The following is a 102226-nucleotide window of genomic DNA, read 5'->3' as shown; positions in this document are numbered from 1 at the left end:
TGAAAATTACCCATGTTAGTGCCAATAAGACACACAACAGAGAGCAGTTCGGACTTGTTCAAGCTTCTCAAAAAAAGAACACAGTGGGTGACGTTCAAGTGTCAGTGTGTGTTCTGAGATCAGAGACTTCCATCTCGACTGTTTTGAAATACAGTGCACACGCAGATATCAACAATGAAACCAACTCAGTCAGATTTGTATTTACTTACTTCTTATTTACAAGTATTTTTTTCCATCCAGGGCTAGCATCTAGCTAGCTTTGAATTGTTGTTGTTGTTGTTTTTAATAAAATCAAAGGAACAATTTCTTTCAGCAAAATTTTCTCAGAATGTGGATTTAATTTCATAACGGTTTGTAGCACCGGAACGGATCGGTTGATTCTGATTCTGAGAAGCCACAATAAAGTCAGCAGCGGTTTCAGAGACACGGAAATGTTCAGATTTTAATCGATTTTGACTTTTGGTGGAGTCATGCGTCGTCTCTGCCGCTGAGCGATGACAGCTATCTTGGACTCAGAAGTCAGAGAAGAAAAATAGCACGCAGGAAGAGATCGTTTTTACCACATAAGTACCCAAAACAACAAACACGATGATGCTTCACAGAGAAACACATTTCACAACAATATCACACCCTCCGATTGTGAGAGACTGTGTCGACAGGTCAATAGAGAAGAAAAATGAGCGATTGGGAAGAGAAAGAATGAGACACATGGATCGAGTCTTCTGTTTTTGGTAAACACAGTTTGTTTGATTAACCGATTACCGTATTTTCCGCACTATAAGGCACACCTTGAATGAATTACATATTTTAAAACTTTTTCCATATATAAGGCGCTACAGTAGAGGCTGGGGTTACGTTATGCATCCATTAGATGGTGCTGCGCGAAAGGGAATGTCAACAAAACAGATAGGTCAGTCAAACTTTATTAATAGATTGCAAACCAGCTTTCTGACAACTCCCAAAATGAATAAACAGCTGTTTTATTTTCTCTGAGGTAAAGTATTAGTATTAGCTAGCGATCCAAGATGGCGGGATCTTCTGCGCATGCGCGTCACCGATCGTGCAGGGTCACCGATAGCGTCTTGACAGCGAGACCTCTTGCGGCTCAATATTGATCCATATATAAGGCGCACTGGATTATAAGGTGCATGGTCAGCGTTTGAAAAAATTGAAGGCTTTTTGGTGCCGCCTTATAGTCGTGAAAGTACAGTAAACTGATTTAATAAACTCAACTAAGTTCCGGGACAGATTTGAAAATTCAAACAAGAGAAGGACAAAGAATAGACCGAAAGTACTTATTGTGTTTTTGTGCCATTATACTGCTTTCTATCTAAAAAGTGCTTTAAGATGTTTTAAAATGTTTAAACTGCACACACCAAAAGCCAACAGGATGACATTTCATTACATGGAAAATAAATACCAGTACAACAAAAATAAAGTACTACAAAACAGCTACACGCTACATATTATCAGTCATGTTTATTTCACAGCTCTACAGACGTTGAGGGGAGAAATGTCCTTTACTGATGTCTTGCTTGGAAATATGATATACACAAAACAGACATACTTGATGGGAAGGAGATTTTCTCAAGCCTCTGTCACTTCCTCACATCTCTTCCTTTTCCCTGCTAATGTCATCTACTTTTTACTTGAATCTTCATCTGTTGGGACGCATCTCTGTCCATCTTTTGGCGGGTGCCAAAAAATGTGAACATCTCAGGCCACGGGGACACACACTCACAGATGTAATTGACATTTGGCTGGCAACAAGCAAACAGGGAACCTCTCAGGAGTATTTCAGAGTTGACTGAGACCTTGGCATGGGGAGCCAACGTTACAAAGTGAAAAGGAGCATTGAAGCAGATTCCTGGATCAGATATCAGCTCAAATCCATGTTTGTTCGGATCATCAACTCAGGATTGTCTAAAGATGTTCAAAATTGGTGTCGTTATGGGCACGGTGTCTTTGTGGTCGGATATTCTGAAAGGCAATCCTTTACTACCTATTGACATTTCAGTTCTACAGCTTGGAACATTAGTTGATTTGGTCCTGGAAAGGAAACAGACTGTTACATTAGTGTAGATTGTACCCGGAGGATAGAAATAACTATTCTGACTATCGAGTATAATACAGTATATGTGCACTGTTGAGAAATATCTATTGCCATAAGTCAAAAGATTCTGACTGTTTCTCAGTCATCATTAGGAAAAGATAACAAACAACATCAATGTATTAAATAGAACAAAACTAGTTATTAAAATTAATTCATGAATGTATATTGACATTTAAATGCCAAAAAAAAGATTAAAGGAAAAAATAAAAAGTAGTTTTCTGAAAGACTAAAAAGTGAAATGGATTTTAATTATGATTAAAAGAACTTAACAATTTGCGTGCAGCACAACAGATAAATGCCGCTTCACCATGTTTGCTTTGAAACCTGGGCACCACGAATTGACCTGAGTGTGCAAACCTTACAGCCAAACTGGGTTTATATTCGACATACTCATTTTCCGGCATGAGAAAACAAAAATGTTGTAACATTATCACATGTTTGTATGAGGAGGGTGTAGTGTTGAGTTGCTCTTTTGAGAAAACTTGTTTCTCAATCAACAGCAGGAATCTGAGAGTTGATCTCCGTTAGCTACGAGGGAAAGGCTGCCATTGGCTTGTGGTGTAAAGGAATCCCACAACAGTAGCTCAGGTGACAGTGTACAGTTGTATTTTGACACACTTGAATGGGCTGCTCCATGCACTGAATGCAGATTGGAAATGTCCCATAATTGCAAGCATGTGTACACATGTGCCCGAGATCGGGGATTTCCATTTGGAAACTACTTAAAAGTCATTATAAGGCAATCGAAGGTGTTTTTGTGAGTGCACCTTTTGTGCTTATTCTTGTTTATGAGCATACGTGCATGCGAACGTACTATGTAACCGTAACCCTGTGTGTGAGACTGGAGCAGGTTAAAGCCGCTGGGGCCGTCCTTACATGAGCTACCGGGGCAGAACGGGAAAGTCGATCCACCTGAGAACTGCCCAGGGAATTGTGGATCTTTGTACAGAGGAGAAAGGCAGGGCCCTCCAGCGTGTGTCTGCTGAATAAGAGCCACTTGTGCCATTTTGCACTCCACACAATAACTCCGCCACAGGACCAACCAATCGGATCAACAGGCTATTCTTTACCACCGTGCGATGACCTTGTGTACCAATACCAGCAATTATCACTTCTCAAACCGCCCCCACCTGACGGCGAGACAACACCAGGAAACAATGTGAACAACACATAACCAGCTATCCCTAAAATACACACCCTCCACTGCAATATTCTTATGAAAACCTGGTTATTTTACTTTTGCCAACTGCCATCATCCACTGGCTCTCAGAAAACAGAATCTCCCATCCATTCAGGCCACTACACTCACAACCTATTGTACAGTACTATTTTTCTTTGTTTCTCATTCTTTCTAAGAGTTAACAGGTTACTTTGTGCTTCATAGAGAATAATTTAAGACATTATGAATCGGTGCTACCAATAGTAGGTAGATTATAGTTGTTGTTTTTTTCATTTCAGAACCACATACAGAAAAATGGAAGGATGCAAGGGCTGCTCTGAAACATTTTTACTTGAAATCAATCAATCAATCAATGAAAACTGCCACTTGAGGATCATTAATGCTCATAAATCAGACCTTGAAGTGCAAGAAACTATTTTGCTTAAAAAATGTAATTATCTTTATTAAGAATGTGTGCAACACAATTTTCCAGACCGATACTGATAATGGCAGATAATTTTAAAGAAAGACCTATAAATCCCAATATAGTCCATCCATCCATTCATTTTCTTGACCGCTTATTCCTCACAAGGGTCGCGGGGTGTGCTGGAGCCCATCTCAGCTGGCTTTGGGCAGCAGGCGGGGTACACCCTGGACTGGTTGCCAGCCAATCGCAGGGCACACAGAGAGTAACAACCATCCACACGCACAAGCACACCTCGGGACAATTCGGAGCGCCCAATTAACCTGCCATGCATGTCTTTGGAATGTGGGAGGAGACCGGAGTACCCGGAGGAGACGCACGCAGGCACGGGGAGTACATGCAAACTCCACCCAGGAAGGCCGGATCCTGGACTCGAACCCGAGTCCTCAGTACTGGGAGGCGGACGTGCTAACCACCCAGCGACTGTGCCGCCCTCCCAGTCTAGTATCTTTTTCCTTAAAATTGCATGAAATTTATGACAATTTTCCAGTTCTTGATAGTAAAATGGCCACTAGAGGGCAGCCGTTACTGGTATCATTGGCCAACGTCATGATTACGATACCTTAATGGTGGATTCAAGTATTTTTTTTCGGCGCCGCGTCTTCCGGGTGGATCATCTTAACGATTGTTTCTTGGTCCTGTCAATCAATCTGCGTAACGATGCCATGCGTGCTCGTTCCTAGCTGCGCATGCGCACTTGGAGTGTTTGTAGCATGTAGCTAGCTTCGTGTCGTGAGCTTCGGATTCGGCCATTCATCGTTGTAGCTCCACCGAGCTGACCGCGTACTTTGAAAATAGCTGAGAGCCGCAAGAGGACATCCGAATGAAGTGAGCCCGGCTGCGGAGACTGATGAAGATGATGATGAAGATGAGCTCGGACGTTAGCGACATTTGAGAGGCGAGCAAGAGAACTGTTAGGATGCATGCGCAGTTTTTTAAACGTGACAAACAGATGTTTGGCTTCCACTTTTCGAGAAAATAATTGAATCCACCTTTAAAATAAGGTTGGTATCGACACCAATACCAATACCTGCTTTAGGTACTCAACCATCCCTAATTTTATTCACCACAGTGTTTTGAAGTAAAATTGTGTTATCATTTTAGTCATAAAGATTTTATTTGTATCTTTGTAGGCTATCTAGGAAAGCTGCACAGTATATACAGTAAACACATTGATTAGTAGTAGTGGTTAAAAGTCATTTTTAGTATATGCCATGGGCCGCTGAAGAATGGATGGGGGGCCACAAATGGCCCCCGGGCTGTAGTTTGTACACACCCATGTTGATTATCGTGCTTCCTACGATCTCTCCCCATTGATGTAATGAAATAAGGTCACCCAAAAGAACCTTTCCGTCTAAATGCAGCACTGTAATCTACAACCACACTCTTCAACATATTGTTAGATAACATCTCTGCAGTGCCAATCAAAGCGGATAATTAATATGTTTGTAATATAACAAAAGGCGTTTTGTTACAGTTGATCCGATTGTGCAGGTGAACTTAATGTTGTGGCTGGAGGGCTTGCGCTCGCTTCAGAAATGCCACACTTGCATCTGCGGTTTGTCTTGTTGAGACATTTTCAGAAGGAATGCTTGCTGGGAGGATTAATGATGACACATGACAGGTAGGGCCTATGAGGGCTTTTGGAAATGAGTGAGGGGGCATTCAGGACCAGACACATGTGGCTACTTGTGGAAAGCAGTCATGGTAAAATACATCTTTGTGTAGTTGCCAACACAATGTCTCAAAAAAAGTGAGCCAACCCCTCACATTAGCGTATATCTTACGTCATTCTCCCGTCATGTGAGTGACATTCTCACAGTTTTGTTGTTCTTCCGGGCTTCAAGCTTAGGCAACAATTGAGAACTTATAAATTATAGGATATTTATTGGGTCTTAGGTTAGCTCTGTCATCATATAGTGTATAAGTAAATAGTTTAGCTTTTTCACTTCCCTTCTCAAAGATACTGAGGCAAATGTGCAATTATAACAAGCCAAACATATTCCAATATGGCCTCCCCCTTGCTACAGAAGTTGAAGGTATGGGTATGTACCTTCAGACCCAAACCCTATTGAGCATCTGTGTGACATCCTCAAATGGAAATTGGAAGAGCATCCGCCTTTGCCATGATGTCATTATGGAGGATTGATTCTTGGGACCAATGTGTTGATTGTCATTTAGGGGTGTGCTCACTTTTGTTGGCGGCATTGGCCGTGTGTTTTTCTTAAACAGTAATCAAACAGTAAAATTGTGTGTTTGCAAGCTGTACACTCACATTTTATTCTTTGTAACAAAATGTCATTTTTTTACGGCGGCGTATTAGAGTCACATATATTATTTTATTTTATTTTTTCAGAAGAGGAGTAATATTCTAAGAAAAGACTCGCAAATTTGCCACTTTATAAAGAAAAACCTCAGAAACTTAGGACAAATACACGTAGTGTAGCTTTAGTCTAATGTGAGGATTCATTTGGGGTTAATGGGACACTGTTTAGAAAATGAAAAGGCAGGATGGATACGGATTCATTCTTAATTAAAACTTGACTCGTCATACACAGCACAACACTTCCTGATTCACTATCACCTAACTTAACACTAACCAATCAGAAGCTAGCATCACTTTTGGTAAATGCAAGTGAATGACGGAGAGTAGCAGAATTGACACATCAACTTCGCTACTTGAAAAAAAAAATAAAAAATACCAAAATGTATAAATGTGTAAATAATAATTCTGGAATGTCGTATTTCTTCAGTCATGTTCCTTTAAAAAAATATTTTTAGCGAAGCAGGGAACTCTCAAAATACATTGACCTTTAATTCACGCCTCCACCTGGTTCAAGTGGCTGTCATCCACCTGAAGACACAACAAGAACGTCAAAAAATGAGGCAGAAGGCGGGGCCACTTAATAGCTGCTGTCAATCTCCCCTTTGACCTTTCCAGAACATTCCTGCCCTTCTCTGCTTATTAGTCATATATTAGCTGTTCCATTTGTCTCTGCTCCCCCCCTATGTTGTTATATGGTCGGTACGGTGCGCCGCGTGAAAACGGTCAGAGAGGCGGGCACAAAAGTAGCTCTGTTTTTCCAGACGCAAGGCAGCCGTGCAAAACTGAAATGTCCGTTCAGTCTGTGACAGCCAAAATGGGCTCAAAGTAGTTTGTGAGAGAGAGCTGCTCCACTCTCTGCAGGCAGTACACCCTCCCCGAGTCAGACAACACCTGAAGCTTATTAAACATAAATCTCCACTGCGCCATAGATGTAACCTGAAACCCGTATTGGCTGTTGGAGGGGGGGGGGGGGGGGGGGGCTTCATAAATCTTTTTTTCTACGCTCCTGGGTTGTCAGCATTCCTGATACATCCTGCAGAATGTTGTTCCATATAAAAAAGAAAAGAAAAGAAAAAAGACACCTTTGCATGTAGCTCAATCGTAGGTGTGCTAAGCAGTGTAATAAAGTTGAGCTGAGTGCAATCTGAGAACATAAAAGTTAATTCTCCCATGAAATTGAATCAGAAGTCATTCAAATGTGAAAAGACTCATATTTTGTCCCTGCTTGCACAAGGACAAAAAAAATGAAAATACTCAATTTGATGGAATGTGTCACAGCACCAGAAGGATTTTGAAGGGAACTAACGTAAAAAGAAGAATAAAATATATTAATAATAAACATTGAAAAAATGTTGGTTACACTCATTTGAACTTATGCACTTTCAGCCTCAGGATGAAAATTTGATAGGAGCATTTCCGAGTGCGCTCACGAATTTCGACGTGAGGGAAATAATGAAATATCAAGGAAAAGTATCATAACATATTTCTGAGAAATAAAGTAGCAGAAAACAAAAGGAAGGGACGCTTGGTTGGGGGCATTCGCTTTATCTTCGAGATGACGATACCAGCAGGAAAAAGCAGAAAATTGATCCGACGACTTGCAAGTACACCAAAGCGTTATAATATTTCTGAACATCTGGGTGCTATTCCCATCCAAGCAAAAAGACACAGCGGCAGGATGTCTCGGAATGGTGGGGAGGGAACGGGGGGGCCTGGTTTGAATTTGCGGCTGCATCACGAGCTGCCACTGCCAGAGCTCTGGGCTTAGAGCCGCAGAGTTCACGACACGCTTCCCTCCCTGGAAAGAATGACTGCAGTGAAACCACTATTAAAAAAAAACAAAAAAAAACGGGCAGCAGAGTGATGTGTGTAAATATGTGTGTGTGCAATGTGCCAGTGGACAGAGTGGCAGAAAGGGAGAGTGTAGTCGAGAAGTGTGGATGTGTTATGATCCAGGGATGTGCACAAAAGACCCTCTATGCAGTGGCACCCCATGTGTTAGTCACTTACTCTCAACACACACACACAACTCAACCTAGAGTTCCCCTTTAGGAGCTCATAAATAATGTGACAAATAAAAAATTAAGTGAAAATATGGAACGGGAAAGGACAGAAGCGAATTATATTGTGATTTCTTTTCTGCAGCAACAATGTTTCATTGTTTTTTTCCGAGGTGGGGATGGTGGAAACCGCAGGAACTGCGGAATGTGCGAGTCCACTTCATTACTCTCATTTTGTTCTGTTTAAAGCACCCTTGTAATAATAGTTGCGCTCACGTACATAAACACAACAGGGATTTTCATTGGCAAGTGGAGCCTTTATGACATCGACTCCCGAAAGACACAACAGACACTCAGAGGCTGTTTTCAACTGAAAGCAAATCATAAAAGTTGTCCTTTTGGCTCTTCATTTACATGACAACCGCAAACATTTGAAACAGGGGTCACAAAGTCATCGTTTTTGAACAAGTCACTTGTCCTTTCGAAGACAAAGAGAGATTTCATTTTTGATTATTAATGTGACTTACAACTAGGCATGGGCTGATATTGGATTCGGTCGGTATGATAGCCATGAGAAAAATATTGCTGTGTTGCGATATTACAATTACAGCTCATAAATAACTAATAAATAAATAAAAACACCAAGAAACTTGTACCATGCTAAGTTTAAAAAAATGCCTAAATGCCTCTTCAGTTTTAATTCTTCTTAGTAAGTCATAGGATCCCATCACTGGTGACACATAGGCTACTCATGTTGTCCTTGGGGCTAACTACTACATGCTGGCAACATTTATTTATTTATTTATTTTAGAACAATGCAAATTAATAAGAGCAGTATTAAGCCTTGCTTCCACTCTCCTCCCTTATGAGAAAAAAGTTAATTGGAGGCAATTAATTTACATTTCGTTTACTCAACTCTGCAAGCAGCCAATCATCCTCAAAAAAGAAATGAATTGCTCATTACAGGTGACAATCAGTATTATTGAGACCTTGACTTTTAACTCATTTGCTGCCAAAAACGTATAAATACGTTCTAATTTTAATATTAACTGTTTCTAAAAGACGTATTTAAACGTTTAAACGTTAAACGTGCAGCCTCTACACTGAAGAGAACAATTGAATCAGTGGTAGTTATTCAAAAAATGACCAGCAGGTGGTGGCAGAGTATAGGAGATCAACCAGGGCCATGTTGCAACAAGCTCTTTTCCCCATTGTTTTCAACAGGATTGTGAATAATGATGAAACTTAGCTATATTCTAATACTAATTACTGCAAAACAGAAACAGAAATATACTCTTTTTTTTTTTTTCATGATGGAATCTAATCTTAATTTTGGTAGCTTCCATGTTTTATAGCAAAAGAACTCAATATTCCGTGGGCCTTGCAAAATCAGTCAAAATCTAGTAAATCAGCCAGGGGGTGCTTCAGTGAAAATGACTGGTTAAAAACCACGCTAAACCGTCAAATCGCTAACCAGCCTACTTACAACCTATATAACTCTCAATCAAAAAAACAAAAATCTTTCACAAAAAGAGACCTTCTATGGTCTCACTTATTTGGTTTTATGTTGTTTAATATGAAATACAGTTTCCTCAAACAAAAACTTGTCAAATATAAGTTACACTAAAAGATAACGCTGTATTGGACATGGAAATCAATAACTTAACTATTGACCTTGTTCTAAGTGAAACCTTATATCAGGCAAATCCTTACCGCTTTGAAAGAAAAGGTTTAAACAAGAGGAAAGTGGGAAGCAACCATCAAGCTGAATCGTCCTTTAAATCTGCTTGTCAGGTCTCACTAAGCCTTTCCTGCAGACAATTTTCCATATGAAGCTTTGCTAACCCATAAATAAAGATTAATGATCCAAGTCTTTCATGAGAATCCACACAGTGATGAGAAACATACGAGAGGTGATATTAGTGGAACATTATCCAATGACGGCCACGATCCAAACCGGACTACCTTTAGGATCCCTGAGCTCCTTTCTCTGCATCATTTCTCACTGCTTCTGATACAGGCGTTAATTCAAACATTCAATTAAAGGTATGTGCATAAAGGTATGAAAAGCCCCACGCAACTCAGTCACAGCCCGCCCATGATTTGTGACGTTAATGATTTTAGTCGGAAAAGAAACAAAGTAGCTCCAGATGTAAATTCCTCAGGTAACTTTAATAAGTTATTTTTCCGGATGAATGCTCCTGAAGCTCGCAAAGGACATCTGTGCAGTGCGAAGAGGCACGTTTAACATTTCTGCTTGACAGCTTTTGACTACTTTCAAAATATGAAATGATATAGAATCGATATGATATAGACTTATCCTAATTTAAAAATAACAAGCCTGTCTTGGTCTTGTATTAGCAGTGCATCACATGGGGTCCCTGGGTTGACATGAGCAGAGGAGACAGCGAGACCACCAGTTTGCCTCTTGGGGAATGTTTCTCCATTTCGGAGTGGCAGGTGGGCAGCTGGCTGCTCACGTTGATGCATGTCCTTTCTGCCTACAGTCATTTCCTTTTGCCGACAGGAAGTGATGTGGTGGTGTTGACGTGCCTCGCTGCCTTCGCTTAGTTAGCGCTTCCCTAAATTTAAGATGTTAACGAGGTCCAGTTCAGGAAGATTTTTTCAATCCCAGGACTGGAACTGAATACACAGCATGTGGACACTTAACTGGAGAAGACTTTAAGGCTAATGTTATTCAATATCTTGATACTGCCAGCAAAACATGAGAATGACTAAGCCAGTATTGTGTTAGGATGAAGTTATTGTTGTTTTTGGAATTTCAAATCAATAGAAGGAATCTTAATATCACCCATCCTTTGATCAATATTAGCTTAAATCTAAGAGTATTTTATCTGGAGAAAGTGGTTAAGCGTGTTGCCAAAGTGTGGGTTGAGCTACCCCGCTAGGCTGGCAAACCATGCGACTTCTCTAACAAGATCATGAATCATGTCAGAGATCTGAACTCAGCCCAAGAATCTCCTTATATGGTGCTGCTTGCTGGACTTGACTCTCTTTCTCACACCTGGATCACCTTTGGGGCCACGTTTGAAATAGCTGTCAGTCAAAAGGTTTAAGCTCCTGTATGTTTGCTTGAGGCGCCTCTTCACCCCCAAAAACAACACCTAAGTGAGCATGTGCTGGGGCGTCACCACATCCTGGGGTGGAAAAGACAGCGGGTCAGTGTACAGTAATTGCTGACCACTGCTTGACAATCAGAATTGATGAGAGTGGGAGAAAGCGTCAATGTAGCAATGCCTCACACATATTTCCATGCACTCCTTCTGCTCTTAATGATCTTGGCAGTCCATGGTGCAGCGAGATACCATAAGAAAATAAAGTACGGGCGCCTCTCGCACATGCTGTTCCGTGCCAGGACAAACATGTCGAGTGTTATTGTAGAGAACAATTACATTCAGTTGCAGAAAGGCATGTCTTTAAACACACTGTGAATAGAAGAACAACGGTGGGTGGAGCATTTTCTCAAAACACAGGGCCACATGGACACTCACTGTTGGACTTGCACTGTATATATATATTAGCAGATCCGCTTATCCTCACAACATTTACATAAATCATTTGTGAATTACGTTTGAGGCTCGGAAATTTGGGTTGTTTTTAAAAATTTGCGCAAGACGCGGCGCTAGCTAGCAGCTAGGCTAAAAACGCTTCCCCTAGTTACGAGGCATGCTGTCTAAAAATTGCTTGTTTTCATACACTTCTATTACAATTTTGACCTTTATGCTGCTTAGAAATGAAACTTGAGACCTCAAGGAGGCTATTTGTGGAGAAATCTCAAAATGGACAAATAAAGTCCAACTGTCTAATATTGTCCATATCTCGCGACATGTACAATTCAGTTCTCAGTTGACAGTTTTATTTACTTCCGGTGGCTCCCGATAACATATTTTCTGCAAATTTATATGAGTCCCTGGCACGAAGATAGATAAACACAGACTACATACTATTTTAACTTCAGTTATAGCCTACTTGCTTGACGCTTGTTGGAGAAATCGAAATGTGTATGCTTTGCAAAGGCTAATTCAAAATCCGATACTGTATTAATTGTACATCTTCAGCATATCATCTCAGAGTGCAAAATACCCTGCTCAAGTTACCTCGCCGGAGCATTGCAAATTATGTTTTGATGTTTTTATGTTTCTATGAGAAGAATATAAGGACCTGACATCTATCAGTCTGGAGATATTTCTAAAGCTTGAGGACTGCAGTGAACCCTGGTGAGAGCCATTATCCACAAATCTTCCAAGAGCAAAGCGACAACTCATCTAAGAGGTCACAAAGGAACCCTGGACAACATCTGGACAACTGCAGACCTTAGTTAAGGTCAGTGTACTGTTCATGACTCAGCAGTAAGAAAGAGACTGAGCAAAAATAGCATCCATGGTCGAGTACCAAGGCAAACTGCACTGTTGGCCAAAGAGCCTATAAAGGCTCATTTTGCTATTGCAAAAAGCAAGACAAGAAAGGAGAAAAAAAAAAAAAAAAAAAAAAAAAAAAAAGACTTTTAGGAGAATATTGTATAGACTGACAAGGTGAAAGTTTAACCTTTTGAAAGGTGTGTGTCTCGTTACATCTGACATAAATCAGAAAGAACATCACACCAACAGTCAAAAACTTCGGGACTTGGACAACTTGCTGTGATTGATGGAACCATGAATCATACTCTTTACCAAAAAATTCTGAGCGAAAATGTTCACCCATCAGGTTGTGGCCTAAAGTGAGCCGTCTTTGAGAAAAGTGCTTTACAAATAACATTCACAGTTTTACTTACACATGTCCACATAAAAATGTGTGCATGTGTATTTGTGTGTGTGCGTGTTTCGCTTTAGCCAAGCATGAACTCCCAGGCATCCACTTTCACCCAGCCTGGATGTTCGTCTAGGGACCCTGCTGTCCGCCATCCAAATGGCTCAATTATCTGCAATTTATGCTCAGACAAAACCTCTTACTTCCACAGCAAATACAATCCCTCATTAAGAAGAGCAACACGTGGGAGGAGAGAGTTAGCAAGTTAGTTACATTTGCCCGGCTTGTGTACAGTTGTCGTGTTCCCAGAAATGAAAGTTGCTGTGTGGATTTTTGGATTTTCTATTTGGCAAACACATTTTACTGTCATGACTAGGGTCATGCAAGGGTTATGTTTAGTACTGTCATGACCGGGGTGATGTAAGGGTTACGCTTAGTACTGTCTTGACTAGGGTCATGCAAGGTTTATGTTTACAGTCATGACTAGGGTCATGCAAGGGTTATGTTTAGTACTGTCATGACTAGTGTCATGCAAGTGTTATGCTTAGTACTGTCTTGACTAGGGTCATGCAAGGTTTATGTTTACAGTCATGACTAGGGTCATGCAAGGGATGTTTAAGCCATGCAAACGTTATTTTTGGGTTATGCTTGGGTCAAGACATGTCAAGTGTCTGTTTTGAACTGATGTAACCAGCATCTAGTTTCAACTGATAAGATGCTATGTGATGTCAGAAGCTATGTGATGTCAGGAATCTTTAATCTCTTTATCTGGTCAACAGCCAATCAGATAATTCCATGTCAGTCCTGTTAGCCACATGTCGAGCCACAACCAATCAGATCAATTCGCTGTCTATATAAGCCTGTCTGAGAAGTGTGCGTTTTGTCGGATTATTACTTCTGTTACCCCTGCCTCCCTGTGCACCTCCACAGCCCAAGTTAGCTTTGCGTCTCTTGGTGTTATGTGAATAAAGTGTTAAAATCTTATTTGTGTACGCACTTTGGGATCCAACCTCAGAACATATCAGAAAGGTTTCACATTTTTGCCCTTATGTAGTCTTTTGATGATAAGCTCAAAAGCTATGCAAAGCTATTGTGATGCTATACAAGTGGCCTTTTCAATTAGCTACTCAGCTACCCATTAATCATTTTAATGAGTCTGATGGAGATGGTGTAAATAGAAAGGAAGGGGGAAAAAAAGAGCTCATGGAGACATTGTTTGTCTTTTTCCGTGAGGCCTACAAAGACGACTGGCTCGTCTCCAAACAGGAGACAATAACATGTGTATCTAGTTGACTCAATCTGCAGCACGTTGACACTATGAGCCGTGCTCAGGGGCCACCAGGGGATGTACGTTTTTTTGGAATGCTTCCCAATATGAATCATTTGTCTGACTGTGATTCGTGAGATATTAAGCTGTTAAATTTGAAAGCCATTTTTACATGTCCGAGCTGAAGTTTCTCAACTGAATTGGATATTTATCTTATTGAAACATTTATGCATGTTGACATACATGCTTTGTCAACTATCCTAAAAGCTATAGCCCTAAAATGAACTTGCCACGTTTAACTCTCTTAGATTGTTGGTTGGAATCTATATTTTTACTATTGAAACGTGTAAATTAGTTTTTCACTGATTGTGGTTTCTGGTGAACAGATACTGGTAACCAGGTTGCGGTTCAGAGAGTGGCTCGAAATTGAATTTGGTTGCCGAGAAGCATTTGGTAAGCAAGCATACGATACTATAAGCACACTTTGATTTAAAGAATGTTAGTATATGCAGTTGTGGTTATTATTTGCTCTTTTGAAGTGTTATGGAAACAAATTACATAGGCCATGTTTTCATAAAGTGTTGTCAAAAATCAGCACTCTAAAAAGTGAAAATGTACTTTTGTGACTGTCTAACCTACACATCATTCGCTTGTGTTCTAAAACCAGCTGGGAATGAGCAATGGAAATGAGAATGAGCATTTGACACATTTGGTATCTCTCATCCTCACAGACCAGTTAGACCAGCAACATAATACTGCAAAATAGGTATCATAATACGAAGAAAATTGTTCTCTTCGTTTTAGAGTAAAAATAAAATAAAATAAAATATTTGATACAACTCCTGCTTTCTGCTGCAGCAACATCCACAATAATCTGTTTGCAGCATGCACTTTTACTTTTGGCACTTCAAAACTGCAACCACAGCTGCTAACATCATCTCCTCAAAGCTTAGATATATTGTTTTTCAAACTTTTATTTTTATTTGTCAGTTTGAGGATCAAAACATACAACATTTGAAGAAAAATGAAAAAGTTGTTGCTCAATCTACTTTTCACAGCTTTTATGAAATTTCAAATAATATAATTTCTGAACATTTTACAGTGGGTTGTAACAACTAAATAATTAATCACAATGTGTCTTGGCATTGTCCATCCTTGTAAATGGAACGGGAAATTCTTTTTCTGGAGTTTTCCATCCTGTTCAATCAATTTTGCAATTACTGCGCTATTATTATTATTATTATTATTATTATTATTATTATTATTATTATTATTATTATGCTAATTTATGCCACTAGGAATAAAGATGTTTTCTACTTAAATAATTCAAGAATTATTAATTTGTGAGTGGCTGGCAACTAGTAGAGCTCGGACTTGCAAAGAAAATCCCCATTCACTATTTTTGTCAATATACGTGAATGAGTTCCAAATCAACTTACTCACTGTACTTTAACGATAGATGATAAATCCAATTTGACAAAAATTGTAAATGGAGAACACTTTTATAGCGTTTTATATCACACTTTACCTAAAGCATATTGTCCAAAGAGCACTTTGCAAAGCCTCATATTCATTTCATGTAGTTTCAAAATTGTCGCACTACCTGCGGGACTTCAGGATGAGTGTTGATCCAGAACAGGAAGCACAGCCTCCGGTGTGTCACCTTAGACAGAATACACAGCAAGAGGGAGCGATATTTGTCCGAGGGCTGGGAACATCGCCGACACTGTTTAGACAACCACTTACCGGTAAGTCTGTTTCCCGCTATAACTCTCCGAGTTGTCTCCTTCAGCCTGCAGCTCCAAGGAACTGGAAGCGAGGACGACAGAGACAGAGAAAAAGAAGTAAACATAAAATTGTTAGAGATTTGCAGATGCTGATCAGCTCTCACTAGAAATGTAATCCCCATTAAATAAGAATCAGGAAATATGATATGTCAATAAAAATAATCCCAAGGGAGATTAATGCTTTGGATCATTTGCTAAGATGTTTAAATATAAAATCCAGGAGAAGTCATTAACATTTACAGATTAACTCATTTGTGCACTAGAGGGAGGAAATGACCTTAATTTTGGTGAGAGATAGTTCCTCTCCAGTTAAACATTAATATGACGGGCAAATATTCAACTGCTAGTCAAATAATTAGCACCAAAACTGGAACCAAAGCAGACTTTCATAACTGTGCATAGTAAAGATCTCAGATTAAAGTACTGGTAACAGCAAAAGAAAAAAAAGAAGAAAAACAACGAGGAAGTTAAGATAATCATTTCAAAGAAAAGGCTGGATCACAACATCTGGGCTAGGATTTTATGATAAAGTGCCACTGACCCGGTTTATCCGAGCCACAACAACAAAAGGTGCTCCGACGTGGGCCCCAGAGTCCGTTTACTCAGTGGCGCAATGTTTGTGCTCTCACGAGCCACACAGCAGCCCTTATCGGGGGCCCTGGCCTGCCTCACTTTGGCCTTACAGAAGGCTGTGACTTTGACACGGCAAACAAGTCTCACATAAAGGGGAAAGAGAAAGAGTAAATAAAAGGTGAGGAGGAAAATAAAGTGGCAAATAACAGATTCTGGTGCCTAGGGTCTAGGATAGTTTCCATAAAAGGGGCCTCCCAGAGGTGGGGGGGGGGGGGGGGGGGGGGGGGGAGAGAGAGAGAGAGAGAGAGAGAGAGAGAGAGGGGAGGGTGGAGGTAGAAGTCTCTGTCATCATACCCTGAAGGGGTGTTGGCTTTGGCTGCAAAATAGTGGAATAAAAGCAAGCCTAAGACCCTGCAGACACGCAAGGCTCGACTGGCTAATGCGCGGCGAGCTTAGCAGCCAAAAAGACGGAAGGGTGTCTGGGTCCCTCACGATCCGCAGACCAAAGAGCGGATTGATCTCGAGATGATTGCAGATGTTCTCGTGAATGTGAGAGTCATTATTACGCGGAAAGCAGGAAGATCCCAGTAAAAAAATAAAAAATAAATAAAAATTCTTTGGTAACTTAGCTAAATTCATTCCAGCTTTTTCATGTTGTCTAACTTCATTCCTGTTTTCTTGTGCTTTTATCCTCAAATAGAATACAAAAATTGGCATTGGCACTGCCATTTACAATGTCCATGTTTAGCCCTATTCATCTAAAGATAGTTTAACCCTTCCAACTCTAATGAGAACCATCACATAGTTTTCATTAAGTATGGGAAAATCCCATTTTTTTTTTACATTATATATCATCCGCAATCCCGAATGAAATCCAATATTTCCCTTGCACGATTAGATTTGGTTCTTTAATGCCAAGAATTGATGTGGAAATGTTCTCAAAACCCATTCACGAACATTGTTCCAGCACCCGCAGTGTAACCAAGATGCCTTCGTTCCAACTTCCAAGCCACAACGACGCGAGCCTTCCCCCACGTTGACTCCGGTTTTCCCTAAAAACCAAAAGCAAAATAGGATGCAGGCTAACCAAACCCATAAAGAGGATACACAGGCGGATTCATTGCTCATTTTCGTCTCCAAATGTCAAGAGATGTTAAGCATATTCGTTCACACAGATTCCGGTTGATGTGCCAGAAGGACCCAATGCGCATCCAAACTGCTTCTTTGCCATTAGCCATAACTTCTCCCGAGATATTTTCACTGACAATGACCCCTGTCATTATCCCAGCTCACCGACCGCTGCCTTGGAAGCATTCGATGAAAAGAAACAAAATGAAGCTTAGACAGCTTGTGCATTAACCGCTACAGAAACAAAAAAATATTATTGTAATTTACAGGGTTATTCATTTTAGACAGCTGCGGCATAAACCTTACGTTGGCGATGGCCCTTTTCCAGGGTGCCCCTATGATACCGTTTCACAAATCTGCAAGGACAGAATCAAGCACATGCCTGTGCATGTGCTTATATTCAGTGCTGAGAAAGCTCAGGTGGAGACAAATATAAAATATAATGAACTTTTCCTTGCCCAATGTTACGTGGGAATTTGTTATATATTTACTGAATGCAAAGAACAACGGGTTAATTGGCCATATTTTCGACAGTCATAGAACTCTTATTTTCTAACTTACTTTTGGTGGAAGTTTTATTTTGAAGGAATATGGAAGAAGATAACGGCGGATTAGATGGTGCAATTGACAGTGCATATCGGGAAGGTAAAGGTAAAAGAGATTTACAGATGACAATTTCCACAGTGGTGTTAATTTCACCCGCCATTTTTAAATATAGTCTTTCTTTTTGTACAGTTTCAATCACGGTTGTTAGTTGTTGTTGTTTTTTTAAATCATAGTTAGTCAACCTCGTCCCATTTTTATTTAGTCCATTTTTAGTTGACTATAAATGTAGCATTTTTAGTCTTTATTTAGTTCAAGAAAACGTAATTTAATTTGTCTCGATTTAGTCAACAAAAACTGTTAACATTTTAGTCTAGTTTTAATCAGGACAATCATTTTAACCCTGTATATTTTGTTTATATTTCAGATCTAAAACTACTTCACATAAAAATTTCTCTCATGTTTTTGATGAAAACAACTTCACCGACAATTACAGTACAGTTTATCAACAAGTGACTCCACGCTATGAGCAAGTATGTTAGTCAGTATTAGCTAATTTAGTGGTCGGATTAGCATTATTGTAACCCTAAAACACTATAAGTATATATATATATATATATATATATATATATATATATATATATATATATATTTTATTATTATTTTTTTTTTATCCTTTTCACCGTGAATCCACCTCCTGTATGTCCATGTTGCACTCGCTCGGTGCAGATTTGAAAGGGGGTGTGTCACTATGTGTCACGTGACTGTTACAGACACGACAGATTAGCAGAGACAAGATTTTACGAAATCATACCATTTTCATCTCGTTTTTGTTCATGAACTAAAATGGCTTTAGATTTTAGTCGTTTTTATTAAGTGAGGTACATTTTCATCTTCATTAGTCAACGAAAATGCATACTGATTCAGTTCCATTTATTAAGTTTTAGTCTGTTGAAAAATGTATCTTGACAAAATTATTTTTGTTTAGTTTTCATTGACGAAATTAACACTATTCCACAGTTTGAAGATAGCCTGGTTGAAGTGGCAACAAGGTTAATAATTGTGCATAACTGTCTATAATATATTTTTGTTTGTATTAGATTTTAGTTGAATAAATTGTACGCTATCTGTATGGAAGGAACAGAAAAAAGGATTTCCGGGCTCAGCTTGTTAGCTCGATACTTGAGTCTTGAGTAACTGTGATGTCATTTTCAATTTAGACTAGTGAAGGCTCTTATAACATATTATTGTAAAGAATATTTTGAGTTGACTTCCCCTTTAGAAAGAAACATAGCCACCAGTAAAGCTAAACTGTATTTCACTCAAATATGTATTTTTTCCCCCTCCTCCAAATCTAAACGCACGCATTGCAGAAACAATTCACAAGTTGAGCGTGTTTACTGAGGGTGGATGTGGGGCCTGCCGAGCTACAGCTTGCTTCGGGTTTCCAGGAAGGCCACCTGAGCTCCAGAGAGCTTGCACACCTGTTCTCTGTTTGGACAACAGTGCAATCATGGCACGGTCATTCGGTCCAACGCTATCGCTGACGATCTGGAGAGCAATCCAACACTTACTTCTTATTGGCTCGCACAGCAGCCATTGAGGCCAATTAGAAGTTCACCCTCTTGTTGTGACTGACTTCTCTCGCTGGTCGGCTGCCGCAGTTCCTGGAACAGGATGAAGCGAACGGGAATGAAAGTTTAAGCAAACATCTCAGGACGTCAATTCACATGTATAGATGTGTTTGCACAGAGGAATAAAGAAGGTGGGGCAGCAGTTGTTACGACCTGTAAATCTCATCAACTCCATTAAAGTCAAATGGAGGATTTCATGCATGGTTTGTCAGCTGTGCGTCAGTGAAAGGCGAAAAGGATTCGATTCGTCTTAACTTGAATGGGAGCCACACAATCAAGTATGTGTGCAGGAACCATGCTGCTGTTGACATTAAGCTGCTTCGGAAGTCAGTGTTCATCCCACACCGCGTAACGTCAATGCAGTTGAACTTCCTGATTTGTTAATAAAATGAACATTATTTATTTTATTAATTAATGAATACAATTTCTTCCTACTTACCTGTGAACATGTAAACTGTCACTAATGATTGTATAAGTTTATTCTTTTAATTTCTTAAAAAAAAAAAAAAATCAGCTACTTGTTTATATGTTCAATAAACAAACAAACAAAATATAAAAAAACATTTCAGGGACAGAGCCTCAAAAAACACAAAAAACAAAACCAAACCAAAACAAAACTTCAAAAACAGTGCTTAAATAATGATTTTGTTCAAATGGATTTGGTTAACTGGCTGTGTTTAATTTCACACTGGATGATTGGGCAGGCACTCCAGAGATCCCGCTTTTTATATATTAGCAATTAACTCATTCACTCCCAGCCATTTTCACAGTTTTACTGTAGTTTGACCGATTTTGCAAGGCCCACAGAATATTGTGTTCTATTGCTATAAAAAACATACCAAAAGAAAGTTTAGAATATCTTCTTTCATCAGGTTTCATGTTTCCGTTTTGCAGCAATTAGCATTAGAATATAGCTACATTTCACCATTATTCACAAATTTGTTTAGAATTGTGGGCAAACAGCTTGTTTTCAAAATGGACCAGGTTGAGCTCATACTCTGCTGCCACCTGCTGGTCACTTTTGTAATTACTACCATTTTTTTTTTAACCCGTTCACTGCAGTTGAGAGGCTGCATCAAAGCCATACTCCAGCATTTAAAAAAAATAAAATAAAAAACACGTATAAATGCGTCTTTGGCACAGTTAAATATTTAAAATAGAACGTGCTTATCTGTTTTTGGGAGCAAATCAGTTAATAATTGTAAAAATAAATTTAATTTGTAATGAAGAAATCCCAAAGTGCTACAGACTAGGGTTAAAACAAACTACAGTGAATAAAACGGTTGAAAAACATAAAATCCAGCAAATAAAGAAAGAGAGAGAAAAAAAAACCCAATAGGCCATTTTAAAAAGAAAGGTCTTGAGGCCTTATTTGAGGCCCAATTAAAAAGCAAATTTCCCATAAATTGCCCCCTTTTAATTTAAATTCACATGTTCCTAAGCGAAGGCAGGCCAACGAGAATACAAAAATACACACTCACGCACATTTTGCTATTTCCTTTGGATGAACTCATTCGCGTACGTCACCAAACTGCCGAGTTTGACCATTGCATTGGTGATGATTCACAGCCTGACAATTAACACTGAGAAATCTCCGTGAATATTGATGCAAGTCTGGCAACATTTAGATACCGTCACACACAGGCCCGCATACACGCACCGTCTGAAACCTCCACTTAGAACCGGTGTGTGACGTAAGTCGGGCTTGTGAGCACGTGAGAATGTGTGAAATAGACCAACAGCTGAAACGAAGCATACTCAGTCTGGTGTGCCGAGGGAAATAAATTTAAAAGAGCAATAAATGTCACTGTTTTTTTTGTACTTTAACCTATGAGTATTCAACACATTCTCATATATGTCAAATAATGCACCCATTATCTTGCCAAATGGGAATTCTTTCACATGAATGGGTCTAAAGCTGGCTAACCCTCAGTACCTGCAGATTCAAGCTATATAAACTTCAGTAATATTGCACCACAGAATTCGTCACTGGTGAAGTTCTGGTGACAGTTGATGATGTCTACAGATTTCAACTTTCACACACCGATTCAAATTGTAAAGCCACAGCCACAATACTTTATCTGATCTATCAGTGAAATATGTAAAAAGTGAAAAATTGATTCAATGCGTTACACATGTTTGACAGTGTACTATGATTTTTTCTTCTTCTTCACAATAGATCTTTTTCTGCGCTCAAGAAAATTGCTCGTGGATTGCATTGAGGGTGCAGCCAAGCCACGCTGCAACCGCTAAAAATCAAACACGCAGGGCACGGTCCATCTGAAAGTCTTTACGGGTTTCGGTCTTCGTTTCATGTGAGCCTTCCTCAGTCGTCCGGCTCTCGTCATCCTCGGGGCTGTGTAAGCTCTGTGGTTTTGGCATGCCAGCGCACATATCACAGCGGTTCCTCCTTGTGCGGAGATTCACTTTTCCACTCCCACACAGCTACAGTTCACAGATCAGTTAGCGTAATTATCATTTCACCACACGGAGCGATTATACCAAGCGGCTGCCACAGGGGTTGGGATGTCAGCTTGGTTTGCATGAAATGTTTTGATTCTGCTATGTCTGTCTTTAATTTTCCTTTTTCTGGCCATTCGGCTGTGGGAAGAAGTAAGACGCAGTGATCGCTGACATACAAACAGATACCTGCAGGCTAACTCCTTGGGCAGTTCAAGTTTAGCGTGTTGTGAATTTGGTGGCAGGTGGACAACCAATGCTGGAATTATAAACAGGACAGTTCTTAAAATCACTCCAAATGTTGTGATTTTTCAGGGCAGCACATGAATGTGAACTTTCTGCCTGTTTTAGCAGCATACAGACAGCTTGACTTGCCAAAAGGTACAATTCACAAATGAGTTTACATTCTACCAAGCTTAGGATGTTAATTTTGGCTTGATGTTTAGTCTGATTTGGCCTCCATGTTTAGCAGTAATCTACTGTGATTGCACATTAAAACAAAATCTAATGACTTCCTGCAACCCTCTCTCACTTCAAAGCATTTTCACACCACATTTAAACACATACTCTTCCATACTTGCTGCTGTTGTTAGTCTTGGTGAAGCCACATTTCCTCCACGAATACAAAGCTCACCATAAATGAGGTGGAGTCTGCTCCAGTCAGGTACTCCAGGCTCATTTATCACCATTAGGAAAGTGCAAGAAGCCTGGGACAAGAGCTGAGACCTGCTCAAAGACACGAGAGAACCATCAATAAGGTGCTTGAAGTATCAACTGTGGCTTGAAGGAAGTAATAATGCTGCAGGGGTGGCCAGGCGTCCTGATTTAGGCAGGACTGTCCTAGTTGTCAGTGGTGTATCCTGCGTCCTGCACAAACCTGAACAGGGCGCTGGTTTGAAATCAGAGAAGATCTTTATGTTTTACATTTATTATTATGTTTTAAGGCTCTAAAACCCCTCACCACAGTTTATACACTTTTCTCATCGAGGCATTTACATTGTAAAAAATTCTCAATGTTCAAACCTTCATAGATTTTTATAAAATAGGTACATTACTACAAAAAAAAAATAAAAATAAAATGCATGCAAAATTGCAAACAAAAAAAATCAGTGAAAATGGGAGGCCGTGAAAAGTGAACCGAGTTATAGTGACAGAACACTTATTAATTTTTTAAAATATGTCCTCCTTTTTCACCTTATGGAAGTGGCCACCCTGCTGCAGGGCAATATTTGTATCCTGAAAGAAATTGACAAATTTAAACAATGTGAAGCCCTAGTTAACATTTCTTGACTTTTTTTTTTTTTTAATTATTATTATTGAAGATCTTACTCAAATGTTTCAGAAACAGTCTGGTTTCCATTTAACCGTTTCATCTAACTACTTAATGGCTGCCAAACTACTTAATGGGCCAAGAAAACAAACCCATGAGTGTCATTTGTTTCCAGGTGTTAAAAGTCTAACCCAATGCAGATTTTCAAGGCTTGTTGACTTGTCAGGAGTCAGATGTGAGCAACACGCAGTCTAAAGATCCTAATGTGACGCTCTCATGTCAAGAGTCATTTTAATCTGACCTCAAAGCTCATTTCTCTGTTCACTCTGATTAGTTTAGTTGAGTGGACCTGTTGAAAAGCTGTAATAGCCCAGGTAGTCAGTCCGTATATCTATGTGTACCTTTGGACTCGCTCCGAGGCTGAATGCAAAGAATCCACCTTTGCCCAAATGATTATCCAAAGAGTCGTCTTCATGGCAAATGTCACTATGTCCAGGTTCGCTCCCCCACCTATACGGAAGACAAATGAAACTTGGTTGATTCAGGGCTTATCAGATTGCCCAGCAAGCCTGTCTTGCTTGTGCTGAGCCTACCTGCTCCAAATGTTCAAGCAGTCATGTAATGAGCCTCTCACTCCAACTGTCACACCTAGACCAATTATTACAGGGTTCACTACTGAGTGCCGAAGACCTACCAACGTAGAATGTCAGGAAAGTAAACAGAAATGAACAAAATGGCTCAAAATAAGCTGTTTCACAGCAAAGTTTGCCAGTCAAGTTTTAGATTTTGCGTCTCATTAAAATACATTGAATAGCAAAATTGCAAATCACAAATTCGGAAGTTTTTCCAAACTGCAGAGACTTTCCTAAAATACTTCGCTGGGCTGGATGCACACTACAATGCATAGGCTGTCGAAATTTGAGGCAAGCTCTGTTACTTAAGCCACAACCAGTTAGCTAGCTAGTAACAAGCTCCGCTGGCGTAGCTAAACATATTGTTAATCATCATTACCTCCATGGCGGCGAATAAGCTACACATCTGACAAGTATTGCTTTCACGAAGGGATGACGAGGAAAGATGGAGAAGCCATGCTAATCACCATGCTAACCAAAGACTGACATAGCTTGCGCTTTTAACACCAAATTAATTAGCATGATCAAGTCCCATTTTGATTGAGAAATCCGCGATTCACCCCCAGTTTAGCCCAGGTAGGTATAAATCATAATCTGCAGGCAAACATCTGATAATTTCGTCATTATTTCGAGAAACGTGTTAATGATTTGCTAGCTTGACTGCACTGGAATTTAACTTTCACTGGATGTTGCTATTTCAGACATTGAAGCGAAGTAATTGTTATTCCAATCTGAGCTGACCATGTAAACATAAATTTGATTGGTCCTTAGATGATTACTAGGTCAAAAAATAAGTCTTATTCGAAAAGACCAAGGGCCTGACTTACTAAAGCCCCTAATAGAAGGTCCTAAATTAATTGTGTGCTGGTGGCAATAGGTGTTGAAGTGGAGACCACAAGTTGAAGTGAGTTTTGTTCTAGGCGACATTGCATGACCCCTTCTTGTGACTGCCTCCAAATCAGCCCTTATACAAAAGCTCCAAAATGTCATTGATAAATTGACAAGATGTTGTGATAATTTTTGTTGGCAAGCACTTCCACAAGCGGAAATGTTCTCCGGCTGGCACCGCTTTGCGTGCTTGTTCGGACCTGCCTTTTCAGACGCTCTAATACGGATGCAAAATCAGTCAGCGGAATTTGTCTTAGGTTAAAGAAATCATTCATGCTAAATTTTGAATTTTGCATACACGGTTCCCACAATGTGCAAAATGAACTTTGTGGCACTCTAGTGCCTTTGGCAGACACAATCTAGGTTACACTCACTAAGAAGATAACCTTCCACATCTGTTTGTGCATACAGGCAAGTTTACATCTACTTTTACATTTAAACTTGGCAATTACTATACTTATTGGTGCATTTTGGTAGATTAGAGAAAGAGAATGCATTAATGCAATACATTAAGTCTCTTTACCACATTATGGAGACAGAGAGCCTTTCTCCACTAGTAGACACAAAGAAAAATGTTTTCATTATAGCGAAGTGGAGGGAAGGAAGGAATAAGGTGGAAAGAAAAGGGGGTCGTGGTGTGGCGGAGTACAGTTGTCTGGCTCGTTCACAGATTGCCTGATTAAAAGCATATGCAGAGCCCCACTTCCATGCTATGACAGAAAGTCTGAAGCGGACACAAAAAATATGAACAGACATTCTCCAACGTACATACTTGTATATTATTAAGAATGATGCACATTTGAAAATGTGAAAGTTTACTAGACCCACAATGGGAAGTCTGTGGTAGAGCAACATGTGAGCAGTAATTTGTCTCGTTGGTAAAGTTGTATATTTTAGTAGGCCTACTAATTAATTTTTGAGGTTGTAATATTGCAAGCTTGCTGAAACACATGGAACCATTAAAAGTGCTGTGGGAGGGGAGCATTAAAGCGTGAGGAAGTTTTCATACCTCCATCCATGAGGTTACTACTGTTGGCACCAGCTGGAAAATTCCAAATAATGCAGCTATCTGACTTGGAGAAATTTTGACCTCCGTGCTGTTCTTTTATAGGTGCTGGCTCTCACTGCTGACACATAACCTCCTGTTTGGACGAGTCGTTAGTGATAATAAACACACTCTTGAGAGACAAATAATGTGTTTGTGTCCAGTAATGTCCCTGGCTTATGGAGTAAACCGGAAGAAAGTCACAAAAGAAAGTAAAACTAGTGAAAAGATCTGTGAGGAAAACGGTAAGTTAACCCAGAGAGAAAATATCAAATAGTGTACATACAATAGATGTTTGAATGGTATTCCATCCAATGGAACTCCAGCAAAGATATTTTTCTCCAAGGTTTTCTATTCTGCCAAACCTTTGAAGGAAGTTGAATGAGGACAAAAGAAAACAATACGACGGGAAATGCCTGACCGTAATGCAATGAAGTTGTGTGTTTTTTTCTCTTTCTTTTTATACACACTTTGTGTGCGTTTTCTGTTCCACTGCAATCGTGTGGCCTCGACTGTGGAATATCAAATATTTATCCAATCCTTGGAACACATTGCTCCGTCTTTTCTCACTGGTGTGGGTTTCAAAAACACGCATGCCGACAAGTTTATTTCTAACAAAACATTTTTAAGGGAGGATGTGGGGGGTGGAATTAGTGTAAAAACACATCCATCTTTGTATGTCAGCGCGGCCTTGACACAATGGGGATTTTGAATGGCACAAAGCATTAGTGAGCAGCGCACCAACACGGGCAGTGAATATAAAACTATTAATGGTTCACTGCCAAGGAGACATCACATCTAAGGTTCTTATTTCCCTAATACTGTACAGCATAGCCTGATTCATAGACACTACCTATGTATGAATACAGTCAACAAAAGTAGTCAAGTTTATTTATATAGCCCTTAATCACAAAATAGTCAAGAAAAAAAGGGTTGGTGAATGAAAATATTTATTAGAGTCCAGTTGTGCATCATACAAAGAGAGAAATCTGCTAAATCTGCAAATACACTCAACCAGCTGGGGAGTGAAGCTCTTAAACTTGCTATGAAAACTCCTGTCTGTGATCATATGTCACAAGTTATATGGAAATGTATAGCAGACGTGATAGGAGAGTTGCTGTTAGCATGACGGGTGGGTGGTACAAGTCTTTCGCCAAATATTTTCTCCGTATCTGGATCAAACAGTGAGGAGATTGTACAAATGTTTACTGTAAACATTCAGGGTCTGCTTATGTTGTGGTGCTATGCTTCTATTTTTTCACTGTGACATCTGCCTAGCAGGCTGTGATAGCGAAATTGCAGTCTTACGCAATACATTCGTGTAAACGTAACAGTTTGCTGCACAGTGATGAGTGAGCTCACCTCTGACAACATGAATTTTGCTGAGGTGGTCAGGAAGTATCACACTTAAGTTGTCTATGTGGTTGCCATAAACACTTGTTGTGTTAATAATACTATGCATATAGTTTGTATAGAAAACATAATTTCACTTGATGTTTGGTATGGATGAATCTTGCATGCGAGCTGAAGAATAATAACAAATAGACCTCCAATCCATACCCTCAAATAAACATATGGGATTATATATACATGTATATATTTAAATAAATAAATAAATGAATAAAGTTTTCTCACCCACCCGAGTGCTTCAACTTCGCGTCCTCTACCAGAGGCTTGGATGCTTGAAGGTTCTACCCAGGATCGTAGCTGTTCTCACTTTTTCTCACTGCACTTCTCTGGATGGAGATGTGAGATGTTGTTCCTGGTATCTGCTGGAGCCATCCAACCAGCTGAATGTTTACTGACCCCAATGCCTCTGGCATCCTCTTGAGGGGGGCATGAGCCCCACGATTGTTGGAGAGCTACATCGGTGTCCGCTTTCCTTACCCTAAGTCACATTCACCCCTACGGGAACAGGCCTGTACTTGTGCGCTCCGACAACACTTCTGTGGTTTACCACACTAACCACATGGGGTGACCAGGTGGTTGTAGTCCCGGCGCCGTTCTCACTTGGACGTCCGTACACTTTGCGAGCCTGTGGGCTGCCTATCCCGTCCAGTATCCACAGTGTCTTGTGCGGATATCCTATCCGGACGGTCCCTTGTTGCTGCGATACTGGAAGATCTATCCGGAGGTGGTTTCTGAGATCTGGCAGCCCTTCGGCGAGGCAAGGGTGGCCTTCTTTGCTTTGTGGGAGGCAAACCATTGCCCTCTCTGGTGGTCAACTGGCCTTAGGGCTCAGTTTTACTCAGTACTTTGTTCTGCTCTGGTATATTCTATTATATTCTATACAATGTTATGTGTTCACTACCAAATCCACTAATAATGGCCAAGCTTGTACTGGTGAGTAGGCTCCATATTCTGTTTCTGCCCAGAAAGTAAAAAAGTCCAAAAGAGTCCAAACCAGTCGAGTCGACTGTCAGTATTTTTTAAAACACCATCATCCAGAGTCAAGGACTTTTGAACTCCACAACAACTCAAGAGTATTCAGCAAAGGTAATATCCACAGCGGGACTCAAAAAGTGACCCTCCCATTCCAAAGCCCTACAGAGTGACCTACTGATACACCACCAAAATCAAATAAGACACAATGAAAGATCTGTTAGAAAGTAACTACTTTTTCAACTAGACTAAGTGCAATTTCTGGAGAAATTGTGTGGGAATGCTGAAAGCACATCCATCCATTTTCTTGACCACTTATTCCTCACAGGAGTCGCGGCGGGTGCTGGAGCCTATCTCTGCTGGCTCTGGGCAGTAGGCGGGGTACACCCTGGACCGGTTGCCAGCCAATCACAGGGCACACAGAGACGTACAAACATCCACACACACAAGCACACCTAGGGGCAATTCGGAGCGCCCAATTAACCTGCCATGCATGTCTTTGGAATGTGGGAGGAGACCGGAGTACCCGGAGAAGACCCACGGGGAGAACTTGCAAACTCTACCCAGGAAGGCCGGAGCCTGGACTCGAACCCGAGTCCTCAGAACTGGGAGGCGGACGTGCTAACCAGTTTATCCACCGTGCCGTTGCTGAAAGCACATTGAGAGTTAAATTATGAAATTATAACCTCCTGTTTACTGGACAATGCGCTTTACCAACTGTGCCACCGAGTAGGATCAGACACCTGGTAATGATGATAAGTTATATGGAAGTGGGCATGCAAAGTGATACTTAGAAGTATATACTTGGAAGTATTATGTGGGAGTTATTAGGCGGCAAAAAAAGTGTGGAGAATAAAAATCACAAGAACATATGTGGGAATGCTTCAGCATTTCCACAAAGATAGTGAGATAATGATTTTTTGGGTGGTGTAAAACTGCACTGCCAATTATTGAAAACATAAATCATATCTCAGTATGATGCAGTGCCGTGCCATACCAGTGCAAAGTCCAATTGCAATGAAAAAATGTTTATTGGCAATTAAAACTGAACATTATATTTGAAAAGACGGATGTCCTGATGTTGTGTGTGGTTCCTGGTATGTGCATGTTTTGCAGTGACTGGTATGTGCAGTTTTACAGGACTCTCCATTAAGTTGTACCCAAACTGCCCATTGTGATGACGTATTGTTAGTGAAACAACAGTGCATACAGTACAAGTTGTGATATACAGTACTTTACACCATTTTCATTGTAGTGAAGCAGGAACCAGACTATTTTCTTCCCACATTTATGATCTTTCACATATTTCCATACAATCTATCACTCAACAACCCCAATTCCCAGGCATCCATTTGACAGTGTTGTGCGTTATATCTAAGACCACAGACTGCAAACGAAAGGCTGATCAAACACAATAAGAAGACATCAGCATACAGCGTAACCTTATCTTCTCGGACCAGGGTGGAGTTATTACAGTAGACGTGTGGTCATACTCATTTATGATAACCCAATTCCAACAAACCCATTGGCCTCCATCACTGCGATAACAAGATGGCGTCACCACTGCTATCACACCGCAGAGAGTGATTTTGGGAGAAAGAACGTCTGTCGAGAAGATAAAACTTCTGCTAAGTATGGGCTCTTTCGTTCTAATGGATTCTCCCCCACAAACCTTTACACTCCTCCCACTGCCCCCTCCTCAACTTTGCCTGGCTGGGAAGACCACCACTCCATCCAGAGGCCCTGGTGCGATACCACCGCCACTGTCAGGGTGATGGAGAGGGGTTATCACCTCAAACACCTTCCCCTCCTCCAGAGAAAGGTCTGGGAAAGGAGAGGAGCCCACGTAGATGGTGGAGGGCATAAAGTGGAGCATTTGGGGTACTTTACACATCAACAATCTAGTGAAAGCATTTTTACTTTGTTTTGCAATGTTAATAATAAAGATATTATTTATTGGTAGGTTGGATGTTTGAAGTTTTGTAGAATCGCATTTGGACACTGTTTTTGCAGTCCCGTTTCTAATAGCATTTACATCATTTACAGTTAGCTTTAATCAACTTTATTAGATTGTAGATATCAGATTGCGCACACACGCATGCATACGCACACAGTAAATGGCCATGCTGTGAAAAGAAGCCAAAATACACTTAACTAAGCTACTTGATCTCGCTATTTATTGATGATGAAGACTTCAAACGTGTTGGAACTGGAGCCACATGCACCTCTTAAACCATGGCCAATGCAATTTTCACTGGCAGGCAGGGAGGGGGCACCAGCGGTGGGTAGGGTTTATTATTCGCAATCACCACAGCGCAAACCGATTCTTCCTCGATGACGACCCACAGAGAGGGCTGAAAGATGAGACGCATTCTTTTTTAGCCCCCCCACACCCAACACTCAAATCCCCCTTCATCCAACTACCTCGTTTATTAGTTTTCCTCTCTATATGACAGGTATGCACTACCCTCTTTACCTGTCATAGACCCACCAAGCCAAATATATTACTGGCTGGGAATGTATATCACTTTCCAGAGTACAAAAGCGACCATACATCAGGTTGGGCCCCATCACTCATGACAGAGGCCCCTCATAGACATCGAGCTCATCTGAACATGTAGTCATTGTTATTGATGAACATACAGCAGGATGAGCAGACGGCAAGCCATCTATCAAGCTGATGCAGAACAGGGAGAAAATCTATCTAACAGTAATTATTGGACTTTTCCAGAAGCAGTTTCAAAGGCATCGCCTCAGTGAAGTGATATTGTACCACTGTACTCGAGAGAATGCAGCCTGGAACATGACTTTATATCAAAGTGGCTTGCCATGAGCTAGCTCCTTCCATTTGCTAGCCCTTCATCCATCCCTTCGCTATACTGTTCTCTTACTAGACTTGAAATCATTGCATCTCAGTTTGCAGATCAAAACTTGTATTTTCCACCTCATTTACATAATCCTTGCACAGCTGCCGCTAGCTAGCAAAAGCTTCGGCTAGCGCTAGTGTGCCTTAATACGTTGCGGAGTCATTCCTAAGCCAGTACTCGTCTGTGTGGTGGCCAATAAGCTTCATTTCTGACAAGTGTAATACTCACAAAGGGATGGCATGGCTCAATCGTAGAGCGGTTGTCTCCCAGAGTCCCAGGCCAGCTCTGTTGAAGTGTCTTTGAGCAAGATACTAAACCCCCAGATGCTCCTGATACTGCGCCATCATTCGGTGAATGCAAAGTCAGAGTGAAATGCTTTGCGTGCCTTAATAGGTGGAAAAGCGCCAGAACATTTACAAAGAGAGCATAAGAAATGACAGAGAAGCTATGCTAAATGCTAACATAAGACTGACCCAGCTAGCATGTTGAACATCACAATTAAGTGCTTGGGTGATCGATTACACTTTTTACGGACGTTAAATCATCGAATCGTGTTAAAGCGGAGCGTCCCAACTGAACCGGAATTGGAAATGAATTAACTCCTAATTAACTTACGTTGTATGTCAGCCAGGAGGAGTGTCCTATAATGGTAAAAGTAAATGAATATAGTATGAATTATTTATAATTTATCAGTGATATTACTTGTATGTTTTCAGTTAATAGAGTCTTGAGTTTTGAGGTCTGAACAATACATGTTATAAATATGATTTTAAATATTTTGAGCCTTGTCTCCACAGTCACGTTTACACCGATAGACAATTTAGAGTCTTCAATGAACCTAGCTTGAATGTTCTGCGAGGAATCTGGAGAAAACCCACACAACAAGTCTAGAAGCAACATTCAAATGCAGAACCACAGAACTCTAGGGAAAACCTACTAAGCACTAGAGCTAGTTGCTAGCCTTGTTTTTCTTTCTTTCTCTCTTCTTCGGAATTCTAAATAATAAGAAAGGCACTCAGTTGAATGCAGATCTCAGCCAAGGTGGAAAGAATGTGCCTCTGCATATAAATACAATGAACTACTGGCAAAGATCATTTTAAAATATTATATTATAAAAAGTATGTCCCAAGTGTTTTTTCTTCTTCAAATTTGGTTTTATTGAGTGGAACTGCAGGCAATATAGTTGCAGATTTATGAAAGAAGCAAAATTGCCACTAAAAGGTGGCGTCATTGAAAAAGGCCAAATAAAACAACTCACTCAAGCCACAATTTGATTCTTGCTTTGGAATTCAAAGCTATTTATTTATTTTTTTAATTTTTTTTTTTAATAATGCTTCTAAATTACCAAAATGCCGACAAAAGAACAAACAGGATTGAAAAAGACAAAATATAGTTTTTGAATTAGTACGTAACTGTCACTGTAACTCACGTTCTGTGAGGGTCACTTGAAAGGCAGGAATGTGACCCACTGCAGGTCTCCAACCAGCTCGACGTTTCTCCGAGATTTCGATACCCTCAAGTCCAGCTGGGCTTTACTAAAGCGTTTCTGCCTCCGCAGGGCTCTAAGGTTACGTGGATTTTGGGTCAGCGAAGCCCTCCTGGTTCCACTTTAAGAGAGCCATTTCATTATTTTAGATTTATCACTGCCATGTTTGCCTGTTGCTGCGTTTGCCTTCCACATGTGCCTATTTAATTCATAGCGTGTAATAATGAGCAAAGCAAGTGATTTGAAGGGACTGCAGGACGGAGTGGTTCCCATGCTGCCAGGATTATGGGCTGTGCAGGGGGCCCTGGGTGAAAAAAAGGGGGAAATATATCCTTAGTGAAAGGATGCTCCCGGTGGAGTGAACATCTTTGCATATCTATCCCATCTTTATTTGATGGAGTGACTGAGACCCGCATCTTGTTTCCAGCAAGTCCCAGGGGAGTGCACACTTGCCAAAGTTGTGTCATGGATGCTTTGCAAATCTTTTTCAATCTAGCATGCCATTATGTGATTGTTTACCTAACTGAGGCAGAGCATCATTGGGGTATCATTAACGGTGGCATGTGGAGAAGATCCATCTCTCTTTCCTATGCTGGTTGGCCCTCGCTTAAGGAGGAGGAGGGGGGGGACTAACCCTTTTTGTGCCCCTTTATGAGCTTTTGCTGGCTGCAAGGCAAGCAGAGGCTACACACAGTAAGCAGTATGCAGTGGAGGAATGCCATGAAGTATACTTTTTTTTTTTTTTTTTTAAATTGTACATCACCGGAGTTGATTTTCAGGTATCTACACTTCACTTATAGTATTTATTGTTTTCTATTTGAGTTCTCTCTACATTTGAAAACACGTTTACTTTTTAGGCTTGCGAATGTCACATGACCAAACTTAGAACACAGGTGAGCCGGCATTGGTCGTTACAGGAACCCTAAGCAACTGTGATGCCGTTTTCACTTGACAGCAGGTGGCAAAATGGCCGTGCCCTGATACCGTGTTTAGACTAGTGGTGCCACATAGAACTTTTTTGTAAATGTCAAATAGAGGCGAGTTCGTTCTTTCATTTGGTTCCTTCACCTCTTCGTTCAATGGCTGACACAGAGACTTGTTTTTACAGTCGTCTTTTATTTCCTTCTTCAACAATCTACGTCACAATTCTTCTTCGTGTACAATATCAACAATGAACTGCGCCCCCTATCGCAACATTCTGTAAGTAATTCTATACAAAAAATATACACAAAAAAATGTCATTTGTCTTTCATCAAAAATCAACTTAGAAAATATTCAAATATTTAATCAAATATATAGCCAAAAATATAAATATATAAACTCAAATTCACTTTAAATCAACTGAAATGGCGCTTACGTCAAAGTATATATAAAGCAAGAGCGGGCAGAATAACAGTCAGCTATCTTAAACAAAGGATGCATTGTTTGGTTACTTGTGAAGGCTTGGCTACCACAAAAATATTCCAAAAAGCATTTCATGCTAATAACATGGAAACATGACTCACATTTTCAAGAAAAAACGCTCCTGCCTACATTCTTTCAGCAGTAAAAAGTTAACATTTTGCCCAGAATTAATTTGATAATGTCATTAGTTTTCATGTACAATTAATCTCTTCAAAAACTTTTTTTTTTCCCCCACTTCCTGACTGAAGATGACCACACCTGTGCTGAGTAAGTAGGTAACGACCAATCATGGCTTAGTTTGCTGGCCAAGCCCAGAAAACAGGTGAGCCATGATTGCTTTTGGTCATACTCAGCAGAGCTGATGTCATCTTCAGTTGACATCCATCCATCCATCCATCCATTTTCTTGACCGCTTATTCCTCACAAGGGTCGCGGGGGCTGCTGGCGCCTATCTCAGCTGGCTCTGGGCAGTAGGCGGGGGACACCCTGGACTGGTTGCCAGCCAATCGCAGGGCACACAGAGACGAACAACCATCCACACTCACACGCACACCGAGGGACAATTCAGAGCGCCCAATTAACCTGCCATGCATGTCTTTGGAATGTGGGAGGAGACCGGAGTACCCGGAGAAGACCCACGCGGGCACGGGGAGAACATGCAAACTCCACCCAGGAAGGTCCGAGCCTGGACTCGAACCGGAGACTCTTCAGTTGACAGTAAGTGGCGAAATTAGTTTTTAAAAATTGTACATGAAAAATAATGAAGTTATCAAATTAATTCTGGACATTATTTAACTGCTGAAAATAGCTCAATGAGTCAAGTATCCCTTTAAACGGCCATTGTTTTGATTGCATAAATTATAAAATTATGCACCAATGCTTTTCACCTTGATGGCGATTCCCTTTTTCCATCACCGTCACACATCTCTCCATCCAGTCTGATGCGACACCTTTCGAGCCAGCATTTGTGACGGTCATATGTTATGAAGCAAACCGGCGTCAAAATGAAGTTTTCGTGCGCAGCGGTGGAATCGGATGTCAACGCTGATTCAGAACGTGCAGTGGTGTCAGATTGTCACCGTGATAGCGGATACTTGGCGCCAACGCGCACAAATACAGCGACGTGTTATGAAATGGGCCTGAAACCACCGGTTGAGTCTCACAGGCGACTAAGCACGCATATGAGCCAGTCAGAACACACATAGCATGCAGACACACTGGAATGTGGAGCCTTTCAAAAGAAATCAGGCAGAGATCCTGTGGTTATAAGCATGCACTTCTGGAGCATAAATGAATATAATGTTTCCAGGGTGGGGGTAAAAAAAAAAAAAACGGATTATAAAGAGAAGTTCACGTGAAATTGTATTGCTGTTAATGTTTTATGTTATGTTTGTTTTGTTGTGTTTCTGTGAAGCTGTTTGAAAACGCTATATAAATAAAGATGACTTGAAATGTTTCTAAAATACAAAAATAATTAAGTCATTGTACCAGTAAATCAAACTATTAGATATTTTTTACACACACCTGTCAATGTATTATTCAGCTTTGATAATTTTCAGTTAATTGTTCAGTCGTCTTATTACTATTTATTATTAGGCTATTGTTAGTACTACTAGAAAGTCGAACCGCAACAAACATATTTTTCTTGGTCCTCTGGTGCCCTCTGGTGGATCATCTTATATAGATGCATGCCACATTACTGTGCACGACTTTCCCATCAAGTTTAAAGTACAACAGCAATTTTACCTCAAAGACCCTTCAAACATAAATCGGTAATTAATTTTTAAAAGCAAATTGCTTAATATAGTTACTATATATGCTTGGTTTAATAATGTTAGATGTAATTTTTTGTTGTTCAGATAACGTCTTAATTTGTATTCTTTCAGTAATTATGCTCGACTACTCTTATTATATATTTACCGTACATTACAGTACATACTGTACTCTTGTAATTGAGTTTAAAAAAAATAGTAATATGCCAATATGTTTTTTTTTTTTTTTTAAGCGTAATTAACTGAGGTTTTAAAATAATTAGCGAGACCCCCCCTAGTTATTCATTGTAAATTCTTTAAGTCAATTCTTTACAGTGTGTTTTTGATTCCTTACGTGACCGAGAAGAGCAGCAGATTCTGGTGCTGCTTCTATTTTGGCAATGGAGCACGTGCTTATCCTCAGGAGTGCAAGCACGCACGGGCTGCTGAAAAACAGACCCCACCAGTACTGAGCCTGGAGACCCCCATTCGCCCCCCAACCTCTTCTCACAAACACAGGCCCTGTGTGTCCGGTCATATGCGGCAGGGAGGAAACACATATACTTCGCTTGACTTGAAACAATAACACAAAAGTCCATGACAGACGCAGCAGGAAGGAGGCAAGTGAGAGTGGATAACCACGTACAGACTTACAGTGCACTGAGAACATTTTCACGAGTGGACGGCATGTATACGTTCTGCAGCAAACATACTGTACATGCACATCTGCACAACAATCTCCACAGGAAATTGTTCTCCTGCAGCAGGTATCTTTTACTTCCTCCCTTGGTCGCCGCTGCCCATCAGTGAAAGGGAATACCTGATCTCTGCTGAACTGGCTCGAGTTAGTCAAACCTGCAAGAGGCCATTTCCTTCATAATCGTCCCTGATTCCCCCCTGCTCGAATACTGTATTCCAAAGCATACTGACAGCCAGCCAGGAGAATGCCGAATGTCGCTGGGGAATCCGTGGCATGCATGTATTAGGTTATGGATACACTCACAATTTGGTAATCATGAAAATTGCTTCAATATATGATACGTTATCAGCTAGCAGCGTTTATCATGAAATAGTCATGTTCCAGAGTTCCTGTCGTGCCCCTATGTAGCCAAAGTCGAGACTTTAGGTCCCACACCTCTTTCTCTCTCACGTCTCCTTTAAAATCAGAGCAATGTGGTGTTGCGGTGAGGTGACGCCACGGTCAGCTGGCATTCATCTAAACGGAATCAGATAAAGCTGAGGGCCTAAATAACTTTTAACTCAAAACATAATCTGCCACTGCCTCGGAAGGGTCTCTGCCTCCTGGCCTAACATTTAGAGGGCAAATATGTGGAGGAACCGGGAGATAAAGCTGTGACCCTGAAATGAGGGAGAGAAATCTGATGAAATCAGGTCTGCTTCCACTTTTTTCAGGTGACGTTTGGGTGACAGAAACTCACGCTTGCAAATCAGCTTCCCTGCAGGCTGGTACACAAAAAAAAAGTGACGGAAGAATGACACATACTGTGTAACAGTGACCTAAAGGCAAGACAAATATTCAAATAGTCAAACTGCAGGGTAGACCAAGGAATAATTATCCTCATAAATTCAGTTAACAGTCGGTTATATTTCACTAACAGGGGCCTCCCTGCATCAAATGCTTGGAAGAAAATGAGGAATGAGCTGAGGAGTAACCCTCAGCATGGAGGCTGTCAGAAAGCAAGCTTACACCTGCCCACCTTTTATGGACATACAGTAAAGCCATCTGTCTGTCAGCACCGCACGATAACACACTCATGGGAACCGAGTGACCTGCTGCTCATGTTTTTTTTTCTTCCTCTCTGCATGATACTGCACACAAAGGGCTTCAAGTTCTTAATATACTTACCATCCAAAACATAATGAGGTACACTCGCACAAGCTGATGAGAGACACTGGCATTCTGTTCCCTACGTTATTAAATAATTCCTACTTCCAAAGTTCAACACCCCAAAAGTATTATTATAGACTTCAACCAAAATATCCAGCAAAAATCTATCAGTGTTCGAAATAATTAATCAGTGTTACTAACTTACAGGTTAGCTGGAGACTCCTTAGCTAGTCATGTTTTTGGAACCAGGAAGCCACAGTCCTAATTTAACATGCTAACCCCGCACAGGAAGAAACGGAGGTTTGAACCCAGAACCTCAAACTGTAAGACAGACGTGCCAAATAGTAGCACATTGACCCCTTCTGTTGAACAGGAACCATATGACTTCATAGAAAGACATCAGTAAATCTCTAAAATGTGTTATTGCTTATTGACCCTTCCAGCTGACGACACTGCTTAGCTTCCGCTGCGCCTCACGGAGGGCAAACATCCCATAACAAATGAACGTTGAGAGCTTAATTTTCGGCGAGCGTTTTCGTTAAACGGTGGGGAATATGTCAAGCGACACAAAAAATGTCCTGAGTAGGACACTACATTACTGCGACTCATTGAAACCAGCTGTTTGGAGCAGCTATCTACAAAAAAGGAGTTGTTTTTGCTTGAAACAGTACGTCGATCATTACTTTCATGGTGCAAATTGTCATTCATTAAATCGTTTGCGTCCGGATATACTTGTCTTAATGTATATCAAAGTTTTAAAGCTATCTTAGCTTGCTAGCTGCTAACAAACGAATTGACGCCCTGCCCTCCACCGCAAGGGGGCATACTTAAACGTGACGTCATACTGGAAGGGTCTATAGCAGGGCTACAATTTTTGTTTGTGTGATGCCACAATTAAAGAACTGTGACGGTAACAAAAGCTGGATGATAATCACATTAACCTCAATGTATTTAAGTGTAACAATTAAATGTCAATTTCAAGTAAGTTTTATTACCAAGGAGATGCTAACATAGGTAGCATTTAGCCCCAAGAACAATGGCTAGCACTTAGCCCATAGCACAATGGCTAATAACTAGTGTTGTTTCGATACCGATACTGCATTAAAACAGTGGTATCGGTATCGGTGACTGCTCACAAGTAACATGCTGATACCATTAATTCCAACGCTAATATAGGACTTTGGATGCAGCATCTTGTGACTTGCTCGTGCACGACATTCACTGGTATGTGACATGTTCACTGGATGCCGATCTAAGATATCCTATTGGTCCTTGAATGCTTTGAACCAATAGCAGGACAGCTTTTTCATGTTGAGGGAAAAACAAAAACTTAAGTATCGGTATAGTATCGGTCGATACTGCAAAGCTGGGCCAAAAAACGGTATCGGAACAACACTACTAATAACTAGTATGAAAACAACCAGGTTTATTTATTTCGTTTTATTATGTACTAGCTTCTCCTCAGCTCAGCTCTGTATAAAATCACATGTATTATGCCAATATATTGTAGATTTGACTCATTTCTCATCAAGATTACCACATGGAAAGAGACATACTGAAGGAGGCAGGGTTGAGAAGGCATAAAAAGTTTGGCACAAAGTCTACAAGTAAGATAATCAGGTTTTGCAGCACAAGCTGTGTGCAAGAGAGGTTGTTTGGTAACTGCACTCGGGGCCAGCTAACTGGGTGGTAGGCAGCATGTTGAAGAAGAAAACAGAAAATTCTGTGTAGGACGTTGCATACTGATGACTAGGTTGTAGCGGCTCTCCGGTAGTTATTCATGGGGCCGTTCTAAAAGCAACACAATCAAGTCATTTGTGTGGCCTTCTGTTTCGCACTGCCTTTATTCTCCTTGAGCTCCGAGGAACAAAGAGCAGAATGCACGTTGCTGAATGAATAAATAAATGTGAGGCAAAGAGGAGGCCAGCTGTTGGTCCTCCTTTGGAGTGGAGAAGTAATGAATGGCGGAAGCTGTTTGTGCACGAACTGATTCACTTTAAGACAGTTTTACGAATGAGTGAACATTTTAACTATACCTGAGCTGTAATGAAAGAAAAGAACTGCAGATAGGACTCACCATAATAGGTCTTTTGTAGCGGAGAGCCTGCTCTTGAAGAAAATCCAGAAGCTTAAGTGCGCCCTCTAGTGCGCATATATGCAAGTACAGCGACAACCACAACACTGTAAATACAGTATTCATTTTATTGCCATTCACATACGGATATAATTTTGTCTTTTAAGATTGATGTCTACCTTAAAGCATCACTGCATAACCATCAACTGGCAATGAAAAAAAAAACATCTTGTTTACTTTATAATGACCGACCGCAATAAAAGGCATATGTGCTCCTGCTACATGACTTAATTTTACACATTATTTTGTAATATATAAACAAAAGCATCAGGGCGCTAGAGGCTAAAAAGTCCTGCGTGTACTGTATGTGTGCGTCTTCCAACACAACAATGCATAACAAAATTCACAGCTGCAAGAAAACACATCGATGGTTTCTTTGAATGTGACTATACTCGCTCTTCCTCACACCGTGGATATAAAAAGTCTACACACCCCTGTTCAAATGCCAGGTTCTTGTGATATATAAAAAAAAAAAAAATAAAAAAAAAAATGAGATCAAGATAATTACTTCAAAATATTTTTTCCTTTAATGTGACTTATAACCCATGCAACCCAATGTAAAAAATATTGATAAGAGGAGTAAATATATAAGTGAGAACATGTACTTATGTGTGCACACCCTCACATCACATTCACGCTTAAGTAATGGCATTTGAACAACGGTATGTAGACTTTACATCCACTTATACAAGTGGGAATTGTGAAATAGATACACGAAGTACACGTAGATTGACACTGCTTGGTTACACAGTAAGGAACAGCACTGATGTGTTTATGAAACACAGTAACACACTGACGGTCCCGCAGAAGACGTTTGTGTCTGACTGCAGGACAGGTTGACACATCGCAAGGCGGGTAAACACACACTGGCTTGTCAATGCATTGTCGTACGTATGGTTTTGATGAACAGAGGGTGGTTGGTTGAAAGGGGAGAAAAGCGCAGAGTAGGTACGGCGACAAGTTGCAAACTTTTCTTTGAATGTGCAGATGATGTGCATGACAACAAGCCATCCAGATGTCAACTACTTAAGCACTCAATACGCTCAGCCTCGTGTGTGAATAGACAGTGAAGCCCAAAAATGACTTTTTAATGGGCCAAATTTGGACTTAAAATTAATTTCTATTTTGTTTAATGGGTTCTAAATACTAAAAAAGGAAAGTTATGTTCCGAGTGAGGATAAGCTGCATATAAAATGGATAGTAAATATATTTAAAACACCCCCCCCCGCGTTTACAAATTATTCATATCCTCATATTTTTGAGGAAAAAAATCTTTTCAAAGGATTTCGATAACTTCTAGAGCACTTTAATGGGCTATAAATTACGAACATCGGCTATGCCTGTATTAAGGCTATGATTATGCATACTGCAATATCTTTCAACTAAAGGATATCCATTCATCAAATGAAAAATCCATTCGATGTCAATATTCTTGGACCTTTATCAGAACGGATTGTGCGTAGCCAGATTTTGTTCACTTTAATGTCACGCCTGCAAAGTCGCATTGAGGCGCTCTACTACTGGAATGGTCCCACAAGTGATTATTCTTTCAAGGTAAATTAATAGTGCAAAGTTTTGGAATTCGGTGAAGGAGAAGGTTAATGGTGAGAGTAACCAGTGCATACTTTACATAAAATAAAGTGGAATAACTCACTGCTGCATTTCATCACAACAGTAGAACAGCAAATTAAATACATTTTTCCAAAATGTATTTAACACAGGCACACACTATAACGCAAACCCACCATATTAAAATATCCATTTAACAGACAAGTCAACAACAAAGTGCATAACGACACTTGCTGGGGGGGATAAAAACTCTTTTAAAGCAGCAACATGCAAACACAGCTGCCAACAATCACGATGGTTCCACCGATACAACAAAAACATGACGAAATGTCAAAACTCGCCACAATCACAAACGCGGGGAAACCATAAATGAACTAAATGACACCACGGGTCCTCTTCATCTCTCGTCGTTTTTATCCTGACGAAGACATCGCGACCGGAGTTCCCTGCTCAAGGTTAATTCTCAGTAGTTAGACCGTTCGTCTTCAAGAGTCGATCACTTTGGCCTCGTCGTCATCGAGCACGACCTCGTGACCTCCCCCCTCCCCCTTGAACAGCTCCTCCATCAGCTGCTCGCCAGCCGTGCCGGCCCGCGACGCCCACAGGGCGGCGCCCTCTCGTAGGCCGAGCGAGCGCAGCAGCCGCGCGTAGTCCAAAAATGCCGCCTCGATCAGTTTATGTGGAAATGTCAGGTCAAGGACAACTTGGAAAAGCAGGCATGTGTTAAAGTAGCAGTTGATGTAACGATAACGGCAATCTCGTGATATTTGTAACGATATTGTCGTCAAAAATCATGACTGTTTGCCCGTTTCAGCCAAACACTTCATTGTGAACTTCATGACACTTTGCGCCACTGAACCAATAGGAACAGATGCTTTACTGTTGTTTACAGAATAATTAAAAATGGCGGAGGATGATGAACCTACTGGCATGGCGTTAGCTTTTTGTCACTGCTGTTATGTATATAAAAAAAAAATACAGCTATTGTGCTCCCCCCAATATTATTATTTGTTTTTACAATATTGTTTTTTATTATACAATATCGTGCGCTTTTTCTCTATCATCGCCAACCTCTCCACAATATTTTGATAATTATTGTATCGTGAGGTTCATATTGTGACATTTTTATGTCATTACATACCTAGTTATAATTATCCGATAGCATTATTGCTAATTTCTGTTGGTTAATTTTAATAATAATAATAATAATAATAATAATAATAATAATTAACAGGGACAAAGTCTTACTTTTCATTTCCTCAAAATAATGTTGTACAATAGTCTCCCATTTCTTGAGAGTAAAAAAAGGTGCGAAGGAATACTTAAAGCTGCTATATGCAACTTTTTTTCCAAAAACCCCCCAAAAACTTTACAATACTAATTAAGGAGTCGGGTTCGAATTTCCCGCGCGCTGTCTGCAGATGTGACGTCATGTGCACGTTGTGTATGTGAAGGAGGGTAGCCTATGTGCAGTTTCATTTTTCGTCAACAGGTGGCAGTAGCGATTTGAAATTGAATATTCTACGTACAGTCGCTTTAGTAAACAATAAAATGTGTCCTTAAATGTGTAGTTTAATGTGCAGTCTTTTAAAGCATTTATTTTTTTTAACAGTATATAGTTCCTCTATGATGATTAATCAGAACATGACAGTACCCCCAGCATTATTCGATTGTCAAAGGTCATATGAAATACTGTACAATTTATCTCTGTTGTAAAATAGTAGAGTTATTTCTTAGCCTCAAGCTTTCAAAACTAACTGGCATGCTTTATGTAAATCTGTTTATGGTTGTAAATGTTCAAATCACTTCACCCATCAAATAAAGAACCGAAAGGGAATCAAATTACAATACAACCAATATTAATTTACTCTCTCGATATTTTCTAAATCATTTTTTGTGTTCCTTTGTTGGGTGTTGATATTTGCTGAGCTCCTGTGACAGAGATGGCCAAGAGTTAACGCAGCGGCAACATTCCATCCATCAACGGTCCTTGGAGCGGCGTAATGGGTTTTCAAAAAGGATATTAGATGAGTCGTTGGCCTCCATGACCCCGTATTTCAGGCAGGCTTCGATAAAGAGAGCGGCGGAGTCAAAGTGCCTCATACTGGCCGCCGAGTGGAGGGAGGGAGAAGAAAGATGTGCAATTGTCAGAAAACGTCACGATGCCTGATTTCATGTGTTTGACCCTGCAGCATACATCGCACGCCCCCTCTCAAGGCCTTTCAGAATGCAAGGCCTCATAAAAGAGGACGCCATCAAGAAAACGGTTCAATAGTGAGGCAAAAGACTGACGTTCATGACATGTCTACAAACTGAAGTGACTTATAAAATCAGGAAAAAGTGAGACTGTTTTGTCAAAACAACGACAAGGCCTGATGGTGACATCATAACAAGCCAATATGTCATACCTGTGTAGCATCTCTCCCACTTTGTAAAAACAACCCAAGGAAAGCAGCACCAGGATGGCTTTGGATTTCTGGTTGACCTGTGGAGAACAGAGATGCTCCGCCCACCTTTTCAGCACATCTGAACTCTCCGCTGGGTTGAGCCGCACCTGATGAAAGAACCATGTATCAGGCGGACAAACTGGAACGGTGCAGCTTTGTAACGTGTCAGCTCACATCATAACCAAAAGTACGTACAATGCTCGTCACAAAATCTGGGTCAGCGCAAAATTGTACACCTTTCCAGATAGCCCTTTCCTGCATTACGATGCATGCATTATTCAGCGGCGAGTTAAGAAACATGCAAAGATGCTGATACAACAAAATTTGAATAGGCTCCCCCCACCACATCGTTTAGTGGGAATCAGAAAAGCATTATTTTTTTTTTGGGCCGTAATTCCACCCACAAACATAAAATCATGGGTCTGAAAACACACAACAAAAATATAAACGCAAAACTTTTGTTTTTGCTCCCATTTTTCAATGAGATGAACTCAAATATCAGAAACTTCTTCCACATACACAATATCAGCATTCATCTCAAATATTGCTCACAAACCAGTCTAAATCTGTGTTGTCAGGGACTCAGAAAACGAGTCAGTACTGAGGTTATTGTAGTTAACGAAAACTAACGAAAAAACTTTAAAAAAAAATAAAATAATATTAATATATATATATATATATATATATATATATATATATATATATATATATATATATATATATATATATATATATATATATCATTAACAGAATAAAATATAAACAAAAATGCATTTTAAAAAATGAAAAACGGACTAAAACTTACTATAATTAATGCGAAAATGTCCTTTGTTTTGGCCTTTGGTAATTCATTTAATAAATGAACCTTTGTGGATGATTTTAAATGTAATTTTAAGTATACTTATTTCAATATTAACCGGCATAAAGACGTTTGAAAGTGTGTCACACAGAAGTGATGTTATCTAGCAGCAGCTAATCAAAAAGCACCTTCGCTAGGTCAGCAATGTGTTACTTTTTTCATTTTATCATGGTGTTTTTAATAAATATTGCACCCAAGTAATATAAAAAAACAAACAAACAAAAAAAAAACTATTACTGAAACTAAGTAAAACTAAACATTAAAATAACTAAAACTAGCAACTAACAGAACCACCCTGAAAACGAATTAAACCTAACTAAATTAAAAAACAAAACAGAATAAAAACTAACTAAAATGAAAATTCCAAAACTATGATAACCTAAGGACTTGCTAGTGACTGGTTTTCCCTATGGCACACCTGTGATGGATTGTCTTGGCAAAGGAGAAGTGCTCACTATCAAAGATTTAGATTGGTTTGTGAACAATATCACAACAATAAATCCATCCATTTTAACCCAATCAACTGTTATTAGCTGGAAAAAAAAAACAAACAAAAAACAATATTGACAGAAACTAACATTCAACACTGGGAGTGCTTTATATAGTGTGCCGCAAAGATGCATCAACTCAGGCCCTGCAACAGGGATTCATTTTGCCTGCATCTATCCCGGATTACAGTCTTCCATTCATAATTCATTTTGTAGCGTTGCTATTAAACTGACACAGAAAACTTCCATATGTTTTTTTAGACACCCAAACTTTTCTGGTACACAAAAGTAAGAGATGCTTCATATTGCTGGACATAGTTGTGGCGAATTACCTTGGCAAGCCATGCGGCTCGGTTCCACTCCCCGTAGGTCTGCAGGTAGCGGCAAGCATCCGCCGCCTTGTCAATCAAACACAGCAGCTGCACCCCCTCTGGTAAAACAGCAGGATGGAAAGTTGCAGTGTGATAACGAGCGACACTGTACAACTGCCATACTGTCGATGCAATACTTGGATAAGAAGCAAAATTGATTTTTTTTTTGTGAGCGGGTGAGACGCCACTACGGTGATGAATCGCATCAAAAATGCATCTCATTCGATTACAAGCCTGGAGTTTTCCTGATTCAATTGAAGCAAAGCAGACCTTGGCAGAGCGCATGTACCTCTTCAAAGTACAAAAAAGTTGCGATGACATTTCAAAGCGTACCTGCTAACTTGCCATTGGCGATCATGTTTGTGGCCACAAGTTTGATTGTGGACTGGGAGGGACCAGAGGAGGTGATGGTGGTCACCAGACAGGCCTTTAGAGAATCGCAGTAGTAGCTGGGATTGTCTGCACTCGTCTCCAGTAGTAATTGTACAGCGCGGTCCGTCTGAAAGCAAAGTACAATAGAATGTAATGACTCAGGTATGGATGACGGTAAGAGCAGCCTGTGAAAGGCGGCAAGAAATGACCAAACTATAGGGGGATTATATTTATGATCGCACTTTCCATCTGGTGGCTGTAAAGGCTTTCGGCCTAGATAGGTGCCACACATCCCATACAAAGCCTGCTGATTGCATCCTGTGATTAGAGAGGCAACAGTGACTACAATCCCCCATGGGCAGAGATCCTACACAGGAATGAGGGGGCTGTTATCCTCCATCTTGCTTCATGTGGTCCAAAACATAAAGCAAGGATGGCTAATCGAAAGGGCGACAAAACACCCTGCCACAAATGGATGTGCACACTACCATGGCAACAGTAACTTACTCCTACAAGATTAGGTACGGCAATACACTATTATAATCGGCCAATTGGGCCAAATGGCCGAGTATTTTCCCCTTAAAACATTATCGAAGAAAAACGAAGTTTCTGACGCTGTGAAAGTACACTGAATGCACCATTTTGCTTGCGTAGCATTAGTAACTACCAAGTGTGTAGGCGGGATGTCATTCTGTTGTCCCTTTAAGCTGTTTAATTTAATTACACCGCAGCTGGAGTTAACTGTAAAACTAAACACACAACGTCAATAATTACATCCAATGTATATTTAAATATAAAATATGCTTCGTTTTTAAAACATTGCTAGTCTAGCGCTAATGCAAAAAGCGAAGGGAAGCTCCCATCCAAATGCTAACAGGAAGTTAGCATCAACGTTGGAAGTGTTTTTCTTTCAAATAATGAATATGCCAAGCACAAATCTTATGGGAACACATACCTACAGGTGAGATAATACTACACGAAGGCACAAATTCTTCCAAATGTGTGAAAAACGAGTTATTTTAATAGAAATTAATTGCAACTTTCTTCTGTACTCACTTTAAGTGTGTACGCCATGGATGCACGGCACCACACTGCCCCCAAGAGGCCAAAAGGCACAGGAACATACATTATTTGTTCAGTTGCTATTATTTTAGTTTATTCTTATTTTGCTTTCTTACTTTAATTTGTCGTTGTCCTTTCAAATTATATTTAAAGTTGATATTTCAATATTCAAAGACTTTCTTTTCTCAAAATTCAAGGATGCAAACAATTTTTTTTGTCTGAACACACATTTCCACATGGCACGAAAAGGTTAATGCTTTACAGCAGTTGTAAACAAGTGGTTTTGTTATTGACACATAAATCCATACAATAACCTTGTATACTTCATGACATTTTTGATAAGGTCATACTATGGACTTGTTATTCAAAGCAGAGAAATAGCGAAAGTTTGTGCGTAAGTGACAGCCATTGAAAATTAGCTCTTTTTATCCATCTCAGGGGGCGGCCATTTTGTTGTCACTTGCTGTCGACTGAAAATGACATCAGTTGCTCAGGTTACCACCAATCACGGCTCACCTGCTTTCTAAATCTGAGCCCTGACTTCCCCTTTAAAACGTAAAGTTCATCACTGTTCTATTTTTTACAAATATACAAAATGTTGCAGTTAAGGTTTTTGCTATATTGCTAATCAATATTTCCGCCCACCGAGCCTAATCGTGGACTCCTTTTATCAAAATTCTCTATGAACTCCAAGACTTCCAGGCAAACAGCTGCGAAACGCCAACACCAGAACTGTCTTTTATCTGCTTAATTTGTCTTGAACTAAAAAAGAATAAACTGCATGAGGCCCATTATCAATAACTCTTCTGTGTCAATGATCCAAACATGTTTGAGCCGTATAAAAATCGTATAAAGTCATTGTTCAAATATTTATTGACTAAACTGTACATGTGCAAAAAATAAGATTACTTACCTGACCCAGAAGGAGGAGCTGGTCAGCACATTTTTTAGTATGCTCATAACTGGAGCGCTTCACTTCCTGTAGGTGAACGCGATCCAATTGGAATTTCTGTAGGGAAGAGCACGAATTTAAATATAGAGGGTAGTTATATATGAATAATGAATTCAGGTTATAGATCATTTCAGATGAATTATAAAGGTTTTTGCTCATGTTTTTAGTTCTTCCTTGTAATATCAAAGCATGCATCCAATTTTGGGATATATATATATATATATATATATATTTATTTTTTTTCCAATAAAACATCAAAACAATTTCAATATCTTTATGTGAGAATTCCAGGAAAAATAGATGACAGAGCAAGAGACACTCAGAAATGTGTGCATGACTGTGTGTGTGGCAATGTGCAAATGTGTATCGTCTAATGTACATGAAACACAAAGGCTGTATGTTTATTTATTTTTATTTTTTGCATGAAGTTACACACAATTCTTCAGTGAGTCACAGCCAAGGGTATAAATCAAATGCGTTTAGAAGCTTCAGAGAGCTGTGTGCTCTCTGTTGGAGGCTTAGATATTAGTAATTACAGCCAGGCTGCTGCCACTGCGGCTGTTTTATGACAACACCAGCCAAAATGCAGCTACAGACCGTCTGGGTAGTTCTTTTTAAGTTTTCGATTTATGCTCACTGCATGGACCCTTATTAAGACGGAGTACAACTTTCATTAAAGCAAAAATTTGCATATTTTTTATTTTTTTTAATAAGGTATGTTGGCATTGATGGAGTTACATTAAGACCCTTTCCAGCAGAATTTCCATTCATTTAGTGCCATATCCGTCACAGTTCTAAGGTTGTGGGTTCGAATCTTTTTGAACATTATCACCATACTTGTGTGGGTTTTCTCTGGGTACTGCAGCTTCCTCCCACATTCCAAAAAACGTGTATGATAGGTTAAATAACAATTCCAAATGATCAATGGCTGTGAATGGTTAATTGTGTATTTTGTGCCCTGGCTTCAACTTTCGAAAGAGCCTTGAAATTTAAATTATCCTTTGAATACCGTAAGGACAAATATTGAATATTTCTATTAATTTTAGCAAATTAGAAATGGCAAATGACTTTTCAATGAATGTTGTGGTTGTCATGCCAACTGGAAATGAATTGCCGTCTTCTAACGACGCTTTTTTTCAGGCTCCCCTGAGCAAATGGGTTGAACAGTATTTTTTTAAATAAAAAAAATAAATATTGTTCACCCAGTTCTTCAGACATGAAAGCGACTCAAAGCACCAATTTTGGTAAATAGTCAACACAGTTTTTTATTTATTTATTTTTTTAGTTTTTTTGCGCCATACAGGCCTGGATTGGATTCCTTGGTCTTCATTTTGATGATTTTTAAATTATATACGGTACATATGCGAGTGCAGCTGGAAGTTGGTTTATGCATAAAAGGTGCCATCTGCTGCATCAAAGCATCCCCAGGCTATTCAGCATACTATCAGCCACACTCCTACGTGAGGACCCTTCAGTTTCTAGGCAGAGACCGCACCCGGAGTTGGGTCTGAGGATGTGTATGTGTCAAAATAAACTCAAAATTATGAGCAAATATTATTTGTAATGCAATTATAAAAGGTTGTAATGGCGACTCAGTGAATTGATTATGCAGGTAAACCTAATGTGATTGGTGGACAACATTGGAAATGCAGGTAATGCTGTCACTTTTGAATATTCACTATTGAATATTTTCAGAATTAATTAATCTATCGATTGTTCAATCGATTAATCCGATTCATTTTAATTCTCCATTAAAGTGTACTAATAAAGCAATTTTCCCCTGATTATTGTTTATTAACCAGTGATTGGTGTTTATTTTGTGCTTCGTATTCATATTGTGACAAAAAATGGGGGTGGACTGATGTTGTGCTGTTACCGATTCTGTCAGTTTTCCAAAGTAAAAACAGATGTTTGCAAATGTCAGTTTGATTAAACACAGAAGATAATCAGTCTTCTTTCACAAAGAACTACAGAAATCTGTGAACAATTGCTGTTGATATGCTGAAGTCACATGATTTGGACATCCTTAACGCTCTCTTAAGAAATGGCACCAAACAATTACTCAATTATTAAATTTATTGTTGATTAATTTGGTAATCGATTAATTTTGACAGATCTAAATTCAGGCTTTTATTTTTAGGGTATAATTAAATTAAAAAAAGATGGTGCTACTTTTTACTATTACTAATCTGTGGTCAACCAACTCCCCCATGAAAAAAAAAAAAAAAAAAAAAGAGCTTCTACACTTATTCTCACTGACCTGGAAGTAGAAGCTCTCACACAGCATGTCGTGGCAGATGTCCAGGTGATTCTGAGGAGACTGCTGAGCTAATTCGCTTTGAACCTGACCCTCCGCTGTGGCCACGCAGAGCTGACGAGACTGGGCAAATGACTGGAGGTAATGTGAAGCCACTGTCCAAAAGTGAAGGTCAGACTCATCCCCGAACAGCCTGCGGTTTGCCACAACATCCCCTCGGTCAAAAATCAACATGCCTAAGGTCTCTTTTTGTAATTGCAGTTTTCTAATCATCCCACTTTCATGCATCTTTCAGTGAACATTTTTTTCCCCCAACCACATCCCCGTGTTATTTTTCTCATCATTTACCACTGCGAGCTTCCTTGAGCAATTCTGCACAGACACACAGCTGTTGCTAGGTTACCAAGCCACATTAACAATGGCATGATAACTTGGGATGGCCAGATGCAGAGGCATTACAGATTCATGAGCTCTATGAAAGCATCCTCATTATTTGAAAGCCAAAAGTTTCCTTCATTCTCGCCAAGTAAATTGCACTCAAGACAGACGGAATTATTTTAGAGTTACTGGGGAAAATTAGAGCTGGAGTAAAGATGACAGTAAAGTCGCAGACGCCTATCATCTGATGATTTTTTTTTTTTTTTTTTTTTTTTTTTTTGTGGTCGTGATGCAATACTATGTTGTGCAAACTCATTTTGGAAGATTCCAATGAATTAATTGTAATGGTCTGATGACTCAGGATAACCATAATCTTTTCGTCAACTGAATTCTGATAATTTTGTGGAATTCATTAGTGATTAATTGTGTCTTGAAGCAATTCATGGAAAATGGCTGCAAGAAGTGCTGGTGCATCTGTGAACAAGTATGCGGTCTGAAGAGACCACTGTTACAAAGCAACATATTTATAACAATTGCAAAGAAAAGTACTTATTGAAAGGATATAAAAAAACAACATGAGTATTTTGCCATGTTTTAAAGACCTTTTTCACAGCAACCAGATGACCAAAGTCATGCACGCTGTCATTTCTATTTGCAAATGAATATACGGTTAGAACCTTTACAAAATGTAAATAATAGGATCATTCTGTAATTGTACAATTAACAAAACATTTTTTATTTTACTATCCATTCCATGCCATAGAGAAATAATAATAAAACTGTGAATGCTGTAATGGGCTGTGTCGAAGTTACAGTAAAGTTGGAAAAGCCTCAAAAAGAGAGAAACAATGCACACTGACAGCAACTCACCGTGAGACCAGAAGGCAGCGCTGCAGCAGGCTGAGCTCCGGGTCCTGCAGCACACTCTTCATGTCACTGGAGAGTCAGTCAGAGATACACAGTAACACAAGAGCAAGCCCACTTCTGCATATGTTGGCATGGGCAATCCTCAACATGACTGTTCATGTATTTCTGATCATCAAAATGATGTGTATATCTCATCGCTTCTAAAAACAACGCAAAGCAAAAACTTACTTTGACAAAGAATTGAGCTGCTCCTGGATCAGACCTTTTATTTCATCTTTCTCATTATAGTCTCTGGAAAGGTAAAGATGCTCTTGTGAACTTAAATGACATATTTGGTGTGTGAATAATGTTCAATGTTAATGGAAATGCAGCATTAGTTAACCTTACCACAAGAAAGGAGCCTATTTGAATAAATCTTACTAAATGTTCGGTACTCCTCTCTATTGCTTTTTGTTTTAAGTTTAAAACAAAGAGAAAAAGGACATTATAGCGTACTTCTGCAACATCACAGCCTACTTATGCACCATTAGGATGAATAACAAGGAGGCAGACATTGAGACAGTGCCATATGAAGGTGTTGAGAGAGCTGAAGAGAAGCAAGTTGAGAGTGCCACAGAGAGAAAGCCAGAGGACTTGAAAGCCAGAGGACTTGAGAGACAAGTTTCCCGAGAGAGGAGACAAAGCAGGAAAGACAACGATTGAAATCCTGAGGGTGAGTCGGCCGAGAGTGAGAAACGAGCAGAGTTTGAGACATAGAGACAATAAACAGGTATGTGCATCTACAAGCACGGAACTGTCATGTTTCTAATGCTGAAGAACAAAAAAATGTGCCTTTCCAATGTGGGTGCGTGTGTGTAGTTTAGTTATTTCAATTATATTAAAATTAACATGAAATGAATGCTGATTTAACAGGTTTAATACATAACTGCCTTTAAAAGACGGGAAACTGATGCATATAAGATATCTAGTTTCAAATAATTTGCAGGCTTTGAGTTTAGAATAGACTGAAAGAATTATACTGAATACAATAAAAAAAAATTGATGTAATTTTAAACAAAAAGGACAAATAAATACAGTGGAGCAATTTAACAAGAGTACAGTAGATGTGCATGTCTATTTCAACAAAAAGCAATGGAGAAGAATACGTAAGATCTCAGCAACACAGTATTTAAATAACATTTGCAATAATAGGTTACTGTGACAGGGCTGTTTGATATTATTGTCGTTTTTTTAAATATATATTTTATTTATTTTTTTGTGTATTTTTTCCAAATATTTGATTCTTGATTTTTCAGCAATTTGTACAAACAACAATCCGCTTAATGTATAAACATGCAACCTTGACTCAACAATAAACCCACAACTGTCATGACTCGAGTTATGCAGGAGGTTTGTTTGGGGTCTTTTCTCATGTCTGGGTTCACGCCTGGGTCAAGTTTGACTCCATGACCTGTTAAGTTGGGTTCACGAGCGTGAGGGTCAAGTTTCTGTTTTGTACTGATATAACAAGTGTCTTGTTTGAACTGATGTAACCATCATATAACCATCATCTAGTTTCAACTAGTTTTAGGCTATGTGATGTCAATCTTTAATTCTTTAGGTGATGTTATACCTTTGTGATTCTATTCATTTCATCAGACCATGTATCAAGAAGAGGGGGGGGTCTAATAGAGTTGAAATTCCCCAATAAGCATATTTCATGTTTGATATTGTCTTAACATTAGCTAGAAGTGTGCCACTGGTCTAGCTTGTGTATTAAAAATAAAAGATTTTGCAATGTATTTATTGTTTTACATTCTTTTATAATGTTGTGGTAATGTTGGCCATAATAATCCCGATATGTAGTTTACACATCACTCTAGTGATAGTGACTTGATAACCTGAGTTGCCCAACATTTCTTTTCTGAAGAACATTCGTGAGTCTCTTCTTGATGCCACACTTTAAACACATATGTTTGACTGTCAAATCTGGGGGCATAATAAAACTTGACATTAAACTTACACTTGTGTAATGTCCATGGTGAAAGTCCCCGACCACGGCTGCAGTAGGAGGAAAGCTTTAAGAGTGAGGGCAGCTCGGGGTAGCAGCAGATAGGGGCACCACACTGAATCTGGACATATTGGTCAAAGAGCAGACAGAAATAAAGTATTAGGATGAATGTCTGTTTTTTGTTATTGTCAGTTGGTAGCCTACCAGTGAGATCTTGCTCATCCATACGATAGCTAGCCGACTTCATGGCCATCTCTAACACTCGAATGCAGCCGTCATCTGAAGCCAGCACCACTTTGTCGGAAGTGCACCAGTCGATGTCTAAGACGCGATAGTTGACGTTGCGACCAATGCGCATGCTGCTGACCATTTGGACCTAGAAGAGGTGATAACCAATGAAAATCAACGCAAAACGTTAAGAGTTTTTGGAAAGTGACTTTCTTTGGATGCTGCATAAAAAGTAACCTGAACAACAGAGATGTCATATGGAGGAATTAGCTTTGACAAAATCCTTAAATCATGCTGAATAAATAAAATGTGGGATGCAGAAGGGAAGACAGTTAGCAAACAGCCTTGTCAAGGGGTGCAAAATGCTCTCTGGATTTTAATGGGAATGTGCAGAAGTGAGCGCATAAGCCAGCTGTCAGCAGAGTGCTCAAGCATTTGGGAGATTTCTCCCACTCCTCCCTTGCTGCTATGACTGCTTCCCTCTGCGACTTGATCCATCTGCTGTCTGCCTTTTACGATTGGGGACTGAGCGGTGCACCTTATCTCGGTTCCAATAAAGCATCCACCCATCTTCCTGCAGCCCACTTCTAAATACACAAGAGAATAAACCTGTGTCCACCTTTGCAGGGTACGTAACTCATTCCTGCTGGAAAAGCTATTCTGTGTATACAAAGTCAAAGTCCAGTCTGTTAAAATAGTTGTAATAGAAGAATAATATTTTGAAAATATTATTTGATAAGTCAGTTACAAGGCAATATTGAGTGGTAGACCAAGTCAGGATTGATGGGGCTTTAAGCAATAATGAACATCCATGTTTCTTGGTTTGCATTTCTATATATTGGTGCATTTTTTTTTAGAAATCATATTACGGTATTATTTCAGATGGTCACAGGTTTTGGAGCCATACCTCTTTGGTGTCCCAGACCTCTGCTCCATCAGTGTACATAACCAAGAGTTTCTGGTTGCCTTTTCCAGGTGCAAAGCGAATTTTCTTTACCCAGCCGCGGTGAGTTGGTATGCCCCTAAATATCAACCACATTGGGGAATTCAGTCATATTAAAATGGGTTATCATCACCCATTTTGTGAAACTGCAGGTAAAATGTCTTTCATAGACATTTTTTACATGCTCATTTTTGACTTCAAGAAAACTACTCTACTGATAAGCAGTTCTATCAGTCTACAAACAATTTTTACTTTTTTAAAGTATGTTTATTGAACAATTTTCAGACTTTTCAAAATGTAGATTTTTGAAGATTATATAAATGTAGATTCATTATAAATTAAAAAATTAAAATTAAAAAAAAAATGTGAGGGAGCTCCCAAGGTTATCAGAACGTCTTAAAAGGTTAAAAGGAAACTTATAAATACATAATAAAAAAAATTAGTTTTCTTCAGTAAATATTTTTTTTCCAAAATTTAATAATACCTGAAATCTTAAACTTTCACATTTCTTTGCTGTAATGTCAAAAAAAAAAAAAAAAAAAAAGTTTCAGAGTCAGCAGCATCTCATAAAGTTAACTGAAAATGTAAACAAATAGTTACCTAAGATTAAAATGGTTTTAGGTTTACCTTTTATCAGCCCTCAGATTTTTAAGGAAGGCCAATACCAATATTCGTCTAAATACCCAATATTGGGTACTGATTATCGGTCTAGCCCTAAACTAGACTTTTGAATTCAATTTTGTAATAGTCGAAAGTTTTTCTTGGACTCAAACAGTTATAAAAAATAAAACACGGTGAGAGCATTCCATTGTGTATTTGAGTATGACATAAACGTTAAAATAGAAAAACACAATTACTTCAACATCAAAATTTTGACTCAAATTGCAGACTTGAGAATGTGCCTAAATTATTGTAAGAATGAATGACGCACTTGCGTAGCATAGAATAAGAAAGAAGAAAATTAACAAAGAAAAAGAAAACAATCACCTGGACAAACGTGCTTTAAGGTCCCAGAAGTTAAGATTTCCATCCACATCACCAAGCACCAAGGTGTCACCTTTCCATGCAATGCAGGCAATACTACCCATACTGCCCTGCAACATATTAAAAAAAAGGAGAAAATCACAATTCCACATTTCCAAACCACATCTAATATAATACCATCACTGACGTGTGTTTTGGATGCAAATGATAACCGGAAAAGGTTGATTAATATTTATGACAGAAACGTGGTAAACACGCATGGATGAGTTAAAGTTAGATTATGTCACTAGACAAGACTGGTGCTGTGGAGTCGCTGCACGTGTCTCACCTCCAGTCTGTATGGTGTGGCTGACAGGATAAAAACATTTTAAGAGAGTTTCTGTCAGTGTGCTGACACAGATATGAAAGCAGCAAAGCCTTTGGGGTATGCAAATCTATGTGAAATGAATCTGCATCAGTCAGGAAGTTATGAAGGACTTAAAATCCCTGGGTAGCCCTCTGGTCTCTACAACTGCAGTGTGAAAAGATGCAGGTACTGAGAGAGGGGGAAAACACACTGCTTAAGAATCCAATCTGCTGCTCGGAAATAGAATGTGATATGCGATTGTGATTTCTCATTATATAAAAAAAAAACAAAAAACAAAAAACAAAAAAAAAAAACACGGAGCTAGAAGACACTAAGAAAGACTGGAGCCTTAAGATAATTTTAAAAGGTGAACTGCGGATTTACAAACGTCAACATATTTAACTGGTGGAAAAAAAAATAATAATCAGTGCCAGCGGACTTGTTTTTTTTTTTTTTCCTACCAACATGATCACAAATAATATAGTCATTGTAATCATGGCCATGTTTTGCCAAACATGCATGGTGTCGCTTGGCATCCTGGTCAACTTATCGGGCCGATACCCGGCCTAATTTCAGGGTATCAGTACCCGTGACTTGTGGCTGATTGATGATCAGGAACAATGAATTACAAATTAGAAGAATAGAAAATTGTCAATAATTTCATAAAATTTTAAAGGAGAAGTCCTCCCAAAAAATATTTACAATAATATGTTGTGTATGGCACCAGTAGTCTAAAATGGCATGCTGATTAGTGTTGCGTTTGTGGAATACGAGTTAGGCAGCAAAATCTACCCATTTTCAATCCATTACAAGGGGGCGGCCATTTCGTCACTTGCTATCGACTGAAAATGAGATCACAGTTGCTCAGGGCTCAGGTAACAACCAATCACGGCCCAGCTCCAGAAATACGACTGAGCTAGTGGGGCTGCATAGAACATGTTATTGGATAGAACATTTTTGTGTTGACTTCCCCTTGAACTCATTTCTTCCCCCCACGAGTTATTTTGGGTATTTAATAAATGGGGCTCGCCCCATCCACAAATTAAATCGTGTTTTGTTTTTTTAATGCACTGGACGTAGGAGAATCTCATGCAAGTCCCCAGCAAGTATTGAGCTGAAAAAAATAATTGTAATGACGTGTAGTTGCCAGTAGATGGCCACAATAGCTTTGATCAGAGGAGGGCCAGCATGTAGGCAGTTGACAAGGAAGTAGGTGGAGCATGTGCAGGAGCATTAGCTTTGCAATTTGTTAAGACGTGGAAAGCCACCGGGCGATCGCGCCTCTGTTTGACTTTCCTGTTTACCGGATGACGCTTCCTGGGCAAACTGCATCGAGGTATGAATGCCACATTGAGCCAAAGAAGCCACACAGGAATCGTCGTATGGCTTTTTACCCTAAACGTCCCCCCGTCAAGCCACCGGCTTCTCCTGACATTCACTGGATGAATCAACGTATTCACGCGACCAATCAAAGACGGGCAAGCAACGTCGCCAATCGCCATGTAGATAAGCATGAACTTGGTACCATGCTAAATTTAATAACTTCAAGATGACTTTTTCACTGTGCATCTATCAGCCCACGTCATATCATGCCTACACTATCTATTGCCTAGTGTGTCATACTGTATAGCAGTGCACCATAAGTACTGGTCGGGTCAGTTCGGTCAGTTCAAAGTTGAATTTTTACTTGAAATGCATTTTTTCCACAAAATCCTCAATTTCTCCATTAATTTTGTCAAAACAGGATTTTCGGTGAAACTTGCCTCTCTTCTTCTGCTGATTACCCAGGAATTACAAATGCTAGAGAGAAACGATTTTTTTTTTTCTGATGAAAGATGAGGGTTTAAGCTTTCTTTTGGTGGGTCCCAAGTTTAATATATCCAAAGATCACAATATTCTGTAGGCCGTCAAAAATGGGTTAAAATCTTGTAAAATTTCTTTCTTTCTTGAAAATTTTCTTTAATATTATCTTTCGGAAATGTTTGTGATCAAAAGTACTAGTGGTATCAGTACTTGGTATTGGTATCGGTATCCGTGACTACTCAAGAGTTGAGTACTCATACTGGTATCGGTTTGAAAAGAAAAAAAAAAGGTGGTATTGTGCATCCCTAATAAGCACATTCGGATTCAATTGCTTTGGCGAAGATCAGTATAACTATAAAGTCTGACATATTTTCCGAATGGCTCTACAGTATATGAAATTCACGTCTCAGGAAAACTCCACAAAAAGGAAAATGGGTCCACCCTCCGACTTCATCGAATCATGGCTCTTTCGAGTTTGCGCACAAATTTCCAGATGTATGGGTGGTGGGTGTGTCAGAAGCCTTGACAGGAGAACAGTTGCAGCTTGAAAGTGTGCAAGAATGGAGAAGACAGCAACAGCATAGTGAGGGTCCATTGTACACAGAAATTAATGAACAAAAATACCGTGCACAGACATCCTGTAATTACCACTCGAGCAATCATTCATTACTTATGCCTACTCTTCATAATTCAAGTTAAGAGGCGTAGCCAAAAGGACAACACGACACAAACAAAAAAAGAATCAGTGTGGACTCACATCAGGAGGTATACGGGCACCATCCTTGACAGTGTTGCCCTCTACAGTGATATGATAGACCTGCCCATCTGTGTCAGTAAACACAAAATGTTCCCTGGCAGATATGGCCTGGGTGGTCTCAGACTTGCTCTCCGCATCCTGCAGCAGACTACTGAAGGAATCAAACAAATGTATAATTCCCTCAGATATGCACTTTGTATGTGACACATAAACAAAAGAGCTGAAGTATTTCAGAGGCTTTTGAGCGCTGACCTGATAACTGAAGATTCGACACTATTTTGCTCAGCGTCGGAAACTGTCTGACGAGCCATAGCCTCCCTCGCTGCCATCTGCTTCTTCTTCAGACTCTTCAGGTTGTGCGATGGGGACCACTCCTTAACAAAGACAACAATTGGAGATTTGAGGAGCAAACCAGGACACAGGCAAATCAAGACAAACCATTGTAGCGTTAAAAGTAGAAAGCAGCCAAGAAAATTGATTTTTTTATTCTTACATAAAGGTAAAGCACACAAGAGTTACTCCCCAACCTTACTCCCTAGGAGCAACCGCGGTGGGTCTTGGATCTCGGGTTTGCAATCAATATGGAAATAAGACAGCAGTATGGTACTGAGGAAGGCCAACATGTATTATTAAGGCTACTGTCGGTTTTATTCGCTCTGTAGAGGATTTTACAGCCCCACTGTAAAGTTTGTCCCGCATAACTCTTCTTTTATGAGCGTAGCTGCCCAAAAGATTCTATTGTGTCTTGCTGAGCCAGGATATTTCGTTAGAGAAATCATTCCAATTGCCCATATGAGCTTAGGAAGGTGGAGAAGACAAAAGGTAAGAGAAAATTACTGTACGTCGTCCACATGTTTTAGATGAGTACTTTAAGGGGTCATTGTCATCATCAAACAGTAGATAGCAAAATGTTATGTACTGTAGCCTTCAATTTTAGTTTCTGTAGATGTGTCAATTCATAGGATAATTTAAAAAAATAAAATAAAATAAAAAAATAAAACTTTGACTACCAGAGCTGTAACAGTTGGGAAGTTCTTTGCCATCTCTCGAAGAAGTGTTCCTGTCCTGATGTCCCACAACTCCAGTGGTTTGTCTCTGAACACCACAACCAGGTACTGCCTGAGGATGAACACGGAAAACAACAAAAACATAAACTTTATTTTTGTGTGTTTATGGTTACCGTAAGTTTGCAAAGAGGAGCTTCGGTGAATGGCATCATGTTAACATTCATTCATGATAAACTCAGACCTTCTTCTTGTAGGTGTATAAATGTTAAAGTGCATTTGCACCAATGCAGTCTTATGCAAATGCCATGCTAACCTTTTGCGTTTACATTGCTATCATTTTGACGCTGTTACATGACCTTTATCAAATGTCGCACATTAAGTTTTGATCGCCACTGACCGTTGTTAGTCATGGATTCTATTCTGACTTTTTATCATAAATGCCCATCATGGTTGTGGCTCGGTCTTAGTTGATTTCACTGATACTACTGTCCATTTGAGTTGAGGCTGATTCTTTAATACTGCCTGGGCAAGATTAACTGAAGACCAAAAATTGCCCATTTATTACCTACAGGGCAAACCGGCACAAAAATGAGTATCAATCACTTGACAACCAGCTGAGTGCTGTCAGAAAATTCTAGGTGTGGTTTATTTATTTATTTTCAACAATACAGTAGGTGATCAATCGAAATAACAGTATAATCTACAAACGTACCATTATACACATCAACATGCAAGGCTTGTGAGGACAATTTTCTTTGTTAATCGTAGAAAAGTAGAGTCTTGAGTTCTCTGCGAACTTAGGTCCTGGTTTTAAGAGGGGAAACAAAGCAAACCTATCTGGCCTTATATGAAAAAGTATTTGATCCCCCTCATTAAATCACGAATTAAGCGTGATTAGCCATGGCCTTTGGAATGCAAACTTCAATTACACTGGACACATCCAAGCCTGACTAGCACAAGATTTGTTGAATCAAGAAATCACTTCATTAGTGCTTGTAAGACAAAGTGAAGTAGGTTACAAGGTCTTAAAAGGAAACACTCCAAGAACTCCACGATCCGAAGAAATTTGAAGAATAAATGAGGAAAAAATAGTGACTTCTTTATCAGTCTAGAAAAAGTTGCACAAATTTTTTTAGAAAGCTTTGGGACTCCAGTGAACAAACCACACTCAAAACCATTATCCATGAATGGATAAAATTGGAAACACCTTTCCAAAGCTGTCAGTGAACCAAAATTACTCCATGAGTGCAACGAGTCATCCAGGTCACCAAAGAGCCCGGAAAAACATCCAAACTAGAACCTCGGGCCTTTTTGGCCACGGCTACAGAACATTAGAAAAGTACAGAAATTGCATCCATGGGAGGGTTCCAAGGAAAAAAAAACATTGCTGACAAATGAGAACAGAAAGACTCAGCTCACATTTGTCAAATAACATTGTACAATAAAACAATACAACTTATAAAGAAATATTATGTGGATTGATGAGACAAAAGTTGAAGTTTTTGGGAAGCTCTGCTATCTGTTACATATTCTATAAAAATGAAGTAGTTGATTATTAAAAAGTAATGTTAGTGATACATGGTGGTGACATTTTGACGGTCTGGGGCTAGTTTTGCTCCCCCAGGACCTGGATTTTGCTAAATCTCAGTCTGGACTTAAATCCAATTGAGATGATGTGGTAAAACCTTAAATGAAGTTCACCAATATGACTAAGTTAAAACAATTTAGCAAGGGACACAATTCCATGACAGAACCATGAAAGTCTCATCACAACTTATCGTAAACACTTGATTTCAATCAGTTATTCCGTTCAGGGGCAATTAATTTTCATCTATGGTCAGATGTGTTTTGATTTGTGCCGCCTCAATTAATAAAATAATCATTTACAAACAGAATTGTATTTACTTGGTTTGTCTTTGTGATTAAAATTGGTGTGATGATAGAAATCAGGCAAAGGGCAAATTTGATCTGAGGTAAACAGTACATACTAACAACTGCTTACTTTTGTAGGTAATTGTAAAAACAGGCAACTCACTTTAGATGTGAAACTTTTATCATCTCAATGGGTGGCTCATCATTTCCACGCTCGCCTCTGAATGCAAAACATCGTCCTGGAAAAAAAAACAAAAAACATGCAAGAATAGATAAAGTGAGAGAGTTAGCTCATCAATGCACTTGTGAAAAGACGGATACTTTCAATTTCACTTTAGTGCCGGTTCCTCAGGGTATTAACCCACTTTTTAGAAAGTTGGGGGAGGAAACAACCAAAAACTTGCTCTTACCTGTGCTGCAATCTACATTTTTCTTAGAATTGCACCCATTGAATTAGAACTCATGCAGCTCGCCAAGTTAAGTACCAACAAAAGAATGCCATTCAAGTGTACTATATGACGCGCGCCAAAATAGGTGCTGATCTGATTTGGTGAAAGCCATTTAGGAAAGTAGTATAAACAAAAAAAGTTACAGTGCAGAGCAGATTTGCTTGAGGCTTTCTTGGGGGAGTATGACTCAGAATAGTTATGTGAAAACTGCATTAAAGCACAGTATACCTAAAAGGAATATAAAACCATTGCATTCTAAGAACATTTTTTAGACTGGGGGGTGCTAAACAACCCATAGACTGCAAAATGATATGTGTGGCAATATTTTTGCAAACGCAATCCTGGATGCGCCCAATTAGTAGATCAGATTCCACATCTGTTTCCGTGACCAATCTAGTTTGCGCCTGTTTTCGTAAACACAAAACTTCAGTAAATCATTCCCTTAGTGTGGTTTGTGTGTTTCTCACCGGTAGGCATGTCGACATGCTGCAGCTCATTCCGAACCAGGCCCATGTTGTTGGGAGAAGAAGTGGCAAAAGACAGAAAACTGGTGAGGCTCACCCACTCAATACCCCTGTGGAATGAACACACACGCAGTGTCAAAATTGCACTCTAAATCAAATCAGCCAAGTGTGCAAAATGATTTTTTTTTTTTTTTTTTTTGCTTCGGGAGCAGAAACTGCACCATAATGAGATGGTAAGGACCCATATGATTAATTAGTCAATTTTCCCTGTAAATGTAAATTGAATGCTAAACAGTTTGGCCTCCTTGGCTGTGGTGGGGCATCGGCTGCTCGCCTCATTTGCATAAAGGCCTCTTGCTACCCCCAGTAATATTGAACTGCCACAAGTTTGAACAAGTTTTAGCATGACAACCAACAGAAGTACTGTACACCATTGAAATATCCTGTGGGAGGAACTTTGATGTACGCAAATGTGTAGCTACTAGTAGTACCTCGAGTTTTTCATGTATATATCCATCCCATTTTATGCGCCACGTGTTTTCATTAGTGTTGTGGGTGAGCTGAAGTCCATCCCAGAGGATTTTGAGCAACAGGCGGGGTACACCCTGAACTGGTCACCAATCAATCGCAAGGAACACAAACAACCAACAATTCACATTTTTACGGTACACAAACATGCAAACTCTACCTGAGCCAAAATTCAAACCCGGGACCACTTGACAGTGAGCCAGAAACATTATCTCCTACAATCCGATGTGGCAACCTTGAATTTTCATATCGGAGAATAGCAACTCAAAACAGAGCGAAGTCACTAGTGAACAGCATTACAATGCTGTGTTGTTGATGAGAGGCAGATTGACATAAGGGGGGAAAAAAAAAAGAGAAAAGAAAAAAGGAATTCAGTGGTCCCTCACTACTTCGTGGTTCAATTATTTATCACAGATTTTTATTCGGGTCTATTTATTTTTCTTCTTTTTTATTTTTGTCCTTTTTTGTCATATTTGAGAAAATAAAAATAGATCTCTCTTTCATTCAACACAATCTATTACATTTTTAAACAAAATATAGAATATTTAGTAAATAAACGTGTACCATGCTAAGTTTAAAATGTTGACATTTTTCTCCTTTTAATTCTTCTTAGTAAGTCAGTGTTTTTATTTGTTCATTTTTCCTTTCGGACAATCATTGTGCAAATTTCAACATACTGTTAACAGCATGTAGACCAAGTACCTGAAAAGAAAAAGGGCTGACAGGATGAAGCCAAAGTTTATTAATTCCCGTCCCCATAATACACTAGTATGCAGATTATCAAACAATTTATTTATTAAATGTCAGCTGTGGATGATTTTAAGTAGTTTATTGTTTCGATCAGTCCATCTTTCCAGTGGTGTTATTTGATCAAGGTTGACTGAGTTTCATGTTGCTTGATTCAGTAATATTCATATATATATTCAATAATAATATCCAATAATATTAGTTGATAGTTAGATCAATTCATCTTCAGAAGTAGTATTTGTTGATCACATGTTGATTGATTCAGTCCAGTAGCATTGGACAGCTGAGGATAAATGGCAGCCCACATCCAGCCACCTTCATTGGCGATAGTGTCCCATCATTGGTGAGCTATTTTTAGAACCGACCACAGTTGTTCCTCTTACATGTTGGCACCTATACAGTAAGGCCAATGTGTGTCTCATAATAGAAAAACAAGTTAATTGAAGGCAATTAACTTTAACAGGCTCGTTTATGCAACTGACAGTATTAGCGGTTATTGAAGAAAAAAATAAATAAATTAGGGACCTCTACTTGGCAGAAATTCACCTATCACAGGTCGGCGTGGAACGCAGCACCCGTGAGGGAACACTGTAAAATGAATCAGTATCATTCTACTCATCATTTTGTTTCTTAATTAATAATAATGGTCATACGAGACAATGGAATTTTGTAAATTAGGGCAAAACTATGACTATCAAACTGGTAATAATGTGAGGATAAGTTTTTTATTTTAATTTTTATTCCCCTTAACACTTTCTCAATGTGTCTGAAAAGGAATCAAAGAATCTCAAATCAAAACATGTGAGTGAAGAAAGTAAAAGAATAGAGACAATATTTTTTTTTTCAATATTATCATTTACTGTATAATTAGATATGAATTGCTCTAAAATGTGTGGGTGTTTTTTATTCTTGTTTGCTAAATCCAAGTCGTCCAGTTTTCATACTTTGTTGCTGGAAAGAATTTGAACTTCTTTTTTTTTTGCCTCCACGAGAGGCATTTTTCACTGCTGACAGTTTCTACTCTGCTGCCTTCCTTCCTTCTGTCTCTCCACAAGTCCAATTAAGTTCACCAATGACAGTGCTCAATTTCAAGTGTAAAAATTCCTTGGGTGAAGTTTTCCCTTTGAGACACTGTCACCACTCAAAGTTAGTTCAAATTAGTTCAAACTTTTATATCTGCAATGACACATTGTGACCAACCAATCAAAAGCAGAACTTTGCCAGAAACAGTAGCACTCGTACTGTCTGTGCAAAGTGTGGCAACCATAGTAGACCAGTGTCAATTTCAAATAGTCTAGTACTCTGCTTTACATCCTAAGGTATATTCTGGGCATCACATTATATACCACAGATATAACAAATGCTTGTAATGAACACATGTAAATTAGCAGTAACATTCCATTATATTTGACCTAAACACAAAATGGGAGAGGACATTTTTTTACATAGCAGGGAGAATTACGAGAAAATTGAGGATATTCACATTCTTAGATAAAATAACCAAGTGGTCACAGGTCATTAGGTATCAGAATATGGGATGTTACACTTCATCCATGATTGATGATTCATGAGGCCATGTCTTTGCTTCAGTTGACTTGTAGGAACAGAAAATTGCTGAAGGGGCCTCACAATGAGATGGCTATTGGCTGGAGGGCTTCACATGAATTACTTAGAACCTGGTGGATTTCAAGAGGCCCAGTCACACACAGGTATGTAATGACATGTAATGTCTTCTGCTTCCTGCAGTGAACGAATATTTCATGCCATGATGCTGCTCATCTGTTATAATATCATCTGCAGTCCAACTCCCAATGTTCTTATTTCTTATTATTATACAATACATGCTCAGAAAAAAACAAATTTTTCTGACATTCCCAAGGTGAAGAGATTAATTGGAAACCGGTGTCATGACTGGATATAAAAGGAGGATCCCGATCGGATAAGTTGTTCACAAGTAAGGTTAAGGCGAGGTTCACCAGTTTGTGAAAGACTGCATGAGTAAATAATCCAACAGTTTGAGAGCAATGTTTCTCAATATACAACTGCAAGGAATTCTGGGATTACATCATCTATGGTCCAGAATATCATCAAAAGATTCAGAGAATCTAAAGAAATCTCTGAATGTAAACGGCAGGGGAAAAACCAGCATTGACTGCCCATGACCTTCAATCCCTCAGGCGGCACTGCATTAAAAACTGGCAAATGCAAAGACCTGAACACTCGCTCGAGTTCAGCTGAGATGGACTCCCGCAAAGTGGAAAAGTGTGCCGCGGTCTGACGAGTCCACAATTCATATTGTTTTTTGAAAATCATACACTTTGTGTCCTGCGGGCCGAAGGTTAAAAGGACCATCCAAATTGTCCTCAGCGCAAAATTCAAAAGCCAGCATTTGTGACTGTATGGGGGGGTGTTACTCTAACAACTTTTACATCTGTGATAGCAGATGTGCTGCCATGCAAGCAACATCGTTTTCTGGGACATCACTGTTTATTTCAGCAAGACAATGCCAAGCCACATTCTGAACATGTTACAACAGTGTGCCTTCATAGTAAAAGAGTGTGAGTACGAGACAGGCCTGCCAGCAATCCAGACCTGTCAACCAATGAAAATGTGTGGCACAAGTGCAAAATGTGACTGACAACTGAGACCCTGGACAGTTAAGTAGCTCAAGCTGTACATCAAGCAAGAATGGGAAAGAACGTCACCGACAGAGCTTCAACAATTAGTGTTCTTAGTTCCCAAATGCTTATTGAATATTGTTGTGAGCAAAGGTGATGTAACACAACCTCGTCCAAACTTTTTTGCTAAGTGCTGCAGGCATCAAATTCAAAATGAGATACAGTATTTCCAAAAAAAACAAAAAATAAAACTATTTTTCCTCAGTTTGAACATTAAATAGCTTGTTTTGTAGTGTTTTAATTGAACATACGTGTTGAAAGGATTTACAAATCATTGTGTTCTGTTTTTATTTGTTTTACTCAATGTCCCACCTTAATTGGAATTAGGGTTCATATAAGAAAAAGATTAATTAATTATCTGCTAAAAGTGATCAATTTTCAGAGATAAAGAATGCTACTTTCAGTTTTTGCTGCTTGTCTTGAAAAGTCTTCCAAATTGAGCACTAAATCATAAAGTGTCCCTTTGATAATGTGCAGAACGACTCCACATCTTACCTTACTTCACAAGAATGGACACTGAGCTCCTTGTGGAGAAGACCACTTGTAAGGTTGTAGACCAGTACAGACCCATTACTAGTGCCTGACAAGAGACAAAAAGATACATTAGGACTCGAGAATGAACAAATACTCATTATGTTGTGACATTCATAGTAAGGAACAAATCTGTCTATAAATATGAGCCATGAGGATAGGGTCAGAGTACAAATGCAGTGAGACAGAAACCTGGTTCCGCGGTCACTCAAGTCAAAATACACGATCATGAGTGTGGTTCATTGAGTGACCGTTTTTGAGAGCCATTCAGGGGTAGATAAATACATACCGACTAAATGATAAGAGACTGGGGTTTTGCACTTGTTATACTGCTTGCTTTAAAGCTTTTTTTCTTGCATCATCAAAAGAAGAAGAATCATCTTTTTGACCTCTGCATTCGACCCATCACAGTGAACACACATTGTGTGAACAAAACAACCAGCTTTGTATTAAGAATCATTTGAAAAAAATGTCACTCAAAAAAACACTGCAGCATTTTCTAAATGCTGCTTTCTCAACAATGTTGAAGGGTTACATATCTTTCCCAATAAAGTGAGAAACGCTATGTATCAGCATGCACCATTTTATACTGTCACATTCATATTTGCATTGTTGAGCAAAGCCTTCTTGAATTGCAAACTATCGGGGAATGGTGGTCCCACTGTGTTTTTTTTTTTTTTTTCTTGAAGAAATTGGGTGGGATGTTTGTGGTTGAAATGGACTTTCTCACTTCAGGTTTGTTGTGCTGCCATTTTTTTGTTGAGACTTTCGACATGCAAATTTGACATATCGGCTCAATGATGTTAGCTGTGTTGGCTACTTGCTCATTTGGCTTGGACCCAAATAGCTCCCACAGGGTCGCTGTGGCATCAGGCTGTGTAACTAATTCCATTTACCCCGCTCAAATGTCTGTAATTGTACAACTACAGGCTAGCCGTCAGAAAACTCAGTTTTGATTACGCTAATTCCTTTTTCTGTCTGCTTCAACGCCTGCTGTCTACACTGTCTGCGTGTGCGTGTGTGTGTGTGACCTGCCTCCCACACCGAGCAAGCAGATTAACATGAGAAGAAAAAAGAAGCGACTCTCTATCTGAATGCAGCACACACATTTTCCAACATACATGGATCCAACATACATCCAACATATCTGGACTTTGGCTATTCAGAGGGCCCCACCACCTTTTACGACCTCTAATTGGTAGAGACCACAATGGCCTAATATATGTCTGTTGATCCTAAAAAGTTTATTTAAATATTTTTGATAAAATATTTCCATGATCTTTCCAAAACTTACTAAAGGTGTGCATATTTATGCAACTAGGTTATTGTTTAAAACAAAAAAACAAAAACATTATTCCCCTTAAATTAAAAATACTGCTTTTCCAGTTGAGCTGCATAGGTTAGAGGCAAAGAGTTAATAAAACAAAAAAAAGTTTCAATTGAACCACAATTCAAAATAAAAGCAATTTCTGATTTTCAGTGGTTAATTTATGTTTTTATTGATTATGTTTCCAAAATTCTGTCCATTCTAAGTTATGTGCATTTGAGTTTGTTCATACACACACACTACACTTTGTAATAAACATAACAACTCTAGCAGAGTCAACAAGGTCCTTTATCCTGGACATCCAGTTTTAGTAAGCTCTCATGTTTTGACATTTTGAACAAAAATTTTGAAACCGAAACAATTGGGGCCAGCTCACTAGGCAATCACACGTATAATTTCATCACTGACAAATTGTTTACTCTGTCCAGGAATTATGTGTGCCCTGCGATTGGCTGGCAACCAGTTGAGGGTGTACCCCGCCTACTGCCCCGAAGACAGCTGGGATAGGCTCCAGCACCCCCGTGACCCTTGTGAAGAATAAGCGGTGTGGAAAATGGATAGATATCTACTATAATCGCTCAAGAGGAAATTCAATTTACACTAGTCTATACACTATATAGTAGTGATACACAACAGAAAGAAGCTGTAACAGCTTAATGCCTCTCACGGGATATATAAAATTATATCGCTATATATATACTTGAGTACCGGTAGTCACAGTAGTCACAGAATATGAGTATTATGAGTAAGGGGATGGAGTTTAAAACTGTCATGAAATAAACTCCCACTCGTCTCCACGACAAGGACTTTTCCCTAGAGTAAATACAATGACTAATGTTCAAATTTGTTGCTTGATTAAAACTACTCCCACACTCATCACAGAAAAGAAGTGAGGCTTTTCCCTGGTGTAAGTACATTCATAAACTTCAAAGGTTGACGTTATTAAAAGCTTTTCCACAATGGGTGCAGTATGATACAGTAGAGTTTTCTTTGAGCCAACTCCCCCACTTCCCATATGCTCTCATATTTCTTTTTCACCCACAGACAGTCCTCTGTTTTCATGTTGGTAACATGCTTAAGTAGTTTAAATGCAGTCAAACGGGTAACATCCAACAGAAATTTCATAGACCTCCTACTTTTATAGGAAAGCGGGGAAGCAAACTAACATTCGCACATAATGGACTCTTTCACATTATGATTTTGAGCCCTCAAATCAAGTCAAGTCAAGTCATCTTTATTTATATAGCGCTTTCAAACAGCCTTAGCTGTCACAAAGCGCTTTACTCAAGTATAATGTTGCACCTCAACAAGGCAATTGTCCAAAAGCAATATAACAATCATCATGCAATAAAGCAATAACATCTGCATTCTGCAATCAATACGCAGTCCAATGTGACTTCTCTCAAATTACAGATAAGGCCTCATATTGATGAGTTTTCTTTTTCATATTTATTATGATTTACCTCAACAGTCAAATTCAGCTGTTGACATTTAACATTGAATGTCAAAAAATCTATGTAAATGCAAACTCCTCCCCTAAAATATGCACGTTCACTTCAGAGTTCAACACAATTTAAAAAACAAAAAAACAAAAAACGGTGTGTGATGGATGGCACATTAGATCTAAAGAATTATTAGCTTAATTCCTTCTGAAAAGAAAAACTCATCAGTTTAACGTGATATCATTTTTTAGTTTTCAAGCAGCTTCGTGTTCATTCTGACAAATCTAGAGGGTAAAGGAATCACAGCATTTTCATTAGACATATGGGTAATGCTCTGGGAAAGTTAATTTATCATTGCTTTCTCTTTCGAAAGCACTGATGCAACCATTTTCTGAAATGAGCAATAGTGATGAAACAACAAAACCAACTGAGGGTAGACAAAATCTCTGATGAGATTTTGAGAAAAGACAAATGCTCCAAAAACTTCTGATATGACAATAGGGCATGTATCAACATGTCAAGATGCTCCACTTCCCAAGCGTATGGTGCAAAAGAAAAAAAAATAACATTTATTGATCCAGATTAGGCAATGCCGACCTGTCAATAAATCACATCTTATAAGAGCAAACTTGTGTGGTTTTTAAGATGAAATTAGGTTTTCCTTCTTTCCAATTTTTATTTTTATTTTATTTTATTTTTTTTAACTGTAAATGAAATCAAATCAAGCGGTAAAAGAACAGGATTACAAACCCATCAATTAGTTTGGAGAAGGGGGAGTGAACAATCACTGTGAAAATATACATGTACTGTATGTATTAGTAGGTGATTACGTGTTTGCAACATAACCTACCAACAGCCAGCATCGGTTGGTAGTGGTTGATGTTTTTGGTTGTAAGCGGTGGACACATGCGGATGGCAAAGGGTGGCAGTGGCAAACCAGAGAGAAGGCCGGTCAACAGGAACTTCAGCTGGACCTCCTGCTGGTTGGACGATGGAAGAGGGGCCTCACCAGCTATTAAAGTTTGACCTACAGGTAAAAACATCACCCCGCAAATTTTAAATAAAAATCTTTGGATCTTGTAGACTTCTAGTAATCACGTGTATGCAAAGTAGTATCAACTTGGAATTAAATTACAGTTGAAAATGTAAAATAAAAAAAATTAAAAATATACAAGCCCGTGCTATGTTATGCAGCCTCTTAGACCAATTTTGTTGATATTTGACCTATGAATGTCATTTTTCCCCAAAATACCGGTACAATAGTTATCATGCGTTCCTATTTGCAAATACAATTTAATGCCAACACCGAAGGATCAACAAATAATGTAAATGTAGTTTGAAGGGTTGGCTAAGATTACAAGAAAATGTGCACTATGTTGACACAATGGTACAGATGATGGTGTGCTGTCATACCTATCATGCTGTTGAGAGAGAGGTTTTGAATATGTTTCTGGTTTGGAGCCAGCGGAGCACCACAAAAGGACACCGGGGAGTAGAGTGGGGACAATCCTGAACTGCAACACAAGGGGTGAGATCAAATGATAATCCAATACATTATGAAAGTAAGGCATACATTTAACTACTCAAAGCAAGATAATGGGAAGTGATAATACATTTGAGAGGATGGGAAATTATTTTTTTTAACTGACCCAATCATTGTATTAATTTGACATTGCTCCATAAAGAAAAATAACTGGTGACAACATGATTGTCACGTGTACGCTGATCACGAGAACGTCATTTGATTTCACATGAACTGCTTCTACCTTCAGTCAGCTGAAACCAAGACAAATTTAAGCAGATTTATTAAAACTATAGGCAGTGCTATCATGAAGTGAAGCTATGAGACAAACATGACACTCATATTTACTTAATACAGCTTCAGGGACTTATTTGCCTACATTAACTAGATAGTAGGCATACAGGAAACAAACTAAAAAAATAAAATAAAATAAAATAAAAAAAAAAAGAGAGAGAAATACAGTCATGACTCCTCAACAGGAGCTTGGGAATCTCCTATCAAAGGAAAGTGAGATAGCTTAAGTCCCTGCATGGCCTACCTGTGACAGTCTCTAAGAAGCCTAAATTTAGGTCAGAGGATTATGCAGTTTTTAAGGAAGTTTATTTAAGGCGACTGAGAAAGTAGTGTGACATTTACCGTTACCGCACTCTTCTGTGTCTGTAAACGAGTGTGGCTGCACAAATACAGAGCAGCAAGTGTGTGTGTACCTTGGATTGGCAGTAGTTCTGCCTGTGAAGGCTTTAAGCTCCCATAGCATGACTCTGCCATCGCTGACCATGAGAGCAGCATTGTTTTCATTGACAGGGCAGATAACCATGCGATAGGGCCGGACAGTCTTGGTGACACGGATAGCATCGCACTGAGAGCGGAGGTCATACACAAGCTCCTGGGCACTCTGTTCTGGGTCTAAGAAGAAAAAAAAAAAAAAAGAGAACAAATGGCATTAGAGGGATAGCTAGGGCTGGGTTTAAAAAATTGAATAATCAATATCGAACCAATTTTCCTTTTCAAGCCTGATATTGATTCATAAAACCATGAATTGATTATTTTAATATCTATTTTTCCCATAAATTTATAAGAAAATAGAAGTTTAAAGGGCGAGTTTGTTATATTTTACTGTTTTGTTGACATTGACTGTTCACATGAATTATTATTAATTATTGAAGTATTTTCTTGCATTTATGAATTACCTGACTTAATGTACTTTAAGACAATTCAGAATCTTTTAAATTTATATTTACTTTTTTTTTTAATCATTGAACTAGAATTATGACAATATTTTCATCTCATCCTTGCTGTTAACGTTTGTGTAACACTTAAATGATTATAAAACATGTTACTTTCATTAACAAACTAAATCATCTTAACCAGTTACTGCCGCCGCAAAATTTAATTTGGAATTTAATGTGTGTGGAGTTTTTATCATCATGTCCTTGATATTTAAGACTTGATGTTTCATAAGTACTATCAGATTGAAGTAAAGTGAATCGAATTGAAAAAAATAAATAAAAATTGAATCTAACTGAACACTTGTGAAGTGAAATGGAATCGATTGAGAAAATTAGAATCGATACCCAGCCCTAGTATTAGTGATTGGGTGAGTGGGGAGCATAATGACAGCTATTGGGCACGTAAATAAAAGGGAGACAACTGTGGAATAAGGCATTGATTAGTTGCTCATAAAAGGAAAAAAGGCAAGATAAATGTGTGTCGATAGTAGAAAAGGTAAGTGTGAGGGGAAATAAGAGTCAAACAATAAAGCGAGAGGATTTAAGGAGATAAGTACCAGGAACAGAAATATACGTTTAAATGAGGATGTGAGAGACCCATAAAAGAAAATGTCGGGGAAGCAAGAAAAGAAGCTGGAGAGTGAGGAAGGGAGAGACATTTGCTGAGACAATAGACTCCCATTGGCCTGTAACACTAAGCCAAAGATAAATGAGATAGTAAGAGTCTGAATGCCCACTGGAGCATAGAGAAAACCGCTTCAGGCAATGACGGCGGCTGAATAAATGAAGAGGTGGAGACAGCATTGCCGTGAGTTAGGGTTGTCTGTGAGCGTAGTACAAATGGCGCCCGGTGCGCATTCGTGACGGGGCATACCTGTTGCTGCTGATCCTTCTTCAAGAGCTGCAGTGGAACGACACACGCGAAGTGTGATGCATCCGTTCTCATGGAGGCAATACAGGGCATCCCTCTGGGCGCAGGGGATCACCTGAGACACGCAGTTGAGGCAAAGATGGATTATGTGAGTCTCCATTCGGCCTCCTAGTTACTGTCAAAAGTTACTAAGTGTGTTTATGTTCACAAGGTCATAAACTTTACAAATAGGTTCTCCAGCCAGTTTCATAGATAACGGTCACATTATTGTACTGTCACACACAGAGCAGTAAAAGATGGCAATATATACAAGAGCAAAAAATGGAACATGTGGCATACAAAGAAGAAACCCAACAAATGGGAGGTGGTGATGTGATCCGAGCACTAAGCAATATTAGTTGTTTTATACAATGTAAATCGCCACGTGAATGCAGTCTGATTAGTTTGTAGTTGTAGATAGCTGAATGAGGGTGAAAAAAAGTTACAGTAATGTAATACAAGGAGAGATACAAGCATGAAAAATCTTACCAATACCATGAGTGGAAATGATAAATGGAAAGAAGTGAAGCATGGTGTGCAAATGTCTAGCCTAGTTCCCGTGTCTGTTTGAATTACAATGCTTGTATCCTCTACATTAACGCTAACGCAGGCTTAAGCTTTACCATCAGTCATGTAAATTAGCTGTGTGGAAAGCACTGGAAAACACTAATAAAAGGAGTACTTGACTATGCAAATGTTGTAGAAGTGGTATTTTTAAAGTGGAAGTCAACCTTGAACATTTCTTATCAATAATGTTATATGTGACCTCACTAGTCTAAACATGACATTTTGATTAATATATTATTTAGAGAATACGTTATGCAGCAAAATCCAGTCAGTTTTATCCATCTCAGGGGCGGCCATTTTGCCATTTGCTGTCGACTGAAGATAACATCACAGTTGCTCAAGGCACAGGCAACGGCCAATCACAGCTCAGCTGTTTTCTGAAGCTCAGCGGTGATTGGTTGTTACCCGAGACCGGTCGTCCTGGAAGCTCCTTTAGCCCGGTTGACTTCTGCTGGTCTCTGCACTGTGTGTGGATGAGCTATCCTTGGGTATTTTTCCCTCACATGGTTTCTCCTCTTGTCTTTTTACATCGTTCTCAGGTTATGCGTGTGTACGCTCATAGGGATGTTCTTTTTACATTGTAGGCCTACTTTCAGTTGCATTATTATGTATAAAAAGTGCTATATCAAAGTTTTATTTCATTTGTGTGAACTACAGTTGATTGATAACATAGAGATCCTGACGTTGACGTCACGTGTCCCAAAATGGCCGTTAGCGCAACCATTAAATAAATCTGGATTGTACAAACTTTTAACGCTTTTGTATGACCAGATTTGAAAAGAGAAAATCACGTGACGTCAGGATCTCTATTGGTGGGGAGTCAAAACTTTAAGAGAGAGTTTTTATTCCATTATGGACAAACTCAACCTCCCCCCAAAATCTCATCTATTTCCCATTAGAAATCTGTTCTCCATTTGAGAGAAAATTGGCACCCAAAGGTCACTGGCACTACTGAGTTAAACTATTAGGATGAACAAGACATCAGACAGCAGGCACAATGTTGGGAATATTTTTGCTGTGAACAGTGCAGTCAGCCATGCCTGTCCTGGCTTCTCATTGCAATGATGAGGTGAGCACTGATATAAAGAGAGAAAAGTAAAAAAAAACTCATTTGTACGGGGAGAGGGATTTTCGTCATGGAAGATTCAACTGTGCAAAAGTAAAGCTTGGTAAAAAATTGAATAAATGCTAAAAGGGTGTGATTTGAATGGAGAGAAAGACGGTGATGTATGAAGCACGTACGTAAGAGCTCAACAGCACTTCAAAGCTGCCAACCGACAGAACTTCACTTCCATAATAATTTGTCAGAATTTCCATATTTTGTCCAGAACATTACCGCGGACGGCTATTGCAGCATATTATGTAATAGGACAAAAAAAAATATGCACACTTTTCAATTGCACAACACAATCATTACTCTATAACCATAATTGATTTATATATTTGACATAGGCATTCCATCAATATTGACAGAAGGGCTGTCAATCCGTCAATGACGGACGCCCAATTTGTTGACGATTGACATGAAATTTCTAAAAATTGACGAACTTAGCATAGACAGAAGTGGGTTTTCATTTTCGTCCATCAATGTAATCGTCAAGCCCTCAATAAACTCGACTATCCGTCAATGACGGACGTCCCATTTTGGTGACGGATTGACGAATGACGATTGATGGATCATTGACGGATACCCACTTCGAATAACGTGAACATTGGTGGACGTTCATTTTGCTGCACAATCGAAGAATGACGGATTGACGGTTCTGTGTACCATTGTCAAAATATTTATCAATGGTTGAATTTTTTTACTTACCTACTTATATTTATTAATTGATTTATTTATTATAAAAAAATAATGGTTTCTAATTCGTGTAATGTACTGTACTTACCGTACAAATGTGTGCACCTCCATGCATTTTTCTATATTGTATGTCCACTAATGCTGATAAAGCAATGCCAATTTCCTCCTTGTGGAACTAATAACGGTCATCTTATAGCAAAATATTTATTAAATCAATAGACTTTTAACCTTTTAGGCCCGACCTTTGGGCTGATGCATCTGGTGACATACTCATTCATTAACTAATTCATTGAATTTTGGATGTTTTCAAAAATATGGAGAGCAATCAGTGGCACAGTCATAACCAGTTGAATTTTAGTGATTTATGTAACAAAATTTGGCAGCACTAGCACTGGCACACTCACCTTAGCAAACTGAACCATCGTGGCAATAATAACAAGTTCGCAAACTTGAAAATTCATGCTAGAGGTGTTTTAATATCAGGGTGCTTGTTAATTTAAAAAAAAAAAAAAGGCTGAGAGCAAATATAATTTACAGCCTGAATAATCAAACTAATTGGCAATTTAAATATATCACTTTTACAATTAACTTGATTTATATAGAAGGTTAAATGCATATAGTAACTTCACTGTTACAAGTTTTATAGCTGTTTACATTTGAAAAACCTCACCTGGGTGAAGGGCACTCCAGATCGCTCAATGGCTACAACTCCCACAGTCTGGCTGAGCTCCAAATCCAGGATGAGGATCTCTCTGGGATAAAGCAGCAACATGTGGTTCCTTTTGGATGGCAGGTAAGACAGCTGCAGGCAGTCGTTCAACGTCACTGCCTCTGCGCTATGGACCACAAAGTTGAGGAAAAATGGCATTGTAAGAAACACGAGAAAAGCAATTTGTCAAAAGGATCATTGTTTCACACTGTAGACCGGTGTTATACAAATTTGATACAGGGTTTCCCCCAGAAAACATGCTAAGCCTGGTGATCAAAAGCTGCCGCTACCCCTTTGGGTGAATTTTTTTGGTCGACGATGGGGTGCTGATGGATTTTTCAACATGTCAAGTGCATGTCGTCGCGTTCACACATGGCCCTACCCTAACACTAAGCCTAACTTCATTTGTGTTTTTAAATTACCGGTAAATGGACATTCCATTGATGTGAACAGAAGAATTTCCTAAAACAAAAGCAGTCCCAAACACTCAGTTGTGGGGAAAAATAGCGACAAATAATTGATTACAACAGAGGAATCTTCATTTCTCGATAAGATCAGATTCAGGACAAAAATCCGACAAACACCAGTGAGATTATTGATCCAAAAAAAAAAAAAAAAAACCTTCAGAAGTTTTTGAGCTCCACACGATTAGCAGCTCATTGATGCGGGGCCAAGACAGCGACAGGGTAAAAAAAATGTCTGAGCCAGTCAACGCAGCATTAATTAAATAAATAAATAAAAACTTTAAAGACTTCTAAGTCTGACATGCAATGGTGAAAGCAATAGGTCTTCAGAGAGCATTACAATCAATCCATCTATCCATACATAATACATAAATAAAAGACCATTCAGTTGCCTGGTTCCAACATCATACATTGCTCACATTGACTTTGGTACTCATGCCTAATTTAAAGAGATTTGAAAAAAGGGCTATATTACAGTCAGGCACTGCCAGAGAAGTATGTACTTAACAATATGCTTGTTATTGTGGAAACATAGCTGTCAAAGTTGTAAAACTGCCCTGTATTACATTGACGGCATTCTAATACAGAATGTTTCAGTATGATGCCGTATTTTGAAACATCTGCCCACTTTGTTAAAGTAATTTTTTGTGTTGCCAGGGAAACCGTTTGCTCTTCTTAGTCAGACCTTAGGACTGTTATTATAACAAGAGGTCTCTGAACTGCAAGCATTAACAGCATACAGTTCACAATTTGACTGTGTGTGAGAAGAACTGTACATAGAGCTGAGAAGTGAGAGCCTGATCCTGCCATGGTGATTGGGTAACGTTATCTATGCATGCTAACTGCCGGATTAATGGCTGCCTGATGAGACATTCATGTGTATAATACAGCAATTAAGTCGGCATGTTTAAGATGTCAGACTCTTGTTCAAATCTGCCACCTATTAGGCATAAGAAGAGAACTGTGATGTGAGAGAAGCTACACTGACATTTTCCACATTACATTTTAAGGAACACAAACATGAAATGGACATGATGAGAAAAGGAGGAGGAAGAAAGAAGACAAGCAAGATGAATGTGAATGCGTGTGCGCGTGTGTGTTGGTGTGTAAAGCTTATTGGCTGGGTTTATAGACAGACTGCAGGGTGCTACTGTTATGAATAACCCAGTGTAACAGGCACAACATTTCAAGTCTGCCAAAAAATAATGCTTGGTCCACATTTTTACTGCTTTTTTAGCCACTGACTAATTTAAAATAATAACAACCCTTTTATTTTTTTCTTAAAAGGTTTTGGGACATCTTTTGCCAGTCTTCAGGCAATTTATATTTGACAAATATTTGATTGGATTTACACGATATTCAAATGTTTGAGGGCGACACGGTGGATGACTGGTTAGCACGTCCGCCTCCCAGTACTGAGGACTCGGGTTCGAGTCTAGGCTCCGGCCTTCTTGGTTGGAGTTTGCATGTTCTCCTCGTGCCTGCGTGGGTCTTCTCCGGGTACTCTGGTCTCCTCCCACATTCCAAAGACATGCATGGCATGTTACTTGGGAGTTCCAAATTGTCCACAGGTGTGCTTGTGAGTGTGGATGGTTGTTTGTCTCTGTGTGCCCTGCGATTGGCTGGCAACCAATTCAGGGTGTACAGAGACAATTCAGGGTGTACCCCGCCTACTGCCCAAAGCCAGCTGAGATAGGCTCCAGCACCCCACGCGACCCTTGTGAGGAATAAGCGGTCAAGAAATTGGATGGATGGATGGATGGATGGATTAAATGTTTGAAACCATCTGCTAATTTGGAAAATATGCCACTGTCAAGGATCAAACCACTTGACAATGTTACCAATATATTTTTTTTTTTTTTTTTTGTTCCAGGCGGGCATATCTCAAAATCTAGACCAGATTCTTTAAAAAAAAAAAATTTTTTTTTGATTCAATGTCATCAAAATACCCTAAAACTGATTGTGGTATATTCAGTAAGTCTACTCAAATACAGTTCTGAAGTTGAATGAAAAGTCTTACGTGGGCTTTTCATTGGTGATTAGCACTTTGACCTTGTTGAGAGCTTTCTTGGCACCGGTAGGAGGCGGGGCAGCTGTGGGTGCAGGCTTGGTATGGGCGGGGCTTGCGTGAGGGCTCGCAATGTAAACCTTTTTGCCTGCACTTCCTGGTGGTTTCGAGTGGGAAAAGTCTGTGATGAAGACTATTCCTTCGCTCGTCAGCACTGTCAGGAAAATGAAAATAAAAAATATATCACAGTCTTTTTTTCATGAAAGGTATTAACAAATTTGACAGCAGTTCAGTGAGGCATTATTTTGCACATACATGCCATGTTGGATGGGTCAAACGGGTCAAAAGAAAAGGAGAGAATGTTTTCAGCATAGCTTTTCTTCCACAGCTTTGTTCCCGTGTCTCCGTTCCATAGAACAATGTAGTTGGGGGGATGCACAGCCAACAACAGATCACGGGACACATCCTGGTTCCAAAGCCACTCCAGATCTGAAGGAAAGTCGAGGAAGCCACAAAAGAAGAGGAATTGCAGGAATGAAGAAGATGAATGCATGGCGTGCGCAACAGGACATATAGAGTGATGGCAATAGCATTGTAATGAAAACAAATCGCACACAACTTAAGAGTTACTTGACAGAATAGATTGTTTTCTTGGCAGGTCTTGCTCGGGTAATGTCCTGCCCCAGGATAAAGAATCAATTTAGGCCTCTATAAAAAAAAAAAGGGAGGGGGATCTCAATGATCTCTTACCCTGGATGGGTTTGGAGTGCTCTTGGATCTCACAATGGGCAGTGCCACTAACAACATCCCACACTATTATCTTGCCAGAGGCATCTCCAGAGGCCAGTCGCAAGCAGTAGGGCGAGCTCAAGTTATGGTAGTAATTTTCTCTTGACCACTTTACCTGGAGGAAGAAATAACAATACGGAGCAGTTATTTTTGTGACTTGAAGCACATGACGTAAGTCATAATGAAGTGTAATTACTTGTGAGTCATGCGCAACATAAGTTTTTGTTGTTATATACTGTATGTGTTGCTGGGCGTAGCAAGAAATTAACCAATTGCATTGTCATCTCATATATCGTTTTAGAAGCTGATGAAGCCATACAAAATTTTTCGCTACTAGACAAGGAAAATAATGTTTTTTTTGTCAACAGTACTTCTTTAATGTTTGACGAAATTGTCCACAGAGATTTGAAAGAACACACTGAAATGATTAGGATTTCAAGACTACTTAAAGGGGGTATATTAAGGGTGTATTCAGACCTGCACTCTTTGGTCCGCTTTAAACGGACCAGAGTTCGTTTCCCACGATGATCCGGACCTTTGGTGCAGGTCTGAATACACACAAACGAATCCTGGTGCAGACCAAACAAGCGGACCGAGATCACCTCAAAAAGTGGGTCTCGGTCCATTTCCAAATTCCCTCGGTGCTGTTCACGTCGCAGTCTGAATACAAACCACGGTTGATCCGCTCCAACTCCAGGACATATGCACCATTTTGGGCTTAACAAACCACCGTAGCCAAGTATCCTGGCTGGGGAAATATTGCGCTTGAGTGAATATTGTGCTAAATTTAGTTCACACGAAAGCCCGTTTCCATGTATCCACACAGATTTCTTCCCATTTGGGCAGTTCGTCCACACAGGGGCTCGGTTTTGGAGCTTGAAAATATCACTTTTGAAACCGGGCTCTCGAGTAGAAAGATTTCAAAATGTGGCCCCCAAAGCAGGACAGATACGCCTCTGGTGATGATGTAATTCTCTTGTGACTGCGCACAAACCCCAGTCTGTCAACAACGGTGGGTAGCCGTGTCGTCGTCGTTTTGCGCAACCTCCTTAGCTTGTTTACGCTTTTACAGCAAAATGTTTTGCATGATGTTGTACTTGAATCACACGGCATTGTCACCTCTCCTGTGTTGTGTTTGTCTCACTAATCTGTCTATATTACTGGATAGCCAATCGCCCATACATGCCCATGCAAAGCCACAGGGCAGCCATCTTACTCCTCCCATCTCACGAGCAGATTACTGTTTAAACTACTTTGAAGACCCCATGTCTGAAGTCATCTTGTTTATGTTGAACAAATTTAAAACATAAATCAGGCTGTTTCAATTAAGTACTGTCTCAATTGTTCTCTAATTCCGATGTAAACTCGTATGCTGAGAAACGTTTCTTGGGAAGAGTAATATGGCGGCCTCGCAGCTTCAAAAGTCTTGGCCTACTGGCTATTCAGATCAGTGGTTCGTCTTCTTCGCTGATTATTCTTCTACGCTTCCCATAAACTCCCATGTCTTGAGACGGTTCTGTCTGTACAAGATTTGTTTGAGGAACGAAGCCGGCTTTGCTTCCGTGTTAAACAGGGCCTTATTCATAATCCTCCTATTCTGTTTAGCCATGCTGCTGTCAGCATGTTGTCGGGCAGAGCACACGGAGCGCATCGGCTCCTTGCAAGCAATCGATCGACGCAGTTCCAAAATTAGAAACAGCGTCGCGGAAATCCGTTGAATGTGCTCGCAAATATCTTACATCTAATAATGCCACAAATATGCCTAGCAGTAATGCAGCACGTCAGAATTTCATGTTTTGCTCTATTTCCGGGCTTCGTTATGCGTTCAGACCTTGTCATTTTTGTCTAATGGGAGCAGAGATTGTCACGCGAGTCGATGTGATGACGCAATATATTCTACTTGCAAAAAGCATAGTGTGAATATGATGAACCGCACCAAAGGAAAAAAAATATAGTCCGCTTTCGGTCCGGACAAAACAAGCAAACTTTAATGATAAATTAAAAAAATAAAAAATAAAAAAATAAAAAATGTTCTGCATGTAAGCCCCATTGTTACATAACATGGCTAATTTACATAATATTCATCCCACACAGAGTTTATCCGCCAATGATTTGACCAGCTAGGTTGGACAAAGATCCAGAAACACTTTTGAGTCACTTTGAGAGATGGCCAGAGTCTGGCCACAAAGTACATTCTTATTAGTAGTCTGGGCTCTGAGGGGTAAAACACAACAACAAAGCTCAACGGTAAACCGAGCTGTACTGAGTAATTATGGATGCACAGATTAGCGTAAACATTCTGCATTAACTTCTGATAAGCGGTGGTGCTGGGCAATTAATCGAACTTCAATAGTAATTTGGATTTTGGCTTCTCACAATCATAAAAACAATCAAACAAAAGCTATTAATGTGCTGAACGGTGCAGTTCAGTGCAAGGTCCCAATGTTGTGAAATCACCTTGAATGCAACATGTTGCTTGTGCAGCACCTCACACAACTGTATCGTAATTAATTCTTGATACTTGAGGTATTTTGATTAAAGAATATTAACTCTTTCACTGTCAAACAACCCCGACAGTGCCAACTGAACTTGAGCATTTTCACTCATCTTTCAAGGCAAACAGAATATTGTGAGGCATCTGCTGGCCATAGTTAGAGGGTGTTTAACATAGTTAACGTCAATTACCGTTAATGGCGGCATTCATTAGGATTTTAGCATACGTCATTAAACGTTTTTGGCGGTCAAACAGTTTTAAAAACAAAACACACAGTAACAATTGTTTAATCTATGAAAAAAATAACGCATTTTATATATATCATTTAAATAACCTAATTAAATCACTCAACTGTCCCACAAAGACAAAGTAACATGCTAAAGTCAGAACGATAAGACCTGGGTAATTACTGCTTCAATGTCTTGTCAAGGGTACCAAAGTACTTGGTGTGTTGGCATCTCTCCAACAACCACCTCCAATTAGTATGTATATATCATTTTTGCCTTCATTGGGTCTTGAACCTGCAACCCATGTGTGCAAAACCGTTCCTGTCGCCCAACTGAATCATAAAAGAAGCATTCTAAAGAATTTGCCTCACAGCACAGGTGAATCTTTGGGCAAATGATTTATTAGGAGGGTTACTCGAAACTACCTCACTGAAATGTGAGTCTATGTGACCTTGACCTTTTAAATAAAATGAAATGACTGGATCACCAAGATAGAATTAATCACTGGGGGTATATTATTATGCCTCCTCATCTCTCTTCAAGTTGACGCACAGACGTTCCTACTGCAGGCAACGCTCAAAGCAGAGAATGTTTGCTGTGTGTATGTAGCTATATAACTGTGGAGTGGCTCCTTGCTGATGTTTGTGGCTTGTTTATGTTCTGATTTGTGTTGAGCATGAATACAAGCTCATTAGTGGTTGTGTATACTGTTTTCTTTTCAAATAACGTGGGTTGACCATGAGCAATAGTGATTGGTCTGTACATTTATATTTACTACTGCAATGATCAGTAAAGCTGCCAGATGATGAATTCTAAATATCTACATCTATCTATCTAATAGATATACAGCGGATGCACCCATATTTTCACAGATTCTTTTTTTAGTATTTCATATTTTTTTTTTTTGTATTTGTTTGTTTGTTTTCCCCACCATTTTTCATGGGAAATATTGAATGTTTATCAGCTTTTTCAGAAGAATTTTGGGGGTTAAAAAAAATAAAAAATCATTAAATAATTGATTGTGTTTGTCTATTTTATGTCCATCAATATCGGGATTTTTTTTTTTTCTTTTTTCATTATCCACTAGTCTATTATTCACCAAGGCGTCAGTTTATGTGACTGTGTGGTGAAAGATTGCCAACTGCTGCAGCATATCCAAGATTAAGGGCATTTTGGAGTAAAGAATGGAAGCCTCGGGCAGAGCCGAGCCTCTGATAATCACTGCCGAATTTACGGCCCATTATTAGTCTTCTTCAAATCACACACACACGCGCGCACACCCCTACACTCAGTCACTGGAGAGAGGCATCCTTCCACACGATCAATATTGTCAGACAACAACTACTTAGCTCAAGGTCAAACAATACCAAAAATGGTTGAATGTCTGATACTTTACTTTGAGAATGGATTCTGCCAGCAGCTGTGCGTGTATCTTACTTGACATTGACAAATACAGTATAAGGGGCCAAAAGAGCAACTCTGTGGAGTAACTCTGTCTACTCATGCATGTAAACAGGTTATTGTAGCCAGGTAATTAAAGAAGCACGTACCTTGACCACATTGGCTTTGTGTTTTTCCAGCACTTGGATGGTCTGTGACGTCTTTGGATCGATAATGAGAATGCTAGAGTGACATCCTTGAGCTATCAGCCCCTGCCAGCCCCTACAAAAAAAAAAAAAAAAGAAAAAGGAGGATGGTGTGGATGCTTGAACGGAAGAACATGCTGTGCAGAAAGCTGTGATATAGATACTAAAGCTAGAGAGGTGTGGGGACTGGGTACGAGTCGACAAAACTTATGGCATATCAATCGGCCATTCATTGTACAAATTAAAAAAAAAAAAAACAACTAACACAAGGTAACTAAAAGCCATATCCATGCTAGCTATTTACTAACTCTCTAAAGTCCATCTGACTTGTTGTAGAGATGCAAACATAAATATAAATTGCACAAGAAGTCAACACAGTACCCAAGAAGAAAATGTTCAGACTTTTACAGACACAATCGACCAAAAAAACGGCCTGTCAATCCATACAACTTCATTCCCAAAATATAATTAAATGTTTGCATGTTGACATGGCAACATTTGGCCACTTCTTTCACAAATCTGTCAGATTGTGAGGGCAAATCCTCGAAATTATGGACCCTCAAGGTCAGCATGGATTTTTAATTGGATTTCGGTTCAGAAAAAGGTTTTATTTAGGGGTGTGCATCTCTCCACAAAAGATTATGTAACAATGCGATTTGGTTCGCCTAATCAAAACCAATTTCCCAATCAGAGTCGTTTTTTGTTACACCCCTTGCAGATATATGATTTTTTTGTGACCAGCAAACTGGTGAAATTTGAGACTTTTGAGATGTGATCTGTGTCATTTTCAAAATACTGCCAAACAGGTGTGACGTAAACCTAAGTCATAAATGGTACTTCATTTATATCGCACTTTTCCACCCTAAAAGGCCCTCAAAGCGCTTTACATTTGACTACTCATTAGGGCTGCACGATATTGGAAAAACATGCGATATGCGATACACTTGCTGAACATAGCGATATCGATATTATTGCGATATTTAACATTTACCTAAAGAAATTACATTTTTATTACCTCATGAAAGAAAAACATTTTTCATGGGGGAAAATAAGCAACCTTCATGTAATCTTAGTTAATTAAGTGTAATTATGTCTTGATAATTTTAAACTATTGAATGGCGATGCACATTTTAGTTAGCATCTGAGTGGTCAAATTCATATAAAAAGCAAAAAATTCCATATAAAACTTATTGCGTGCCTTTGCGATATGCATACTGCAAGGGCCAATATCGCGATATCAATATTTTTTCGATATATTGTGCAGCCCTACTACTCATTCACCTACTGATGATGCAGCAACAGGACCAACAGCATATTGCTAAAGGATACTTCGACTTGCAGCAATTGTCTGGCAACCAGTTCAGGGTGTACCCCGCCTCCTGCCCGAAGTTGGCTGGGATAGGTTCCAGCACCCCTTCAACCCTTGTGAGGAGTAAGCAGTTAAGAAAATGGATGGATGGATATTTCGACTTGGTCACAATGGCATGGGATCGAACCCACAACCTTTGGGTTGCGAGATGACCATTCTACCACTGAGCTACGCCGCCCCTAAAGTCTGACTACAACTAATGCAAATCATTTTGAAACATTGATGTGTATAAATTAGGGATAGACCGATTATCGGCTGGGCCGATTATCTGCGCCGATATTCAGCATTTTGAGAAATATCGGCATCGGCCATTTTGAAGAATCATATGGCCGATAATAGATCAATTTTTTTTTAAGTGTTAACTTCAGGGAACTAATTTAAATGTAAATTAAAAAAAAAGAAGTTTTTATTTTCATTTTTGTCGACCCTGGGAACTCTCTGCACCTTCTGTTTTTGATTGAAATTAAAACTAAGATAAGTAAAAATTTAATACTTTGGATATTTTGATAGACTTTTATTTTGTGTAGAAAATAATTCTTTGTTTTTATTTAACTTTTGAAAGCATGCTACTGCACCTGGGAGATCCCAGAACTTGTCTATTGACTAAGATTTTGAATAAATTAAAAAAAAAAAAAAAAACGTAAAAATATTTTACTAACCCTAAAAGTTGCTCAATAAACGTATGCTTTAAAATAAATAAATAAATAAATAAATAAAAAGATAAGAGCTGGAGTTTGTATTTTTTCCAAATTTTGATGTCCCTTTTTAGTGAAATTGAATATCGGCTCCAAATATCGGTTATCGGCATCCTTCACTACTAATAATTAGTATCGGTATCGGGCCCGAAAAAACCTTATCGGTCTATCTCTAGTATAAATATGTGGATTTCACTTCTTCAACTTTTCTATTCACTATATAATGTATGTATATATGTATGTATATAATATATGTATATTTATGTATCAAAAGTACACAAGTTGTGGCACTTCTGTATCGCTGACTACTCAAGAGCTGAGTCCTGATATCGGTCTGAAAAAAGTGAACATTCCCAGAAATGTTAACACAATTAGTAGGTTACTGATTATAGTACTATTTTTATGGGATTGTGCACTAAAAAAAAAACAACTTATTTTATGTAAATGTTCAGCTGAATTGCAAAAAAAATTAAAAATCTATGAGTGGTGATTTGTAGTATTAGTCCGGCTTACGCATACAGAACAGTAGAATGATTGACATATTTTATGACAAGTCAAGTTTCCTACACGTCTTTTGTTACATTTCTAAACAAGGACAAGGCTTCATAAATTCATCAGGCCCAAGGAAAATGCCTATCACATGACACGAAATGCCATCGTGTCCTGCCCCCAAATATCCTTGTCAGAACACAAAAATGTCAACAAGTAATAACCCGTGCACCTTACTAAACTAAGGAAAGGTAACCAATAAAGAAAAATGAACCAATTCATGAGAGCAACATGATGTGGGAAAACAAATGTAAACAGTGTCGCTTCCAATCAAGGCATGCTAACAGAACAGCTGCAGTACTCACCAATCTACTGCGGTTTTATTCTGCAAATTTAGAGTGCCAGTCAACGTCCGAGCCGCGAGCTTGATGTTGACGGTGTACGGAATCATAATTATTGATCACTGATTGCACGTCATTCACGCTTGCTGCTCGAAAGCTGTGACAGTTGATGAGCTTCCTGGCTGGGATGTTTTGGACGATAAGAGGAAGTGAAAGGGTGTCGTTGAATACAGCACCGTGCGGGAGCAGATTTCAACTTCGCTAAGGTTCCTCATGTAAACTGGAAAATAAATTGCACTTCTGAAGCTGAAATTTGTTTTTGAAAAATGAGTTAACGAGACAATGCAGGATAATAAATAAATAAATAAAATAGGCCCATTTCGGCCAATTGATTTTTTTTTTTAAACTGTAGCCTCGCGGGTACTGTAATACAAAAATCAGTCAATCCAATTTTTATTCCTTACATAAAGTTTGAAACACAGTTCTTAATGTTACAATAACAAGAAAGTAAGTAACAATACGTCAAACATAAATGATAAAACATACAAAACAAATAAAAGAAAATAATGATAAATAATTCACATTGCAAACAAGAATAACTGAGACAACTGAGTCCTTCCTGCATGTTGAGGTTTCCATCCTCCAACCCACCTGATTGAAATGATCTGCTCATCAGCAAGTGCCTGAGAATGATCCTGATCATTTTTATTGGGTGTGTTGGAGGAGGGAAACCTCTAAAACATGCAGGACTGCGGCCCTCGAGGGCCAGATTTTGACACCTGTAGTTATGATTCTGCATTTATAATTTGTTGTTATATCAAGAGACTTGAAATAACAAATACGTATGAAAAATTTTAAATAACAGTGTTGATTTTAGAAATGTATACGTATGAATGTGAAACTTTTCAGACAAAATATACAAATGAATAATAGTACACATTTAAAAAATAAATAAATCTTTTGATTGATAGAGATTTTTATTTTTTTTCCCAATGAGCGTAATATTGGATTTTGTTTTGCACAGTATATAATTCTCAAGTTCAAAATTCAGCACTTATGAAGCAGTCAAAAAATAAATGACTGTGTGCATTTTGGCTTTGTCCATACATCCATCCATTGTATACTCAACAAAAATATAAACTCAACACTTTTGTTTTTGCTCCCATTTTTTATGAGACGAACTAAAGGTCTAAAACTTCTTCCACATACACAGTATCACAATTTCTCTCCAATATTATTCACAAACCAGATTAAATCTGTGATCGTGAGCACTTCTCCTTTATTGAGATAATGTGCCATATAAGATGCTGATTAGACACCAAGATTAGTGCACAGGTGTACCTTAGACTGCCCACAATATAAGGACACTCTGAAAGGTGCAATTTTGTTTTATGGAGGGGGGGGGGGCTCTATTAATTTTCAATTGTGTCATTTATTAAATATGCACAATTATTGAATCCTTAGTTTGCACTTATATGAAGTGATGTGTTGTCAGTAGATGGATGGTAATTGCACCCACATCGGTTCATTACCTCTTTGAACCAAGAAGTAGCCTGCTAATTAACAAACAGTTGAAGAAACAAATACAAACATAACACTGAGTTATTGGAATTCTAGTACACGACCATTATTGCATTGATAAAACTAAAGATAACGTCAGAGTTTTTCACAGTCCTATACTCAACACGTGGAAATTATTGGAAGCCTTCAAAATCTCTAATTCCTCTTCCTTATGGTGTACACTGGTGTTTCATTAGAATTCACTGACATTTTGCATGAAATTTAATATTCAGTCATTTATTTGTCTCCAGTTTGTTGCCAGTTTGCATTGCAGTTTCATCATGTGGGGACTTCTGGGCAATGTGTAATGAAAGCTCTGCATTCACAATGGAGAGTAGCAATGATGAACACTTTGAGTCATGCAAATTAAGTGCCAGAAGCTCTCAGTGCGCTTGAATTTTGAAGATTTTCTGCAAGAGATATTGCTTTTATTTCTGCTAATATAACAGCTAGTATCTTCGTCCATTCTCATTTTTACCGGCCATGCATTTCATGAATACAGTTTGTGCATAAATTAATCTTTGGATGTGGCTTATAATATGTTTTCACACAACAGCTTTTAAAAAAAAAAAAAAAAAAAAAAAAAAAAGCTGCTTTGTTACTGTTGGTTAAAGTTTCCTGTTAAAATATAATTCCCTTTATTAAAAAAAAAAGAAAGAAGAAGAAGAAGAAGAAGAAGCAGACTGACCACAAGTGGAAAACAATTATGATAATTTAATACATTTAACAATTGCAATCTGCAATTATCATTCAAATATGTTCATGTGCGCCCACTAGATGGCATTCAGAATTAACTCATTTACTGGATTTTGACTGATTTTGCAAAGTCCACAGAATATTGTTTTCCATTGCTATAAAAACATGGAACCTACCAAAAGAAAGATTAAGGAGTTAGAGTCTTTCATTCGGGAACAAAGTATATTCCTGTTTCCGTTATGCAGCAATTAGCATTAGAATATAGATAAGTTTCATCATTATTCACAAATCTGTTTATTAAAACTGTAGGCAAAACAGCTTGTTGCAACATGACCCTGGTTGATCTCTTATACTCTGCTGCCACCTGCTGGCCGTTTTTGTAATAACTACCATTGCTTCAACCATTTTCTTTAGTTCAGAGGCTGTATCAAAGTCTTCTGTATGCTCTTGCATAAAAGACATTAAAAAACGTATAAATACGTCTTTGGGACACTGGTAATATTTTAAATAGAACATATTTATACATTTTGGGGAACAAATGAGTTGTCTTTGTGGAATATGATGAGTTAAGCAGCAAAACCCACCTGTTTTCTGAAGCTGAGCCGTGATTGATTGTTATATAATGTAAAGATTTTTATTTTTATTTTTTTTACTTCCTCTTTAAAGAGTATGTCATTTTTCAGAGATAAAGCATTTGATTGGTTTGGTATAGTTTAACAGTCAATATTTAGTATTATTACTAGGGGTGTCAAAATTAGTGCGTTAATTTTAAGTCAATTTAAAGTTCCTTGAATGCCATTAATTTTTTAAATATACAATTAATGACCGCCCCTTATTTGGAAAGCCTGTCCTGGGAGAATTCCAATCGCAACGCAGCAGGCACGTACGTCCATGTAAAAAATTAGCAGTAATTAAATTTAATAATAATGCATATATTTATGGAGACCGGGGTCAAGTTGTATTTTACAATTTAAAAATGTACAAAATTTCACCATTTCCTTCAAGAAAATGCACTGAGCTGTCATGAATGTCTTAAAAATGAAATTATGCCATCTAGTGGCAGAAAAATGATCTCAACACAAATTAACGTCACACTAGTTTTTTACAGTACAGTGCATCTTTTTAATTTTAACTAAATTTTATGAATTATTATTAAATTACTGTATCAATGACTAAAAGATGCAGTCATATTTCTATTTATTGTCCTAATTATTACGCATCCAGCATTGATAAATAACAGAAATCACTTGTGTAAAAAAAATTCTAATTCTATTCTTTCCCATAACCAAATCACATACTCACTGTATGAAAAATAAGGAAAAGATCTCAACCCTGCATGTGAGATGTCATCCTAATTTTTACCGCACAAACTCGGTCAACGTATGTTTCATGTTTCTCTAATGACGGATGCTGAACGACTCCCACTATGCCCCCCATTGGCCCTGTGTGTCTCTATGCTCTCATTTCTGCCATTGCTGCCAGCCATCATCTTGATCTTTATGTGAGGTGAATTCCCCCAGCGAACGCACAGCAGGGAGAACAAACAAGATGGAGGTCGTGAGGCCATAGGATTCAAACAGATTGCTTATTGTTTTTCCTATGGCACAGATCACCTCAGTTGGAAGAAACTGAGAAAAGGGTTTTGCATTATCCATATGGACCATCCTTTGATTCTAATGTTTAATATTCAGAGCTCTATCCAATATTTCAAACAATTGCACTTATGTTATTGGAGTGAATGTCAGAATGAGTTACAGTAAGCTTAGTTTGCTTTTATCATCTTGGCAATTATTAAGCATCTGCCACATCAAAGCCATTATTAATGAAGCCTAAATGAGCTGCGAAGTAAAGGAATTGTCATCTTTGTAGTCGACAGCACTGGTTCCATTCCATCTGTGGCTATGAAAAGGAATCTAAATTGCTAGTTTGTAACAGTAAAAAGAGTCATTATGCACACTGACGAATAATTTCACAGTGGGGAAGTGATGCATTATGGGAAAATCTGATTTTGCATAGATGTGTTAGAATTAATAATGAGACCGTGAACATATGCTGTTTTAAATAAGTATGGATGCCTTTAAATAGTGTTCACATATAAACAAGAATGATAATTCCTGTGCCCGCTCTTTCTGGCTGCAAAACACGTCTTCGCATGACACGTTCCAACAGAAATTTGACTGAAATGACCCATCCACTGAAGCAACTTTCATCAACAGAGTGCAAACGAAGGCCAAGCATTTGTATAATATGTCAAGGGAAGCATAAAAGTATCCAAGCAACATCCGCAGTAAGTGCAGAGTTGATGTATTTTTTTTTGCAGATGTCACCACGTCTGATTTTGCAGGAGAAAAACACAAGTAAAAAAATAAGAGATCAAAATGTAATAATAATGGAGAATCCTCACCTTCGTAAAATGTAATTACTTTCCAAAGCTGTGAAATTCTTTTTAGTTGCTTTCTTTTATCACCCCAACAGAAAGTGTTTTGAGTACACTATTAAATTGCACGTTTTCAACACTAAAAAAAATGACTGGTAATCCGTGGCCATTGAAAATAGTAATTATTATTTGTCCCAAACACTGAAGTAGTTTCCGCACTGAGTCATTAACATACCAAGTCAGTGCTTCTGAAGCCTGAAGCTTGAACCACAAAATATATGAAAATTCTAATTGTTTGTAAATAGAGTATTTATTGGTCATTTTGAACATACAAACAAAAAATATATATATATTTTGAAAATCAACTTCCACGTGACTTTTGTTTTGCACCATATTTGATACATCCAGCCACAATGCTTTCAATTTGTATATTTATAACTGTCAAAACTACAAAAAAATAATCAAACATATCAAACATTAGTATTTCCAAAAATGTGAAAGAACATTTCACACTATAAGTATGTAATAGTAAAAGTAAAAAATAAAACTAAATAAATAAATAAAACATAACAATAATAATAATAATAATAATAATAATAATAATAATAATAATAATAATAATAATACATAAATAAATAGTAAAAGTAGTAATAAGTAGGTGTCTATCCTTTTCCTTTCTCAATTGGGGCGATCTTGCAAGGTCGCTGGAAAAGCCATCAACTGGGTGATACTGCCATCTAATGGATTATCCGTGCAATACATGTGTCAGATCATATACGTCAGGGTTTTAATGGGGAAAAAAAAACATTATACTCAGAGGGCTCAAAATGTGTTGTATTTAATCTGATATTTTTAGCATTATTATTAATCCCGTCATACTATGTTGAGAAAAAAAAAAAGTGGTTGTACAAATATGTACAATATAAATTCACATGTATAACGGAGCATATCGTAGCTGCTGCCCGTGTGTTCCATCTTAAAAAATAAATAAGCAGCAGTAGTTGTTTTAAAGTGTTTGATAAATATTAAGTTTGAATTTGAAAATATAAATAAATAAATAAATAAATAAATAAATAAGGAAAGGTCCAGTGAATGCCTATATGTATCAAGTGGTGTTCAGTACCTCCAACAACAACAACCATTGCACCAAGCACTTCGGAGTAAACAAGATAAAAAGTAGGTAAGAAAAAATGACTCACAATTTGACCACCCATTTTGATCCTCCCAGGTATTACTGTGTGTAATTACATTCATACTTTTCTCTTCTCACTGGTGCCGTCATTGTCATTACTGTTCTTTCTGTGAGACTAATATTGGATTGTCTCATCTCATCCAATTCCATCTCACTTCATATGATAAGAGTATAAACAGAGCTTCTCAAGCCTTATTAACTTTGTTGATTGATCTTAGTCTTACATGACTTCAGATCAACTTATTTTCACTTAAATGCAGAGAAAATAGAGCTTCATCATGAACTCAAAAAGCATTATTTGACATTCCCCAAGCCAAAACTGGATCAAGTCTGCGTATCACAGAGATTATGAAAGTGAGGGTATAGAAAGGGAAGTCAACAAGAAGCAGAAAAAGAAGGAAGATGCATTTTGACATCTGCATTGGAGGAAGAAAGAAGCCACAGGAAGCCGAGAAGCTCATTATCACAACTTCCCAACAACACAGGCAGAAACTGAACTGCCTTGACCCCATTCAACACCTCCTCCAGTAAAAAATGCACCCTGACTGTACCTCGCAGTCACTAAAAAGTTACAGCCAAGCTCTCGTCTGTACTTTTGCTTCTGTGTGTACGTACACGCTTTCACTTTCTACATTACATACATTATAGTTGAATAACATATTACCTTGCAAAAGCATGGCAAATCAGGATTAACTGACCCAGTGAACTTTTCTCAGTTTAAATAAAAAAAAAAAAAAAAAAAAAAAAGCAATTCAGCCTTCTTTCTTTTGTTCTCTTGTGCCAGTCATGCAGTAAATACATAAATTAGAGTGTCAATCTTAATTATCTCTGCAAAGACAGCCACTGTTTCAGATTTGTTGTACTTCATTAAATGGCACAATTGTAACTAATGAAGTGCAATATTAAACATGACACGGTTGTTTGACAGTGACACTCATCGAAGGATCCCATAACATTAGTTGAGACGCTGAAGGTCATGTATCCTTCATAATAAAGTAAGTATGGTTTATTCATAATAAGTAGAAGCAATGTCTTAGTTTGATATCTGAGTGTTTTAAAAATGAACACCAAATAAACCTGCTGACTGGTTGTTAAAAAAAAATGAATAAAATCTTTCCTCCTATTTATACTGTGTGAATGTATGCCAGCAGGTTGACTGGAGAGCAGTGGAGGTTGATTTAATTACACAATTGAAGACATTGCTTAGTGTGACTGTGCTCCCACACTGTTTAAATAACAGTGAACACTATATATATATATATATATATATATATATATATATATATATATATATATATATATATATATATATATATATATATATATATATATATATATATATATATATAATTACAATATCCATTTAAGCATGTGATATTGAAGAATGACATGACACCGCTTGCTGTGGGAGATTAGAGTCCAAATCCATCACTGACAGGGAGGTCGTCTGGCACTTGGGATTCAGCTAAGAGTTGTCATTTGCTGAAGGAACGACTGTGGTTAGAGGGCTGCGATTTCATCCATGTCTAACTACAAGTATGTCCTGATTTTGGCTCCTGGCAAACAGCAGTGATCAATGTTAAATAATAGTGAGAAGACATCTGAGTCTCTGTGCTGATGGGTAATCAATTATCCAGCTTCTTTGGCCATAAGATGTGAACGGGGGTGGCAAGAAAGGAAGAGAAGAGATCAAAGGATGCTTGGAAAGATTTGAGCAACAGAGTGGATATAAAGAAAGAATGTGATGATGTTCCCAGCATGCACTTCTCTCTGAAAACTAGAAGGAAGAAAGAAGGGCACACTGAAGGTGATGTCATCACGGTTCAACTCTTTTGGTAATTATAATAAACAGCACAATGGAAATCTAGATCTCCCAATCTTTTTATTTCCAACTTAGATCCCCCAAGAGTTGTCTATATGCACTGCGAATTTCAACCAATCAGGGAAAGACTGAATTTCCAGATTTCCCATCACCCTGTAGATGCATAGTTGAAAAATTGATGGATTTCAAGATTATTAAGGGAGTTGATGCAATGATCTGTCAGGAGGTTTTAGCATTTAACCTGTCATCCTCAAGAGCCTTATTGCAAACCAAGACAGATGAATACCGCTAATTAAGTAACTTGTGTGAAAGTACTAGCTTGCAACAAATAGCTGGTGCTTGCTTTTTAAGGGGAAATATGATGGGAAATCGACTTCTAAATTGCTAGTATACAAATAGTTGGTTTTAGGCATACCTGCTTTTCTAAGTGTGAAACTAAACAAGAAATCAGGTGTGTTAATTGTCCTATAATTGTGGTAATGCTGAAGCATTCCCACATGTTATTTATTGTGTTTTTTATTCTCCACACTTTGGTGCCACCTAACAACTCCAACATAATACTTCCAATTTACATTGTTCAAATTTCAACTAGCTTCAAAAATTCATGCCTCCCGGGTTATATATTGTCTGATTCCAATCACTCACAGTATTTGCACAGTTTAACATTTAATATAAACTTTCCCCCATTCATTTTCAATGGGACAGACATTGAACTTTATCACTTCACTTTCCAATTTACTCCCAATCTACTTCATAAGCATTCCACATGCCTTCAAATCTTAGCATTCAGCTATTCACATTCAGCTTTTAGCATCCCCATGCAATTTCTCCAGAAATTGCACTTAATCTAGTTATAGCTGAATTTGATAAAAAAAAAAACCTGACCTGTTATTAAATAACTGTTCCTGTATGCAGCTAAACATGTTGAAACATCTCTAAAATAACAAGAAAGTAACTCCTATTCATGGAAATTACAGTATTTACTTGAAATTTCAGTGCACATACATTTGCCAGAAAACCTAATGCTCGGTGAATTGCTTTTTTGTCAACATTATTGGAAAATGGATTTCACTCTGTATGGTGAGGAGGTAATTACCAACTACCTCTTAAAAACATCTTGTAAGGGATGCACAAGAGCAATGCTGTGGGATAAAACTCCATAATGAGGGCAGCTAGTTCATACCACTACCAAAAGTACTACCTAAATAGCTGTTGTTGACAGAATCGAGGAGGCAATTATTTTTCTCATTGCAACATGATATGTGTTATTAAAAAGTAGGTAGTGATTATTTGAAGTTGTCAATATTTCAGAGCAAATAACAGCTTTTCGTTCTCTCTTTTAGCCCAACACTAGCTAAGCCAAAAGGTTTATTCGAAGCTCTTTCTTTAAATTTGCTAGAGAATTTTAATGGTGCAAAATACTAAAGTTAAACGATGAGTGCTTGGCTTTTCAAAAGATGTTGATTGTGTGGGCTGAAATTGTCAGAAGAAATTAACACAAGCAGAAGCATTATTCTTCATCTGAAGTGATGCTGCAGGTAGAAGCCATTAGGGTGCCCTAAATGACGGCAAAATAGCCTTTTTGTGTGAATAATTTATTGTAAACCGCTGCCATTCAGGAAAGTTTTCACTTTTAAATAGCTCGAATGAATAAATGTGATGTCAAGGCAGATGATTTCCAGTCAGATGGCTGCTGTTTAAATGTGCATGATGGGTGATAAAGGGAAGAAAACATTCAAACTGGCAGGTTCCTCTTTACATATAAAGTAGTGTGTTAAGTTTGGAAATGTGTTTTAAAAAAATAAAAAAAACACAGGCCAGACTCATTTCATTAAGTCAACCGCCACAATTGCCACAATGATCGCTTCACTTCATTGCTTACTTCAAATAAAAGCGAAGTAAGGGATGGACGTCTCACTTGTTTTGCTTTTATTTTGAAGTTGAACAACCGTTGTGACAGTTGACCTAGCTTAGGCTAGCTCCTTGCTAACAGTTACAATTTCTCATTGTGTGACGGTGAACAGTGATTTTTCGAATGAGGTCCGTGGTACGAATAAAGAGTGTACACTGGAAGGCTACCCTAAGGAACTGTGCAGATGATTTTAAAATAATTTTATGTAAAATAATAATAATAATAATAATAATAATAATAATAATAATAATAATAATAATAATAATAATAATAATAATAATAGTAATGTTTTAATGAACAGGCTTTCTGTAGCTCTGATATATTTTGCTGTGGGCTACTTGTGAAATAAAACTGACAACCAAAACAAAAGTGTATTCAGTTTCATTAAAATGACTTATCTACACATATTAGCGATAAAATATTAAAACTACTTATTCAAAAAAGGGATTAACCCGAGTGTGCTGATGGTTTATCCAGACATGAGACAGAATAATGTGATGCTCAAACTCACTGTCACGCGCTACAACAATGTTCACAGCTATTTTGCTTTTTATGTGTCTCCATGGCACATTCAGTAATGGCGACTCTTAATGCTCAGGCTTAATAGCGGAACTGTTTCCCCATACATAGATGAGCAAGCTAGACCAACAACACAGGGTGGCCGCAACACACATAATGAGCAGCAATTCAGCCACTGCACCAAATCAAGCACAACAAAGGAAATTAGCGGACACATCTTTGCATTTCAGAGGGCTCGTAGAACACAAAGCGATCAACGGGAGTTTGCATGTAGATGCACTCACTTGTCTTGGTGTGGTTGTGTTAGACATCCAGCCTCAAAATGGGGGGGAAAAAAAAGGCTAGGCTGCCATTGTAATATCTCTATTGTCATACACTGTTTTTGTACTGTCCTGTTTTTTTTTGTTGTTGTTTTCTCTCTGTCCTCTCTCACACCTTATTCTGTCTGACTGCATTACAAATAAATATCCATCATAATAGGAGCACAGATGGGGTACGTCGAACGCTGTTGCACAGGAAAACTGTTACATAAAAATGTAGATAGTACTGCTTGGCACAAACTGCATGGCCAAGCAGCCAAATAGGACTGGTATACCAGGATTTCTCACAGCATTGAAGCGATCAGGGCAGGCTACTTCAGTTCATGCAACAAGGCTGGTGCCGCCTGGCTGTCTGTCAAGTTTTGGTGTGGATGAGGACCCAGTAGCAGGGAATCAGGTGAAACCAGGCAGTGATGTAGTCAAAAATGTAATTTAACGAAAGGGCAACAGCAATCGGGTGGACAAAAATGCCTCATAAATGTCCAAAACAACAAGAGTCAAACTGCAAATAAAGACGAGTGATGGCAAAATCGAAACTGTGTTTTGGTACGTACTAGGGGTGCGATGATACGGGTAAACCACGATTCCATAGTATGACGATATTTGGGTCACGATATCGATAATATCACGATACACGATACCTATGATTTTTTTTACAGTCAAAATTTTTTTTTAGCAATATATAACGATATATGACTGAAAAAGCCAACAAATACCCATAAAAAGGAAAATGTCTAATTATGCATTTATTCAAAGCCCAAACTTTGTACAATGTACAAAGTTCTGCATAGAGCCTCACTGCCTCTTAGTCTTTTAACTGTCTCACTGCCTCTTAGTCTTTTAACTGTAAACATTGTAAAGTGAGACAAATTAAAGTGCATAAACATTTATATCATAACACTGCACAACTGGACACGTTACATCGATATCTACCGTCAGTGTATCGATAATTTATTGCAACAGAAAGAGCAACAATATATTGCGATATCGATTTTTTTTCCCAACCCGAGTACGTTCCGAAACCCATGCGGAATTTGTGATTCGAATCGCGTTCGACCTCAGAATTCCAAATGTTTCCAAACATCACATTGTTTCAGCAAGTGAACATGCTATCCCTTTTCTAAAGTTAAATAAAATCCTACCATTGTACTGTATGAAAATGTCTTAAATCTAAAACATATCCAACCTAAGTATACTTCGTAAAATTTGCCCTGGCTGCTGATTCATCATCCTAAATAATAAAATGTCAAAGACATATCGTTTCAATGTTCCTTTTCTGCCATCCCTAATAAACACGATGGCAATTAGGTTTGACATTGTACCGGGTTGAAATACAAACAGCAACAATGAATCGACAATAACTGAAAGAAAGCAGGGAACTAAATACAAATGACTTGATGAGACGGGAGACAACCGGACAACGCGCATGTGGCAGAAAAGCTGATTGGATGACACAAGGGACCGGGTTGACGAGCACAGGTGGACACGATAAAACTTAACGAGACAAGACAATGTAAACAGGGACACAAGGAAAAACATGACAATTCAAATTTAGCTAAAACAAAACAAAATAATAATAATAATAATAATAATAAACAGATAGTGGCACAGTCCTAACTGAGCCTTTTTAACACACCTGCTCAGATGAGATCTGAAACACGGCAAAATGTCTTTAAAAGGTCAGAGGTGAAACGTTTTCAAGAGCAACCACAATAGTCCAGTTGCAATCAATTCAGTGCCTTCAGAGTGAAATGACTTGAATGAATGAGAACATTCACAAGCATATACCAGGATTATGTACTGTATATACCGTCCAGGGCATCACTTATTTGGACTGGTGGACTACCCTGTGCCGACACTTAGATATGGTCTGAGCAGGCGCATGTTTATCAAATTGTCATTCCGCCAGGCACATCTTCAATTGCACTCCCTCTGCTGTGCCAGACCAGTCTGCCAAACTGGCCAAAAATCAAGATCCACTGATAATGCAGATATGCTGCCTATGAAAATACAGCCTGAACCGTCTACCACCAAATTGTCAAAAATACTGAGATGTACAAGGTTACGTTCACTCCACTCTGTTCTTAGCCATGTTTTGTAATCATCTTTTTAGAGTCTCAATGCATATACTAATGGGCTGGTGGTTGGGAGGGATTTGTTGTCTTTTATTACCTGTTCTATGAAGTATCAATGTATGAAAATTCAAAATAAAGTATGCATTATTTTAGTTAAACAAAGTAAATGACCCAGAATGCTTGGACAATTTCCATTTCCAGAATGAAATGGAATATTAGGATATTGCTGTACCAGCTGCAACTAAATGATTGCGAACAAACACTTCTCACAACAAGATTTGAGCTTGAGGGAGACAGCAGGAGTAAACAACACACAGAGGTTTATTCACCATATCAGCAGTCAGGTAATCCGTCTTGTACTGGAATGAAAAGATTAGGAATGCGCACCGACAGGTATGAAAAAAAAAATGTTGGAGCCGGGAGCTGGGCTTGACTGTGAACCTGGACCAAACCTGCCCCAGCATCTTGATCAAGGAATTAATACTGCATGATGGAAAGGTTCCTGAAATCTCGCTAAATTTGCTGGAATTTAGAGGCTTCCGGGGTTGGCGTAAGACTTTGATTTTGTAATCATGGGGAAGGCAGGAAGTGTTTGGTCGGTGCTGGATTTCACTTTGATTTATCTTTCTTTTCTCTTTATTTTTTTTCTGACCTTTTCTCTGGTCTCCTGACCATTTAAACTTCACGACTCTGGCAAGATTCTGAAGTACCTGGTTAAGGCGAAGGGTAATGGGATATTTATAAGGCTTTAGGTGAATTAATGAGTATAAATTTATACGTATTTGCACGCACACGCACGCACGCACGCACGCACGCACACGCACGCACGCACGCAAACGCACGCACGCACGCAAACGCACGCACGCACACACAAAAAAAAAAAAAAAGAGCAATGATGATAAGACGTTGAATCGGTAAGACTACCGAATGAACAATTCTGAGCTCTTAAAAAAAAAAAAAAAAAAAAAAAAAGGAAATGTTCCTGAAAGACAACAAGTTTATTCATTCCCCAACTCTAGTTTATGACCTTGACAAGTTTTAGGATGTGTCTTGTTATCAGACAAGTGGAAATGCTCGCTTTCAGTTTTTTATTAACATCTATGGAATATGACATGGTGCAGCGAGATCTACTACAACATTTCGTTTCACAGCATCCATCCATCCATCCATTTTCTTGACCGCTTATTCCTCACAAGGGTCGCGGGGGCTGCTGGCGCCTATCTCAGCTGGCTCTGGGCAGTAGGCAGGGGACACCCTGGACTGGTTGCCAACCAATCGCAGGGCACACAGAGACAAACAACCATCCACACTCACACGCACACCTAGGGACAATTCGGAGCGTCCAATTAACCTGCCATGCATGTCTTTGGAATGTGGGAGGAGACCGGAGTACCCGGAGAAGACCCACGCGGGCACGGGGAGAACATGCAAACTCCACCCAGGAAGGTCCGAGCCTGGACTCGAACCGGAGACCTCAGAACTGGGAAGCGGACGTGCTAACCACTCGACTACCGTTCCGCCCTCGTTTCACAGCATTTCAAAAAATCATAATCGTGCCTCAAATCAGAATCGGTGCTGATACTGTACGTCCGTGCTCATACTCTGATTCGTGACAATGCTCCAATACCACTTGACCAGCCTAACGTACAGCACGTATATCCTGTGGGTAGGAGCCATGTCAACCATGTGGAGGGGAACACTTTGTTAGAGGACTGCAAATTATGCTCTGCAAATTGGATGATGAACTCCGCTCAGGCAGCGATGAGGGCGGCTGTCCAGGGAGTTGCGGCCTATCAAGCATTCACCGATGTTCTCCAGCCCAGTTGCCCGCTCCGATCTGGATTGTGTTTTGGAACAATATTTAGTTAAAATAAAAACACAATTTCATCACAATTGCAAGACGTAATGAAATGATCAAGTATTGGAATAAAGAGAATGTAAGTATTTTTACTCTGACGGTGTAAAAAAAAAGAAAAAGTGTTAGATCCTGTTCATCTCTAACAAAAAAATGTTTTTAAACTGAACTTATTAATTTATTATGTGTGTATGGTCATGTTCATGTAAATGAGCAAAACGTTATGTAATGTGTTGTATAACGCCAAACATAAGCACGAATGTGGCACATTATGCCAGTATTATTTTTTAAAGATGAAATATAAGAATATTAACTTGGTGGCAGTGGCTTCAATAGTCTAAACATGATGTTCTGATTAATATTACATTTGTGAAATATGAGTTATACGGCAAAATCCAGCTGTTTTTATCCATCTCAGGGGGCGGCCATTTTGCCACTTGCTGTCGACTGAAGATGACATCACAGTTGCATAAGGCTCAGTCAATCACAGCTCACCTGTTTTCTGAAGCTGAGCTGTGATTGGTTGTTACCTGAGACCTGAGCAACTGTGATGTCATTTTCACTCGCCAGCAAGTGGCAAAATGGCCGCCTTCTGATATTGATAAAAACTGCTGGATTTTGCTGCATAACTCATATTCCACTAATGCAGTATTAACCAGAATACAATGTTCATTTTTTATTTGTATTTTATTATTTATTTATTTATTTATTTTTAAAGAGCTTATATTGGGCCTTTTCCCCAACCAATGTATGAAATTAGGGGCGCTAATTAGCAAACCGCAAGGCTTCCTGTTCCTGTTTTGTCTCCCTCTGTTGGTCATTGTCATTTTTCCTGTTTTCCAGACATGTTATGACTATGAAGACACATTCCTTGTGTGTTTTTACGCACTTGGCCAATAAATCTAATTCTGATAAGAACAATACAGAATGAAATAATAATGCCTTCTTATGACTTTGTAATTCAACAGGATACAGCAAAGTATTAAAAAGCAGAGGATTTGATCAGTTGCCAGATGACATACTATTTATTT

The 102226-nt window shown here is 38.8% G+C and overlaps 1 protein-coding gene and 1 long non-coding RNA gene across 3 annotated transcripts; both read right to left on the bottom strand.

The window, feature by feature from the left end:
- Positions 1-15597: 15597 nt before the first annotated feature.
- Positions 15598-24203, bottom strand: LOC144001303 (uncharacterized). The gene is made up of 5 exons (XR_013278432.1): positions 24105-24203; positions 23913-24021; positions 19722-19814; positions 15863-15925; positions 15598-15779 (listed from the first exon to the last, which is right to left on the bottom strand). It is a non-coding gene; the product is annotated as an uncharacterized LOC144001303 (long non-coding RNA).
- A 15794-nt stretch (positions 24204-39997) lies between these two features.
- Positions 39998-87077, bottom strand: wdr11 (WD repeat domain 11). 2 transcript variants are annotated; one of them, XM_077495512.1, is made up of 29 exons: positions 86892-87077; positions 83938-84049; positions 79628-79781; positions 79193-79366; positions 78890-79091; positions 76367-76532; positions 73293-73404; positions 71897-72095; positions 71081-71181; positions 70518-70694; positions 66863-66947; positions 62418-62524; positions 61665-61740; positions 59633-59741; positions 58875-58996; positions 58623-58773; positions 55720-55826; positions 54697-54811; positions 53766-53937; positions 53574-53682; positions 51800-51862; positions 51575-51640; positions 50330-50519; positions 48031-48126; positions 46017-46182; positions 45645-45742; positions 43927-44072; positions 43543-43622; positions 39998-42197 (listed from the first exon to the last, which is right to left on the bottom strand). In XM_077495512.1, the coding sequence occupies exons 1-29, from the start codon at positions 86975-86977 to the stop codon at positions 42004-42006; spliced, it is 3735 nt and encodes a 1244-aa protein (XP_077351638.1). In that variant the 5' UTR covers positions 86978-87077; the 3' UTR covers positions 39998-42003. The 2 variants fall into 2 exon arrangements, with proteins under 2 accessions (XP_077351638.1, XP_077351639.1); XM_077495513.1 differs by having other exon boundaries at positions 58623-58770.
- Positions 87078-102226: the final 15149 nt, after the last annotated feature.

This window comes from Festucalex cinctus, chromosome 14 (genome assembly GCF_051991245.1).
Source record: "Festucalex cinctus isolate MCC-2025b chromosome 14, RoL_Fcin_1.0, whole genome shotgun sequence".
Taxonomy (NCBI): Eukaryota; Metazoa; Chordata; class Actinopteri; order Syngnathiformes; family Syngnathidae; genus Festucalex; species Festucalex cinctus.
The sequence above is the reverse complement of the archived record's forward strand: the minus strand, read 5'-3'. Positions and strand labels throughout refer to the sequence as shown.

What these genes read in the sequence shown, in the direction of transcription:
- wdr11 (XM_077495512.1), bottom strand. Translation starts at nt 86,977, where the DNA reads ATGATTCCGTACACCGTCAACATCAAGCTCGCGGCTCGGACGTTGACT. An exon ending in GCATGTCGACATGCCTACCG is followed by an intron (nt 61,741 to 62,417) that starts GTGAGAAACACA and finishes TTTTTTTTCCAG; the next exon opens with GACGATGTTTTGCATTCAGA. An exon ending in ACCATGGACATTACACAAGT is followed by an intron (nt 51,863 to 53,573) that starts GTAAGTTTAATG and finishes TTACCTTTCCAG; the next exon opens with AGACTATAATGAGAAAGATG.